Source organism: Tinamus guttatus, unplaced genomic scaffold, assembly GCF_059628265.1.
Source record: "Tinamus guttatus ecotype Peru unplaced genomic scaffold, ASM5962826v1 Tinamus_guttatus_pri_ptg000497l, whole genome shotgun sequence".
NCBI lineage: Eukaryota > Metazoa > Chordata > Aves > Tinamiformes > Tinamidae > Tinamus > Tinamus guttatus.
Window position 1 is genome coordinate 2,907,764 of NW_028289031.1, and position 119,272 is coordinate 3,027,035.

Here is a 119,272-nt window from a genome sequence, read left to right on the forward strand (position 1 = left end):
CAGCAGCAGATTTTCACTTAGGAAGCAAAATTCAAACTAATGAAACTTGAATGTTCAAGATTGCACAAAACCTATTGCAAATCACATACTCACATGTTATAATTTCTTACAGGCCATTAAGAAGGAGAACCGTTCTAAGTTGGGAAATTGATCTTTTAAGCACTATTATCAGGAATGGTGATTTTCCAATCTTCTAGAAGGCCATTACATGAAGAATTCTATACAATAGCATTTTCAAAGCATTGTCCTAAAATATCAAATAAGAGTAGCTTTTTTTTTTTTTTTTTTTTGGTAAACTGAGGCATGCATTAATGTACTTTGCAGGTCCCAGGTAATGTTTTTCTAGGGTGATCCAGTTTAATCTATAGGATGCTGTGACTGAACTGGATTTTTGCCCATACTCACAAAGCAGGGGCATGACCTTGCCTCTAACAGTGATTTCATTTCAGCAGCTTGTAATGGGTTAACACTGTCAAGATAACGTATTAGCAAAACTCAATTCACAGGATTTCCATACATAAACCCACTCATCTTTCACCTAATTTATTTAAGTTCCAATTTTTTTTTCCAATTCCAAACAAAAGCTAAATACAAGTTTTAAACAGGTAAGCACTAGTTTTATCCAAAGGAAGCAGGCTTATACAGTTTTACTCCAGTAAAGTACTCAACCCTTAAGCAAAGCCTTCTTTGTCATCAAAACTATACAGTAGTCTTCCTTTTATCATTGCACAATCTTAAAAGTGTTCTCTCAGAACCAACTTTTGACACTCCAAACACTATTTTACATTGTTTAATAATGTCTATTCCAAAAGAAAAAACCTCAACGGGTTTTTCTTAAGAAATGTTTTAGAAACCAGTATTTCCTGAACAGTTCACCTGCAAGTTCACAAGTCGCAACTCTCAAGAAAAAATAATCCTCTACCAACACAGTTTCTGCAGCTAATATTTTACTTTTATCTTTAGCTGCTTTAGCGACTTCAGACTCCAGGTCTGCCTCACCTGTATAAGTGTATCCGACTCAAAAGAATACTACCATACAGTTATACAGCAACTTGGGGAAAGAGATCCAAAACCAAAAGTGCCAGTAAACTCAAAACATGGCCCAGCAAAATAAAAAAAAAAAAGGCAAAAAATGCCTACACATTAAATGAGATGCTTTCCTTAAAGATTTCTTTCCCACATTTACTTCCTATTTTAATAGCCACTCTTCTGTTCATTAAAATGAATCTGATAGTGCTCTTTGATACAATCATTAACAGCAAAGCTATAAGGCCTTTATACCCGTTACATTCACTTCTCACCCTCCAAATACTGATGGTTAACATTATAGATGTTAGGGCGCATGACCAGCACAAATGGGAACACCACCACAAATGATCACCTTGTGCTTTCCAATACATTTGTTTCAGTGTACAGTCCCTTCATTTCACATTTTAGCAAGACGCTGATGCTGTGCAGAAGTGTGCAGAGCACCCTCTCTTTCACAAGGTCCATGCAGAAAACAAAAAAAAATTTAAAGTTCTGAGACACAAATGATCAAAAAAAGAATCCAGGATGATCAAGTTTCACAATGTATAGTGTTCTGAACATGAGTCCATTTTCTTCTAAACTCTGAAAGAATAAAGTGGTGAGGAAAGTGAAAATTCACTGCTGCATTCTGTGATCTTCCCCATTTTGCTGGCCAGCACCTTACTCTGGCAGGTAAGGACGGAGGTGATCCTCTACGGTACCAACCGTCCAGTGAGTGAGCTGCTCCTGTGGCAGGTACAGGCAGATGCTGCATAACTTGAAGATTGTAGCTTTGTTTTTTGGAGTCTAAAGGGGAAGAAAAAAAAGAAAAAGCTGTTAAACATGAAAATTGACATGAGCCCAAGAGGCAGAGCTGTAGGGCCAGCAGACCATTGCCAGCTTTGCTGCAGTGGGGGTAGCAGAGGGGAGAACACACTTCTGAAAGCCCTTCTTTCAAATGTACAAGTAACCTGAACTCAGGATAAGTCTGCAATATTTAATGACTAAATTCTTTTCTTCTAATCATTTTGCTGTTAATTCTTACCCCTCTGTAAGACTGCAAAAAATAAGCCAAGCTTTGGATTTTTTTTTCCAAAATGCTTAAAACTGTTTTAAAAGATACTTAATTTTTAATACAAAAACATAAACTGATTCTACATGGCAACACATCTGTGGCCCACAGCTGTTCCTTGCATGTTTGAATCCTATTTATAGCATGTTTCCTCTGAAACTACTAAAATGCAAGTATGAATGCTTTATCAATTTTTCTACTTAAATACTTTGCAATAAGTCACCAATGTTCCTAAGAAAGATCATTTTATGATTAAAATACTTGAAAAATAACTTGCACTGAGGGTAATAAGAAAGACAGAGTAAGCTTACCTGCAAGTGCTGTCTGTCAATGAAGAGAAACACTGACTGGTTAGGGTTGTTGACGACAATTCCAGTCTTGTCCTTTCGGCTCAGAACATGCAGAAACTGTTTTTCATAGTCACCATGATGAAATTCAAACTTGGCCTGCATCGAATAGAGGAAGAAAAGCGGGTATATTAGTCTAAGACTCATATGTAACCAATTTTTCTCCTTTTATCTGGAGCTTTACAAGCACTTTTGTTTCTCTTCTCATACCTGACAAACGAACTGGGGATAGCAGTGAAAAACTATGCATTTGCACAAACAACTTACAGGATTCCTCTACAGTGACACTGATCACAGCAATGACACATTAACAAATCGAAGGTGTGACTTTAACGGACTAAACGAAAACAGATTGAGCTTGTCCCAACAGAACATCTTTGCCCAACCATATTTCTTCCAATTAATTACTATTAATGCAGAATCAATGCAGAAAACAATGCATATTATGTTGCTCAAAAATCTGAATGCACACAGATGAAGCTGCTAAAGCATTATGTTTGAAACTTCCCCCCCCCACGCAAAAATTGTAATAAAAAATTCCATCTTTTTCCATTTAATAAAGAAAACAATTTGAGATGTTGGCAGAACCTTTAGGACATTATCATGTTTAGCCAAAGATCTGATTGTACTGAAAACAGCTGTGTAATCAACTTCAATTACTAACATTATAGGTATTTGCACATATGCATATAAAAGGTATATATTACCAAATTAAAATGTCATTTCCAAATGTCACTTTCACTCAATTCAGTTCTGCCATCACTAGTATCAGAGTGCACAGTGATAGGAGCAGAGTTCCTATCTGCCTTATCAATAAAGCCAGTCAGCACACTTTCCAATGGTCACAGAAGTCCTATGCCTCAGCAATCACGAGTTCTTGGTTAAGGAGAGTTCATCCCTTCCCTCCTCCCCAGACACAGATTACTAATTGAAAATGAGGAAAAAAAATACCTGAACAGGCCTAAAGGGTTCATCAGATCCCTTCCACCGAGAAAACAGGAGACAGACTATCTTCTCAATGTCATTACGAGGCCAAAGAATAAAGTCCATCTCCTGGGTACAGCCGATTACATCCTGTAAACAGAGTTAAGTTCTGCACTTAAAGTCCCTCCAGGCACAGATAAGCAAATGATGCATACAGGTATATAATCCAAAAATGGTATTTACTACCGCTTCTGTGTCTATATAATGGTCCATTTTTATTCCTTCTAGCACAGCTGAAGTCTTTCTTGCTTTCTTTTGAATTTTAACAACAGTACTCACCTTTTAGACAGAAGTATCATTCTTTGCAAAGTTCATTTACCTTCTAACAATACAATTTAACAACCCTTGTGTGATATAAGTGTCATAACAGGAATTAACACAGGCATTTTGAGACACACAGACAGCATCATATAATTCCCAAGACATCCTAATGAAATAGATTAGAGGTAAATTAAACCATTTCCAAACAGATACACTACATGATCCTCCCAACTATACCTCAAACACATACTCTCGCATTTCTAATGAAAGAGAGGAACTGAGAAAACAGAAAGTAAGGATTAGCTAAGATTTATAAGAAAAAGCACATGTTTAAAACCAAACCAACGAAAAAAGAATTTAGCAAGCGTCAAGAATAACTTTACCCTGCGCATAGACTGGTAGCGGGGTGCATGAAGCTGTACTACATCCTTCTGCAGAAGTTCTAAGGAACTTTCCAAAGAATAGCTGGAATCTCGCACACCTTTCAGGATATTTTCTTCATAATTATTGGTCATGACTGGTATCACTTCAGACACTTCAAAAAGCGCTGACTTTTTCTTCTAAAGAAAGCAAACAAACAATGGAGTTACATTAGGATTACAATCCTTTCGAGGCAACTGCCTGCAATTTATTCCAGCATTTCTGAATTTCTGTTAGCATCCATGTATAAAGTGTACAGTATTTAAGTTAGGACTTATAACAAAAATATTTATTGATCTAGCTTGGCTGGACTTAGCTCCTGATTTAAGCAAAGAGGCACTGGATAAGATATCCTCACAGTTCACTTAAGATACAAGCCAATTTTGAAGTGTTTAAAATAGATATTGACAATGTATTTCTAAAAAAGCAATCAGAGTGGGAATGCTGCCACTAAAACCATTAAGATGTGGATGCAAACATATTAACATCCACACCAAATAAGAAAGATCTAGCTCTTATCACTGCCTAAACTTTCATGTTTCTTTTAAAGCAGTAGTATTTGTTTTGTTACTCATGAGGTCACTGAGCACAAGACAGGACAAAAGAACTGTGCTATGAAGACAAGTTAATTTAACCCAACACCCTACCACTTTATCAGAGAGTAATTAGAGACTATTATGCCCCACTGGGTCCTGCTCTGTCAGCACTAGAGCCGATTCGACCAAACTAAATTTAAGAACATAAGGAAACTTTTAGTTACATATAAAAAACACTAAAAGAACATATACTCTTCATCATATAACATGTAACAATTACACCCAAAATGCAAAAGCTGCACATTCATGTGGCTTAAACTATTCCAGAGCTCATTTACATGCATTTTGCATACTTCAGTACATATTCTGTTGGCTTTTGTCTTCACTCACTGGCCTGTTCAGCACTTGTTTACATCAACTTTTCATCTCTTCCTGTAGAGAAGAGTGGCTTGGAATTTTAAGCTAGATTCAGGAAAAACAAACAGGCTCCCCACTTTGGCCCAAATACCTAGTGGCCAGTGCTACTTACTTAACACATACAAGTAAATTAAGACTTCCTCTTATCTCCTCCACCCACAAATGGCAGTGGCAGCTTGATATATGCCCACATGCTTGGGCCATTTCAATATGGTGTTTAGTGACTCCTCCCTTCAACTGCCTCCATTTCCCTTCTGCTTTAACCAGATAAACGCAGCAACTTCAGCAATCTCCACAGGCAGTTCTCCTTTCTCAGCTTAACTGTTTCAAAACCCACAATTAGGAAACTGAGGCCCTGATCTGGCTTAGTGAAGTGTAACATTAATTTAAATACTTATTCAACACAGAAGTTAGCAACTAACCTTTTAATTGAGGCATTATGTCCCTCTGTTACAAAGCTACCAATACTCAAAAAAAGGAAAGCCAAAATGACCATGAATATGTAAACTGAGTGAATATTATGGCAGTAAAAGAATGTTAACATTTCAATTAAATCTCCTAAGCACAAATCACAAGCAGTGAGGCAGCAAGACTTTGCACAGCACAATCAACACAACTTGCATTGCCATGGACAAGACAGTGAAAGAGAACCATGAAAAGCAAGTTACCTTGTCCTTGAACACAAAGGCAATGTACATCTTGAATTCAAACTGGTCAGCTAAAGATTCTTTTTTCTTTCTAAGCTGAGCACGAAGTCTGTTCAGAGCTTGTTTCTTCCGGGAGTTGGGGTCCCCCATTTTGTAACAGAGGTGGTACTAAAGCCTTTGGAAACTGTCACTAAACTATGGGCATCTTTTCGTAAGACTCAAGTACAACAGAAACAAGTCATTTTATTCCTGCTAATACGATTGAACAGATAAAACGCGACTGTAACCCAAAAACGCACCTTGGGCAATAATTTAGGAGAACGTCGTATTAGAGGGGTCAAGAAACAAAATAAGCAGCTGACCAACCATGGTTGGACAAGAACAGGTTTTACAATAAACCAAGAAAAAAAAAATCAAGAATTTTGAAGAAAACACATTTGAGTGAACAGTTTAGCTGCAGGAATAAGTGGGAGAGAATGAAAAAAAATATATAACAATTTATGTGAACAATAAAAAGCAACTGGCACAATCCCAATCCATGGGGGGGGGGGTTACTTTTGCTCTGCTTACAAGAAAAAAAAAAAGAGAAAAAAAAAAAGCTGAAATTACAAATTGCCTTTAACCCCAGCCAGATTCATGACTCTACTGATTATTATCCTCAGATTTCCGCTATTGCTATGTTGCCCCTCTTTTTTTCTCTTCAAAATTATTACCCTTGGTGGAGAGCAGAGAAAAGAGTGCAAAGGAGGAGTGCACATCCCAGGAGGTATGAGATTTCTCTGCCAACAACAACAAAATCAACTACAGACAACACAGTGCTGGTTTGCAGGGGAGCAAAGAGGAAGCACAGCGGACTCATTTCTAGCTTCATCCTGCTCATCCCGAGGCGCATCACTGCCCTGAGGCTACGGCTGCCTAAGAGAAGAGGGATCATGATGGCCGGGGTGAGGGGTGGGCAGGGGTTAAAGGGACAGTATTATCCCACCGAGAGCTCAGAACCCGAATCAACGCCTCAAACGCGGCCTCCTGGGCGGCGGGAGGGCCCTACATCCCCCAGCGCGCTCCCGGGGCTGCTGCTCCCGCGGGGATCCTCGTCTCCCCGCTGCTGCCGCGGCGCCGCACAGCGAGCGCGGAGGGCGCCTTAGCCGAGGCCGCGCATGGCCGCCCCCTCTCCTCGCTTCTCCTCGGGCCTCTCTCCGGGCGAGGCGGCAGCGGCGGCACCGGGCGGCCTGTGCCCAAGGCAGCGGGACACCCCCAGCAGCGCGGCGACCCTCTCACTTCATGGTCACGGCTTGGAAAACATGGGGAGTTTCGCTTCCGCTTTTCTTGCGAAACAGCGCCGTGAATTTTTTTTTCGGTGTAAAAAAAATTGCAAACTTTTTTTTTTTTTAAAACTGCAAACCTAAGTTGCAATTTTAAACCTCCAAACACCCTCCCCCCCGAAAGCACATCCCCAATTATCAGGTTATTTTTTTCCGCTCTCCAGACATTTTTCTCCCTCCCACGTTTTGATTAGTCGGGATTTAAAGTTGTTAGCAAATTCGCCAGACCAGATTTAAAAAAGGGAAAAGATACTCCTCCTCTCGCGAGGAAAAAAAAAAAAGGAAAACAAAAACAAACAAAAAAGCAAAACGGAACCCCTCCCAAATTTCCCCCCGACTTAAGCAAGAGGCCGAGAGGCTCAGACAAGAGACCGAGACCGTGGCTCGCTCGCTACCCGCAGCCGGCGGGCGCAGGAGGAGCAGTGGAGGCGGCGGCGCTGCTAGCAGCACGGAGAGGAGCCATGTCAAGATAACGCCACGAAGCCGCGGAGCCCCCCCATCCCTGCTGCAGTGCTCACGGTGACCGGGCCGCCCGCTCTGCCGCTGCTCAGCCCCAGCCTCGTCCCCATAGTCTAGCTCAGCGCCCCGGTGCCGGGGAGCGGGGAAATGGTGGCGGAAAGAGGAAGAGGAGAAGGAGGAAGAGGCGACGGCGGCAGCAGCGGAGGGAGGAGGAGACGGCGGCGGGTCCCTGCGCTACTGGCTCCTACGGAGGGCGGCGGGCATAGAGCTCCCGCGGCGGCGGAGGGCGGGCGGGCGCGGCCGGGAGGCGGCTGGAGAGGCTCTCGCCACCCAGGCGGTGCCGGGGCGTCCTCGCGGGCGACGGCGGGAGCGGGCGGCGGCGCCTCGGTGCGTGGCTGCGTCTCGGCGCGGGGCAGAGGAGCGGGCGCACGAGGGGCGGCGCGGCCGGCAGCGACCACTCAAAATGGCAGCGCCTGAGTCACACAGGCACCGCCCGGCCCGCACTGCGCAGGCGCGCCCGGCCGGCGCGCGCCACGCGCCCCAGCCCGCGGGGGGCAGACGTGTCGTGCTCCGGGCAGAAAGACTCAGAGGTAGCTTCAGTGTTCCCGACCGCTCCTTTCTGGCCGGGGCGGTGAGGCGAGCGCGACTGCGGCAGCGCAGCGGGGCGAGAGCGCGGCACCGATAACCCCGGTCACGCGGCTGGCCCCCCCTCCGCCCCCCCCGCTCCCGGTGTGACGGCCCTCGCGGCCCACGTGAGCCCGAGGGGGCCCCCGCCCCCACGGGAGGGACCCGACGGGAGTTGCCCAACGGGGCGCGCAGAAGGGGGGCAGGGAGCGAAAGCGAAGCGGGAGGAAGAGAGGCACCTCCCGGCCCCCCCGTTCCCGACTTGGTATCGGCCTTTCCCCTCGGCGCTTCCCGCGCGCCAGCTCTGCCCGGAGACAGGGGGCGCGCCCCGCCCCCAACCGCCACAACCGCCCCCCAACCGCCACAACCGCCCCCCAACCGCCACAACCGCTCCCAACCGCCTGCCCCCGCCGGCATCCCCCACCCCCCGCAAGCCTCGGTGAGGCCTGCGGAGCTTTGTGCGTGTTAGCCGCCCAAACCCAAGTTTTCACGGAGGGCAAGGGCATGTGGGGAGTGTGTGGAGCCCTGCTGCCAGAAAACGTGTTCTGTGACACAAGGACTTGAGTTAAAGCGTTATAGATCCCGGCCATCTCTCAGTAGCTAAGCAAGCTTAAGTCTTTCAGGGGCTTCGCTTCAGGGCTTTTTTTTTTTTTCCCTCTGTGTTTCTTCTGAACAATTCAACTTTTTAATCCTGCCGTGCACATTCTCGAGGCTTCTGGGGCTTTTGCCCTTCTTAAGCTAGTCATAGGGCGAGATGGACATACCGTCCTTAGAGCGTAAGATCTTGGCTTTCTGCCTCACAGGGAGCCAAGGCTGTACCTTGACCGTGTTAATTCTGGTGCAGACGTTGCATAGGTGCTATCGAGATGCAGAGGAAAACCATCCTTGCCCTGAAAACTCTAAAAGGACAAAGACAATAGACGTGTGGAAAATACCAGTAATGTCATGTCTCATTTTAGAGCCAGGCACAATAAATTCATTTGTTTCAGTTCTTTTTTTTTTTTTAAGTTTTCTTGCATCAATTACAAATTGCATTTTTTTCCAAAATTCCATGCTTCCTATGGCAGGGTAAGAACCCTGCCATAGAAAAAGGAAAAAATTACCTTGTTTCTTTACAATAACTATATATGCCATAGTGGGATTGGCAAATCTGGATTTTAAGACTTGTAAGGACTCATTTCTAATTTTACTCCCTGGATTTTGTATCAGTCCAGCATTTATATTTGAAGCAAACTATTAAAGATTTAAAAAAACTCCAGGACCCATCTGAAACACTAGTCTTGCTTACAGAAATTGCTACACTCACAGGCCATGCATAAATGTGTTCTTCCATGGTGTTTATATTACTTCCTAAGTAGATTTTTTTTTCTTAATTACAATTAATTGCTGTTCCACATTTACAAATGTAAACCTTGGAGAAAAGAGTGTATTTTCATGTCTGTACTGAAGGGAAAGGTTTATACCTTACACCATATGCCTTCTCTGCAGTAAAAAAGAAGCAAGTTTACTTGGTAGGTGTGTCCTTGAAGCCGGGAGAACCGAGGAGAGCGGGAAGAAGAGTCATTTTTGGTGCAATCTGAGCCCCTCGGACTCCCGAGGCATGCAATGGAAAGCTGCTCCGTGGACGTTTCTGCAGAGCGAAGGTGCTTGCGCAGCGCTGGGACACGGGGTTTGCACGCTGCGGGGTGGCGCTAGGAGGACCGATGACTCACGGTTTTGCAGTTACATATGGCAGCTACAGTGAAAAGTAGGTCGCTGGGGTGAATTCAGCTCTTCCACCTTCCCTCTGTGGCTGCCTGTGACTCACTAGAACAGGAATAGTATTAAAAATAAAATTGCAAGCAGAAGGCAAGTGCCGGCACGCTCACTCCTGTGACTGTGTGTCAGCCTCCCGAGCATGGTGAAGGGCACCCGGTAATAAATTTTGTGAGCTCTGGAAGTCTCTTTTGCTGTCCCTGCTCCTACTTGGCTCTGCTGGCTCCTTGGCAGTCTCCTGTCTCGCGCGTTCACCGCTCTCCTCCAGCTCGTCTTCCCTTTGCACATGCCCCTTGAGCACGCTGCTGCCGGTCCCATTCCTAGGGAGCTGTCGTGTCGCTGTCCCTGTCCCCCAGCTTCGCCGAGCCCTTTGGATGCTCTTTCCTGCCCGTTGCGGGCATTCCTCGGGACACTTGAACCGCAGCGGTGCAAACGTGGAGCTTTTTCACCTGCTCACAGACTTTATAAGGCTGCTTATTTTTCTCCCAATGTCAATGGCTATTGAAAATATCCCTGTATTTGGAGGTAAAAAGCACGCTCTGCAAACAGGGGTGTTATATTAGCTCTAGCCTGTCAGCACTATTTCCACATCACAAACTTTTAGCTACAGTATGAGCCTGACCTTAGCGAGATCTATATTTAGACGCCAGCTTTTTTTCTTTTTTTTTTCTTTCCAGTGAAAGCAGTTTTGTTTGCCGTGCTGCCCTTTGCCAGCTTTTGTGCGCAAAATTCCTCGCTGCGTCCGCAGCTCTTTGAAGCCCCGCGTCAGATCTGTGCCCTGACCCTCTTTGTGCTGGCACGAGCTGCACAGGCCCCTCTCACCAAGCCCAGCAAACGCTCTTCCTTTTCAAACATAGTGGGTTTTTTTTTCTCCTTACATTCAAAATGAGGGCTCTGCATGTTAGCATGTAGCTGGAGTCCTGTAGGATTCCAGGAGTGGAAAGTATGCACATCCCTAGGGACTTCCATCTCTGCAGGAGGGGATGACACTCAGGAAGCAAGGGTGATAACTGAAGCGAAGGTAGGGAAGTGTTTGAGTAATGTGGTTTTGAGAAATACTGCAAGTCTCAGTGCTTCTGTATCTGTTTCTTTTCTGCTCTGAAAATCCTGTGTTTTCTGTTCTCCATTTAATAGTTTTATTACTGTTTTCCGTTCTCCATTTAATAGTTTTCTTACTGTTTTCCAATGAAGTTAGGCACTGTATTTTTTTTCACATTTAAGTTGCATAACTAATTGTGGTTTTGTTTGTAAATTAAAAAGGATTGATAACTTTATATGAAAAAAACTTGAATATTTGTTTCAAAATTAACATGATTTCAGAGCCTAACACCAGTTTTTAGAATTGAGTGTTTACTCTTAAGCATGTGTGCAAGGTTGAAATATTCTGCCTAAGATCTTAATTTCCAACTTCCTAATTTGATTTATTTTTCCAGAAGATTGTAACAAAGTGCTGTTTAAGTTAGAGCAATAATTAGGAATAGTTGAGATGGCGCCTGCTCCCTTCCTGTTGCGCTTCCCATCTATGCTGTATTGCATGTGTGTGTTAGAGCTAGTAGCAGCCCTGAAGCTACTTGCTTCAAAAGCAGAATGATGACTGATTTGGTGCCAAATGTTTATTCATAAGACAAAAATAAATTAGAATCCCTTTCTAAATTCAAACAGGACAAATTAGGTGGCAATTAAAACCCTTTCATATCCTTCAGAATATGTACTATGACTCACTGTTTTCTGCCTTAAGAGCAAACATTAGTTTCCGAGGAATGCTGTTATGAAGGGAAATGGCAGCCTTTCATGTGGAAAACTTACTTACATGGTACTGTCGACAAGTGGACGTCCACTGCTCAGCTATTGCTGCAGCATTAAGCTTTGTCCGTCACTTCCTGATGTCCTGCTCTCTAGCAACAAGGCTGTCACCCTAAAATTCTTGGCCACGTCGGGTATTGATGCTAAACTGGCTGAAGTTCATCCACTATCTTTCTGGGTCTGTTCCAGCTTAATAATTAGTTACATACATATATATAAAATATTAGAATACATTTGATTATGTGTGTTTTCATTTTTCCCTTGGCCAACTTGTGCTTTCCTACTGCTATTTAGGACTGCTAAAGGTACGTGCAGCTATCAGAAATGACTGCTAAATGCACGTGCAGCTAAGATATCAGAAATAACCACAGATTTCCAGCACCTTTGCTGAGAAGATAGCCTCTCGGAACACTGACACTGTCAGCTGCTTCTACATCTGGCGGTGACAATTTCTTAAACAGCTTGGCCACCATGTTCAAAGTTTTGTATAAGAAATGCAAAATGCACCCTAAAACTTTGGGTGCATTTCTAAACTTTGGGTGCATTTCTAAACTACTTTCTAAAACTTCGCGCAGTGCCTCTTTGTCACGGAGTCGCCATCTTCAGCTAGCATCGTGCAAATGCGCTGGTCTTCATTCAGTCAGTCCAATGTGCCCAAACCAGAGGTAGCCGTGTTCCAGTGCATTTTTTTCCCTGTTTTTGCTCAGCAGGTGCTTGTGAGAATAAATATAAAATTGATCGTTTGTTCGTTTGTTTCCTTTCTAATCTCAAAGTGCTACAGATACAGAGAAGGGTTTTTTTCCAACGAAAAAACATAGGACATAACAGTGTTTTAAGGGATATCTTAATGAGAAATGTAATTCTTTACTAAAATAATTCAGAGGGAGAGATTTTTGTTTTGTTTTGCTTTGTTTTGTTTTGTTTGTTTCTGTTCTGGAGCACTAAGGGCCCCTGTACTCACAGGAAAACCTTTTCTTCTAAGTGCACAGAGAAGAATTGCAAACTTTCGGTTGATGGGATAAATAGCAGTGGCCATCGTAGACCTGCTTGCGTTATCAGTTGTGCTTGGATTGTGCTGCATGTGTAATCGTTTCTCTGGGCCATTTTATTAGAACAGTTAGATTCTGGGATGATTTTCCTGGGAAAAAAAATAATAAAAGAGACAAACTATAAGCTTCTCATTCAAAACACATGATACAGCAGGAAAACATTCACAGTACAACAAGTTAATGCCCCAGAAAGAGGATGTGGAGGCAAGGGAAGCGCCGGGCAGAGCAAGGCCACGCTGCCACCTGGTGCAGCCCGCAGGAGTGAGTTTGTTTTTGGAGCTGGTGTCCTGAAGCCCCAAATATGCCACACACCAAGCCAAGTCTGTTAGAAAACAGCTGCTGAGCAAGATGTAAGACAAGCAATTAATTCATTGCAGGCCAGGCTTTCTCAGTTTTCTTTTCATCCCCTAGTAAATGGCCATTTTGTTGGATAGAAGGGCTAAGGAGGGCGAGGAACTGCAGTTCCTGCTTATTGATTTGAAGATCAAAAACCCAGCCTTGGGGCTGTCCTCCCAGGACCTTTTTGCAAGACTTGCACTCAGAGCAGGACTAAGAGAGGAAATTGATATTTCTAAGAGGCACAAGACAGAGCTGAGGCCCCTGAGCCTCTCCACAGTAATTTTCTGTGTCTGAAGCGGTTACAGCAGTTGCCTACATTAAGTACTAATAAATAGGAAAGCATTTAAAATCTTTAGATATGCACAGCAGGTGGAAATAGAAATGAGTCCTTGGGCACCACAGAGCTAGATAAATCACTGGTTGCAGCTCAGGAAGATCCTACACATAGCAATCCATGCAGGACTGGATGCTAGGAGTTACTAGGAACTGCACAGTGCCTTCCCACCTCTTCCCAGGTAGATGAAGTCCTCCGAGAAGCTTTCTCCAGTTGCCACTTGTTATAAAAACTGATACCATTTACTAGTGACAACAGAGGATAAAACCCTCGGAAAGTGCACGTACTCCACTGCCACGAACTACCTGACAAGTTGGCCGAGCTCTGTGGGAAATGTCGGTGTGTTTGCTCAGGCTCACTGGAAATGCAAATAGTCCTAAGTTTTCATGACACAGTTTTATTTTTTTATGAAGGAAGCAAGCTGAAATGCAGCATGTCAAAGTGAATCTGAAAATATGCATTTTTGTGCTAAAATTGATATTGACAGATTTTTGCATGTAAAAGCACCATAACTTCTATTTAAATGTAGCCCTCAACCACCAAAAATGGGATTATGGCAACAATGAAACCTGAAACCTCTCTGTGAGGTTTTTTTTTTTTTTAATATATAATTCTACTGGTTTCCCACAGTTGGGCTCTGAAGGGCTTCTGACAATAATCTCTCGGCCTTCTTTCCGATGTGGTGCAGATGCTTTACAAATCCCTGGAAGTGAAGAAACGGAGCAGAAGAAAAGCTCTGAGCAGTTCATTACAGGACCTGTTCCTGGGCTGGATCAAGTGAAGGAGTGGCACCTTTGAAATACACCTCCGGACTGCATGTGTCACTGGCAAGGAAGGGATTAAAAGGAAAAACAAACACAGCTCTGTCACATCAGACCCATCTCCCATTACCTCAGTCCATTGCAGTTATCGGCCCTTTCAAAAGCAGTTATTCCACTTTCAAGTAGTAAATTCACCTGAAAACTTTGGATGAGTTAAAATTTGAATTTTTGAAAGGTCTTTTGAGTTAGCTTCTCTTGAAAGCAACACATATGGTATCACAGGTATTACAGATATGATATCACTGTCATATGAACTACTCATATTGCTGTGCATGCACCTATTTTATCTAACATATTTTATGCTTTCTATATGTACTACAAAAAGTATGTATATATTACCGCTATAACTGATATAGATAAATTACCCATCCAGGATGTTTCTGATCGGAGATCTAATTGTGCAAAGATTTATGCGTATGCTTAATCAGAGTGTAGCACAACTACTAGTGTTTTGGAATATGGAAACCTAAAACCTCATTCAGCAATCAGTGAGAATTAACTTTTTTAAAAAAAACTTTTTTGTATAATAGAACCATAATATTTGAGATACTTCTGTGCTTATTTTTATTTTCTTGAGAGAGGATCAAGCTAATTGAGGTGACAGTTTGCTGATGAAAGTAAATTATTCAGTGTAGTAGGGAGAAGACATGACTGGGAAGTTTGGAAGAGCATTATGAAATCGACTAACTGGACAATACAACAGTCAGTAAAATTCAATGCAGATAAATGCAAATGGACAAACATGGAAAAAAAATAATTTGACATATCAAATGACAAGTTTGACCATTATTGAGGAGTTAGATCTTGTAGTTAAGACAGCCTGTTCCCCCCAGAAATGTCAGGTCGGTGCTGAGCTGCTGCTAAAAAGGTCGGTCAGAGTGGATGTAGTTTGGAGAATAGCCAAATGATGGAAGTTCCCATGTAAAGAGTGACCTGGTAGCCCTGGAGGAGGTGACTGGAATGGAATATGATAGAAATGGATGAAGCCAAGCAGCCTGGAGAAAGCAGGCAGCAATTGCTTGTTACCCCTGCCTCTATAAGACTGGGGCTATCGTGAGGAGGCAGGTTCAAAAGAATAAGTAAATAAATAAATAGAGGTGTGTTTTACAGACAACAGGTATCTGAGCCCTGCAACTATTTGCCAAAGGATGTTGTGCATAATAAAGCATTTACATGGGTCAACGGCAGACTGAGTACGTTTATACAAGAGAGACCTGCTTTATTTGCTCACTTTCGTTTAAAGATTTCTTAATTCTGTATTTTAAATATTCTGCCTTTATTTCTCTTGTCACATCATGTTGTTCCTCTAAGACATTCCTCTAAGTGCATTTACTTCCAAATGTCAGCGTGACAGAGTGGCACGTTAAATTTAATACTCCTTTTCATAATTATCATGATTTCTAATAGGAACATTGTATTTCCTCGGGGAGGAGGGGGGGAAAGGTTGATGGCCAGCTCTAGGCTAGCACTCTTTCCTGCTGCGAGACTTGACTGCAAGGAGTGCATCCTTAACCCTGCAGAAATTTCCTCAGAAGTCATCAGACAGTATTGCTAGCATAAATAATAAATAAAATGTAGTATTTATGGTATCGTGCTTGTAACGTGGCTTCGGGCAAATTTGACACAGCACAGCTGATACATATTTAGTGGAGCTTTATAACTGGGATCGCACGTGAAATGCTGAGCTCGGGGCGGGTGCCTTTCCCGTGTTCCAGCCCGTATTCCGGCACTGAGGGCGACCGTTAGCGCCGCTCCCCTCGCGGCCCGGCCCGCCCCCCGCCCCGGCCTCCCGCCACGGGCGCGCGGGGCGGGGCGAGGAGGGCGGCGGAGGCCCGCGATTGGCTCGCCGAGCGGGGAGCCCCGCCCCCGCCGCTGCGGCCGGCGGCGCGCGCAGGCGGGCGGGTCACGTGCGGCGGGCGGCGCGGGCGCTTATAGCCGCGCGCCGGAGGACGCCCTGTGCGTGGCGCGCGCGTTCGAATGCGGCGGGGGAGCACGCGGCGGTGAGCGGCCGTTATGGCCGTTGGGCTCCGCGCGGACGGGGGGTGGGCGGGCCGGCCGGTTCTTGGCGAAGGGGTATGGCGACGGCGGCGCCGGCGGCTGCGCGCGCCTGTAGCCGGTGCTGGGGTTTTGGCGGGTTCTAGGCTCGCCTCCCCCTTGGCCGCGCTGGGGAGCGGGAGAGGAGCGCGATTGGGGAGGGACCCGCTCTGCCCGGCCGCTCTGGCTCCCGCGGCTTGGCGGGGAGCCTCGTGCCCGGGGCCTAGCCGTAGGAATGGTGGGATAGGGCGCCAGCCTTTGCGGCCTGGCGTCCTGGTATGTCAGGCAGGGCTGGGTGGCGTGCGGTGGAGCCATGGTGGGGGCAGGGAGCCACTGACGTCTTCTAACATCTGCTTTTTGTCTTGCAGTGATCCTATGAATTCCAAAATGAAAAAGAAACTTCTCGCAGAAAAATCATCAGGATCTCTACAGGTAGAAACTCTAACCTCTTGCAGCTATAACAGGGTGAATAGATTAAAGCTCATAAAATAGGTGAAATACATGAAAAGTCCTTGGAACATAGCCTTTTCTGTTGTGAAGTGTGCACCCTAATCCTTGGGAAGTGGATGTGCTGCTTTATATCCCCTGAAGGCAACACAAAGCACTCAGTTGTACTGTGTTCCCACCTGCCCATGTGCTGTTGGCTTGAGCAATCTTCCAGCATGCAGTATGGCTTGGGAACACTGTCTCTGGCTCTTAGTGTGTATGAGCTTATAGCTATTCTTTTTCTATTGCCTGGCAAGAAGTGTTGTGTGGGGTGTTTTTCTGCCCCCTCCTTCTCCCCCTCCCCCCCCCCCCCCCTTTCTCTCCCCTTCCTTCCTCTCCCTTCAGCTTGAGCCTGAGGTAGCTTACTGCCTTTCTGTGTGATTTGGGTGCTGGCATTCCCTTAGCCTAGTTACTAGACTAAGCCTGGATGTTACTGGGCTTGTCTGGATGCTCAGGGCCTGCAGCGTGGGTACTAGCCAGTCTTTGTTGCTCTGAGCATCCTTTAACTGATGTATTTATGTAGGCAATTTCCTTTCTAAAGCTACCCTCATGCAACTCTGTTGCGCTGAAACTGGTAGAAATGCTTAAGGTAATTTAGTTCAAGGGATGTCTGGATTAGAAGCTATGAAAGTGTATAAATAACTTGTTCTTTCTTAGAAGATGTTTTTATAGCCTTTTGATGCAGGCCCTAATGGGGATGTAAAGAGGCTGATATCTAGTATCTCCACTCTGAAGGATAAAAATGGGATCTATCATAGTCATTAGTATTAATGAAAAATTGTAGATAAGTGTGACTTACATATGTAGTGGTGTTTTTTTTTTTTTTACTCTATTCAGTAATCTCTTAAAGTTTTCAGAAAGGCTTTTTGTACATTAAAATGCTTAAGTGTAAGGGGTTAACTCGAGCATTGGTCAATAATTTCTTGGCAGCATATACTTAACTCTGATCTTCAATAGCTGCAAGCAGTGTCTGACTTTTTTTTTTTTTTTTTTTTTTTTTTTTTTTTTCTCGTTCTCACAGTCACTGGTGTTTGTCCTTTAGTTCAATAGTAGGATAATTGGTGGCAGAGACTTAGACTTTACCGTGGGAAAGGTGAACTTTTGTCCTGCAGAGTATGGTGTGAATCAGTGACTTTCTCACGCTGCTGTGGCATTGTGTTCTGGCAGTTCTTGCTTGGTTGTCTGCCACTGTTTGCTATCCCATGGTGGCAGTATGACTAGTCCAATCAGAGAGCTTTTAATGCAGGAAATAAGTATTTATGCATGACAAGAAAAGTGATAAACATGCTGTTTATACAAAACAATAGTGGGTCTGGATCCAAGCACGGAAGCTTTAAACCCCTTCTGATGGAGAAGTAAAGCGACACATCTAATTACTAATAATCAGAACTTGAAAAGTAGTGTGCATTTCATGAGAACTGGGTACTGCCTAAAGTGATCTGCATGGCTTTACCATGTTTAATTACAATTGAAAGGCTAATGTTGCTTCCTCTGTCTCTAATGCCGTTGTCAAATACGACTTAAAGTTTGTGTGTCCTTGCATTGTAGCTGGCCTTGAAATAATTCTACTGTAAGACCTCTTCAAGCTCCCTTAAGAAGGCTAAAGGTTAAGATGGGTAGGGATTGAGCCTTCATATGAATTAAGATTGGTCTGTGCTACAGATAACCACATTCCTTTTTTCTGTGTGGTCTGGTCAAGCCTTAAAATAGACATTTCATCTTAAAGACAAGCCACATGTTAACATAATGAAAGCATGGCAAGCACCCTAAGTATCAGTCTATGCAGAGAAGGACAACTGTTTAATACTATATTCTTCCTTTCAGAAGTACTTCTCAGATACCATATGCAATACTGCCCCAAGACGGACTCTCAAAATGATTCAGCCTTCAGCTGGGGGCTGCCTGGTTGGCAGACATAATGAGGTATGAAATGGAAGATCACCTCTAAATATATAATGATCTCTACTCATAGCAAACTGCTTTTGAACTTTTCACTGAAAGCCATGTTTGAAATATTATGACTTGTGACATAACTTGAGTATATTACATTTTTATATGATTAATATTAACCAACGCTAACTTCAGTTGCTTCAGAATAATTCAGGGAAGTATTTCAGAACTTTCTGATATTAAATAGATGGGTATCAAGGAGGTTGTCATGAAATAGCATTTCTAATGTGAAGAAATGAGGCTTAATGCAGGTTAACTTAGTTGTAGATTGACACAGTATATTTCCCCAATACACATTTAACTATCTGAAGTGTTGTTCTGAAGTCTAACATGCCTGTATTTTATGCAGGAGAAGTCTTCAATCAAAAGGAAACTCTGGAATAGCAAGCCAACTTCCAAGGTGTGCAAAACTGAGGCTACTATGGACAATGAGCAAGAAAATGAAAATACTGATGATGTCATTCAAGCAGATCTCATGACAAAAAGTATGTGGTGGCTTCTGAAGTATTTTCTTACACTTTAAATGCTATATTTTTGTTGGAAGTATAACTTGAAGCATGTTTGCTTTGTCAGCTTAATAAAGGTTTAGTGTTTTATGTCTTGCCTAGCAAGAATCAACTCTACTATAATAAAAAGTTAACTAGTATTTAGAAATAGTTTTCAACTACTGGCTACCATAAGTGTGACAGTGACTTAATGATGAGACTTGTTCTCAGTAAAGTAGATGCTAAGTCTGACTCTTGCAAATGTGACCTTGCAGTGCATGCTGGCAAGCTTGATCCAACTTTTTGGAGATTCAGTGTGAGGTGTCCTGTAGACTCATGTCTCCAGGTGCTTTCCCAGAGATAGCTGAAAACTCACACTGTACTGAGTGCTTATTCACACAGGGCATGGAACACTTTTACCCAAGCAAAGTATTTTGAATCTGTTAGAATTTTGTCTTAGCATAGTCTCACTGTAGCTTCTCTCTTCAGAAAGTCCTTCATCTCAGTACTGGAAAGAAGTGGCTGAACAAAGAAGGAAGGCTCTGTATGAAGTGCTTCAAGAAAATGAGAAGGTAGCTAGTGAAAGATGTGAATAGTAAAGAAATTTCTATTGGCTTTTTTTTAACCTTTTGTTTTTTGACCTTAGTTGCACAAAGAAATTGAAAAGAAAGATGGTGAAATTGCCTCTCTAAAAGAAGAAAATGAAGAACTACTGTCACTAGCTGAGCATGTGCGTTACATGACCAGCGTGATTGAGGTATTTGAAGGAATTTCAAACTAACATGGTAGAGTGAGTGAGAAGGAAGCTTTTTAATCAAAGCTTCTGTTTTGTTCTGACACAACTCTTTATAGTAAGTTCCTACAGATGTGCTGTTTTCTTGTGGGGTTCCTCTAAGAAGAGTCTTACAGGCTCTTGTAGAGGAGAATGAGTTTCTTCCAGATAAAGTGTCTAGAGCCAAAGGTTAATGGGAAAGACCCCAACTTCTAGGGGTAGACTATTAACTCCTGTGTTCTTAGACATATAGAAAGAAGACTAGTTAGTAACTGGAAAAATCAGAAGGCTTTAATTTTGCAGCATCTAGTTCTTGTGTAGCATATGTGGCAAACAGTTGTTGTAGATGAATTCCTAGTTGTTGTAGATGAATTCCTACTTTAAACAGGGGTTCTTTACATAGTTGTATGTAAACACAAATTACCTCATACTGTCCAGGAGGGTGCATGTTTGCACACCCTAAGCAAAGATATTAAAGATGCTGTCTCCTTAGGTAAAAGCTATGATTGATACCACTAGGGATCCCTTTTAGGAAGTAATACCTGTTTATTTTGCACTTTAAGTTGCAAACTTCAAAATTTAACTTCCTAAATAGCAAGTAACTACACTGCTGCTCAGTAGGGAACAAGTAGCCTTCTCCCTGTTTCTGTGAAAGCAGGAGTAAGTTGTCTGCAGCAGCTACTGAAGGTGTAATGAATGAGTAGTTAGCCCTGGAATCTGCAAATGTTTGCCTTTTTTTTAAAAAATAAATAAATAAATAAAAAATTATGGTGTTTTAAGCTCTCAGGATGAAGCTAGGTTCCTGGGTAGTTATTTTGTTTCCAGCTCCACTGGCTAATTAGAGTCAAAGTGGGGGTATTACCACAAGCAGCATGGTTAAGTAACTAATTTGATCAAGTTAGTTTGATGGAATCGTTTGGCTCAGTCTTGAAAAACTTCACTCATTTACTATACTTGATTTAGTTTCGTTAAGTGTTTAGAGGGCATTGTCAGTTCAGTTAGCAATAAACTTCAAGGCAGAAATTAAATGACTTATGGGCTTAAAGAGCCAGTGTAACTGGAAACTGTTTAGGGGCTACAGGTAGGACAGTTAAGCTCACTTATAAGTGTTATAAGCTGCTCATTTGTGAGGCTTTAGCTCAAGAAGTGAGTGGTGATGGTTCTTAAAGTGAGATAAGCTGCAGACTCCTCCAGTTCTGTCTTTATTCCCCTAGCACTTCAGTTTGATCATCTAGTGCTAGAAATTGCCAGGTCAGTATCCTGGTTTAGCATTTCTTCTTGACTTGGCTTCATTATTGCTGGCTATAATAGTGAACTGGCCTCTTTTTAGAAAGGATTTAGTGCTGTAGCATATAGTAATACCACAAGATTTGGCTTGTGGAACAGTTCTCCATATTTTAGGTTGTCTAAGACATCTGCTTTGCTGAACAACTTCCTAACACTTGAAGACTGGTTAACAAGCCAGTTGCTTTCTCATCTCAGGTTTCCACCTCTAATTTGCAGATTACAAGTGTCTTCAAGACTTACTGTCCTCACATTTTGAAGTCTTTTCCCCCCAGACCTGCCCCCTGAAGTTGACCATCTCCAAATGAAGTTAACTTAATCTTTGCTTAATCTAATATGCAGTACCCTCCCCCCCCTCATTCCCGAAGCTAATAACTACAAAGAATATTAAGTACACATTATCTTCTGTATTTTTCCAGAGGCTAACTGGGCAAGCACCTGACAATCTTGAGGCACTGAAAACTCTGGCTCTAGAGGATTTTGAACAAGAAAATGAAGAACTTAACTTTGGGGATGTTGTAGATGACTCTCCTGAAGAAGGGCCATCACAAGTATAGTGTGATTTGAGGAAGGTTTAACTTCGTTTAAAGCAAAATCTGAAGTAAATGGGTTTGTGCATGTGGCATTTTTTTTTTAATTGCAGGCTTCCTCTTGAAAGAGTCTACTAAAGTTTTTCAGATACAGAAACTCTTGTGGGAGGAGTACAGATGTTTGTTTTAACTGGAATTATGTAGCAGTGGGGGTAACTGGATACTGCCTAGAAAACATTACAGGCTGCACTTAGTTGCTTGTATAAATGCAAATACTGTGTATTTCAAACTGTTGTAAATAGTATCTTGTCAGTTGGTCTGACATGATACGTGAAAACTGATAAATAAATCTTTACCAAAACACTTAGCCTCTTATTTGAATGAGAAACAACTTGGAATGTAAAAATAGTTATCTACTGTATATTGAAGTCATCAACTAACTGGTGAGTGCCTGGGTGCTCTTGACCTCCCAAGATTTCTAGATGTCTGTAGAAACAGCATTGTTGCAGACTATTTTGCTACCCAAGGCTGCACATCAGGTTTTCTTCCTCTTGTCTGTATTCAGCTTGGCTGGGGACATGTTCTGATCTTTTTTCTAAGAGGAGCACTTCAAATGTGCCACTCTACACTGTTCAACAGTGACTTCACTTGGTTTCAGTTTTACTGAAATACTGAACTTTGAACATGTACATATGGAAGACTCCAGCTTGACAAAATGTTGTGCTTAAATTTTAGTGGCAGTTAATAGGCTACATCTCAGTCCTTAGGAATTCCCTGATAGACAAATAGAGCTTCTAAACTGATTGAATCTACTGTATGCATAGTCACTTAAGAGATGCATGGGTTAGAAAACTAAATGCATCAAAAAGTCTGTCTTATCAAGTGTTGGGGAGACTGTGTAGTATTAGGCTGCTTTGACCTTCTCCTTATGTTTAGCTTGGTGCAACAAGATTTTTAGTAGGGGAGGGAGCTTTATCTAAAGTAACCTTACTTGTGAGGGGAAATAAAATACTGCTGTATTTCTTTGGAGGGGAAAAATAGTGTTATCGCACTGCAAATACAACAAAGTTAAGCAGTGAGCAAGTGGTGATGAAAACAGCTCAGCCTTTTTCCTGTGTTTGGCAAGCAATAAGCTAATTTCTTGATGTTCAAGAGTTTTGAAAGGAAGGTTACAGTGAAGTACAGTATTTATTATAAAAGCAGCATGAGGGGAAAAGAAGAAGAGGAGACTGGTAGTGTCTGGAAAACAGCCAACTCTTAGGAACATAAAAGACTATTGTCCTTTCTCTGCTTTTGAGACACAAATTTGTGCTGTTGGTAAGACTTAAGGAAGACTTCAGGATGGCTAATGAAACTCAGGGTGATCTGAGGTTTACTTAGGTTTATGTTCTCTGGTATTTTCAAATAACTACCTCTGTCCCTTTTTGGAGGGTTTTTTTTTTTTTTTTTTTCTCCCCAAGATATATCTCTAAAGGGGAGCTTGCCTAAACAAAAAATGCTAGACCATCCTCTCTAGAGAGATGATTTTTTTTTTTTCTTAACTTACATGGAAGGTGGGTGGTTATTTTTGCCCTTAAAAGCAGCTGCATTGAAAATTAGATGGGAATAAAATGCCATATGCTTGAGAGCTATCCTAAGAGGTAACTCGGTGTTTGTTTTAGAAGTGAAGTGTTGGTATTTACCAAGATGTGAATTAGTTTATGCTTACCAAAATATTACTATTTCCCTGATTCTGAGAAGTGTTTACAGGAATGCAAAGCATTTTTTAACTTTATCTAGTTATTTTAACCTTATTTGGTATTTGTATGGCAAAAAAAAAATCTTCATTTTGCAAGCCCTAAAGTAGTAGAAAGAGTAAATACAGAGGTTTTGGCCTGAAGTTATTTTTCGGCAGTTAGTCTGTAAGTCTTCCCGAGGCAGCTTTAAAAGCAGATGGTGGCCGCTGACTTCCAGGAGACTGAGATAACTGGAAATATTCCGATTTATAAATTAGCAGGGTTTCTGTGAGCTAGATGCAGGTGGTCTTGCCAAAATGGGTACTTAGTGCCCCCATGGGTGTCTGAGGCACTGTGGACCCAGACTGGTCAGGGATTTTGAGGAATGCAGTTCTGAAATTTATTACCTATGTTCACCTGTAAGCAGCTATATTCTGTTTCTACAATTATTTATTATCTTCACTTAAGCTTAAGAGACATGCCGTGTATTTTGTGTAAAATAGATTTTCTCTGTGCATTTCCCAGGTCTTTTGCCCAGAACTTTACTGAAGTGTGTATAAGAAGTTGAGAGTGAGTGACAGCTTTCTTAGTTAACAGATTTCCATGCAAGCTATGGTCTGTGATGCCTAGTTTCTGAGCACCTTTAGATTTTTTTCCTATGTGCATTTTGGGAATTTAATGGATGTTTTAATGCTTCTGGCATTATTCCCATTGAAAGCAGTTAGGGGAAGTGATATTCCCTCTGGCTTCCATTTCATGTTAAATTCTAGTAGCACACAGATGTAGCAAACAAAATTGAGTAATTGCACCTCAGTCTACGTACAGAAAGGCTGGGGAAACATGTTTCCTTTATTTTGCCCTAGTACTTTTTTTTTTTTTTGAAGGAAACTGGGTGCTAGTTTACAATATTCAGATCATAACTATTCTTTTGAGGTGGCTCTCTTAAACATATGAAATACTTTGTAGTCTCTGAAATCCTAGAAGGGAAAAAAGTGCTGCTGCATAGTTATCTGGCCAGCCAAACCAATCCATACGAGACAGGAATTTCAGCTTCTTTTCTAGCTTTTCACCTCCTACTTTGTGAACTGCCATAATACAGGGGATGTTGTTACAACAAAGAACTGTCAGTAGGTAGCAGATCCAGAACTGGACCGTGAGGCCTTCATTTGCTGATGCTGAATCTTGCTCTTCATCCAGGTGGTCAAGAAGACGGGTTATTAGATGTAAATCTTTTGCCTTTCTTTGGTTGCCAGGACTTGTATAACAGATACAGGACAGTCCTTGGAGTACATGGATCCTTACTTTTGTTGAAACTGATTGTGTGCAGAATAGATCATACAAGTCCTGTATGTATTCTGATGCACACAGTGCAGCGTTTGTCCCACCTGTAACAGACAACATTACTGCTATGGACAGAAAGCTGGGGTTAGGAATACAGTAGCTTGCACGGGAGATCTCTAAACCAAGGCTGCTGTGGACCACTTCATTCCTCTGTCATAAAGAATAGTCTGCTATATAAACCCTTGAAAAAATACGTGCAGGATAAGACTAGGTATGAGGACTGAATGATAGTATGGTGTTTGAACCCATATATGCTATTGCACTTTCACATATATTTTGGATCTTGATCAAATATTGTAATCTCCCTGCGCCTCAGTTATTGTCAGAAAAAGATTAGTATATGAAAACAGCTGATATTGTATTAATCACTGTATAGAAATCTTCTAGAAGGATGAAGACTTTGAGGACTTAGTGTGCTCAAAAATCCTTTTTTTTTTTAAATACATGCAGTGTGGTTAGCCTATATAGTAAATACGGCAACTTTGTACGTATGCGTGAAGGACTTGACAGATGTATAGTAATGATATATGAGTACGTTACTCTTACGTACTTCTTCATTATTTCTGTTTAAATATATAGGGAAGCACTAATCCACCACTGACACACAACTGTGTGACTTGGGGCACACACTTGGTTCAAACCGAGATTAGAGAGAACATTCTGGCTAGCGGGATCAGATTATCAGCTCAGGAACATGAACCACAGAATGGGATTTGTCAAGAGTTGTGTTCTTTGTGCTCCAACTTGGCCAACAGGCTGACTCCTTTTCTTTGCACAGGTTACAGCCATGACTTCTTGATTCACAGAAGTATTCAGAGGCTCCCCAGAAGTAGGATCCACCTACCAGGGCCAGGTCCTAGTACTGCCCCCATAAAATGTGCATAACCTAACTGAAGATGGGATTTTCAGGTAAGTCAAACTATAGTATTTCTTCTGTTGGGAGAAAGAGCATTTTCAGGTGCCAGATGTTTCAAAAAGGAACAAAACTTCAAAACCCAACTTTTGTGTGAGGAACAACTTTATAATTGGAAAATAGGTTTTCAAAGAAAAAAAAGTTTTAGTGTAAACACCCGTTGTATTTAAGACAATGTGTGGAGCGTGTGAGTTACCCTATGGTAACTACTTGGCTGGGCAGCTGAAATCCCTTGGTGTTTGGCATTGTACTGCTTATCTGGGAGCCTGCACCCTTGTGTGTTACAGCTTTGTTTTGCAGGCTTTGCACAGATAGTTAAGTTGCTCAGTACCTTCTGCAAGGAAGGGCATTGCATATTCATTTACTTTTATTTGAGGGCCATCCGAGGTTGTTTTCTTTTAAGAATTGGATTGGGAGTTTGGAGCAGAAGTTGAAAACCTACTTGTGCTCTGTTGTTCTTGAAACTGAATTGCACTGCTATCAGCAACAGATATTATGTGGAAAATATTTATTGTTTATTGTTAATTTCCTTTTTTCTTTTCCATTCATCTAATAACACAAAATGGTTCTGCAAGTGATAATGGTGCTGTTTTATGGTGCCCTGTCTGCAGGGAGAAGTTATCAGCTACTTTGAAGGTCGAACCCTTGGGAACGGTATATCTGTAGTACCCTCTGCTGGCACCCAAGGCATTGAAAGAGGGCTGCAGTGCATCTTATTAGACAATCCCACTGCATATCTGCAAGATTTATCCTGCACTAATATGTTTTGCTGGAAAAGTAGTAAGGTAGATTAAGAATCTTGCTCTGGAATCTAATAGTGCTCTCAGCAGTTTACTGTAATCTTAGTAATAACAAGCTGGAGTTTTTATTTTGATGCCTAGAAACTGTGAAAAAGGTATAGATAAAGACCATGGTTTTAAACAGAACTAATAAAGCCTAAAAAGAAAAACACTTGAGGAACTGTGTCAAAGATGAGATTTTCAGCAAAGCTTTAGGATCTGTGCTTCTAAGTGATTTAGTGTTTAAAATCTTATTTACTTGCTTTTTCAAATTGCATTAGCTGTAATACTGAGTATACTTGTGTACACTGGACACTGTTGCTTTGCCATTTCTCAAAGCATTTTAGTATTTGATTACCTTATTCAAGTTCGAATTCTGGAATTCAGGAATATCTTCTTACTGGATTTTTTTTTTAGAGCAAATTCGTTAATGGTTGTGGTGGAAGGCTAAAATGTAAACTTCATGGTTTTTAAACTAAACAAACCCATAAAGAACAACTTTGTTTTAGGGCTAACATCCTATATTTATGGGATTTCTCAATTTCTAGCACATCAAATACATCACATGCAGTATCTTGGGATACTGACTTTTCCTTTAATTTCCATAGACTCTAGACACAAGGTTTGAGACTAAAATATAGAAAATAGGCAGCTGCCTTCCCCTGAACATTTTCTTACGATTTCTTGGAATTACTGAAATGTGTTATGTGGGTAGCAGTGAGAAAGCAGAGGCAGCTGCAGAAGACCTTTTTCTTTAGGGCAGACAACAGCCTCTTGGCAAGCCTAAAGGAGGCGAGGTCCATGTGTCAGACATACTAACAGTCTTATTACTAATTTTGAGCGGTTAAAGTTAGCAATAATGAATATGTAACCCAGACGACAGCTTTAAAGCAGTATTAGATGGTTTTCCTTGGAGTAGATGGAGTGGAGGAAGCCTCTCACTCAAGGCATTTGAACTCTGGGCAGGCCAATTTATCCTACTGCTGTAGTTAGAGTAGTGCAGAGGCAATTTGGGCTTATATCCATCAGGGAGAAACTGCACAGATGACAACAGTATGAAAACCGTGCTAGAAAACTGGGGTTCCTGGGATGGCCTTCATCTTTAAATGGGCAAGATTCGGCTGGCTGCAGCTCTGAGTAAGAGGGTTTGTGATGTGAAACACCTGCTGGGTGTTTCTATGCTAGTTGGTATCTGTTTGGGTGACTTTGTCTCTACATGGTGGTTTTTGTTTTCACTCCCGAGAGAAGAGCTCTTGCATTAATAAAGTAGGAAAAAGCAGCATTGCCAGCCCTGCAGGCATAGGAACATGTTAGTTAGGATACAAATATAATTGTCCGTTTCTTTTTATTTACCTTCTGCTTTTAGAAGCTTTAGGGTTCATTTTCCAAAAGTTTTCCTTGTAACGCCAAAGGCAGAAACTTCTGGGACTTGTGTTTGGTTTTGTTCTTAAATTAAGACCATGTGTTTTCTTGTTTTTGTTATGCTTTTTTTTGCTTTTCGTACATTGTCATGAATCATGTCAGGACATAACTTTCAATTTTGTTTACCCATTTTTAAACAATACTAATGCTTGAACTGGAAATTTAGCCTCTATACCATGTTTGAGCTTGTCAGTCTTGGACACCACAATAGGAACTTACCTGTGGATCTAACTGTTCCAACTGACGTGTCTATGAATTTTTTCAATGACTTCACTAAGAGCGAGATTTGCTCCTACCTGTCGTGTATGAGCTATATAAGCAGCTGTTAACAGTTATAACAAAGTAATAGACTGGCTTCCCTTTAATACACTTCGCAAAGGGTGGATTCAAACTACAAATTAGACAAAAATCGGGTCTATCATCAAACCCACTTGTCATGGTACCTGTATATGCCAGCAGTCCTATGCTCAGTGCAGCTTTGGCTCTTTCCTCTATTGGTAGTTCTGTGTTCCTCAGGTCTACGCCATAATCCTGAATTTTTTTGTGATGAAAAAAACTGTCATCTGTCTCGTCAGGCCCTTTCTTCGCAGAAGGGAAAAGATATTCAATAAAAGTTTGGTAACAGTTTTGCATCCTCTTCAGCATATTTCCTGGTGCTCCTCGTGGAGCTTTTAAAGTGACTTGAGTGATATGGAAGGTTGTTTTAGCTGGGAATATAGGGTCCTTGTGCTTGCTTGAGAGCAACCATCTAATTTGTAACTAAGCAGCAGTTCCGCATGCATTGCGTAGAATTCGGTGACTTCATAGTTGCTAAGTAATGTTCTACACTGTAATACACAAAATACAAACAAGTTTGATAGGTATGTTTTGGATTTCCTGCCTTACCTAAGTAAGAACTCTTAGTAGTTAGGGGAATATAAGAATATTCTGATTTTTCTTAAAAATACACACTTCTTGCTGAGGTTCTAGGATGGGAACAATAGCCACTCACTGGAACAAACAGAGAAGGAGCACTGAAACGTGGCACCCCCCCCCCCATCCCTCCCTTCTAAAATATTATTTTAGTTTAAAACTCATCTTTGTAAAATGTGTCTTGGTTCACTTCATATTACAATATTTTCAGTATGTTTTCATGTTTTCTCCATTTTTCCTTACCTGTCTGTTTCTCATTTTTATTTTAGTTACTAAAATAGTTACCTTTCTGCTGTCAGGGAGGAAAGGTAGGTATTGCCAAACCAGTCCCCTATGAAAATGCAAAGTTGTGCCTATTAAAACACAGGCTAAGACTGCACCATTTCTTCTAGTGCACAAGAAGTTGGAGTTCACTCTCTGCCCTCAAACAGTGCTCTTTACTATGTGTACTGCTCATGTGCTGTAATCTCCATGTTTTGGTAAGGTTTAGAACAGGACTACTTCAATATCTTCATGAGTGGGCCTTCTACAAAGCAGGAATTATGGTTTCCACTCTGTAAGACACTTTGCAGGTGACTTAAGATAACATAGGTAAATTTTCTGAGACTGTGATAAAATGGTGGCTTGATGACCAGACTTGAAAAGACAACTATTGCTCATAAACTTTTTGCTTTAAAATGATTAAACAACAGTTTGCCCCAAAGCCAGTAACAAGTAGGTAGCCCTAACTGAGCTGTCTGGGAGCTGATTTCCACTGTGGTTGGACGTTTTAAGAGCCTCACTTTGGGGAAGCCGCTGATGTAATGAGTGACCGTACATATGGATTGATGTACTTAGTAATTAAAAATAATCTTTATTATAACTTAAATGTGATAGGAAATATGGTGAGTACAAATACCACAAAACTAAGGGCAAAAAAAAAAGCAAAGTCAGTACAAAAGAACACCTGGGAGAATTCAGCTCATGGGATAGATGTGTTATAAAAACACATAAAACACGTGGTTATTTCATCTTCTATAAAAAAAGTCTATGCCCCTCAGTAAACAAGTAACCATTTTGAACTGTACAAAATGTACTTTTTAATTAAAGGAAGAATATATTTTTATAAATATACAGATATGTACACTGTAACATTCACAGTAAAAAAAAAAAAAAAAAAAAAAAAAAAAAAAAAATCCTGTCTGCCAAATGAGTTTGGCGCATAGAGCTTCTTTTTGATGTGAGTTGTTTGCAATCTTTTCTATATAATTATGCAAATCTGGATACTTTAATTGACATCTAAATAGCATTTCATGCATAATGAACACAGTACAGAAACACTCTTCAATTCTATTCGTCTCTGTGAGCTTAAGGCCCACAATCAACATCGTGAGGCACCGTCTTCCATTTTTGCAGCGAGGGGAGAGACGTCCTTCACTTCACACACTGTTTATTACTGCCTCCAAGGTCCTCTTTAGTTTGTTCTAGTCCTTAGTATTGAAATCACTCTAAAGAAGCTACTAGCCCACTAATTGGAGGGTATGAAACCTAATCCTGCTTGCAGTCTACAGAATGGAATGGCTTGGGGACTTGTGCAGTAAGTTGTACTCACTTTTTTTCTCCCTGAAAGGAGCTGGGGTGGAGAGCGCTTTTCCATTTAGTTTTTCTGAACGTACATGATTGATCCCCCGGCAAACCCCAGAATTAATGACGGTTCATTGTTGGAGGGCAAGAGGAAGGAAATAAAAGACCAGCAGAGGTGTTCAGAATAAGTCACTGAAGTGACACCTCCCAGGGTTCGCATCGTGCTGTTTCTGGAGGCAAAACTTGACAAAACTTGTTCTATACCTCAGCATTGAGGCCAAAGTGAGGGAGCCCATGGCGGTGTGCGCCGCTGGAGTGTTGCTGGGCACACTGCAAGGCAGCAGACACATGGCACACCGCTGGAGAGAAGCTTCTTTGTAGCTCTGCTCGCATGGCCTCCTACGTGTCCGTCTCAGATACCGCATCACATACTGCAAGCTTTCACAACAACTTAAAAGAAGCAAATATTATACTCTGGAAAATGTATGAAGAAGCCGGGCTTTAAAAACTCAGAAGTTTGCTGAGGCTGAATAACTGCAAATGCGTTATTTATTACAGAGCAATCAAGGAACTATTGTTCCTCAGCATCCAACTGTTCCGTCATAAGCTGCATAGAGGAGCCAGCAGGAACTCCATAGCTGGATCTTACATTTTACTTTTCCTTAAAAGCTCTTTAAATTGCTACATTTCAGGACATTCTCACAGAATTCTGCTATGCCTTCCTTCTACTTTTCACACTCAGTTACTCTCTGTCTTTTTTTTCTGATTGTTAAATTTAGGCAGGTTCTCTTCCATCTAAAAAGCTGTGGCAGCTTCCATTCCACGTCGACTTCCAACTTTAACAAATTCTCGAGGGAATTTGTCCAGCTGTTCATATGCCAGTCTCCCATCTTCACCTGAACACAAAACAGTCAAGCGTAATAAAACATGTCAGTGCTGTACAAAATTTTAAATCCTGGATTCTCTGCTCTTAGAAAGCACTGATCTGCTGGCAACTTCTTTCCATTCTTAGAACTTCTTATATCATTAGAGGCAACTTCAGAAATTACTTTAAAAAAACAAACTCTGCTCTGAATGTATTATGTTTTTTCCCTTGTTGTAGTTTGTTGCTGGTTTTATTTAGAGCAAAACAGTAGCAGATGTGGTTTGTATGATTATATGAGAATATTTGTTATGCTTGTCTTACTGAATTATCTATGTCTCTCAAGGTCTCAGCTGCAGCTGTAATGTAGTTGAGGCAGAGGATGTTTACAGTCTTCTTGGACAGTATAAAGTTTATCCACTTCTCAGTTCCTGCCTTGGCACTTCTAACAAGTAAATCTAACCGTGTCTCTACTAACATGTCACCAAAAAAAAAAAAAAAAAGGAAATGCTATGTTTGCTGAATTTAACTATTTGTGTCTGTCAAGCCCCCTTGTTTCTCGGGTGCTGACATCTGTATGCACCAAAGTGTAGCTTGTAGCCTAGTGTATGGAATTGATCATTAGGCAATACAATCTCCTGCAGTTTACGAATGTGACCATGGGTTAATTGTGTTATGACCAGATCAATAACATGTCCAGCAGCGGATTGACTTCCTGCTGAATTGCTGAGTGAAAAAAGAGAATGTTTGAAGAACTTGCATGATTAACATCAGAGAGGGACACACCTGTGAGGCAGAAATTCATGCGTAGCCTGCAGTGTCAGGGAGGGCCAGCAAAATACAACTGGTTTTAGTTTAGACTGTAGCTGTGCCCCTGTAATACTGGGGCTGTGCAACTCTGCAGCCTCACACTGAGATGCAGCTGGATGACAGGCAGATGGGCAGGTTAGCTGTTCTGCCAGGTACAAATGAAGGTCTGTATAAGATGTTCAATTTCTGGAAGACTTGCGGATTAGGGTCTGTCCAAATAAGTATATAATGATAACTTAGCACAAATGGAACATGTGGCAGTGAGAGGGCATTTGAGAATAGGTTTTTGTTTGAATAAACTGTTCAGCTGAATAAGGAATGGAGGCTCAATACATGACAGAATATTCTCCCAGAGGAGAATGTTTGATATATGGTGCACTGGTCCTGCCTCCTTAAAGCTCTCAGGTGGAGATTACGCTCCCTTTGACATGCAAGACGCAGTGATTGTTTTTTTAGTTCAGTGCAAGGTCACTGGAGTGATCAGCTTGAATCCCTCATTGAGCACGGACCTAACTAAAATCATCAAATTCTAAATCACAGCAGCTCTCTTTCCTGGTCCAGCTTTTTTTTTTTTTTTTTTTTTTTTTTAAGTATGGCACAGAACATCTGTACCTTTTCAGCTTGATCATAAAATATTTCTGTTTGTCAACTTCTTTCTTTTTTTCTGCCTTTTTTTTTTTTTTTTACTTCCGTCTCCAAACTCACGTAATTTAATTTCTCTTGGTCCAGTTTCATGTTTTTCAAAACTAATGACTTCTAAGAATATATATTTTTAATCTGTTTGAGCCTCTAGGTGAAGTTTTATTTCAGCCTAGCACCTTGCATTTGTATATCTTAGGTGCCTTAATTAGCTACTGTGTTTAAAAACAGAAACATGGGTGTATTGCTATAAAACATGCAACTCACCAAGGGAGAGGAGAGTTTCAGACGCCACTTTTCTGATCTCTTCATTGTCAGACTGGCAGAGCGTGACTAGCATTTTAATACTCTCGGTAGCCTGGAAAGTACAAAACCAGCTGTATTAGCACCACATATTACAACAGGGGTTTTATTTCACAACCTTGTGTGACTGTACTGAGTGGTGTTTGCACTTCCTTTCCGACTGTCTACATATGCACAAATACTTTTGTAAATATAAGTATGCTGTATGCATAAATAAGACTGACTTTGGACTATAGACCATGCAAGGGGCTGTGGGACAAGGCCATACATGTGCCAATGTATGGGTACAGTAGGAAGAGGAAAGGGAGGCGGGTGACAAGGGAGGGAGTTTCATCCCCAGTCAGTAAGTCAGAAAAGGCTGTTGCCCCAGGCCTAACTGTATTTGTATGAGCAGTTTTCTAGTCAGCCAAGTCACTTGAAGTTATTGCTGCAGGCTCCTCACTGATCTCTGTGCTGACCAGTACTTCCACAATTTTCCTTGTGTCTGCTTTTTTGGGAAGAAAATGAGTAAATCTGTTCTGCCGTGCGTCAAAGGCCTGCAGAGATAGCAGCTGTCATAGCATCTAAGTAGGTCATGCAATAACGCAGTAACAGAGCGAGTGAAACGAAGGGCAGATACCTTCCTTGTCCATGACACAAGGAGGAGGTTCTGAGCTAGAGAGTCAGTGTTCGTGTATGTCTTGTTTATGCTGGGAGTCTGGGTGGGTTCTGCTATAGGCTCGTGCTCTGCTAGCATCCTGTTCAAGGGGAAACAGTCTTTCATGTCTAAGTGATACTGGACTAGGTGCTGAAGAGCATTGGTTTTGCATGCAGTTACATTCTAGGGCGGTCTTCTCCAGGGTGCAGTTTTGAGGGAGAAATAATCAGTCTGCAGTGTCTGTTCTACTGAACACATTCTTTTGGCCCAGTGTCTAGTACCAGGCAGGCTTAGACAGCTGCTGCCTCCCATGGCTCTACATGGCCAGCGTTAAGAGCAACTGCTTTTCCTTTTTGTCACAGGTGGAGTGCAGAAATGGCACAGAAGTGAGCTGAAGATGCTGTTTTCAGGTGTACCAGTTATGTACCAGTATAGTTTGTGCTTCTGGCTTACGCTGTCTAGGAAGTAGCACAAAGTGAACTGTGATTTCTTCCTCCCTTGGATTGCAAGCCATATGCATACAGCTAATTTTATTCTGGGAGAGGATATCTTTCCTTTCAGCCAGAACTCAATTTTTTCTCTGTTTTGCCAAAGTGATTCTCTTAAAATCAGTATGATAGGGAGCCAAAGATGAAATGCAAAAGATAAACCTTATCATTTTCATATACCCCTTACTTAAAAGTAAACCTAAGTGCCACAACTGAATTCCTTGCCTCTTACCTTGAGGTATCTTAGAGCTAGGCAAGCTGCTTTCTGCAGCTGGAGGTTGGGCTGGGTAAGTGCTTCACAGTAATAAATCAAGGCCTAAAAACAGATAAAGACGATAAGAACAAGATAAAAAAGAGTGAACAATGAAAATGTCTGCACCTGTGTGGAGCAGAAGGGAGGTGTGCAGAGGTGCTGCTGTCCTCCTGCGTTGGGAGGCAAAGCCCTTCCTTCCTGGGGGCTGTGTGGGCACAAGGGCAGAGAGGAGGCAAGTCCTCAGTGCAGATCCGGCCCAGGCCACTAACTACAGCTCTGCGAAGGTGAGTGGCCTGAGGGTGAATTTGGTGAGTAAACGCTCACGTGAAATTGAGCAGCACAACCTGGCATCCCTGAGATGCCTCTGCATAACCTGCCAGGGAGCGAATAGGCCTTGGAGTCTAAATAACTCCAGCTGCCTCTTGAGCTGGTTGCTCTAATACAGTGCTAGTAACGACCTGGCTGGAACGGGCTTCAGAAGGACTGAGAATTGACTATTGTAAGCTCACCATGAGCTCCTAGACCAGTTTACTGCTCGATTTGAGAAATCAATAACTATTGCTGTGCAAACAAAACCAGCACGAGCTGCAAAGCTTAGTGGCAGGTGGCAGTATAATGAACTCCATAATGCCATAAGACATCTGGTGTTTTTTTTTTTTTTTTTTTTTTCAGGCAGGCAACCAGCTGAGTGTATGTTCCACGAGAAGGTTATATTTTCCCTGCAATGCTGCCTCCATGAAGCTGGAACAGTGAGAGGGTGGTGTGAGATACCAAGAGACTGTATAAAGGGAAAATGAAGTGGGTAGGCAAAGAAAAAGGGGGCTAAGTTGGTAGAGAAGAGCAGGAAAGAATGAGCTCCCTCTATGTCTTCCATTCTGCCACTCTTGTCTCCTTCCAGCCTCCTGTTCTTTCACTCTATCCTGACTGGGAACAAGAAGGATGCGAGAACAAAAGGATTGTAGGGAAGGGTGTGCCGTGAAAGGGGTATAAGTCAATCCATAATTTCTTCCTCTTCTTCTATTTCCTGTGTTTAATCTGGCTCTGCTTATTATCTTCTGCATCAATGATAGATCAATGATAGATCTTGGCTTTTGTGAAGTCAAATAATTCCGGTCTATCAGAGCTGATCCTGGTTCACTCAAGGCAGTTCGTCGCCTTCTAAAATGGTGGAAGAGCCCATAGATATCAGCCTTCTTTGGAATAACATCTCAAATTTATGCCTTTGCACAATGATGATGTTGGGGAATGTTACTTTGAAGCCAAGTCTGAGAGTGCCCATCAGAAATGCTAAAATGTGCAAGACAGCTGGAGGTGATAGGGCTTGCTAGCTATTTGCACAGTTTTGGCTAGTACCTCTTTAGTATAATGGCAGATAGAAACAGTTCTACATATTTACAGAAAAAAAATATGCAGAAAACCTCATAGGATCAGTTTAAATGAAACCTGGAGAAATTATTTTATACCAGTAGGCATTTGAAAGCTACAGGCAGAAATTTATAATGTCATGATTAGGGGATAGGTGAGTTTCTGCCACTTACCTTCTCTCTGAAGAGCCTGTTTTCTGCAGTAGCTGTTAAAAGTGATGCCACAGTCTCACTGACTTCATTTTTATTTTCGGTCAGAAGTAAAGCCAGCGCTCTCAATACTTCTTGTTGTGGTGGAAGGTTATTAGAGTTTATTTTAGCCATGTTCTGCTGCAGTTTCCCATCTTTCACTGACTGCAGCATCTGAACCACAGAGGCTAGAAGTGCAAAAGGCAGAAAGGTCCTTGTTACTTGTTTTATCCTCTCAGTACTTTAGATTGCTCCTGTCCCAATTAGCGATCCTCTTTTTTTTTTCTTATTACTCAGAAAGATCAAAAATCCTCAACTTGGCAATTGGCAGCATTGCAATGTGCCTGCATGGGAGACTCTGTGCTTTTAAGCTGGGCTGGGTTTCTCGAATACCTGTCCTAACGAGGAGGAGATGAGTAGATGAGCTAGATGGAGTGCTAAGGTTCATCCAGAAGGTGTGCTGAGTGCCTGGTCATCAAATCTCCAGTTCTGATGGAAACTGGAAGTTCTCCCCCCTAACAAGTGAAGCCACTGTTCTAGTCAGGGTAGTGACTTCAAGAGCATCTTTGTGACACTTATTTTTCTAAGCAGGTTGCTGTTCCCCACCAAGAGTGAGGGCTTGTGTTTTTCAGAAGTGATTTGAAATGCCTTTTTCCTTCCAGGCTTTTGAGCAAGAGCTCTCCAGTGTGCCTAAATAAAAGTGGAAACTTGGCAAAGTTCCTCAGCCTTTCTCAACTGGAAAAGAATACAAATTTCCTTCCCAGGAATTAAAGTTGAGCATGCTTTGTGGAGGGTCTGCTTCCCTCTTTAGATCTCAGGGCCAGAACCTGCCAAACCCCACGGTGGCTCCTGACATGAGCTCAGCACTTCAGAAGGTCTGTACACAGAGGATGATGAAAGACTGGAACTCCATCAAAGCTGTGGGCACAGAAACCTCCCCAGATCTGGGGCCCAGCCCAGTAGCATCAGCCATTTAATAAAAAGCAACTCTTTCAGCATAGTTATTTCCCATTCTAATACAGAAATAGAAATTACTGAGGATGTGAGTGCATCAGCTCTTTTTCTTTGATATGTACAGGTGGCTAGGTGCAGCCATATTAGCATCCAGGGCAATTGCTTGCCTTCTTTCCTATTTCTCTTAAAAAATCAAGCTGAAGGGCCAAACTGTTTTATTCTGACCTCAGAAAGACTGAGAATATATTTCCCCTTCAGTTTCCAAAAGGTATTTATCCTACCTTCTTTTGCAAGCTGCAGCAAATAGCTTCCAAGGTCATTAACACTGTGGCTGGCAAAATAGTTGTAATACTGAAAGACTGTTACGATTTCTGAGGACATACTGGAGTAGAGGACAGGCTCTGTTCGGTCCAGGATCTGAGACACCAGAATTCTGAAGACTGCAGGCAGCGGACACAAGGACATATTAGAACAAAAGCTGGTGGCTAAATCCCACAGTCCATTTCAAAGTTCAAAAGAAAGAACTATATTTTCCAAGCCAGATACCTCCCAGCATTTCTAATCTCAGCTATGGGCACAGCTACTTTCTCTCTGTCCAGCTCTCATCCCCAGAGGATATCATCATGAGCTAAGGACTGACTTCGGCCAGTTCACAGGCAACAGGAGGCCCCAGTTACGCTGTGCTCCTTCCAGGCTGCACTGAGAAATGAAAGCTGATCTTGCAGCTTCTTCTCCAATACAGTGTCCTCCCTAACCACGTGGTACAGGGAATCCCTAAACACACATCCACATGTACAGCCCAATTGTCTTGCTTAGACACAGAATTTACTTTCCGATTATTTCATAAATGTTAAAAATATATATAATTTTATTTTTTCTGCTGCTGACCTCTCATTCTATTCCAATCTAATTATTTTGGGCCCAAATTGTTTAAAGAACTGTTGGATTTTTCAGGTGAAATTGTGGAGCTGCATCCGAATAGACCTCCATGGGGATTGGAAAAAGCAACCCGAATCAAGGAAAGCCTGGTAGAAAGCAAATATACCAAATTCGTCTCCATTCTGATGATAGGTAGATATATTTTTGCAGCAGTTGGTACCTGTTTCTGCAAGTCCTGGGCATTCTTCATTCACAGTGGTGGCAAAATTGATATCCAGCTGCTTCATCATCTTGTCTGCAGATGTATGATACACTCCTGAAGGACCAGTACATTTTGTCCAGAAAGCCAGTAGTGACAGCTTCTTGTGAAACTCTGGAATTGCTGGAGGAGAGGACAAAATGAATGGTGAAAGAGAGCCATGCTGAAAACATTGTGTTCCTAAAAATCTTGTGTGGAGGGCTGCTGACCTCACTAATGGATGGGTTCGTTTGGTAGTTTGCCCTGTCATTAATTTCACAGTGCACGGTCCCACATTTGTAATGGGTTGCTTCCTTTTGCCACAGTAGGGTGAGAGAAAATTTGTCCCTGATCCAGTTCAGGGTGTTGATGTCTCATTCTTTTAAATGCCATGAAGCATTAAGAGAATGTAGCAAATGGTCTGAACACAGGGCTGGGGCCTGGGAGCTGATCCTTGTCCTAGCACTGTTTGTTTGGGTAGCTCACTCAACTTGGCCTCTCTTTTTTGATTTAAAAAAAAAAAAAAAAAACAAGGTGTGCTTACCTGTCTTGCCAGAGTGCTCACATAGATACATAGATGAGTAACTGAGTATATGTTAACGTCATCCAAGGTATGAAAGTTCATGCAACAAATGCCATACAAACCGTTCTTTATAGAAATGACTGAAAACAGTCTTCTAGGTAAACCACTCAGAGCTGTATTACCATCAGGTGCTGTAAGACAGCTTCCACCAAGAGAGGTGGAGAGAGGATTGGGCTCTTTCGGAGTGGCAGCATCCCCTCCCCTCTGCAGCAGTTTTGTCCATCTGCTGCACATCAAGCAGGACAAGGATGTGGATACTCCTTTCTCTTCTACCTTCTTTATTCCTGGATACCAGTGGTCAGGCTACAGCAAGGCTACTGACCAGCTGATGTATGAATTTCCTGCGGGTGCACCCTGTGCAGCGGCTCCTGAACCCGATACCCGTATCCAGAGCAGCCCATGTTAGAAGGAAAGCCCCTAACTTGTCTCTTACCATCAGTCAGGGAGGTGAGGTTGCCCAAGTTCTCAGTGCTGATCTCCGCAATATTCTCCATCACAAGGATCTCTCTGGATAGCTTATCCAGGAGGTCTCTTGCTACAAATGGTGTTTTACTGGAGAACACAATTTGCTGATGAAAACAAGTGGGAAGAGAGGGGGAAAAAAAAAAAAAAAGGAGTTACTCAACTGGAAAAATTCAAAAATCCTTCCCAAAACCCTGGCACCTGACAAAGTGTAATGGCAAATTCATCACCTGGAAGCTTCTTAACTTCAAACTCTTTTGTCTCTCTATTTTACGGTCCCAGTTTATAAGCATTATTGCTTATATTTTTAGTATCTTCAGCCAGTTGCAGGCAGTTAAGTATCCAAGTGTAGCCATTTGCATAAGTTATTTCTGATTTATGTGCTCAATCTTAAGGCCAGAAAATATTTAGTTTGATTTTTGCATAATAGGCCACGGCATTTCAGAACATTTCTGCCAGCAAGTGGACCATAAATCACTCTTTTTCTGCTCTGTTTCACATCTCATCAACTACCCAGGTGCCTTTATTAATCTGGTGCTTTTCCCATGCTAACATTTCCTCCTGCGGAGACCTGCATTGCTTTCAGATGTCTGCTTTATTCCCATCAAATCAGCTCAGTGGTAGACACAGACTTCCACTCTGTCTCTCCTGATTGTATATTTATTGTTTACTTTTATTTAAGCCAAAGCCCTCTTGTCATACTTGTGATGCAGCAGTGTCTAACTAAGCACTAAGGGTGCAGAATCCAAGATCACTTCGCATTGCTTCAGTGGGGCCTTTGGAAATAAATAGGAATTATATCTAGCACTGGAAAGTCAGACTATAATAAGGAAGTTGCAGTATGCTTTGATTCAGCAGGAAACCCATGATACCCCTGCTGGTTATGGATCTAGAACCACATTTGTTGTGCTTAGGCTCTGAAAAATCATGCTCAAGGGTTGTGCTAGTCAGGTGCTGACTGTGGACAGGCAATTTTGACATCCCAGAGATACTGTCATGCATCCACTGTCTTTATTTACAGACAGTTTGAAGTGGGGATCCTTCTCCTCTTCATACACAGAAATACTTTTTTTTGCTTTTAAATATCACTGTCTTGGGCTCTACTAGCGTAAATAGTGGAGCCACGGGCTCCACTTTAGCTCTGAAGACATGAGTTGACTTAACAGGGTAACTGCTCTCATTGAGTTTCCCCTGGTGAAATCCCTGGCTCATCCATGTGGGAAGTGGGTCTGGCAAGTTGCCTGTCATTCCTACTGTGCAGCATCTCAAAAAAGTCTGGTAGTTTGTATGTCCGCTCTCTTCTGAGGTGGACCAGGAGGACTGAGATGATAGAGGCTTTTCCTTTCCCGTGTTGGGATGAGGGGTGTCACTGGGGCAGCTTTGGGAGCGGTTTTCACAGCGGTTTTCACAGCTGCCTCCCAGGAGCAAGGCTAACGCTGCAGCCAGCTCGCACCCTGTGCCCAAAGGAACGATCAGAAACGCACTCCCAGAAAGAGCTGGGCCGGGTACCTGGATGAGCTGCGTGCAGTACTGCAAGTGCTTAACTATGGTAATGTCGAGGCTGTCGTTGCCCGTGGTCAGTGGAAGAGGACTGCCAGCAACGCTGGTCCCGACGCCCGTGTCTTCGGTGAGGGCTTCACTGAGGTGGCCTCTGGCCTCGGGGTGCTCTGGCCTGTAACTGTTAAGGGAGGGAGGTCAGTGAAGGGCTGAGCGCCTCCTCAGCAGACAGAAACACACGTTCACGCAGAGGGACGAGCAACAAGCACAGGGAGAACTGCTGAAAGCAGCAATCTGCAACCAAACAGCCCTTGGTAAGCCAGAGCCCTTCTAATGAATACATCATATCACAAACTCGCAGTGTGATCCCGAACTCAGTGCAGAACAGGTACCTGCACTGAGAGGACAAATTTCTTCCATGGTGCCCTGATTTGTTTGCGTTGACCAAGGCAGTACTCTCACCAGCAAGTCTTTCCAACCTGCAGTTATTATTGCTTGGTAGTGAAAGTGTTTTCTTCCATTTGTAGATAAATTATTTCCCAAATTGGCCTGGATTAAGCAGCATTACAGTTTGTGCCCTCAAGCATTAAGCTGTTAGGAACAAATCCATTCTCCTGGTGCCAAATTCAATGCACAGTGTAAAAGGAAAGGAAAACCACTGCTGGAGTGAGAGACATGATGTTTTCATATGCTGTTTTAGGCACAATATGAACGGCTTAGTTTGCCAGTAGTTTCTGTAAGAGCGTAAAGCTATTCTCGCTGTGTTTTAAATCATTATTTCCAGCTTTGTCTTGTACAAATGGTCCTCCCTAGGCCAGGGTGCAAAGCCCAGGCCCGCTCCCTGGAAAGCAGGTGTATCCGGCTGCAAGCCGAGGTTCCAGCACTTGCAGCGTTTCACTGAGTCACACACACATCAAAAATTGGAAGCAGGAATCTGTGCTGTCTAGGGATGAACTGTAGGGGAAAAGCCAGCTTAAATTTGTGCCCTTAAACCAATGCAGTTTGAGTTAAAAGTGTCAGCTTAGCAAGCCACATAATTTTCCAAGTTTCTCTTCCCACCAAGTCTTAATCTAGGAAGAGAATATGCAGTGAGATGGTGGAAATCAAATGGTGCTCGCTTGTTGGTACTCGAAATCCTTTCAAGCTGGCCACGATGAGCGGCGAAGGGCAGAGGGCCCTTGCGGGGCGCGCGGGATGCTCTTAGGATCTAATGATTGAAACACAGCCTCTTCCGCCCCCACGACAGTGACAGACACAGCACAAACAAAACAGGTTAGGGGGTGGGGTGGTTATTGTTGTTGTTTTTCTCAGAAAGACCAAAAGTGATGGAAAAAAAAGGGCACGTAACACGCAGGGCCATGAACAGAGTACCAGTCATCACTCTTACATTCCAAAGGAAACCTACACCATGCTGCTTAAATCTGGCCCTGTGTTATTGTTACTGACAAGCTTAATCCACTGCAAAGACTCATTCGGCTAGAGAGAAAAGACAAGGGGAGGGGGGAAAAACCACAGAGGAATTAGTAATTACATCCAAAGCAAGGAAAGCCAGGTCCAAACCTATATCAAGGAAGAGGCTCTGCCAGGACTGGTGTCTGGTTAATTTAATTTACCCTTCTCTTTTCAGGGAGAGATTGTACGCATTTGAACAGGAAAAAAATATCCTGGAAGCTAAAGATTTTGTATGCAGCAGCCACAGGAAACCCCCTAACCTTATAATCTCCTGCAGGATTTAGTTTAGTCTTCCTTGAATAATGTATGCACCAGGGTCCCCTGTTAGTGACAAAGAGCTAGGATATCAGTTTTGCTTAAGCACAGCTGGCAGTTGCTACGAACTTACCTATTCTTCTCAATCTCAGTATCTGAAAATACTGAGTCTGCACCTCCTCCACCATTACAAACCTCCTCACCACCACCATCCTCATCATCAAAGTCAGAGGTGTTCAGGAAATCAAAGCTTTCTAAAGCACTTTCAACTGTTAGACTTAAACTGGAGGACCTGCTTCGGTTTACTGCTGGCTTGCACTGCAAAGGCAGAACGAACCAATGAAAACCCCAAATATTATCTACTACTGAGAGAAAGGAAAAAAAAAGATAAAGCTTAAAACTTTCAAACTCTTCATTTTATTTTCAAAATTTCATTTTATTGAGCGTTTCATTTCAAATCTTCATATTCATAGCATAGACAATCAGTATCTGCAAACTGAAAAACCCTTCCCTTCTTCCTCCCCAACCCCTTCCCTCCCCCCACAAAACCCTCAGAGGTAAAATCCAGTATGTTTTATAGAAAGGAGAAATACACCTTGAATCCAAGCGACACAGTGTTCACCAGCCTCCAGAAGGAGAAGTGGCAATTGAAGGCCCTGGCAGTTGGAAAGGGAAGGCACGTCCCATAGTTGCTACCACAGGTACAGAAGCTTGGGTGCATGTATGCAGTCACACTCTCAGATTTATTCCTGGTGGAACTCCAGTGGAGCTTAGCCAGGATTGCATCGGATCCCGTGTCCACAGGGTAGTGCACGTTACGAGAAAACTTTTGTGGGCTTTGAAGCCACGTGTTACCCGGGATAATTAAGGAAAAGCCAATCATGCATCAGCAGAGAGATTCCTGAGCAAGAAGTGGCAGCAATACGGTAACTTGGGAAGTAGCAGTGCTAGCGAGAGGGATCCCCTCGCACTGCAGTGCAGCGAGAGGGCGCGTGGCTGGGCCTTGCTCTCACTGTGAGGAGTGTCACAGGCCTTGCCCCCACGTGGCCATCCCTCGCCCACAGAGCTGCTCTCGGGGTCCCCTTGCAGGGTCGGATGCCAAATCAGTTCCTCGAGGGATCACCTCCATGGGTTGTGCAAGGACTTGTGCACCTCTGGCGCTGTGTGATCAAAGCAGCCGGGAGCCACAGGTGCAGTTCCAGAGCAAACCTGCGAGTCCTGGGCAAGAGTCAGGACTTTGTCTCGGCTCGTGGAAGGAAACAACTTGGCATCCAAGTTCACACTCAAGGCCAGACGTGAGCTCTTCTAGACCTTGGGGAGGCATGGAGGTTTGTTCCTAATTCATTCGTACATCTGTAATTTCCATATGTTAGCATTTGTGATGTTTTACACCTCAAAATGTCTGTGCAGTCATTAACTGATCCAACACTTCCCAACATCCCTGTGACACTGGTAGGGCTGCCATCCTCCTCTCCTTGCAGTAAGGATAATTTTAGCTACTGTTCCTTTCAGGGCCAGCAGTGCAGCTTCTTTGGGCAAAAGCAACCTGCAGTGCAGGGGCTTCCCATTTTCCCTTCCCACAGTAGTACTAGATCCAGCCTGCCTGAATCAACTTGGGATATAGTGCAAGGAACAGGGACTGTTAAAAAGTATTGAACTTGGGGAAATACCATGCTGCTGCAAACACTGAAGGAAACAAAGGTATTAACCAAGTTAAAGACAAAGGTAATACAGAAGGATAAATGCTTCCTTCTTTCTTTTCAGCTGTGTATTTAAATAGTGAGGCTTAAATGACTAGCAGGCCAACCCGCATATGAATATGAAGCATTTGAAATGAATATTTTCCATTATAATACTCCGCACAGCAATGCATCATGAGATATTGTCAAATATATGTCTGGCAAATATAAGTCGCAGTTGTCAGTAAACATATTAACAACACACATGCAAAACCCTTTTCTCCTTTCTAATTGAAAAACATGCTCTGTCCATCCTGGTGTGATAACAGGATGTCTAACATTTAAAAAATTATGGGGAATCAAGGAAAAAGCTTGGAAAAAGCCAGGTGATGTGGGAATGGCAACTTTCGTTGAGCCTTGGGCTCCTGAATTACTTTGGCTATTTAGAAAATTGAGCTTCTCTGGCTACACAGCCTGCTTCTCAGCTGGTGTAGCCCTGCGCAGCTCAGCGGGGTTCAGTGGTGGCACCCCACGTACACCCACTGAAGATGTGGTCACAGGCTTTAAAGGCAGAGGGTTGGCTGTAGTCTGATCTCCTGCTTGGCACAAGCAATGGATTCACAATGATTCTGGATAGAATTTGATTACTCTCTTTTTCTCTACTTTCTGCTTTTCTGTGCTTTCTTTTTCTGTTTCTCCCGGGTGCCAAGTAGTTTGATAGATCCATTGCTTCAGGTGTAAGGTTGTGGTAAGCATATTGCAGACAAAAATGGAAAAAGCAACACTGGGAAAAGATGCTCTGGGCAGGAACAAATCTGTTGCTACTGAGGCATTTTACTGGTTTCTCAAATCTCTGCTTTGATGTTTGCGATGAAAGGGAAGAGATTCTATCCCCTCAGATTTTCTTTAGGGTAGTATTTTCTGAAAACATACTCACTTTTAGGATGTCATCCAGATGCATCACTTCTTGGTCCAGCTCCTGAAACTCTTTATACTGCTCTTTATGCGGCTCAAGAGCCAAGAGCAGCCCTTGAAAGGCTTCTTCTATACTTCCATCGAGATAAGACTTATACCCTTCCGACTCTCCGCTTATCGATCCCTCGCACAGCAACCTCTCCGGGGTCATGGGGGCCTCTGCCGACGTGAGCCTTTTCACCAGCTGCTTCGTGATGTTGCCCTCGTAGGTATCCAGCTCCACCGGCTTCAGCTCGGAGCCCTCATCCGTGTCCTGCAGCAGGGACACCGGGACGCTTGTCTCTATGAAGACACGGTCGCTCCCAGCGGCAGAGGGTTTTTGGCAATCAGAAGCTGCCCGTGGAGCTGCCTTGTTCTCGATCACTGCTCCCTCTCCCTGGGACTTGGGGTCCTGGGGTTCAGAGACTGAGTCTCTGCAGGAGGAGTCAGTGCTGCTACAGTCCAGGCTGGAGCTTTTGGAGGACTTGAGAGCTGGGTGCTGCGCGGGGGTAATGGTGATATCAGGGCTGGAGCTGACCTGAGCAGAAGGGGACTCTGCTGAGTTGGCGGGGGACGAGCGGCCTTCGTAAGGCAGGTCGCCAAAAGTGAAGGAAAGAGGCCGCTTCTCAGTGGTTGCTGTTCCATTTTCAAAGACATCATCTGGCAAATTCGTCTGAAAAAATAGCAGAAACTTGTTAAAATAGAAAACATGTTTTCCGTGTAACACTAGAAAGAGAAGAAGGTAAGTTTGTGGCTGGGAAGGAAAAATACAAAGAAAGAAATTAAACCCTCAGGACTTGAGAAATGGGAAATGTATCTCAAATCCAACTTTTGCTTTCAGTTGGCACAACTCCTGATTCCAGTGGAAGTTTTTGCCTGCTCCGGAAGGATGGGAAATCTTGTTCTCATCATCTCTTTGGGGGCAGGGTAGGCTAGGGAGCTCTAGGAAGTGTATCCCCAAAACAAAGATCCCAGAACTGCATGTCTTAACAGATTGACTCAGCCAACAATTCCACTCCGCTGTTTCGTTCCCTGATGGATGTATCCTTTTAAAGGGGTTGTGTTTAAGCTACCTTGTATGCATTTTTGTACCCATTATAAATTTCCATGGTATTATTTTCTAACTTCTAAAGTAGCAATCCCTAAAATGTAAAACAGGTTCCTCCATTAGTTTCTTTATAATTATAGCATTTTAGTGATTAGATCACCATGCTGTTTCTTTTCTGTTGCAAGTTTTTCCTACATATGGCATAACTCTAATAATTGTAGAACATGAGTTACACAGAGCTCATGAGTTTCCTTCTGAAATAAAACAGAAGAATATGTGGGGTTGTGTGTTACCAGGACACTGATCATCCAGAAAATAGAGAGAGTTTACAGAGACCCAAACTGATCAAACTTATCTTTTATATATGTTCATATCCCTGAACAGTGTATGCGGAAAACTCACTGCAGGAGTCGCAACCTACCGTGATGATCAGCCCAATGGATTTTGCTTTAATAGACTATTTTGTATAATTTCTGACTACACACTGGACTGTATGAGAATCTGCCTGATGACTTCTTCCCTGTTACCAAGTTTGAACAACCCCAGAGTTGTAGTACAAGTATTATTTTAGGCAATTTTTAAAATTGAGAAAAAGCAATAAGGATGGGAAATATCGGACTCTCTCTGGAGCCAGAATGTGATACATCAAAGCCTGCAATTTCACACAGCTGGGTTCTGAAGTAACTTTTAGCCTTTGCTATGTGGCACACTCATGCAAACATACAGCCCAGATGAAAGGCAACTACTATTTTGCTGACAATTTGCTGGAAGCAACTGGAGGCATTCATACCTTGGCAAGGTTCATAAGGTTCAAGTGTCCAAAACGTGCATCCTTTTTTTTTCCCAGCACTATTAGCAGCTTTTTTTCCCTAACCATAAGCGTGTTCAAAGATTCATTCTTTTTTCCCCCCCCAAATGAGTCTGCTTTTTGCTTTCTTTTACCATTCAATGTCTTATTACTGGGCAAATGTAGAACATCTATCAGCGTAGCAGGCCATTTTTTAGCAATTTGGCTTGTATTCCTGTCCTGCTCTTCACCCACAGATACTTGGCTTCTGATCAAAACCCCCATAGAAAGGAGGAGGAACCTTGCTTTAATGTAGGCAGTATGTACCTACACTCATCCTCTTTTCTTTAATCCATCAGCAAAATCACCAAGTTGCAACAGACAGCACCACAGGCAGCATGCATGGTAAAGCACATGCATGGGGATCAACAAACACCTTCACCAAACGAAGACCAGGACTCACATAAAGCTCTAGGCCTGCCTTGGGCCTTAGCCTGAGCGATGGCAGGTCACTGAAAGAGCGACTGCGCCGAAGCTTGTCAAAGAAAGTGTCTTGCAGAGCATCTAAGATTGACAGCTTTGGCCTCTCTTGCAGAGGATGCAGCCATTTCTTCCATGATTACAGCAAAAACGGTGTGAGAAAGGGCAAGTTAATTGCTTTGCACTAAATACTTAAATGACATGCTTGAGATGTAGCACCTGTAGGTAAAATTCATTATCTGTGCAGACGATCCATTCAGCTCACACCATAGCCCTGATTAAGCCTTCAGAATCTGATTCATGCAAAATGCACGAGTACCTTGGGCACATCTTCACAGTAAGGGCAAATGTTATCATGGGATAAATTAAAAATAATGCTGCTGTAATGGTTGCTTAACTGCTGTTACAATGTGAACATGTATTTTATAAAGATTATGCAAGTATTACAGCAGTGAAGTGAGAACTTTAAGTATGAAGTAATTGGCAATATAACATTTTAAAGAGTACAGGATCCTTGTCACCTTCTTTCAGGATTAACAGCTGGCAATGCACTTATTTTATAAGTATTTGTTAAGCGTATCCTGCTGAGAGAAAAGCTTATACGTGTAAAGCAGTGAAGTGTTTGCTGTGTTTGAACGGTGCTAGGGTTTCCCATTACAAAAACACAGAGCCGAAGAGAGCTTACAAAGAACGAGTGCTCCTTGAAGGTGGGCGTCTCTGGAGTGCCTTGGCTGTACATGGACATTCTTCTTTGGAGAGCAGAGGCCTTGCTCACATTTCCTGCGGAGGGGGTCAAGTCTTCAACATCAAATGGGCTGCAGACACAAGCAGGAAGAAAAGACGTTGTTAGGCTGAATCGAAAGGAATTCCAGGTCCATGGAAGAGATTTTTGAAAAGGCACTTTATTAGCACATCAAAAACAAGAGGTAATGGTTCTTTTCCTGAAGTGTTTTAAAGAAAAGGTTGTTGATTAGACAACATGCTCAGAGGTGTGTTTTCATTTCTGATAAAAGTGTGCTACTCTAAGAAATCATTTATGTATCATAGTCTGATGCAACTCTTATCACATGAAGAATATTCTTGGATTTGAGTTGACAACTGTCATGTATAATAATGAGAAAAGTGCTCTGCCATTATTAGTGTTGTCACATTATAAAGGAAGTTAGTAGCTGTTAGTGCTAGATCTACATTTATTGCATTATACAAAATAACATAAACAACTGTAAAACTTATAAGGTTCAATGCTTCTTTAAGGAATGACAGTTACTTGATTAAATAGCTATGGGTATTGGGTATGAATCATCACACTTATCAGCCTGTGCTTATTGCTGCAAACAGGCAGCACTAAGAGATTTTCCTTCCTCCTGAAGCCCTGTATCAAGTCTATAGAAGCTGGCTTTTAAATCCAGGACAAATTTTGATGTTAGCTATTTGAACATAAATCCAGAGTGTCTCCACTGGATTCTACCCCAACATTAAACACTTTAATAAATATATGAGGGCTCAATCTTATTCCTCTATTGAGTTTGCAGAGAAAGTATGTATATTAGGCAATTATATAACCTCTCAACACCATCTACTTCATATGCCTTCTAATGCTCACTATCCCTATTATAGCAGCTAAAGAAACCAGGTGCAAACGAATCTGCCACAGATAACACAGGGAGCTTGGGGCAGAGCATAAACTATTCTTAGTCCCCCAAACTGAGGCCACCATTCCTGCCTCATCTGCCTCATCAAGAAACAAAAAAGTAGAGGCCACATGGACTTTTTCTGTTAGTTAAAAGATAGATAGATAGATAGATAGATAGATAGATAGATAGATAGATAGATAGATAGATAGATAGATAGATAGATAGATAAGCAAGCACCCAAGCAGCCAGTTTTACTTACTACCAGGTGATTTCAAGGTTCAGCTTTATTGTGCCGAGGTCGTTAATGTCTACTGCAACCACCTGGGGTCGAGCTGCAAACAGGTCCTTAGTTTCACAAGTAACACTTCCTACAAGGATGTGAGTAGCAAGTCCTTTAACTTCTGTGACCTGTAAGAGAAAAAGGGATTATTTACAGCACTATGCAAGGTACTGCAATTCTTAATTACAGATCAATGGTTTTGATTTGTTTTCCTGCTAAAAGATTACAAAATACAATTGTGCCTACTGCATCTCAGTATTTTTTTAAGTGAATGCATAGTGTCATAAACTTGCTTATAAAATGAAGGGATAATTTCTATGTTTTTTTGGTGGTCTTATATATGTCAGAAGAAAACAACTATACTGGCTTAGACTAAGGCTCTATCTAGCCTTGAACTTGATTTTTTGCAGGGACTTAAAGTAGACTCCAAAGGAAGAGTAAGAATGGGGGGAGATATTTGACTTTCAGCCACTGATTATTTTCATGTTGGGGTGTTTCCTGATGTAGTTTGTCTGCTTAGTAACTCCTGAGAGAGCTCTCTTCCATGTGCTTGTCCCATGTAACTCTGTACCTGTTTAACTGTTCGCATTTGTAATGGCCCTTGAGGATCTCCACAGACCCACTAATGCAAAACCACCTGCATATGTGTTATTATAGAAACAGCAAAATATGTGACTGTCAAAACTGTCCTTTTGAGATTTTGGATGAATTTATGTGTAAGTTACGTATGTAACTCCCATACACAAACACACCTTTGGCTATTTGCTTGAAAGTCAGTTCTTGGATCTTTCAGTGCAAGCGTTTGCAGAGAGGCCACAGAAGGGGAGAACATATGTCATAACCTTAATGTGTTTGTAACCCTTTCTAAAAGAAAGGGCTCTTTCCTGACTCCCACTTAATCAACCATCTCATTAGATTCAGGAGAGCAGCTCGCTGCATGTCACAACTTGACTTCTGATAAAAGTTTACTGTCTTGTATGTTCACAGGGTTATTTTGTTGGCAGTTTCGATGTCCCTCCCTCTTGTGTTTGTGGGTATGAAAGAATTGCAGTATTTAATCAGGATGCCCCTCTTGAGGCTCCTAAGATGCTCTCTTGTTTAAACTGCCTAAACAGGGATGCTTGGCCTATAATCAGTGGCAATTTCCAGAGGGGGGTCAGGGAACAGGCATATTCGGACTGGAAGTACATTAGTAGGAAAGCATGTGCCTCTCGGCTGGGAGAGAGCTGTGTGGAGAGGCCCGAGGAAACGGAGCGGCGGTGGGGAGCAGGGCCTGCTTCTGACTGCCCAGAGCTGCTGCTGCTGTTCCCTACATTTGGGACAGGGCAGAAGAGGCATTAAGAAGTTTTGGGAAATGCTGTGCTATAGCAAGCTGCAAGAGTCGCAGTGGCTCTCTGTAAGGCTCCCATCTCACAAGCAGAAACTTAGCGGCGCAGCCCGGTGGAGGATGCTCTGCTGCATCCCTGCGCTCTTCCAGCTTATGCCCAGCTGCCTCATACGTGCATTTAAACAAAAGGCCTCTGTGGTTCTCCAGCTTAATAGATACTGCTCTCTCATCTAAGTAGTGACACCAGACTCATTAGGAACGAGTATTTTGTCTGGGGTTAGTTTTCACTTTTGCCTTTGCAAGCAGGTTTCCAGGGCTGTCACACTTGGCTGCAGAACAACTTGGTAGCTGAGGAGCGGCGTTGCTGGCCAAGGCCGCGACGCCCTCGGAGGGGAGACAGGCCCGGCCTCCTGTGGGGGTCCCACAGGGTCCCAGCCCCACAGCACGGGCGATGTGGCGGTGCTGGCCCCAGCACGTGTGTTGGAAATGAGCTGTGGCTCGCACAGTGTGCCCAAAGGCAACATCCCAACTCCCGCCCTGCCTCACCTTGATGGAGATCAGCCCAACGATGAGCGGGAGGAAAACCATCTCCTCTCCGTCCCAGCTCTGCTTGCCGTTCACCTCTATTTTGCCTTTCAGTTTCCATCGCTGGCGACCGTAACGCATGAAAATCTGAGAAAGAAAAGTCCGTTTATGTTCTTGCCAAACCTGCTTTCTCAATACATGGATGCTGGAAAGGGTCAAAAATGAGTCGCAGGAACGCAGTGGTGCTGCCCTCCTGCTTCCCCATGAGCCAGAACACATGTTCTTTATTTTAGTCCCTCTCTAATCAATCTGTTCTTGCTGTTTCCCACTGTGGCAGGGCAGTCACCTTAGGCAGTGGCACAACTGCACGGTGTGCGACATCTGCATCTCCAGAAGTGGTTATTTCGTGTCCTTCTGCTATTCCCCTTGAGGATGAAGCAAAGCCTGGGTGTCCAGAAATTTGTTCCATCCCTAGAGGCAGGAGATGCATTTCCTCAGCGGAAGTGGAAATGCCTGACAAGAATAGGACAGAAGCATGCCCTCCTAGAACACAGCTAAATATACATAATATATATTTAAAAGCTTGTAATTCTCTGAATAACTGCCATCTGTAATTTTAGTGTCTTGAAACATATGTCCTAATACAGGCAGATATACAGAGAAGAGCAGGTTCTTCACAGAACATACAGGGGAAACAATATCTATTTCCTGGAGTGTTGATGCTAATGAGCTTTAACCATAGCTATTAGCAAAATGGAGAACTTTATTTATTTATTTATTTATTTTCTTTGCCTGTTAAATCCAACTGAAAGCCGACCCCAGACCTACCTCGTATTGATCTCCTGGACACAGGCGAGCGAAGCCGGCCAGACCTGAGGAGGAAGGACACGGGGAGATGCTGAGAAGGGCCCTGGCTGGCGGCAGAGGGCAGCAGTGCCCTGCCACAGGACGCCCCACAGCCTCAGAGTGGTATCTTTCCCTTAACCCCACCTTGCCATTCTACCCTTGTTTTTTCTTGCAAAAAACACGGATATAGTCATCCTCAGGCCTTCAGAAACCAAGACTGTTTCCCTCCCACCACCCACAGATCATAACTGGTCTAAAAACATCTTCTGTCTGCAAGTTCATTGCCTCCTGGTTTCCCGAATCTCAAAAATTTACTTTTTTCCAGCCATTCCCTAGTGGCTCAAGAGCTATATATAAGTCTCTATAAAATGATTTAAAAAAAAAAAGACTTGTGGTTCTTTCAATAGCATCGTCTGCCTCTGGAGACTGCGCTCGCTGCCGTGAGAGGTAGGGCTGTTGGTGGTTAATGCTTAACACTGAGTTAACACTAACTGCGTGGAGCTGCAAAGTGCAACACGGGGCTGCTTGGCAGAGACCGGGCAAGCGAGGAGCCTCCTCCTGCCTGGTGCCTCCACATCGTGCTCCTTCCCACGGTACTGGAGTGCCTTTCAACAGAAAGCGCTTTAGGAAACGTGGCTGATATGGGGAGTAGTAAATACCAGTTTGGGTGTGTCTTTGCTCGAATTTTTTTTGTTGTTGTTTGTTTGTAAGGGGTGACGTGGTGATGCTGTTTCCCTCTCAATAGCATGTATGTGAAGTGGGGAGCTGCAGGAGGCTGGGACTGAGCGGAGCCCTCGGAGACGTCGCCATCCCTGTCCCTGCCAGGCCCCGTCACATCCGGTAGGTGGCTTTTCAGTAACCCTGTCCTCGTTCTCCACAGCGCTTGAAAATTCACTGTGTTCTTTCTGGGGGTATTACTGTTTTCATCATGAAATGCCTTGGCCAAGCACATAGGTGGGTTAAAATCTGCACAGGTTGGCTTTACTTATCGAACTAAATCAGCCCCACTACGAGGGCTGTTGGATCACCCGGATTCCTCATGCAGCCACGGCCTGTCGCTGTGATCTGCTGATCTCTTTCTTTGATCCAAACCAGTGTTTTCTTTGGTCCTCTTGCAGCTTTGCAGAACAAAGAGGTCCTTGCTCAAAGCTCGTATTACCAATTCCTCTCTAATTTATTTACTGTTTATAAATAATTTAAACTTACTAGCACTCCACTGCTGCTTCTCCCTCCCTAGGCATCCTTTTATTAGGGAATTTGATCTCCCCTGGGACACCTCACTGAGAGTATCTGAGGAAAATAAAAGGCCCTTTCTCTGCCCGGTGGATGGGGGGGTTGAAAACAAGGTTCAGAAACACGTGCACGCTGCCCTGGATCAAGATCAGTGAGAAGCCTCTGGTCTGAGTACACAGAGGTTGGGCAAGGGGATGCGAGGAAGCGGTGGGGGCTGTAAATCTGGGAACAATGCTCAGCTCTGCCTTGAGCTCTTTAGCCCCATGATGAGGGTTTCTGCAGAAAACAGCTCTTGGATAACTGCATGGCTCTTCAGCTGGGCTGAACGTACAGCACGAGCGTCCTGTATACAGCTAACGTCAGGCTCTACCTGCTTGAAAGAGCTTGGCGCCTTCCCGTGCTCTGTTCCTGCACTTCAGATACGCACGGGCTGTTCCTCTGTGCGCCACAACAGGAAATGCAGGTCCCATACAGGGGCTTCCAAAATTAGGGTGCTCTTTTTTTAACAATATCAATCATAAAAACACAGCGTGGGCCCTTTACTTCCTGACAGCACTGTGTAGGCTGGCTTGCTTTTAGTGAAAATGACAGGATATAAAATATAAAATAACTAGTGCTGGAATGACTAGGAGCAGATCAGTGCTGGGAGAGGAGAACGTGGGTTGCACCAGCAGGTCCTAGGGTTAGCTGGGTTTGCTGCAGGTAACGTAGGAGAGCAGCTTGGTGCCCGCTTAACGCTGGGAACGCTTGGAGCTGCTCTGTGAGCGTTAGCCATGTTGGCAGCGGGGTCAAAGATTCATGAGAAAAAATATCTAGATGACAATCTCAAATGACTTAATTAAAGAATGCCCAGTGATAAGGCCTTTCTCTTTGGCTGTTGCTTTCTGGGGTTCCTGTGTGTTACGACAACGGTATTTCGAAGCAGGTGTCTGCCTGTTCCCTGCTCTTGCACGTGGCAGGCAGTGTGTGGCTTCTCGAGGGCCCCCGAGCCCTGCAGGAGGATTTTGACCCACCACAGAGCGGGGACGACATGTTTTATCCTTGCTGTGGGTACGATACTGTGGTGTCTGCTGCAACCTGTGCTGTCGCAAGCTGAACACGTGCCCCTCGCTTACAAGAAGCAAGGACCCGCTCCTAGGACGCGGCCTGCCGCAATTTCCTTCCCGCGCCGAGGGGCCTCGTGTCGGCCTTGGTGCGCCCACGCGGCAGCTTCGTTGTAAGTCACTGTGTAGAAGCGGGTGGCCCTTTCTCTGTGCGGTGACTTTGACTTACACCTATGCATCCTTGACTGCCCTTGCAGCAGCGATGAGCTCTGAAGCCCGAGGGACGGAGCTGTGGTTGGGCTTGGGAGAGCGGGCTGCGCTCCGTCCCTCTGCAGCGGGGTGAGGAAGGAGCTACCGGAGATTGATCCAAGCAGATCTCGTCCCGCCTCCTGCCGCCCTTGCGCACAAGGCAGCCGCACTGCTGGCGGCAAAGACGGAAGCGAGACCCTGTATGAGGGTCGTGAGCTCACACAGTCCAGGATTAGAGTTTTTTGGTTTTCATTTGCCTTAGTGGGTTCTTTGCAAGATTTCAAGTGAAGAATTATGAATATAGAGTATATGTATGTTTAGATCATGATGACTGTGGGATCTTTTTCTGTTCCCTTACCCTCTTCAGTCTTTTCTTTGAAATATTTAGTCCTAAAGGGTTAAAAACTTTCACAATACCTAAGGATTCACTAAACTTGCCTTAAAGTATATCTACATCATTAAAGTAGGCTTCAGGTAAAACTGTTTCGATGATAGTCAACCACCCCCAATCCTCTGTTATAAACTCAAGGAATAAAACTGGAAGATGAATTCCACCCCTGAGCTATATAGGTGTTTAAATGGTAAACTACTCCGAGTTCATTGCTTTTTTCACATTTGCTCAGAAGTGATAATAGTCAGAGTCAGCAAAAGCAAAGGACTTAGAAACAGCTGGTGTCAAATTAAGGAAGGATTTGGAACTTCAGCTTCACAGGCATTGACTTAATTTGCTAGTTATCTTAAAGGGTTATGGAAATAGAGGCAAAAGGTACAGCTGCCTTTGAAACCAAATTGCTTAGGCTAAAGGGAGGAGTGATAGAGGGAGCCTAATTAGCCCCTCTCCCTTCAAAATGAGAAGAATCATCTCAGAAAATCTCCCTGTGCAACCTCAATGTTCCTAGCTACGTGATCTTTTCCACTGAGTATAGGTGTAAGTGGGGGGGAAAGCCCAATCCTATCCTAAGTATACCTAAAATTATGGTGCAATGCTCTCGGTAATGTGCACAGAGAGGTTTCTCACTCACGCAGGAGGAAGGGAGAGGTGAAAAGCAGTTACCTTTCATCTTGATGCAAAACTCCCCCAGTAGGTTTTCGAGCTCTGCTTCTATGGTACACATGTTCTGAGTTGGAGGAGAAAAAAAAAAAAACAAAAAACAAGTCAGATAAAGCTTTTGCTTTCTGTTTTTTAAGGTCTACTTAGAAAGAAAATAGTCTATTATGCAGATGAAAGATATTTTGGGTTGAAATCAAAATGCCGGAGCCATCCTTGCTGTTTAGCTAGGTCTGGCCCTGAAGAGCGCAGCTAAGCTGTGCCCGCTCCCACCGTGCTGAACGTCGCCCCGTGGCCCCTGCTGCTCCCCGAGACTCCTGCTCCTCTGCCCTCTCCGGCTGGGGCAGGTGCCAGGGGGAGCTCCTGGCCGGAGCGCCGCTCAGTGGGCATTCTGTCCGGCAGGAAACGCCGACTGCATTAAGAAAAATTCTATAGGAGATGGGTACTGGGGTGACTGCAGCTCCTCCCTCAGGTCGAGGCAGGTTGCCACAGCTCGTGTGCTGCATAGGTCCATGCAGTGGTGCTAGGTCCTTCCCAATCGACCTCCTAAGCGTTTAGGAGGTCGGACACTGATCGGGATGAGCAGAGCTGGCTACGATATAGGATATAGTTAGGATATAGGATTTAGCAGATGTCTTCGTGTACGTGGCCCCCAGGCAGCCTGCCCTTCCAAAATCTGCGCGGTGGGGAGGACTTGGTGGAGGAAACGTGGGTTTGGTGCACAGCTAAACTACTGTTCTTGAGCAGGAGTCCCCAGGATAACCCTGGCCTTGCAGAGCGTAAACACTTTCATTTCAGGGAACTCCCTGGGCCCGCACCACCCACTTTTGTGAATGGTTAAGTATTTGTCTGAGAGGAAAAATAAATAGCAGTGGTTCTTCACTGACTTTTGTTCTTAATTCTCCTATCTGGATGGGATCAGTGGCCAAGTTTCTATGGCCTTCAATGAGGAAAAGAGCAAAGGGTGGGGGACGTACCTCTGTGTACTCCTTGTAACTCCTATTGATCTCTGTTAAACTCTCCCGAGCTGCTTTGCTGGCAGGAGACATGGCAAAAGCTTGCTTCATTTTGCTGGCACCGTCACAGAGGCGTCTTTGGATGCAGTAGGCTTCATAAAGCTCATCCACCTGGTGGGAACAATGAGGGCATTTGGAAAAACTTCAAAAAAAAAAGGCAAAATAAAACCCAACCAGCAAATAATTAAATCATTTGCATTATATGAAAACCAAGCCAAAGAACTGGTAAACTGTTAGGCCCATCAGAGGGGTGAGCAAATGAATCTGTGATATTGCTGCAGTCTGTGAAACAGAAACGCAGCATAAGAATTACTTCTACTGTAAAACCTTTACTACAGCAGCAAGAGAGGCTGTCTGCAATTCCCCTGCTTTTCCTCCACACCTTTAACCACTCTCCTCCGTGACCATTTAACGCAGATGTGCAATATGTAGAATGGTAACAGTGTGGGGGAATGCAGCAAGCTTCTAAAATGCCCTGGGGTGACGGCAACGTCCACGCTGCCAGCTGGGACCATGGCTGGCTTAACGTGAGTGCCAGCAGCATCTTCTGTATCCCTGACTGCAAGCATGGGGTGGAGACCGTGCACTATCTGAGGAGGAGGTGATGCTGGGAGCAAGTTTGTCTTCTCTCTGCCCATCCTCTAGAAACTGGGAGTCCCTCAGCATGACTGAGGCACACAAATTTAGTAAGTGCTCTTTAGTAAGAGCTAATCACGTGCAGGTTAAACGTTCACCGAGGTCTAGCTTCAGTGTGCAGTGGATTTAAAATTATCTCATGTTTTGATTGCCTTTTTCCTTCCAAGCCCTGCACTGAATGTATATATTTACTCCAGCTGAGTTGTTTGGTGGGGCTCCACAGTCATATAGCTCCATGTGTATAAACATACCTGCTGCGTGCAGGAGACAGAGGAAAGGAACAGAAGCTGTCTTCTTATTTCTGCTTTTATTGTCTCAGCTGCTAAGGCAGGACAAGGCTTAGTCGAGCTGGTCTCAGCAACTGCTCCTGCTCTCACTGCGTGCCGGTGCCTCTCTGCTCGCGAGGGCACCGCGCTTCCCGAAGGCTTCCTGCTGCCTGTTCAACAAGACTAACCTGGATGCCTAGCGGTTGGAGCCACTGATTCGAGGGCTCTTCAACCAAAGCAGGAACTGCCTTGTAAGTGAAACAGCTCTCCAAAAAGTCTACACTACACTACACTTTATCTTAGCCAAAAGGCTGAGAAGCGATATCATGAAGCCATGAAAGGACAGGTAGCATTTTGCCATTTCAGTTACAAAATGAGCTTCTCGGAGCCATACCCACCACTGTGGGCTCTTACAGTGTCTCTTCGGAGCCGCCACCATCCCTCACACTAAAGCCGACTGCTGCGGTTTCCTCTCGGCGTTGGCTGCGGCGCTCGGGGTGGCGCAGCCACCTGCCCTGCGCCAGCCGCCGCTGCACTCGCGGCGCGTCCTCTCCTCCCCGCTGCGGCACCACAACAGGTAGGCAGCAGGAGGCGTCGCCGCGGCTCCCCTTCGGCACCGGCTTGTGCTTTTTTTCGGTGCCGAACGCGTCATTTGAAACAAAAAATGCTTCCTGGCTTGTCCAAGCCCGCGGGGCGTTAGTGCAGCACAGCTCCATTCTCTTTGTATCTGTTGCTGTGGGTTACCGAAAAATGAGCTAACGTACTCGGGAAGCTTGAGTAATACTGACCAGCATTACCTCTTGCGTTCGGTGCTTTTCATTCCTATTATAAACACCGAAATCATGAGCTCTGAGCAGGCTGGAGTGGGAAGGACTTGAATAGGAATGTTCTTTAAGCAATAATTTTGCCATTCAGACTGCCAGCAAGGAAGAAAGCGGCTTGGGGGAGAAAATTTCAACCTTTTGCTTGATGAGTTTTTTCAGCTCCACGAGTAAGAGAACGCTGAAATTAAAGGGTTTGGATGGGTTGTCATAATTGGAGCACCGCGCGCTGCATGAGCACTTTTCAAATGGCTCTCGGGAGACATTTCATCCATCAGAAATAATTCATTCTTTTGTCAGGCTCACAAAGGTAACTAATCTCTAGGAGATATGTTTATAACTCAGAGAATACACGCCACGGGTTCAGTCCAACGCTAAAATGTATTAGTGCAAGTCGCAAGTACCTCTGCCGAATCGTGCGGACTGATTCTAACCAACGGGATCAAGTGGATGTGGACCCCAAATCACACTGCAAAACTGCTAGCAGTGAAATCCAGGAGTGCTTCCAATATAACTATGATATATTCTGAAGATACTTGTGGAATTAATTATTTTTAGCTATAACTCTCTATGTACCTACAGCTTAAAAGCCAGCATGCTGTGAAATATTTTTTTTTCCAAGCAAGTGGCTGACCCTATGATTTCTGGGTATCTAAAGGCACATGGGAGAGTCTCAGGGCATGGAGAACTAAATGCTGGACCTCAGAGAGTGCAGCCTGTTCTACAAGCCTGTCTCAGTCTCTGCCCACCAGGCCATTGCCATAAAAACACAGAGTGTAGGAGAGACTTAGCTGGTGCGCAGGGACAGCTGAGGGTTTCCTTTCCAAAGAGCATAAGAGCAGGTGCAGAAGAAAGACGACAGGGCTGTTGCTCACCTTGCTGATGTGGAACTCCAGCCGCCTCATGTATCTCTCGACCGCTTTGATTTGCTGGGGGAAACAAAGAGGTGGAGGGTGAGGTTGGAATAAACCAGAACGACATCCCGCGGGAGCCGCTTTCCCGTCTTTGGGTCCCCCTGAGTCTGGATGCACTGTCCGTGAATCCGGAGTCAGGTGTTTCATCTTGCTACAATTAATCTGCTGGTGAAAATGGAGCTCACCGATGTCTATACCCAGTATGTTTTTAAACAAAACACTTGCTTTTTAATAGCTTCCTTTCATAGAAATTCCATGTTCTTTTTCAACTCTGGAAAAAAAAATGGAATCTTAGCATTTTTAGGTCAAAACACAGTATTTTCAGTAATATGAAAACCTGTATTAAAATTCATCAGGTTTTGTGTTTCAACATCCATTTTTTTTCCTTAGTAAGCTGTTTCTGAATACAAAAACAAGTTTGGCATGTTGATGAGGAAAGCCAGACTTGTTAAGAAAATGTTTTTTTGAAAGCTTTTCTTTTGTTTTACCCAGGATTTCCAGCAGGGAGGACATATTTTCAAATTTTCAGCTAGTTCTTCCCCAGACTGGCAGGGCCAGGGCTGAGCGAGGATGGCCTAGACTAGAGCTACCCCAAGCCTGCCTCTAGCTGGATTCACTCCGTTACTGAATTTGTCCCTCTCCCCTCCGTGAATGCCTAGGTTATAAAGCACTGAGCAGCCCAGAAGCAGAGAGAGGCCAATTCTCCCTGAACCCCTCTGCAAACCTGCCTGGGGTCCAGTTTGGATGTGTGCAACCCACCAGGAAAAGCGGCTTTTGCGAGCAGCTGGCAAGACAGGAGGTCTCTGCCTCCCCTGCTGCACTGGCATGGATCTGCTTCCTGCTTTGTGCCCTTGATGGTGCCAGTTTAACCTGGTAAACCCTGAGGAAAATACTATCTAGTCATCAGGGCAACTTCTCCCTCAATGCTGTTAGTGTGGTTAATAGACCAGGTTGAGAGAGGTTTTCTACACCAACTAGATGCACTCTGCAGATATGAACATTTCCTTGCAAAAACAGTGCCAAAGAGAGTAACGTACCTTATCCAAATCATACAGGACTCCCTGCAACAGAGAACAGATGAAACTGTGATTAACTTTCCAACATAGCATCATTAGAGAACTGTGAGAAAGTAATTTCTAAGTGAATGGAAATCTAAAGCAGCCTCGTGGCTGCAGAGCAGGCAGCTAAGAGGAAAGAGCTGCATCTGTGCAAACTCCCTCCAGCCTCTCCCACCCATGGCTGCTCCAGTACCCATGGAAAGTTACTGTATAATTAAGAGCATAACACGTACCAGGCGTGAGTTTCTTTTCATGTCTTTTAGCTGAGCAGTCAACTTATCCAGCTCCGTCTGGTGAACGTCCAGATACTCGCTGTAAACACAAACCAGAGAGGGACTTGGGCACTTTGGGGCACCGAACCGAGCTGCTTGCTCACCATGGGGAAAGAAAATCTGGGCAACAAGTGGCTAGATGTGCTTTCCAACAAAAAGTGATTTATGCTCATCTGTCCCTAAAACAGCTCCTTGCTGCCTTTTGGGCAATAAATAGGAGCTGCTTCTTTAGCTGGGTGTAACAGCTCGGTGTTTTCCTTATGCTAAACAACCAGTTTCGAGTAAGCTAATCCACTCCCTAGTTTATGGGCTGATGCCTTCTAATTGCTGTTCTTGTATTATTAGCTAGTAAAAGCCCCGATAACTTCTGGGACGTTATATCTCATGTGTGGTATGTATGAGCCTCTCAAATGACTAAAGAAAATTCAGGGAAAAAAAAAAAAAAAACAAAAAAAACCTCTAATGCTGAAATCCCAGCTATTAGGAGCTTTGCCGCTTTGCTATCAATTTGAGCAGAGTCAGAATCAACCCCCCAGATATATCTGTTTCTTGAACAAATATTTCAAATGGTGAATTTTACAATCCAGGTTCCTCTCCTGTGATTAGAAATCCCTACTCTTGCTTTAGGCTCTAAAACGTCAAAGAAAGCTTGAATCATGCAGCGTGCCAAAGGCTCTTACTCCAGGCCGTTCTTTAAGGCTCTGTAGACTTCCTCCATCCTCTTAGGCTGGGGCTCTTTAGGTGTGGTGCTGTTCTTATGGCCCAAATTATGCATTTTCTTCACCTTTGCTTGGGGCTTCTTGAGTGCAGAGGAATTTTCAATAAAAGAGTTGCACCTGCAAAATGAACATTAAAGAGGAGAAAACCCCTATAAATCAGAACAATTTCAAAGGAGCACAGCTTCAGGAAATCTTCCTGATGTTATCCTTGCTAGCAGAAAAGGATCTGCGTATGTGCCTGCCTACTGGAGGCCTGTATTTGTTTACAGGCCGAGAGGTCTGAGCAGTCTGGGAGGCAACGATATCAGCTTTTGATGTGCCAGTCGCCTCCACAAGGTGCGAGTGCTGGTCTGGAAGCGCTGCCTGAAGTCTGAGACTCATCAGACACCTCTGTGATACCGGGTCTGTCCTGCCCCGCGCTGCTCGGCCACAGCAGTGGAAGGGCTGAGCTACAGCCGGGCGCTAAAAGCAAAGGGATCCCTCCTAATCCAGCGTATAAAGGTGGGGGATGTCTCTAAGGAAGACGGTGGCTTGGCTGCGTGTCTGGCTGGAGAGCAGCACTGTGCTGGTCTAGGGCACCTGGGTAGCTCCGTATGGTGAGCACGGGTAGTCCTGCTGGATTTAGGGGACTCTCTGGTTGCTCTCCTGTGAGCCCGTCAACTCAACAGCTGTCCTTGACTTCACTCAAAGCCCCCCTTCCTGCCCAGCCAAAGGAAGGGGTGACCAAGGGCTCCTCCGCCAAGTTCTGCTCCGCTGCCGGCTGGGCCGTCAGGCAGCCCCGCTCCTGAAGGGGGGTGGCTTTGGATTCACAGCAGGGTGGCAGCGAGCACGCTGTCTTTTGGGTAGCATTGGCCATAAACTGGGATAGTGGGAAGCGTGTGGTGCTCCTGCAGGGTTTGCAGGTTGGGAAGGTTTCAGAGATAACTCTGAGATTTTGTGACAAGTTCGCGGAACAGGAAAGAGCCCTGCACTAAGGAGTGGGGGGAGAAGACAAGTAGGCTTTTAGTAGCAAGGATACAGAATCACAGCTTGCTTATACAAACAACAGAGAGATTTTTAGCCTACAGCATTGTTTTTCTGCAAGTCAGAAAGAAGATGCTCCTCTCTTCCCTCTTTTCCACCCCCACCCTCTAAAGACCAGGGCTCCTTTAACGCCTGGCCAGAAACTCCCCTTTAAAGGGCAGAGTACTTGCCTGGAGCGCCTTTCCTGAAGACCGCTGAAGCCAGCAAAGGATTGGCTCCTAATAATCCCATTAGGACCTCCTGGGGAGAATGAATGTGATCCTATTGACATGATTTCCGGCAGCCTGGAAGATATTCCTGGAAAACAAAAGGAAGGAGGTCAGTGGCGATGGTGAGCAGGAGACAAGCTGTAAGGCAGGGCCTGCCCACTATTCATCAGAGGTGCTGCAGGGAGCTGCCTCCCACCAGGTGCGGGGAGCCCACAGACCTTCATGAATAGGACTCTCCATGTAGCTTAGTTTACTTAGCTGGGTTGCTCCAGCTTTCTGAACAAAGAGCAAGAGCATCTGCAAAGGGGTTTCCTTTTCATGGAAACAAAAAGCAGAGATGGCTGGAGCTTTGTCAGACAATTTGTTCGTATTATCAGGTTGTCCTGCTTCAAAGATAAAATGGTTCCATTTTCACTTCTTAGTCCCAGAGTCTTTTTGGTCCAACAGCTCAGATTGCTGGAGACATGAGACTAAACCAGATGCTTTGGTGTGCAAACCCCAGCACTGTCCCTGGGGCCTTGTGCCTTGCCTGGCACACATCTCCCCCAGGCTGGTTGCCCCGTTTGCTATGTCAGTGGCCAGGGTGTGCTGGAGATGACTGCAAAGCTAGGAGAGAGCAGCCCTGAAGGGAAATTTATCATCACTTTGAGGTGTTACTATACAAAAATTGTAATGAGGGTTTGCTTGGCGTGAATGAAGGCCTACATCTCCCCGTGATCCTTCCTTGCGCTCCTGGCAGCCTTGCTGCAGAGGGAAGGCGGTGTGGACGTGCGTGCTGCGACACCCCAGTGATGCTCTCCCCGATGGCAAGAGGCGGGTAAACAAGTCCCAGGCGCCACATCTCTGTCTTCCAAGCACCCAGCGGGGCCCCCAGCAGCCCTGCGAGGAAGCACGTGGTGCACCCAGGCTTTCTCCATGCCCAGCTCCGTGTTTGTGGGACAACCCTGCTGCGCACTGAGTGGAGCAGCCACCCAAGCAGAGGTCTCTGCTGCATCGGATCCGTGCTGCCCCGAGAGCTTGCTGCAAGGAGAGGAGCAGCTGGGCCCGGAGTTGCCTGCAGGCTGTTGAGCTGGTGCTTGTGAAACCACAGCCTAAGAACTGTGCTGCGGAGAGCGAGCTTAAGCCGTCTTCTCATCCCTGCAGAAAGGGATGACTACAGGTGCCCTAAAAAGAGCAATATGCAGGTGTCTTCACAAGCCTTCACAACCCAGTGTGTCTACTAAGAATAAGCACTGGAGCTACATGGTGCCTCCACTGCAGGCACTCGCTGGAGAAAGCAAACACATAGGGAAAGGCCATGCACAGCCTGGTTATGCTTGATTTGTAAAACTTGGCTGGGCATATATGCTTGGAGGTGGCATTAGGCATGAGGGCAAGTTACTACTCCTCTTCAAAGCGGATTCTGTTGCTCAAGACGAGATGCTTTGTCAGAAATATATATATATCTTTTTAATAAGAGCTCTGCCAACACTATTTCTTCTAGTCCCCAGATTGTCAATGCTATTAGCTATGTGAAGTTTTCCCTATTACACAATCGAGAGCAGTGATCTTCATGTTACAAAGTGACAACAGAGTAGGTCCCGACGCGGCTAGACAGCCCACACGGATACGATCTCGGCGTTGTGACATCTGGCTTTCTAATTGCTCCCAATTTTCTTCTCTGCTGAAACTACTGCATAGCTTTTATCTATTCAGGCAGTCTTGCAAAGCTCTGCTTGTGTGAACCTCGTGCCCCTTTTATCTGAAGGTTGGGAGCCACCTACCTTTCTCTGAAAATAGACTAAGCTACTTCTTGCAGTGCTTAATGAGTCCCATGAGCGCCCAGGATAGCGCAGCACTTCACTGAGCTCATTACAGCCCATTAATCAGGTGTTAGCTGGGTGCCAGGCCTACATGTGAGCGTTGAGGATGCTGTAGCGCTTACACTCGCAGTGCTCCACGCCAGGTCCTTCAGGCTTCCCTTGGGCTCCAAGGGCTGTGTTTGTACCAGCAAAATAAACGTTACCAGGGAACATTCCCGGGCACTGGAACTCGACTGTAAAGCTGTGAACACGCTCTCTGTCATTGCACAGCCTGTGCCAACTAAAACTTTCTCGAATAATTCCCAGGCGTGTTTGGGGGATTAGCGTGGGCCAAAGGCTATTCCAATAAGCGCTTGGATGTGGCCAGGCCCTCTTCAGAGCGTGAGGGAGTTGCACAGTTGAAGGCCCTTCCAGTCTGGCTGGCCCCAGGCCAGGAAACAGACTCAGGCACCGCTGATTTACTGGTACAGGAGCAGCCCCAGGGCGCAGCTCCATGGCTCCATCCTACGAATACGAAACCAGCCGCCTCGGTCCTGCTCTTGTCCTGCTCCTGGCCGGCGCCTTCTGCCTCCTCCTCTGCTGGCACCGGTGCTGTCACCTGCTGAGCTATCGCAAGAAGCTCATCCGCAGGAGCTGTAAACAGACCCGGGATAAACTTTGCAGCCGGAGGGACTCCCTTAGCTGGCTCCCTGCCGGAGCTGGCCCAAGCACAGGCTGGAACTCACGGCAGGGAGAGGAGGACAGGGAGAGGACGCCGGAGCGGACGAGCAGTACCCAAGAGGACCGGAGATCTCCACGTCGAGGCGCTTAGGTTGATTTACCCTGGGATAAACACACTCCAGGCGCAGCTGGACGTCCTTGAGCCTTGTGTCCGCGAACGCCCAGCCGTGGCCTCACGTTCACCTCAGGCTGCCCCCGCTGCCCCCTCAGCAGGGGGAGCTGCTCGGCCTGGCTCGCAGCGTGCGGGCCGAGCTCGCCGCTCCGCGCTCCGCACAACGCCCGCGCTCCGACGGCTCAAACCCAGCGGGAGACTGCGCCCCAGAGACCACGTGGAAGCTGCCTGATCCCCGTCCCCGTGGGGTTTGCACACCCTCTTCTCTCTAGTTTTATGAGCAACTTTAAAACAGTAACATTGCGTGCTGCATGCTCCAATGTGCATACAAAGGTCTGCATTAAAAGTAGAGTCTAGAAATCAGAAAATGCTTTGTGAGTGTTGAGCATTGGCCTCTGGTGACAGGACGATCAGCACACCCCAGAGAGCAGCCGGTGACGTGCGAAGGTAGAAGCTACAACAGCCCTGCCAGTCACAGAGGTCTCACTGCACGAGTATCAGCCGTGTCTCAGAAAATAAGTGGAATAACAACAAATCATAGAATCATAGAATCATAGAATGCTTAGGGTTGGAAGGGACCTCTAGAGATCATCTAGTCCAACCCCCCTGCATACGCAGGGACACCTAAAGCACGTGGCACAGGACTGCATCCAAGCGGGTTTTGAAGATCTCCAGAGAAGGAGACTCCACAACCTCTCTGGGCAGCCTGTTCCAGTGCTCTGTCACCCTCACTGTTAAGAAATTTTTCCTTAAGTTCCTATGGAATTTTTGATGTTTCAGTTTCCGGCCATTTCCTCTAGTCCTATCAGTGGCCACCACTGAAAAGAGACCATCCCCGTCCTCTGCACTCCCTCCCTTGAGGTATTTATATACACTGATTAGATCCCCTCTCAGCCTTCTCTTCTCCAGGCTGAACAGGCCCAGCTCCCTCAGCCTCTCCTCATAGGGCAGATGTTCCAGGCCCCTGATCATCCTTGTGGCCCTGCGCTGGACTCTCTCCAGCAGCTCCACATCCCTCTTGTACTGTGGAGCCCAGAACTGGACACAGTACTCCAGATGCGGCCTCACCAGGGCTGAGTAGAGGGGCAGGATCACCTCCCTCGACCTGCTGGAGACGCTCTTCTTAATGCAGCCCAGGATTCCATTGGCCTTCTTGGCCACGAGGGCACACTGCTGCCTCATGGTCAACTTGTCGTCCACCATGACACCCAGGTCTTTCTCCGCAGAGCTGCTCTCCACAAGCTCAGTCCCCAGCCTGTACTGGTGTCTGGGGTTATTCCTCCCCAGGTGCAGGACCTTGCACTTGGCCTTGTTGAACTGCATGAGGTTTTTCACCGCCCAGTTGTCCAGTCTGTCCAGGTCCCTCTGGATGGCAGCACAGCCCTCTGGGGTATCGGCTACTCCTCCCAGTTTGGTATCATCAGCAAACTTGCTGAGGGAGCACTCTGTGCCTTCATCCAGGTCATTGATGAATAAATTGAACAGGACTGGACCAAGGACTGACCCCTGGGGGACCCCACTAGCCACAGGCCTCCAACTAGACTCTGCACCGCTGATCACCACTCTCTGGGCCCTGCCATCCAGCCAGTTCCTAATCCATCTCACTGTCCACTCATCTATCCCACACTTCCGGAGCTTGCCCAGGAGGATGTTGTGAGGGACGGTGTCAAAAGCCTTGGTGAAGTCGAGATAGACGACATCCACCGCTCTCCCCTCGTCCATCCAGCCGGTCATTTCATCATAGAAGGCTATCAGGTTAGTCAGGCAAGATTTTCCCTTGTTGAATCCATGCTGACTACTCTTGAGCACCTTCTTGTCCTCCATGTGCCTGGAGACAACGGCCAGTATGAGCCGTTCCATCACTTTTCCGGGGACGGAGGTGAGGCTGACTGGCCTGTAGTTGCCTGGGTCCTCCTTCTTGCCTTTTTTGAAGACTGGCGTGACATTGGCCTTCTTCCAGTCTTCCGGCACCTCCCCCGTTCTCCAGGATCTTTCAAAGATGATGGAGAGCGGCTTAGCTATGGCATCTGCCAGCTCCCGCAGCACTCTGGGGTGCATCCCATCAGGGCCCATGGATTTGTGGGTATCGAGGTTCCTTAGGTGCTCTCTGACCCAATCTTCCTCTACCCAGGGCAAGTCTTCCTCTCCACCCGCTTCTTCTCTTGCCTCTAGGGCCTGGGGCTCTAAAGGGCTGCCCTTGGTAAACACCGAAGCAAAGAAGGCATTGAGCAACTCTGCTTTTTCTGTGTTATTTGTAACCAAGGTGCCCATCCCGTCCTCCAGCGGACCCACGTTCTCCCTGATCTTCCTTTTGCTGTTAATGTATTTGAAGAATTTTTTTTTGTTATTTTTAACGTCCCTTGCCAGCTTGCCTTCCAGACGTGCCTTAGCTTTCCTTGTCACATCTCTGCACTCCCTGACTATGTTCCTGTATTTCTCCCAAGGGGCCTGTCCTTTTTTCCACATTCTGTATACCGCTGAAGCCGGCTGCTAGTCATGATGACTCTGCCTATAGTAACACAGTTACTTCAGATTCAAAACGCTTGTTGAAATGCTAACATCATCCACGAGATGAATATCTTCTGTATTGAAGTGAATGAAATGTGAGAATGTCAATCTGAACGGCATCTTCGTGACTGCTTTTGAGTGTCTGCATACACTCTGGAAGGGCTTTTTTTTTTTTTTCCTTTGGAGAAACTTAAAAATTTAATAATTCTGAAAAAGGTATCTATTGGTTTAAATTTGTTTGTTTGCTCTCAAGTGCTTAGGTGGTTTTATATTGCTTTAGCAGCTAACACTTTCCTCACAACACGAAAAGGAAGTGTGGAAGGAGCACAGCTGAAATACAGACTGAAGATCTGCCTAGAGCTACTTTGGCTTTGCATTTCTATAAAATGGTCAGCACTCCGAGTCAAGATAGGCTCAAGCTTTATATAGTTTTTCTGATTAATATATGTGTTCGATTTCTGTCCTGGAGAGAGCGGTGACAGAAGGAACAGCTGGGTGTCAGGAATGACAAGAGCACACAGCTCTCCTCGATTGCTTTTCAGTTGCCCACGTTAGAGCTTGACCCCATTGCCTGAACGCAGTCTATACTGAAGACTCAAGCTTGTATTGTTGCTGTCTAAGATAGTTCCAAGAGGCCCTCACGAAACTGCCCTGAATGTTTCCAGCAGCAGCCATGTAGCCGAGGCTCCTGCAAGCTCCGTGTCCCCAGATTATTTATGGCTCCTCCATCTAGTGAGTACGCCTTGGGTGATGGGCGTTCGTCACATGGTTGTAAAATACTCTGCAAAGGGGGGGCATATCTTCCATGCCTATTAAATCATTCATAGGCCTCTGTGCTTTTGGCTATTTGACTAAATAAATCTATCTCTAAGTTCAGTTGTATGCTAATTTTAGGCATACCACATCGATAGTAACTAGTATAATTTCTGTAGACTCAGCCCACAAGCATTTACACAGATCTCTTATTTGTTTGACTGCTATCCCTACAGATAAACACTGGTTGGAAGATGATACTAAGGGGACTTCGGCGGCACTCTGATGTGGTGACCAGGTTTCAACATTTGCATTTAGTAATTACATGAAATAATGGCACTGTCTTCTAGCAATGATATGCATTTTGCTATCAGCATGCAGCACGTTGTGCCACGCTAAAATGGTATTAAATGCTTTGGATATTCCAGAGTTCCACCTCAGCAGCGCATCCAGCTAATACGCTTACATTTTTAAACCTGCATAGCTGAGGCACCCCAATACTTGGTTAAGAAACCCACCGGTCTGCTAACTGCTGTTGTAAATATGCACAGTGTATGAGCATAATTAATATAATTAGCATTGCTTATGCTAATTGCATAGCAGCTGAACAGATTAGCCTATCAGCACAGCCTAGGGATAAGGTGAAAGGGTATCAGTGCTCCTCCTCTGCCCCTTCACTGGCAGCTTGGAGTAGGGAATGGCAGATAAATGACAGTGCCTCGGGCCCTGGGGAAATAAAAGGCCCATCTCTTCCCATCTCCTCTTTCATTATGGAAACTGAGCAGAACAGCTGAGTCCCAGCTAATTAGAGGGGAAGGGATTCAAGAATATATCACTTCCACGGTGCTGCTCTCTTTTAATCACCCTTGGAATGGACTTCCATCTCTCACAATGTCATAATATTTGATAAACAGCACAGAATTCAATCCAAGTGAACAGAAGGGAAATACAGTCAGAAACAGGTTTGCTAAATCCAGCCTGATTTTTTTTTGGTCCCTTTTGGTCCCTTTGTTGTTTGCTTTCTGCATGTGAGCAAAGAAGACCCTGTAAGCTCTCCGTTTACGTCAGGGAGCTGCGTGCCACTGAGGGTGCTCGGAGGAAAGGCTTCAGGGCCCTTTCAGTGCAGTGTCTAATACTTGGATAAAAGGAAATGTAGGGAAAGGGCTTGGTGACTAAAGCAATTCTGCATAATCCTGTGTTCCTGTCCTTGTTTCAGGCATGACATGGCCCCTTGTAGTCTTTTTAGCAAGATGTTGCCAGTGCCGACCTGTGGTCTGCGTGCTGTCCACCAAGACCTCGTGATAACTGTTTGGCTTATGATAAGATAAACTGCTACCTACAGAAGTCAGCTGGTTCTGTTTTGCATACGAGAGGCTTTTCTTAACTAAAAGCCTGACAAGAGGAGGGGTCTAACAGGTTAATTGAGACCTTACTGAATAATGAAGACGAGAACGTGCTCATCTCATTTATACCAAGGTATCATGTTCTGCCTATTGGACAAGCTGGGCTTTTTTACTACATTAGAAACTTTCTGTTGCGATAAAATCCTGCATAGGAGTGTGCATCTCCAAAAGAATATATGGGATAAGGGAAAAAACAGATTATTTTCTGGAAATCATACCTACCTCGCAGGTAGCTGGTTACTGTTATTTCTAAATTGCACTAATGTATCCAAAGACCACAATTCAGTTCTAAGATTATTCAGCATGCATCCAGCTGAGTATTTACTGCATTTGTCATCTAAACTCTAGTAATTTTTAATACTAATTTTCCAACTTCTTCCTTCTGGCTTAATTGAATCACATGGGCAATATGAGGCCAGTAGCCCAAGCAATCACCTGGGATTTCTGGTTTCCACATTCACTAAATTCCTAGGAGGTATAGATGTAAGTATCTTGGATGATAATCTAGAGATTATTGCAGATTTTTTTTAACATTAATTTAACAATAATAAATAGGTAAGAGTAGCCAGAAGCATTATAAATCTTTTTTCAGAAATTTTAACATTTTAGGACAAAATCTGTTATGCATTAGTGCATAGGCCTGTAATTCCTGGGTCTGGCAGGAAGATTTTGCAGGATAGGCTCTCCTGGAAGTGTCTTCTTCTGATCATTGGATTACACAAATTACAACTTTCTTGGCACATTTTAGGCGCCTAATGATTGGGTTGCTACTTCTTTGTGCAGGTTAGCATCTTCTAGAGCTATACAGGCATGTGAGCTCCATCTGAAGAACTATTCTTGGTTGCCAGAACAAAATCATTTGCATTTGTTCCACCAAAGTCCACGGCTACGAGATATTCCTAAATAGCAGCATATGGCTATACTGACAAGCACGCTTCCCAAGCCTATAGCATCCAGTGAAAGGCCAGCAGAGCTGTGAGCTTCAAATGTTAATTATAGCGTGCAAAAAAGCAGCTACGTGAGCTTACCAGCAGTACTGCATGGAGGAGGCCCCACAGCTGAGAGGGCTCCTTCCCCTTCCAATGGGAGACGTGGGGAGCAGCTGGGTCGCGGCTGCGTGGACACCAAAGCAGCTAATGGCCGCCTATTCCTGCCCAGGACAAGGAGGGAAACTTCTCTGCCATGCCATGCACCAGCGGGAAGCTTCGTTTGAACCACCGCAACTCACGCTGTCCTTGCTGGCAGCCTGAACCTCTGCAGGGATGGATGGACAGACGGACAGAAGGATGGATGGACGGAAGGATGGATGGATGGATGGATGGATGGATAGACGGACAGACAGAAGGATGGATGACTGCTTTCCCTGGAGAACTCTGAAGCCTCACTTATACTTTCCATTTGGGTGGATTCCATTTTTCTCAATACACATAAAAAAAACCCCCATGTGTAGCTCACATTGCACCTCCTAGCTCTGCTCAGATCCTTAGCTGACAGTTTCACTTTGTTGTGCTGAAAACCCTGAGAGTGATCGCAAGGCACCATGACGTATTTCTAACAAATGAGAATGTTAAGTTTTGGGTATTTCAGAACCAAACTTTAGCTTTTGTTTCAAAGACTTGAAACTAATTGAATGACTTGTACTTTGTGCGTTTCCACAAGCACGTTTTTACAGTTGTGTGTAAGGCCGTTTCAGCCCAAATGCTGCAGCATTGGCTAGCTCATCACCAGATACTCTGAGTAGAAACACAAGTTGTCTGCCATCTGGAAGAGCTTGTGCTGTTTGTTCTGCTCCTCCTACCCACACTGGATGAAGTACATAAACCGAAAAGCACTAATAGTAATAAGAAGGCGGATAACAATCCAGGGCAATAGCAAAATGCTAAATGACTCTATGAATGTAAATGCATAGGACCTGATACGTGCTCCCACAGCACTATAATGTCCTAGCTCCAGGAAGCATCAGGATCTTCTTCTACATCAGCACAGGTGCCAAATTCAATGCTGGGACTTAATAGTTTTCTCTTTCACTGTAAAACATGTGGCTGGTTCCAGCCCCCATTGCCTCGCTGAGACACGCGTGTGACTCCTCTTTAGCAGGGGGCTCCATACACACCCGCACAAACTGCCCTTCCCTTCCCTGCCCTTCCTGCCCTTCCCTTCCCTCCTCCTGGGGGAAATACCTACAGCGGCGCTGCTAGTTTTAGCTGCACGCATAAGGCGAGAAAAATGCAAATGAGTTGTTTTGCTGTAGCAAACCCAAGGAAAACAAATGTGAGGCTAAACGGCTCCCACACATGACAGATGGGTTCATCGTAGCTGACCTCATTTTGAAGTTTCAGCACTGGTTTCACAGGGGCAACTGGAGCGGTTGCGAGCATGAAACACCCGGTGTTGCTAACACCCTCCTCCGGCAGCACCATGACTGTAGTCACCTGCACCAGCACTACTTGGTCTGTGGCAGTCGGCACAGCAGTAACTGAGAGGGCAGGATCTGGCCACCTAATTAGGTGTGATGGCCACTCACTCACAACAAGCCTGGTATGCAGAATTATCTTTGATTAGAGATCAACTGCAGATCTGTGCAGCACTGATTATTCTTTATGTCAATTAAAGAATTAATTGCAAACAAAATCACCCGCCATTCAAGTGCCAGCAACTAATACAAAGCAAGGGCATGTCTGAAAATCAGGTGAAAACAATGGTCTTACGCCTTAAATCCTCCTTTCTTTGGATCTGTGACAGTGGTTCAGCCCCTGTGGCCTGTGCATGTAATGAATCATGCTGTCATTTCAGCAGGGTTGTGCTGCACTGAACGTAGATTTTGTGCTAATGTGCCATCTATCCCTGTATTAGGAGATAAACTAAAAGGAGCTGTCTTGCATGAAATTATAAAACTAGCAGGATGCAAAGTGGACCATGGGAGTTAGTAGCAGATAAACACTCTCCAGATGCCCAAATAGGCCAGATGGGATTTCAGAAAGTCCTGTGTTCCTCAAAATATTCCTGCTCTGCACTTGTGCAAGCACTGAGAGCAGCGGGGGACGAGTGGTTCTGCTGCGGCCCGTGGTGGTCGCAGCCGGGCTCGGGCAGCCCCCACGTGCCCGACGCCACGTGCCCGCTACGTGCAAAGCCCGGCGACGCTGGGCAGGCCTTGAGCCGGGCGGCAACGCGGCGGTGGCGTAGCCCGGCCATCTCGGGCCCTGCGCGATCCCTGAACGTGGGACCTGCCCTCTGGCAGGAGAGAAGAGCAGGGTACCGTGATTAACATGAGGTCCTCCTCAAAGAGAGCTGCTTTCCCTTACGACTCTGCACCAGGATCTGTTTCTAAGCCTCGATTAAGGCGGATGGCAGCAGCCCTGGCAAGGAGAGCAACTTGGGCTGCCTCTTTGCATGTGCAAGAAAGTCAGCACGTCCAAGCACGCGGGGCCACCGAGGTACCGTGCTCTGCAGATTGCGCTTTGCTGAGCCAAGGCAAAAAGCCTGGAGCTCTACTTGGTGTCCACCCCAGGTATGCCTTAATGTAAGCACGGGTGGGATAAATTAAACAAGTGAAACGGGCTTTTCGTCCCTGCAAGGCACATAAAACATCACTGTTGTCAAGAACGTTCAGTCGCTCATGAGATGCAAACGCTTTGCTGCTCCTCTTCACGAATGGGGGATTAGAGTGACTTAAAATGCCTTGGATGTTTACACGATAATTCTGTTTCATGAGGTGTCTCAATAGGGCATTATTTGTTAATGTGTTGTTGAAGATACTTTGACACATGTTTCAGGACAGACCATTGCGCTTAAAGCTGCATGTTCTTGTCCCAGATATGGGTATGTATTTATTTAGTTTAATCTTTTCAACACTTCACAAGCGTGTCCATTTCAAGAGCACTGCCATAAAAGTCCTGTGTTACTTCATTTATATTTGGCTATAGAATATGCCTGAAGCTTTCTCTCTTGTACATCACCAAGTAGTTGAACACTGTCCATGCACAGCTGAGAGTGGCTGTGTGCTGACACAACTGATTCATTCCTTGGCTTTAATTCATTTAAATTGAGAACTTGAATCATATGTTAGGGAAGATCCTGCATATGTAACTTTAAAAGCTTTTATTTAAAATGTTGTCGGGGGTTATTGTTCTTGTGACCAAAATCTTTTCAGCTTTGAAAAGTCTCAAAGGTGTAGGAGGCAACAGTGTTTATCTAACAGCACCCGGTAGCCTCAGCATCTCCCAGCCACCACCGCCTGCTCCCGCCAGTCCTGACCGGCCGGTATCTCTAAAGGAGCTGTGCAAAACAGCTGAAAGGAAGGTGAAAAAAGCTCCAAAACTTCACATAGGATAAAGGGTTGAGGGGAGTCTACTTGAGATAAAGAGTTCATGCTGGAACCGCTTGTGTCAAAGATGCTGGTACTTGAGAGCTGACAACAGACAAGTCAATTCACCCGTAGCTGCAGTTATTGCTCTTTGTAGCCTGAAGGGAGACAGAGGTGGCCGCGGTCTCTATTCCCACAGAGCTGTTTTACACTTAGCAATTGCAGCCTAGCAGCCCCAAAAGCAGCACAGTGTTTTAGCCATGCAAGCACTTACAGAAGCTCCTTCGGGATAACAAACAAACAAACAAAAACCTAGAATTTCATGCAGAACTGATGCCCTTGCTGCAAGTTTCTGAAATTACCTTTAATTTCGGTAACTATCAAGTTACCCAGAAGAGTCCACAGAAAATGTGCATAAAAAAAGCCGTTTTCTGTCAGATTTGCAAGGGCTTTTTGCTGCTCAGGGCAGAGGAGGCCGCACTGCTCCAGCAACCCCTGGCACAGTTTGGGCCTGGCTCAATTAGCAGCTTCCCAAAGGACAAGTGGGCATGACCTGGGAAACAGCAGGGGCTGAGGCGCGTTCCCAAAGCCCAGTCTTCATGTGCTACCCTCTTTGGGAGGACAAGCGCGTTTGGTAGCGCTGTGGTGCAGGCGGCGCCGTGCCCGCTGCCTTAGTGCCGGGAACAGTCCTGAACGCGCTGAGGTTGCTCGTCTGGACGCCGATGAGCAAACCTGATCATATCCTTAAGCATATTTTAAGTAGGTCTAGTTGGTTTAATCCTTAGTGAACATTAAAAAAAAAAAAAAAAAAAAAAACAATGAAATCTTGAGTTTAAAAAGTCATACACTCCATCCACGCTATAAGACTAGTTACCATTCAAGTCTTTTAGATAGAGAGACATTAAGGATAAACCAAGTATGGATTAACCAGATCTGACAGCACTTATTATTGCTGAACTCCAAGGCATTTATCTTGCATAACTTTTCAATGCATAAATAAAGGCTGCATGCATCTCTGGGCAGCTCTCCTTTCTCTCACTCTGCTATTCAAGCAGGAATCCGCTAGGGCCATCGCAGGCTGCTGCGGATGCACAGGGGTGACGCTGTGGCTTGTCCTCCGCTGCCCTCCCACCAGCTCCTCCTTTCCTTCTTCCCTGTGGTTCCTGCATCTTCCCCTTCGCGCAGCAGTCAGGGACTGCTGCTCCAGCTTCGGGAAATGGGGGTATAATGGTGTGCTGCCCTGCCCCGTTTTCCCTAAGGGAAAACTATCTTGACCTTCTGCCAACAGGAGCAATGGTGTCTTTCTTACCTGGTGGCAGCGTGACGTGCGCATAGGGCACCCACTGACCACTGGCTGTACTTGGGGGAAGCCAGGCCTTTAATCCCAATGGCTTTTGTGTTTGCAGAGGTGACGGAGCAGCCTCTTGGTGGGCAGCCTTGGCCAGAGCTCCTGCCCAGCCGGCAGCACCGAGGCCCTCAAGGCCCCTCTCCTTCTCCACTGGCAGAAGTGATGGGGGAAAGCGCACATGAGACATGATGGGGGAAAGCACACGTGAGAAGTGGTGGGGGAAAGCACACGTGAGGACATTCAAAGCCAGGAGCCCTGCGGATGCTCTAATTTCCTGCCTCCCAAACAAAAATACAGTGCCTTGAGTAAGCACACATATAGTTCACGTATCCGTAAACTTCTGTGCTTTTGTAGAAACTGTTACGCTGGATTCAGCGGTGCCTTTGTGTACTGGGAGGAAGAATTATTTTCTTTTAATAGAGAAAGTCAGGAAAGAATTGGTCAAAAGACAACCCTTGTTGGTCACAGCAGAGGAAAGGCTGTCCAACCTTCTGCTTGCAGCGTGCAGCACGGGGGTCAGCTGCATGGAGAAGGTTTCCAGCCCAGCCCCTGCGTGTGGGGGAACACAGCCCTGTCTGCAGGGAAGGCTTTGGGGCCCGCAGACACCTGGCGAGATGAGGGCACATCCTGCCCATGGTTTCCCCAGAAAGCACAACACTGGGATATGGGAGCAGAGCTTTAAGCTGATTATCACCAGCCTCAGCTGAAGTTTGAGCGTGTTTAATATGGCCCCTGTTTGGTTTTGTGCAGCACAGATGACTTGGCAGCTCTCAGTTTTAATAATCTGAACAACTAATAACCTAAACAAATTGATCTCTGTTTACTTTAGCTGGTGTCTGTTCTCGTTAATAAGAGCTTGTGCATATCTAAATGGATGTGGTCCGCACGCACTAACCTGGGCTTCGGGAAATGTTTCGTGGTACAAAGAGCACTTCTCAGCCAGTTGCTCCCTATGCCACGATCAGTTTCTGTGCAGACGCCCAAGTCTTTCTGTGAACTAACAAAATGGCATTTTGTGGCTGCAGGAAGATGAGGAAAGGTCATTCCCTCGCTCTTTCATGCAGGACTTGCCCACATCACACACTTAACTGAGCAGTGGCTTTTGTTTAGCAGCATCAACATTTGACAGGCGTGCCCGCATGCTTGGGAAAGCGCACGGGGAGAGTCCTTGCTGCCGTAACTGAGTCCTGCTCGCAGCGATGAGCCTGGAGAAAAAGCCGTCCCCGTGCCCAGGCAAGTTCCCTGGGCAAAGACTTGGATGTTACTGCGCAGAGGTGTGACGGGTGGCCCTACTTCTGTACCACCATCAAGCATTTTTCACCTTATCACAAACTGAAGATGTCAAGTTACTTAATTATGGGAAAAAGTCTTCCCTCCTGTCCTACAGCTACGGAACGCCCATCAGACATTGAATGCAGAGCCTCATCTACCTTATAGCTGTTGACTTGAGAAACTATCGAGGGCCAGTACGACCGTTTCAGCCCCAGGTTTAAGCCTCTCCCCAAAAGCTCTGAGGCGTCTTCATGGGATGTGTCCACTATAACCCATGTTCTTCCTCTGTTGTGCTTCAGTCTTCTAGCAGATGTAAAAGAAACTCAATGATGTGGAAAGATACCTCATTCAGAGACAAATTAAGCTGTTTTGGCTGCTCAGACAGGGAAGTGGTATTTCAGGGAAAGAGGGAGGAAAAGGCAGCCCATCTGCTGAAATACAAGCTCCTGCGGCTATTTGCAGGTGCTTATTTGCCTATTTGTCTCCAGCAGATTTCACTGTAAGCGACTTCCTCCCTTTGGCCAGCCTGTGAATAGGCAGGTTTAAACAGTAACAAATAGGGTCAGTCTCGCCTGGTCATTTCTAGGTTAAGGCACAGGCTGAAACCACCAGCCATGACTGGGTTTTCTTCGCTCTCCGCTGAGGTAGCAGAGGGATCGCTTGAAGATGACGGCTTGAAACCGTCAAGTGACAGTTTTAGGGCAAAACTGCCTGGCTGATCTGCTGCAGCAAAGTGGTCTTTTGAATAACAGTAATAATAATAATAACAATAATGGCACTAATAGCAGCCCGGCAGATCGGGTGTCCCTGGAGGGCCGCCAGGAGGCTGCAGCGGCGGGAGCAGCAGCGCAGCGGCCGGCTCGCCCGGGCGGCCGAGGGCAGCTCGCTGTGGGCAGCAGGGGCTGCCGCCTTCCGGAGCGCTGCAAGGGTGGAACGCATCGCTGCGGCTCCCGCGCGGCTCGCCCCGCTTCCAGGGAGCTGTCAGGTTCGATTTGTTCCTCACGTTGAAAAGAAGAAAGATGCTCGCATACTTTTGTGCTAATCTGTCATCTCTTTTGTGTTGGCTGGGGGGGAGGCAGAATTAGAGGATACCTTTGCAACAGAAAAACACGACAGGAAAAAGGCAACTTTTCCAAAGACACTTAGGTCTTGCTTCACGTTCCAAAGGCTCCCTTCTCAAGGAGCTTGGGGGTGCTGAGCTCAGGTCAGGAGGAGCTGAGCACGGAGGCGACCCACATCCCCCTGTGCGGCACCCGGGCGCCACGTCCGCCCTCCCTCCGCTCGCTGCAGGACACGGGTGGCTCCTGGGGGCCTCGTGGCCCCTTCCAAGGTGCACCAGCGCTGGAGACGAGGGCGGCCTCCCCCTCGTCCCCATGAGCTCCCAGTCGAGTGACGAGACGCTTAAAAGCTGCGGAGCCGAACACCGGGGAGGAGAGGATGAAACTGCTGCCCAGCTCGGATAAGAGCTGGAAGAGCTGGCCGTGCGGCACAGCTCGGCCATCCCGTGCACAGCGTCCTGTGCACGATGCCACGTGCTGCCAGTTCCTCCCCCCTCTTCAAACAGAGAAGCTCCCCTTGGGGTCAGTGACGCAGCGCGTGCGGGGGGCTGGCTGGGAAGGGGGCACATCCCCTCCTGTTCCCTAATATATCCAAAATCCTTCACAGAGAAAAAAATGAACAGCAGCCCTGCACCAGCCCCAGTTCCAGCAGTGAGGACCAGAGGCTGAGCAAGCAGAGCTGCATCTTCGGAGCTCCTGCTGAGTAGGAAAATAACCAATTTTCCTAGCATTTTCTTAACGGAGCCACCTGTGCAGCTTGTAAGCGCCAGGAGAGCAATGTGGTGTGGGATATGAGCGCCGGCCCTCGCGTCCTGCCTGATGCTCCCTGCAGCTCCGGGCAGGAGCCCCAGCGAACGGGTCGCGCGGGAGCAGCCTGCAGCACGAGGGCAGAGCCAGGCCGGCCGGGCCTTTTTTGGGCAAAGCAAATGCTGCCTTTGCCTTTAACCCCCCTCCCTCCCGGCTCCCTGGCAAGCGAGCTGGCCCTGCTCTGCATCCGAAGCTCTCTTGGCAGCGGGATTTTCCCAAACGTTACCTGCTCCACAGTGACAGGTAACAGGGAGCTTTTGTGAGCCCTTGCCCTGAGCGGTTGCTCTGCTGGATACACTGGGATAAACCAGTCGCGTGCCCTGAGACCCCCCTCTTTGGCTAGGGTGCCGGCATCCCTCCTTTCAGTACCCACAGGCCTCTCCCCTTACACGACCCCAAATGCTTACAAAATACTAACTCGGCTTCTGAAAATCTCTAAGCTGTCACTACGGTCATGCCTGCGGGGAGCAGAGAGACACGGAAAAGTTAACTGCTCTGTTCCCTTGGAGGAACCTGGGAATAAATTCTTCCTGGCACTTCCAAAAACCAAACAAACGGACAAAAGAAAATGCAAAATCCAGACAAGAAAGTGCTACTTTTAAATATAAAACAAACAAACAAACAAAAAACAAAAAAGAAAGAAATCAAACCCTCATCAAGTAATGGTTGCTGGGATTTTAAGGCTCCACACAGCACCGACCTAAGTACCTATCGGCACTAACAAGCTGTGCAGACACTGTCTTAACTGTCTTAAGAGACTCTGTTACTAGCTGAGAAAATGCTGAATTTATGGATGAAAATGATACATTTGCTGCCTTTAGACTCCAATTCTCCAACACACAACACTCCACACATGCTGAGACCAACCAGCCTGAGCAACCCTTCGCGTTTGCTGCCGTTATAACCGAGGGCTTCTCACTGCTCCGAACCAGACAGCGTAAACCAGGCCGCGTTACCCCCCTTCCCACGGCGCAAGGAGCGACGCAGGGAAGAGCTCAGCCAGGGCTGGGCTGCAAGTGCCCCGGGAAAGGCGCCTTCCTCCGGGCCCTTCTTTGTGTCGCTGCCCTGTCTGCACAGAGCAGATGGAGGGTGATGCCTGCGAGGCCATCGGGGAACAGGGAAGATAAATCTCTTGCTCGGGGCTCCAGCTGCGTGACAGCAGCTGAAACGCAGCGGTGAAGAGCAGCATGGCCAGAGCGATGTGTGTAGGAGCGGCGCTGGAAGCGCGCAGACGTACCCAGCTTTGCGAGGACGCGGACGGATGGGCAGACGGAGGGATGAAAGGGTGCGGAGGCTGAGCGGCCTCACGCTCACGGAGTTTCCAGAGAGCCCGTTACAACTTCAGCTCAAGGGCCGGGTTGGCGGCGGCGCAGGGAGCTGGGCCGCGGGATCGGGGTGCCCTGTGGCAACGGGGTGCTGGGAGGCAGCGCGAGCGCCTCCGTTCTTGGGCACGATCTGGCAGCTAAAGGGAGAGGAGCTTAGGAAAACCTAATCTTTGCTCAAAGCCGTAATGCCACGCCAGCTTACTGCAAATAGAAGGGGCAAACCTGAGGAAAGGCTGAGGTGTCGCTGGGGGCGGCGGCGCTGGGCGCAGGGCACCGCCGCGCACCAGGAGCGAGCGGCAGAGCCGCTCGCCCACGCGCTCCCCCCGACCCCTGCAGACCTCCGGCAAGGGCAAGGGGCGGATTTAGCGCCGGCCGCGGCCCGCGCTCCGCGCGAGCAGCTCCCCCGAGCGCGGGTCCCGCGGCCCCGCCGCCCCCCGCGCCGCCCGCCGGTACCTGTCGCCTCGCCGGGGCTCAGAGCCCGTCGCGGGTCGCCGCTCGCCCGCCGTGGCCTCCGCGGCGGCCCATGGCCGGCCGCAGCGCGCGCGGGGCGGCGGCGGCGCCTGAGGGCGAAGCGAGAGCGGCGCCAGCAGAGCCCGCGGGAGCAGCCGCGCTCCGGCCGCCGCTCGCGTCTCCCTGCGCCCCACAGCAGCGGCAGCAGCGGCAGCAGGAGCAGGAGGCGGCGCTGCGAGGCCCGGCCCTGCCCCCGGCCCTGCCCCTGTCCCTGCCCCTGTCCCTGCCCCTGTCCCTGCCCTCGTCCCTGTCCCCATCCCAGTCCCGGCCCCGGCGCTGCCCTTGGGCTCGCAGCGCGTTTCTGGCGCGGGCGGGGGGCACAGCGAGCGTTCGCTTGCTGCTTTTATTTGCGCGGTTATTTGTTGCTATTTATTTATTTTTATCGGCATTCTGGATGTGTCAGCCGGTAGCAGAGCTTGTTGGACCAAAAGAGAAGCTGTTCCTTCCTCCCAGGACAGGGGCAGGGAAGGGGCACCTCTCCATCCTGTTAAATGGAATATATCTATTCTATACAATGTATCCATCTATCTAGCCTATAGAATATATAGAATATACTGAATGCTCTGTCCTATGTATCCTATAGATTATATGGGATACACTGAAGGCTAAAAACAGCTGTTTAAAGTGAGTAGGAATGAAAGAACATCGCTACGAATGATCTTTACATTTCTTTTCCTTGATCCCTCTTGCCAGTATTACCCTGATAAATTAAAATAAATAGACAAGAGGACGGTATTTTTTTCCTAGCGATGCAGGCTATTCGAGTTCAATTTCAGCCTTCCTTTTAAAATACACAGACCTAGTAATTACAACAATAACATCTCTCTGTAAATGTTAAAACTCAGCATATATTGGGCCTATTGTGGCCCTAGGACTTTTCCATTTCTCTGCCCTGGCTTCCTTTTGTACCCATTTTCACTTCAGGCGTCACCCAACAGAAGCACAAAACCCCCATGTGGCGCTTCCTGCCTGATGCGCTGTCCCCTTTCCAGGGTTTGTAGCTGCTCCTTGAGGCTCCCCCAAGGGACTCTCCTTTCTACTACTTTCTACTGAGTATTTTCAGAGAGAGCTGCCCATAGCCCTGTGGGTTTGGTGAAGAGACACAATCTGAAGGTGCCTTCAGGAGGCAGTAGTGACACTCTCCCTTAAACTGCGGCGTCTTTCCCCATTTTGCTCAGTGCGGACAGACCTACCCCTTCAAATGCAGCTGGTTTTTGCAGAGCCCACAGGCTCATCACGCGCAGGATACTGTACGGGGACCTTTGCGAAGCGGCAACCGAGAATAAGATTTAGGGCTTCACTGAGCGCTGAATAAAAGAGCCCAAGTTGCCAATTCTGATTAACTTGTAATCTTAAGTCACTCTCAACAGTATTCATGAACATGTGTTATTTATGTTGCATGCTGAAAATAAGCAGCACCCTCTAGCCTCAAGAAGCAGCAGAAACGAGCGGAAGCAATTCCATATTCGCTAAGAGCATCAGCGGATGCTTCCCGCACTGGCCTGCTGACCCTAGGGGCCTCTCCCCAGGGTGACAAAGTTGAGACACGTCTACAGCAGCTGCACAGGCGACGCTCCCGAAGGCCCCCCGGGTCTGCTCCTTGGGGAAACCGCGGAGATCACGGTCCAAGGCGGAAGAGCTGCTCTCTGGAGAAAGCAGCTGGGAGCTTTCGGCCATGGAATGTCAGGGAGAGGACAGGGAATATCTGTGGCGATGCTGTGGCTATAAATGCCTCACCCTGCATGCTCAATAGGCTTTTGAGGCCATTTCAGCCTTGTAGGGGGTAGAGGCTCTCCGTGCAGAAGCCTCGTTCACTTGTTTAACATTTGCAGGGCTAAATACTAATTGTGGCATCTTACTTCAGCCTTGAGTCTCCTACAGTAGCTCTTGGCAATTACTTCGTGTGCCCCCACGTTGCAAATTTTCATCTGTCTCTTTTGGTCTTATCATCCGGAAGACTTTTTGAGCTTAAGCTTGCAGACGCAAATGCCTCGTGTTTGCAACCTCCTCTCCCAAGGAAATATTCTCTCTCCTTTGCAGATGCATCTGCCGGGGGGTATGTGAGCTGTTTCTCTAGGTTTCTCAGTATGATTCTGCAGCAGCAAATGCAGAAATCCAGTTTCTTCCTCTCTGTCTCCCCCCACAGCCTCCCACTTCCCAGCTCCCAGTGCTGCAGCTTGCCGAAACTGCGAGGAGACTGAGCAGGCTTAAGGATGCTCTAGATAAAATCTTTGCCCCATTTAGTCCTTCTGAATGTGCAGACGGACGTGCAAGCTTTTGAAAGGACAGTCGGCTGCTGCACGTGCTGGATCTTATTTTGCTAGTTCAGTAGAAAATGCCAGAGCTCGCTGCCTGCCTCCACAGCCAGGCCGGAGCCGAGGCTGCTGCTGTGTTGTAGCTGCGATCGTGCCACTACTGCTATGAATTATTCACTGTGTCGCAGTGTAATCTGCTGGTGTGCTAGAAATAGGTTACCGTGAATGTCCTGAGTGAAATTTCACAGGGACAATAGCAAAACCAATTCTCGTTTAATCTCCAGAAAACGGAGTGCCCTCTCTAAACGTATGTTATGCTCACATTTCCCTGTGAGCCTCAGATCACTGCCAACCTTAATCCTCGGCCCAATGGTATTCGCAGATTACATTGGAGGGGACTAAGCCAGAGCTCTTCAGTTACCTGCTGGGCTTTACAGGAGCACTTTGCTCTCTGCTGCCCTTTGCTCTGAGGCCAAAGAGTAAATGGGGGTTTTTGGAGACTGCAGTTTGGGAATGCCGAGTTGCTCTGCTCCTCCCAGAAACCCGGAGGGCTTCTCACAAGGCCTGAGCGGGGTTGCTGCCTGCTAGGCATCAGCTGCCAGCCCAGGTGGCGAATGTAAGGAAAAGTATTTTAGTTTTCCCCTAACCCCCTGGCTGCAGCCCACCCAATCCCCAAACCAACAGAGCAGCAGGACGCCGGGCCTTCAGGTCCATTGCGCTGTGTCCTCCAGAAGAACCTGGAGAGGGGAAATGGGACACTGCTTGTGGACAGAGGCCTTAGGGGGAGCCTGCTTGCCTTGTAAGATCTTCTGGAGGAAAGTTCTGAAAGCCTGTGAAAACACGGGCTGTCTTTGCAATTTCCCTTGTTTAGTGCAGGATCTTCGGTCTGCTTTACGAGTATAAGGGCTCAACACGGTCCTGGAAGATTTCAGCCACCCGTAAGCACCTGTGTTAGTGGTGGTAGACGGCTCAGCCGCAGTGCTTAGCAGACCGTACAGGCGACGATGCCTGTGCTGGGTTCTCTTTAGCACTTTCTGATCAGCAAGAGATTGGAGGAAGGGGGGATGGGTACGCAGATGATGTCTTAGAGCTTCAGCTGTCTCAGGTAAATTAGGCCTGCCTTAGCCTCCGGGGAAGATGATTTGAATGTTGGCTTTTGTTTCCATCGCTCCTCTTTGTTATATTTCTATGGGCGTCTCAGGCCCCCTTTGTTTTGAAGAGGATGTCTGAAAGCACACAGCGGTTTGGTTTCTTAGTCCCTGGGGACCCCTCCAGCAAGTGTCTTAGCCTCCTGTAGGAGCACAGATAGGAATCCTGAGTGCTCTCACCTCAGGACCTGAGTCCAAAGGAGAGATGAACAAACAGCTTTGGGATTGGGGACCACAGCTGGTGCCAGAGCCATCACTGGGGAAGGCTTTGACCGGAGACTGTAAAAAACATGACCCCTGTAATGATCAGTTTGGGCAAGGCCTGGCTCTTTAACTGGAAGCTTTGCTTAGTCATAGGCACATTTGCTATTATTCTTTCTAGCTAAACCTACTACACCATTGCCACAAGTCTCCAACTCTGTTGATCTTTCCCTGCCCGTGCTGCTTTTCAGTTTGCCTTCATTCCCATATTTATGCCTTCTCTCTGAGGTGTACCTGCCCAGCTCATCCGGCTTGCATTCATCACCATCCTGTAACACTTCTTGCTGTTCTCCTAAAAGCTTTTCATACCCACTTGTTTTTCACTGCTTACATCCTCTCACCACTGTGCAACCATTTCCCCCCTTTACTTCCCAGCACTGTATTGCTGCTCCACCCTCAAGTTCCTCATTTTACTTTCTTCATGCTGCTTTTGCAAATCTTTCCACCTGTAGATCTTGGAGAAGCAGATGAGCAGCGAGCTGAGAAAAAGCAACCTTCTGTAGTGACCCAGGATTAAACCTGGTGTGCAGGGACTTGTAGCCAGAGGCTCAGCAATGGGAATGGCTTAAGTATAATCCAGCGGCTATGCCCTGTGGTAGGGCAGTCAGGATGTGCTCAATACACCGGGAAAAAGCTGGCTGCAGGTGTGGAGGGGAAGAGACAGACGGGGGAGCCTCCTTTAGCTCCTAGTGCCCAGCAAGGGATGACCGTTCCCGTGGGTTACCCTTCCTTTCCCTTCCCTCGTTACACGGTCCTGCATTAGCGGCAGTGCGAGATCCTGCTCTCAGAGAGGGAGCTCTGCCGCGGGCACATGCCCGGAGTGTCGGCGGCAGCGAGGCGGCCTCAGCGGGCACGAGCACTCGTGTGCGCTCTGCCTGCCCCCCTGGGCAGCACCCCGGGAGCAGGGGCACTTCACACCACGTTTTCCCCACCCAGCTGAGGCGGCATTCCCCAGGCTCAGACTGTCTAGCACCAGGGCCGTCTGCGCTGCCCTTGAGCCCACGCCGAGTGTGTGGATGGCGCGTTTATTACTGCAGCGCTCACCCTAATATCCCCCTGTTGTTTTTGAAAAGCGATCCCTGTTTTCTAATTAAGGTGCATGTGGAACTGCTGGTGTCTTGTTTTACTTTCCTGGACAGCTGGAAGTCAGCTCTGCAAGGAGATGATCAAAGCTACCGTAGTGATCAGAGACCTCAAGCGCCAGGTATGGTGCTGTGAAGGGGTTTTGAGTGAGAGCGGCTCTCAGAGAGCCTCTCAGTGCTCTTAGAGACGAGCTGGTCTCAGCTGCTGCCGGACAGCCTGGAAACCCTCTCCTCAAGCCACCGAAGGGGTTGCTGCGGTGAGTGGGACTCAGCCCTCATCTGCAGGTGCTGAGTTACCTGCCCAGGGCCTCTGCACAGGCGGAGAGCACTGCCCCACACAGCCCATGTGCGTATGAGAACAAGAGGCTGTTGGGCTTCCTCCGGGAAAGTGCTCGGCTTTGCAGGCAAATGGGCGGTCTGACGCCAGCCCGCACAGTGGTGGTTGTGCTGAACCTTCAGATATTCTCTTGGCTGCTTCCAAGTCCTTGCCTTGCAGGCGCCCAGAGCCAGCTCCCTCCGCCAAGGCCCCCGTTCCCCATCCATCCCAGGAGCTGCCCTCGCTCTCACTCACGTGTCTCTCGGAGGGCAGCGCCATCTCCCCGGTGCTGCCAGGTGGCAGCAGCCGCTACCCACACTGCTGGCTCCCCCAGGCTGCGCTTGGAGCCTGGAGCAAGACCCATGTCCATCCCCACCGCGCTCGAGCGGCCAACCTGGGGCAAGCTCCAAAGCATGGAGCAGGAGAGAGCCTGCGCTCTCCATTTGCAGCGCGAACTGCAGGCGCGGACATGGCTCAGCCAGCTCCCTCCTTGTCCAACCTTTCTTATGACACCAAAAAATGGGCCTCGAAGGACCCAGAATCAAGAAGAATAGATGCTATATGGAGTGAGACAGTGCGGTGTGTGGGCAACCACTGAAAGTATCTTAGGTCCATCAGCGTGGACTTAAAGAGTAGGTCAGAGAGCACCAGTCTCTTTAGCATCCCATAATCTGCACTCCTCTGTGGTGTGGAGACAGCCTCTGTGCTCCTTCTGCTCAGAGGGTCCCACCAGTCACCACAAGAAGGGGAGGAAACTGCAGGGATGGAGGGCATGTTTTGGGAAAAATGATGGCCAGGTAGAAGAAGGATGCCAAGCTTGGTATGGAGGAGAAGGAGCCAGTAATGCCACGCAAGTTTCAAACTCAAGCATCATTCATGAACACTGCAGTGCTGGACTCCTGGATTCTTGCATGTTCCTGAAGTGATGATTTCATAACAGAAACCTAGGAATACTCATTGGGGCAAATGTGCCAAGCAATTTCTGCCCTCAGTTTTGCTAGAATAATACCTGAGGTGCTCTGAAATCACTCCCAGAGAGACCTCAGTATTAGTTGGACCCAAGCTCGGGGGTGTCCCCAAGGTTGACGGACATCTGGCCTGAGAGCACCCCTTCTTCCCTGGGTTGGCCTACAATTCTGCACAGAGGATCACAACCCGGAGAAATTATTTTAATTACCTTCTTGCCTCTAAGACACCACTAGAGCCCTCTTTTCTACATCAGCACATATTTCTGGGGCTTAAATATAGCAAATACGAAGCAAGTGCAGCGCAGATGAAATGCCATTTGGGGGAGCGCGACAAGAAGCCTGCCCATGTAATGTAATGATCCCCAAGGGCATGTGCCACGTGTTTGCAGTGAGATTCCCGAGCAGGGGGGGGTCCCCAGCACCGGGACGCTTGCGACCAAACCCCAGTGCAAACACAGCTGCACACCTCGGGGGAGAAGGTGTAGGTTGCTGGTGGATCCAGCCAGCCCTCCAGGGGCTGCTTCACCACTGCTAACAGTGGTTTCCTCTAGGAGCGGTGGAGGGCTGCCCTTCGTGCTGCATTGCTGGGGCTCTGAGAGGACTAAAAATCACAAAGGTTGTCCAGCGTAAAGCAAGAAATCCTGTTCACTGTTTCTTTAGCGTAAAGCAAGAAGTCGCGTTGATCGGGGGCATGGGGCGGCACTGCGCCTGAGTTACATGACACCGGTGAAGTGAGGGCAGTGTTTGCACATCTGACCCTGGGTGCTATTTTCAGCGCAGTGATTAATCCCAGCAGCCCAGCATGAGGCAGTGGCTGATGTTGCTGATCAAGCTAACCCTTCCTTGGCTCACAACAGGCATGGGGAATAGAAAGGGCAGGGAGTGACACAGAGAGCTACAGGAGGCAGAGCGGTTCGGGACCTCCCGTCCTGCCTCCCTTTCCCGAGGAAAATGCTACAGCCCCACGACCCACACCTAAATGCAGCAGCACGAGAGGGCTCCACTTCCCCTGCAGCTTCATGCAACCCCAAGGACATCTTATACAGACCCTACTCAACACTTCCCTCTTTTCATTAGTAAGAAAGAGCCTTAGCTGTTGAACACGAAGTACTATTGCTAGTGTGGCATTTCTTGCATAAGTTTTTAGCGGGATCGAAGAGAAGCTGTATAGCTTCAAATCTATCTTCATTTCAAATCTCTTCTCACTGCAAGATGCTCGTGAGAGAGAAAACTGATAGCCCAGTGTGAATGCTGCACACTACGACCTGATCCTTCAATCTGGACGTCACCACAGCTCCCAAACTCAACCACTTTATAACTAGGACAGGTTCTGCACATGTTGCAACAGAGATCAGGGACCAGCTCAAGGAAGCAGGCTGTGCTTTCCCTGCTCTTTCCATCGTCACCATCCCCGGCTGCAGTGAACTCTTGAGGTCAGCTGGTGATGTGTGAGACAGAACAACATCTCATTTGCTTGGCACTACCTCTCAGCTCCATGACATCAACTGAGTAACTGAGTCCTTCCCTATCCTGCTTTCTTTTTTTTTTTTTTTCTTCTGAAGCAAGAGAATTAGGAAGCTGGGAAGACTGTGTTTCCACACCGTCACAACAACAGTGCTAAGACAAATGCAATGCAGGCTAGGTCATGTCCATGTTTGCAGTGAACTGAACTGTCACACACTGAACTGTCGCGAAGCAAGAGAGATGAGAATAAAACTGCTCTTATTCCATGGAATCTGTATGTCAAATGACCTCATCAGCCATCACATGCTTTTCATTCACAAACTTTGAATAGCCTTAGGGGAACAACATACATTTCTATAAGACTTATCTAACAGGCTTCTGTAGGAGTCCTCTAAAAATCTAGTGAATGTGGCAACTGTAATGTTTTCACAGGCTTTTTTAGCCATCCTATCTCATTTCTTTGGGAGAGGAGGCTCTGGCAGGTCCCCTCAGGGGAGCTCCTGGATTTTACCTCAGGTCTGGAACTGCAGGAGCTCTCCTTGACACAGAGGTGGGACTTTTCATGGCCGCACTGCGCAGCATGGGGAAAGGAATGTGGGAAGTTTCAGGAAGGGAGACCCCCTTTCACAGGCAGCTGGTAGAATCGGGGGCACCGTGGCAATGCTTGTACCAAGGCCCACGATAGCTCCCAGCTACTTCCCCTTCGCTGTGGTCACATGGGAGGCAGGAAGACGGGGCTCGCCAGATGAGGAGCCTCCCATGACGAAACGGGACATGTTGCAAGCGCTTGTTTGCCGTGTTTCAGGCCCCTCAGCAGCTGAGGGGTTCGCTGTGCGGGGCGGTCGTTTTTGTGGGTGGTAGAAGCCTAGTTTGGGTGGTTCCTGCAGTGCTGGCCTCGCGTGGCTCTGCTCAGTGAGGCTGTGGGAACCACTCGGGTGCTGAACTGTCCCTGCTGAGCAGCAGGGCAAAACCCACCATTTCCCCAGCAGAACCAAACGACAGCATTGTCATGGACAGCACCGACTTTGTGTACTTGGTACTTCTGCTGCTAAGTCCTGTTCAGAGCCAAAGCAGGTGAGGCCAAGTAGAGCATCACTGTGACAGGAAACGGTGGCTGCAGGGCACACGCTGCTGACTCCATGGGGAACCTAAGGAAACCAGCTTGAGGGTGTAGGAAACTTCTCATAACTAATAAAGTTGGAACGTGCCATTTGGACTGCCCAAACTGGGATGTATTCTGGATGGGTTTATTCCTCTGCCAGCTCTTCAGGCAGGGGTTAGTTCATCGTGAGACTTCTTCAAAAATCCCTCTTCCTATTCTGCTCTGTCTCTTGTGGTAGCTTTCTTTCTCCCTTGCCTTTTGTCTTTTCAAGGATTTTTTTTTTTTAATGGGTGTTTAAACTGTAGGCCTCACATCCTAAGCTCTGGGGCACTCAACCTTTCCAATCTCCAGGCCACCTGCAATTAAACCAGGCTGTGCAGCTCTCAGCCCCCTTTCAAACTTGTAAGTTATGCAACTTAAACCTGTTGTGCTCAGGGTTTCTGTAGTGGTTTTGTTTCACCTATTGCCAAAGGCAGAGGAATATCAGTGGCTCCTCAAAGAGTAAATGCTTTGGTGCCGCCTGCCCACTTGGCCTCCTCAGGGTGCACAGACCTGCACCTGTGCAGTCCTTGGGCAGAAGGCCTATATTTATATAAACTCTGAATTTTGTCAGCAGGAAAAGGGTTATTTGGAAAATAGCCCTTGTTCTGATCATCTGATTCTGAATGCCAGATCAAGGCTCAGGAGCTTGGGAAATATTGCTTAAAACTCTTTGGAGCCTGAACAACCTCACCCACCCCCAAATGCAAGATGAGACAGGGGAAATCCTACTATAAGGAAATCATCCTATTATCAATTTTTAGTGCCCCTGGACACTGTGAAGTGTTTGATTCCTCTGCCCTGTCTCTTTAATTTATTTTCTTGCGCTGTTTTCACCGGTAGTGCTTAACTCTGCACTTCCTGACCCTGTTGTTCTGTGACTGTCACACCCTTGATACATCAACCACAAAACCTTTGTTTTTAGCATATATGCAGGGGGAAACTTATTTCACAGGCTGTGGACTGCGCTTGAGTTGTTAAAGGAGTGAAGTTGCTTGTGCCATCAACCTGTTCTAACCCAGCTGCATTTATTTCGATACTTTACTAGGGGCACTGGACAGCAAAGAACTTGCATTTCACTGAACTTTTTTACAGAGGTGCCCAGAAACATTAAAAAAGCCCTGGGAAAGAATAGCAATTTTTTGTCTCAAACTTTGAGCAGACATTGTTTTGAAAGCCTAACAAGTTGTCTGAGCCCTCCTAGTACGTGGTTTCTCCCTGGCTTCTAAGTACCTTCCTCTTTTCTCTGAGGGCTGGTTAAATGACACTTTTTTGACGTTTTTTTTCCACTGCAGTTATTATTAGTGATCTAGAAATGTTGTCAACAAATATGAACCAAATAAGTTGCCTTCAAGACAGAGAGAAAGAAAAAAGAAAAAAAGAAAAGAAAGATGAAAGACCTTTAATTAAAAAATAGGCAGGCAGCAAAGCAGCAAGTGTCTCTGATTTGGCTTATTTTTAAATCCCAGGCATCTCGGAATCCATCACTTCTGCAGCGAAAGCGGGGCCTCACGCCCTGTTAAAAATAGCCCTCCAGCTGCCTCAGCGGGGGAGCCGCGGCCTGCGCGGCCTCGCGGGGGCTCCCGCCGTCCCGCATAGCTCCGTGTGTGCCGTGGGGCAGGCGCCCAGGGAAGCAGCTGTAAGAAGCAGGTGAGCGAAGCACCGAGCGTGAGCAGGAAAGACCAAGTGGGCTCCGTATGTCAGCACCACCCTTGTGCTGCAGGCTGAGGAGGTCTGTCCGTGTTGCTGCAGAAATAGGCTGTACACCTGAGCTCAGGGGCTAAACATCTCCCATTAGGCTCTATCTATCTAGTTCAAGGAAACAGTGTTGCCTTGGTGATGAGGTGTGGGGATTTTCCTCTCCTCACACTGCAGCCAGTCTGCCGCGCACGTTCCCTTTCCTTGGGGGCACGCGGTGAGCTGAGAGGACAGGTAGGGCTTGTGGGGAGCTGCCAACACTTCCAGAACATTCATCCATCATCTCAGAGAGCAGGATCACCCCTGCTTAATACACACGTGGATGTTGGTCATTCATTACTTCAGAGATACTTGGCACTCAGTATTTTAGCAAACGGAGACATGTAAAACACCATGTGGGTGAAAATATAGGAGGGAGGATGTCTCTGTATTTCTTTGAGAAACGCAGAGACATCAGCACATCCCCTGGAATACAGTGCTGATACGTACATAGACATAGTTTGCTTGAGAATACATCGGTTTGATAGACTGAGCAGAGTGGATAAGCATTAGTCATCCTCAGCAAAGCATGGCTGGCTGTAGGGGGTGAAGGAGTGGTTGGTTGTGGCATGGAAAGAAGCCTGATCTGATGGTTCATGGGCAAGCTGTGACACTGACCCTCCCATGTGACTTCGGACAAGTCCCTGAGCTGTATTTCCAAGGAAAGCAGAGCATTTTGACGTGTTTTGGGTAACGAAAAGATTGATTGGCCTGCACTGCTCCTGTGTGAAGAGCATGTCTCATCTTTCAGACTTTTCCCTCATTTCTCTCTCAGATGAGCAGGTATGTTCTGATACAACAGGCTGGGCATGTAACCATGAAGAGTAGCTACATTTCATTTCATTTAAATGTCAAAGCTGATCCCCAGCCTCAGAGCTAAGATTCTTTTCTTTTTCAAAAGGACAGTTCACAAGGATATTAAGCCATCTTGCACATTTTTTTAAACATACCTTAAAAGTTTGATGTAATTCCAGTTCTGCTGGGAGCCTTGATGGGTAGCAATGCTGGGGAGCCCTAGCAGCACTTGGGGCCTGGGCAAGGAGAGGACTCCTGGGGCTCTTGACACCTCACTGTGTACTAAGACAAGGCTCTTGTGTGCTGAACTGGAGCACACACTTACTCTACATTATGCAAAAGACGGCTTTGCTTTTTCTCCCCCTAATTTGGAAACATGGACTGGATTTTGTGCTGGCTTTATAGGAATAACTGAAAAGTAGGTCAGGTACCATAGGTATAGCCAGAAGGTAGAGACAGGAGGTGGGAAATGCAGGTGCGAGGAGAGGTCAGTGCGGAGCAGCTGTTTGAAAGGGTCTGTAATCGCTGTAATAACTCACAGTCTAATTTCTAGATGCATCACTCGGTGCTAGCTGGGCCCGTGCGCCTGCAGTGCAGAGCTGAGAGCCTGCATCCTACGCACGCAGATGCGTGTGAGCTGATCTCTAAGGACCCGCCATGCCAAAGCCCTGCGCTGGGCTATGCTGGAGCCATGGTGTGAGGCCTCCTCGCCTGTGTGAGTGCTCAGGTCTCTTATCTGTGAACACCAGAGTCTGCCGAGGGAGATGACTGAGGCCCCAAACTTCCCAGCAAGCCGTCAGCCCATGGCCAGGGATTGCACCTGGGCCCCGGAGCCACAGAAGTGTTCCCAAGACCCGCAGTTTATACAGGCTTTAGGAAAAAGACGTGTCTGTTTGGTTACAAGCAGCTTTCTGCTGCTGGAAGTTACTTGCTTTTAATGAAATACCATGTCAAAATCTCAAGCATTTACAGTCACTAAAAATTAAAAAGCATTTTTTTGCCAAAATAGGTATGCTGTCTGTGTGTAAAACTCAAGTCACTCTTCAATTAGTATAGTCATTAAGGCCATGAAAGAAATGAAACCTGTCACCAGCTGTACTTTCAAGAGGTTCCTTCTCTAAACTTCTGCACAATACAGCTGTGCTCTATTAAACAATGACCTTGTTTCGGAGAAGTAGATGTGCTTCGCTGAACCCAGGCGTAGTCATTTGCAAAGTCTCCTCAAGCCTTTCGAAGCAGATAGCAGAATGTGAGGGCAAGGCTGTTGTTAGAAAACAAGCAAATCAACTAAGAGACCTTCTTCCAGGAAGAACACCTTCGAGCCTTAAATAGCTACGGCAAGAGTCAGCCTGAGTTTATGTGAAGATATTATTTTCTGAATATACTCTATCATCCTGCTACGTGGCCTGGAATTTCAATGGACAGCCAGAAAAATCAATGTTTTGGACTATTGGTAGATGAAAATAGTAGAATTATCAATAATGCTGCAGAGAACACAGAAGTATTTTGCAAATGTTTTTGTTTGCATGTGGTAAAATGTCAGAGCTTTATTATAGTCTGTATCAGTGGGAAAATATTTTCCCTTTATCTTTCTTAAAGAAGGATTTTACGCTGCAGCTTAAAAATAGTCAAGGAGCTCTGTTGATTTTCAAAAAACTTACAACATCATGGGATTTCTAGAGAAGTATGAGTTAATATTCTGTCACTAACAGTGTGACAGCCGACAGTGATATGGCTTAGTAATGGCATAGCTGATGTAGAAGTCATCTAATCAAAACTGAGGGACATGGGATATAATCAAGACACTTCCATAGAAAGGTTCACAGAAAATAATTGTGTTGATGCTAGGCTCGGACTTATGCGAGAAATGAAGCATGGCGCTGCGTGAGGTCTTGTCTAAGAAATTTGAGTGAGAGGAGATCAATCTGGGATTTGCAGAGAGATGCAAAGCAAGTCGCATAGACCTAATCAAGCTGAGGAACCAGCAGGGGTGACAGTTATTAGGGCGAACCTGTGCAGATTGGGTCTGCCCCCATGGGATTTAACACTTCTTTTTGAATGACTTTAACCAACACTTAAAATTGTCACTGACAGATTTTACAGATGGCACAATATTGGAGGAAGTGATAAATAACAGAGGGAAGAGACAACAGGGAGTGAGCTGAGCTGATTCATCTGGTTTTAGTATGGGCATATCTGTGAGCAAAGATACTGGCCATAATTAGAGGACAGTGTTTGCCTTGAGATTTTTGGCACCAAAAGGCTTGATGAGTACAGAGGAGAACCTCGTGAAGAAGAGAATCTTGCATGGTGCTGGGACTCCAAAGGGCTCAGTCAGTCCTTGTATTTATTAAGTGATCCTTGTATATGTATATTAAGTATGAGTGAAGAGGTTGTGTTAGCTCTGGGCGACTTCTTGGGGTAAAAGTTTTGGAGCAATATGTGCTCCATGCTGCTGTCCACATCTCCAAGGATATGGTCTCAAGCAGAGCCATGAAAATGCTTAAAAGATTAAAGAACATTCCTCTGCAGAAAGAGCCAGTGACACCAGTCTGTTTGCCAAAGGCTAACACTGGTCCGAATGCATGAGAAATATCTAGATAGTAGTAGTGAATTCCCTGCTCTCCTGCACAAGAGAATAGCAAATTCAAAAAAATGGACAAATACTACTTTAGAAGCAAGACACAGCTATTTTTCACTGTGATAGTGGCCAGACACTGAAACAACTTAGAAAGGGTCATGGCAGATTTACCATTACTGCTTTCCAAATCAAGACTGGATGCTAAAAAAAAAAAAAAAAAAAGCCTCCACCCTAGGACCTGTGTGAAACTGAAAGTCAGAGCTCAGCCAATGATAAGGGGCTGCATCTGGGCTGCAAATCCATGGCTTAGTTTTAGCTGGTCTGCCCGTTTCTTCCCACCTGAGTGGAGTGTCCCATGACCTTCTTCCTTCCCGTGTGGATCCCACCCAGCCTGGGGAAGTGACCTGGGACTCCCTGGGTCAACAGAGCTGCAGAAGTAACAGGCAAAAATTTAAAGTTTTCCGGCTAACTCATTGATGAGAAAGGAGAGGAGGCTGAAGGCAGGGAGCCTGTTTATGTGGGCCTTTTACCCAGCAAGCCTGCAGACCAGGCTCTTGGGCTGAGCTAGGGTAAATTTGGTCTCTCTTACACACAGATGAACTTGAGAGGCCATCAACAGCCTCACAGGATCATAGGATGATGCAGGTTGGAAGAGACCTCTGGAGGCCGTCTAGTCCAAACTCCAGCTCCAGGCAGGGTCACAGAAAGGTATTCATTTTCTTCCCTGCCTTTGAGAGGCCATCTGACTATAACTATTGCTAGATTGGCCCTGCCAGAAACAACTTATCTGGAAGGTGGAAAAGATTGCAGAAGAGCTGTATCTTTGCCTTTAGACAATGTGATATAAATGACAAATAACCCGAACACATTTCTCTCCTTCTCCCCCCTGTATCAATATATATTGGGGGTTGGACTAGATGATCTCTAGAGGTCCCTTCCAACCCTAAGCATTCTATGATTCTATGATTCTATGATTTCTAGTTGAGAACATAGGCTACAGAGCAATGAAGCCTAAATTGCACCAGCTCTTCAAAGCACTTGAAAATGTCTATATTGAATTGGAGCATGGCTTTGGCTGGCTGTGGGAAGCAGTCTCCACCTGTGAGGGCTAATTGTAAGGAAGACAGCAGGGTGTTTTTAATATGAGTTCATTTGCCCAGTGGCATCAGATCTTCCCTTGACTATTACGATCCCTTTCTGAGTGAAAATATTTTCACCTCTGTTTTCTTCAAATCTGTTGCCCTTCTGAGCTAGGACTACATCATAGAGTACAGATATTCATGTGAGAAATGTATCTGAATACAGGCAGTACATCACTGCTTTCTTTTCTGTGCTGATGTCTTCACTGAGGCTCAGATAACTTGCTTTGGCACTATTCACTGCTAAGTTTTCCATACCAACCACAGCTAAGCTTTGTTTAAAGGAGGTTTGCTGAAGCTGTGCTGAAAGTGAGTTTAAAGGTTCACAGTCTTTGGAGCTGATCCAGGCAGCTCTTTGTGCTTTCAACTCCCTTGGAAACTGTTAAGGGCTGGGAGAAGATTTGCATGAACAGGTTCTCCCCCCGGCCTCCACTCTCACACAAAAGGGAGCAGGGAGCAAGGGCAGGGAATGAGCCGCTGCGGCAAGATCCACCGCCCTCCTCCAGGCGCTCTTATCTGTGCCTCTTCCATTTCGCTTTAGCAGCACTCCGTTCGCGCGAAAACGGTGGCACAGGATGCAAGACAGTAAAGAATCAGGTTCAGGCTGAAGCCGTTTTAGGGGTAAGTAGCTACAGCACAGACTCTGTGCCCCTGGGCTGTGGCAGTCAGAAAGGAGGAGGGTAATTTTGCTCATAAAAATGAGGCAGCAAGTCACCCTTACCCCCACGCGTAGCCCCAACTGCTTCAGCAACAGCCGCACCTGCAGTGCTGAATGCCAAACACACTATGTTGCAAAGTGCACTCGCTGTAGAAAATATACTTGGTGTGCCCTCAACTTTCTTCTGCAGCAAGCTCTTTGCTGAGGAGGCAAGCAGCCAGACTCATGTGGAAGTTATTTTATAGTATCTGGTACAATTTGGCTCTCTGTTCTCTCGGGCAGAAGAGAAAGTGTCCTTTCCCTGGTCGCCCTCTGACCTTGGAGCCCATGGAGAACTTGGCGTTTACCCGAGAAATAACACCGAAGTTAGAAACCTGCCCCTGGTCTGAGCAGGAGAGGGATTAGTTTAATAAAAGATCACTTTACCTTCCTCGAAGGCATCATCTTCTTCGCCGGGTGCAGCCAGATCCTCTTGGGCGTGCTGCATGGTGGCTAGGACGCAGCTCGAGGGGGCAGCCTGAGCGCCGAGTGCTTGAGCTGGTTCCTACGCTACAGAACGACTGTTTCCTTTCACCAGTTTCCTAAACATTTTGGTGGTAACAACTTCCGCATCTGCACTTACGAAAATAGACTCATTCATATGAATGACTTTTCTCGCTCTGGCTGACAGCCGATGGGTTTTGAGGTGGGATGTTCCTAACGCTGAGAGAGGAGTTAGTTTTCAGAGGAGGTGCGGGCAGGACGGGCTCCAAAAGCGCACTGCCCTCACTGCCTTCTTGCAGCCAACACTGCTGTGCAGCAGCAGTGCCAGCCCCGAGCATGGGGGCTTTGCATATGAATGTGAATCCTTTCTGCTGCTGGGGAATAACTCACTGGGCAGAGCAGCCCAGTTTCACTGCAGGGACCATCTGACCATGTCACGCGTTCACGGGATTTTATTTTTTATGTATCAGGGCAACAGTGGGAGCACTTTTGCTCCTGTATGTGACAACTTGGACAAGTTGAAAAGCTATAGGCAATGCTAGTTGTCTCATGGACAGAATTGCTAGCAGGGACGTGAGCTCCCCCAAGTCACCATTTTTGGCACACTACCAAAGTTGAGGACCCTCCCCCTGATCAGGTGATAATACAAAAATATCTGAAGTAAAACTTGCTTGCTGTCAATAGTAGGCATATTATTTGAGTATTTCTGTCAGTGCTAGGTCTGCATTACTTTGGTCCTCTCAGTGGCTGTGTTTTCTGATTTTTATAAAGTAAGTGGACTCTCTTCTGCCAGGTCTCAATTTCTATGAGGACCATGTTCGCAAATCAGCTTCCCTCTAGACCTGCACAAAATGCTTGAGCCTTGAGCAGTCCTGCTGGCTTCACTGGGGCCACTCGCACGTGTGCATGTGTGTGCATGCACAGGCCTGGGGCCAAGACTGGTCATCTCTCAGGTCCCTGCTATCGAAGGTAGTCTGTAATGGCAATGAACCCGTACTGAGCTTTGATTTCTTGGTCTAGGCATTGCATGTGTCACCATGCCTTTGGAAGAGAGACTCTCAGCTCAGCAGAGGTGCTCACTGTGGCTTCCAATGGGTGAGTCATGAGCAGCTATAATGAGCTTGTCTTTAATTATTAGGCTTTTTTAAAAGGAGAACTCCAACAGTAGGTTTCTCCAAGGCTGCAAATGGAGACAGCCAGTCTCCTAGGCAGTTCAAGGCTTAAACAAATACAGATGGAGAAGACAAGAGAGAATATGAGGCCACTTAGACTATCTAACCCAGCACCAGCACTGGCCTTAGGTCCTTGCTCACTAATTCCTGCAGCAAAAGGAAGCACCCAGGGAAGTAGTGGAGTCACCATTCCTGGCAGTGCTCAAGAAATGTGTAGATGAGGCACTTAGGTAAATGGTTTACCTAACCAGGATGGTGATGGGTTTATGGTTGGACTCAATGATCTTGGAGAAATGACTTTCTAAATGTCTCCACCCTTTTTCTGATCTCCTTTATTTGAAGTGATTTTTTTTCAAGCGAGGACCCTTTCTGATTAGGTGTTAGCTGCACTCTACTGCACTCAACAGGCACGTACCTCTGCCTTGGGAAAGGTCTCCTGCAGCTTAAGTGATAGCAAGCAAAAGAAGAAAGTGGTGCAAAGAGAGAGGCACCATTACAGGAGGATAAGGAGATGTGGAGTGGAAGGTGAGAGCAGTAAAAAAAAAAACAAAAATAAAGAGATGTCAGAACAGAAACAATAAAAGAGTGAAGGGCCAGATGCAGTGAAAAACATTGGTGTGGGGGGAGGGCAGCCCACTGCAAGGGGAAGGGGCCCCTCCAAGTGCTACCTGCCCGAGGGCGGGCAGGGCCAGGGTGCCCCACAGCTGCGAACTGCGGAGGTGGCTGGGGCGGAGAGGTCAGAACATGAGGAGGCTGCTGAGGGGAAAGGCAGGGGAGAGGCGCCGAGGGTCAGCAAGTCACGCGCGCGCCTCGCGCTGAGGCACCTCCCACCCGCACTGCTCCGGCAAGGCCGGGCCTTGCCACAGCCTTGCCTCGAAATGGCGGGAGGCTGCGCGGGAGCAGCGTCCAACCCCTGCCGAGCCGGAGGCGACCTGCCGCGGGCGCTGCCGAGCGTGTTCCAGCCTGTGACACCAGAGCAGGCTGCCATGTTCCTGCAGAGGCCCTGGGGGAAATCCGGAAAAAATGCCCTATAAAGGAAATGTGTGCTGCCCTGCAGCTGTAGCTCATTTATAAATTGAGCATGGGAAGTTTTAGCCATTTACCATATCCTTCAGAAGCCTGAAGGAGCAAGCAACGCTGTCCTGGTTATTGTGCCATTTCCCTTTTGTGCTACATTTCCTGAGGACTTAAAGTTACTTCCTTGCACACTGTTTTCAGTCAGCCCATCCGGAAGCGTGTTACCTTGACAGCCCTTTTTTCTTTTATTTGCGGGCATTAAAAGGCATCAAAAGCTGTTCGCTCTCCCGAAAACAACTGTCACCAGAACGAACCCCCCAGCCGGGCTGGTGATGAATGGCAATGACGCAGCCTCCGCTGCGAGGGCACAAAGAGGAGTCGCTTTGATTCGTTCCCGCTTGCCGCTTCGGCCCGATGGCACCCTCAGCATGCCAAGCGCCTCGCGGAAACCCGCCCCCGAGGGCAGCGCGAGGCTCCTCCTTGCCGGGGGAACAACTTCACGTGTGCAAAATGGCCCGCGTTACCCAGCCGCCTGGGCCGTGAATTTTTGCTGTCAGGATGCACGCTGGTGTCTTCGCTATTTACCCCCTCAGCTGTCTGATCTAACTGATTTATTTGGTTAGATCCTGGGTTATTTTGAAGCACCTCAGCTTCTGTTTTGCCCTCCAGAATTACTTCTATCTCGTTCTTGCAGAGCTGTTGCAAAACACTCTTTGCCCGTTGACTGATGAACTCTCCTCCCCGCAACTCCGAATCAATCCTGCAGTCACTGCAAAGCTGCCGTGCTTGTCGTGTAACCACATCTGATGTTGCTGTCAGAAAAGGCCACCACCCATCCTCCGAGAAGCAGTCAACACCGCGAGGGGAGGCAAGGGAAGTGTCGAAAACAAGGGTGGATCGCGCAAGAGGCGACGGCTTTTAAAGCGGCTCATTTTAGCTCACCTTGACCCTGCTCTCCCTCCCCTGAAACCTAGGGAAAAGGATGCCAGTCTCGCTGATGTCTGCAAGCTGTGATGCCTCAGCAGCTACAGGTTAGCTGAGGCAGTGCGTTATGTGGACCTCCTCATCTCTGCTATTTTGAGAGTCAGATCTTCTCCACAGGGCAATTGTATGGGTGTGAGTAAGTCCTCAGGCAAATAGACCAGACCCAAGCTGGACACCCTCATTGTCTTCAACACGTGATGAAAATAACAACTTAGCTCTCAGAGAGCACAGCAGCTGCATCGCGATAGACCTGCAGCCCAACAGGTTAGCAGTATCTTTAGTATCATGGCTTCTCATAGTGCAGCCAGGGAAGTTGCCTTCGATGGTGAAGGGCTAGCTTCTTGCACGGCATTTTGGTCTCCCCAAGAAAGGTGTCTGCTGTACCAAGGAAGGACAATATTTTATCTTTGTGGCATTTGTTCATTCGCTTGTTTGTGTCTTCTGTGGCAAATCCAAGATGTAATATCAACAAGCCCTATCAGGCAGTAAAGATGAGTGAAAATAAGGATTTCTGAACCAGACCTTTTATTTTCAGATCCAGATCAGGGACTAAGAGCTAAGAGAACCTTAATGAAAAAAAGTGTTAAAAAGTGTGACTTTTGGCAATGCCTGATGGGGTTGTTTTAGTTCATCCCTACACTGAATGACCACCATCTCCACAAGCAGCAGCAGAGACACGAGCCAACCCTTTTCTGCCGTGTTACGCTAGTGCAGAAGGAAGGTGGGTTACACAGTGTCTGCGCTATCCTCATCCCTCCTGTTCCCTAGCAGGGGTGATTTTCCACCGAGGGCAGCTGTGAATGCTGGAAAGCAAAGCTTGATTTCAACACCCATTGGGCAGTTGCTGTGTCTCCGGGAAAGCCTGTGGCACGGGGCATCCACGGTGCCGTGCTGGGGCACTGGTGGGGACTATGGTGTGCCTGCTCCTAGCACTATGCCCATCGGCAGCAATGGGTCCGAGCTCAGATTAGGTGCTGGAGAGCAATGACCGTTGATTTTTCTTCTGATGCTTTTCCTTGGATATGTGTGAAGTGGGTGAATGCAGCCCCCAAACCCATAGGCCTCCTGTTGTGCTGCCTGCCCAGGTGGTCTGAGTAAGGGCAGGCAAACATGGAGGACCAGAAGAAATCCCTCAAAAGTGAGGGGGAAAAGGGTACACTGGGTTCTCCCATGGGCACTTACAAGTATGGGCAAGCTTGGGCGCTGGACTAAGCCATCCAGTAGCGATAATGTCATGTCTCTCTGGCATTTATTCCTCCTTGCCCAAGAGTCACAAGTTCACATGGGGCTTTCTGCCTGTTACATTAGTGCCAAGGCCCGTTACTCAGCAGGAGAAAAAAAGAAAACAAGAAGATGAAGGTGAGGGAAAGGTAGCAAATAAAGGGCAAGTGAGTCTAAGGTGGATAAAGTATGAAAGAGGGCACAGGGAAAGGTGATCAGAGCCAAGCACTGCACAGCACAGAAAAGCTCCAGTACAGGTCCCTTGGACTGGGAGAACCTGTAAAATTTTTCCTGCAATTTCTCTTCTTCTTATAAGTATCCTTCTCTAAAAGCTCAAGGATTGAGCCATAATGTCTTGTCTAGTCTATCAAGTCTGTTTTGACTCATTTGAAAGTTACAGGGACTCCAGAGACTCAAGATTATATTTAGACACTTTGGATCAATGACTGACTGAGTGACTCTTGAAACATTTTGCACTTTTTTCCTCCAATGAAGCTCCACAGAAACCTCTACTCTCTCCCTATTCCTGTATAAGAGAACTGGCAGCAGACCAGGCTCGTGGAGAACATGACTAATTCCACACAACTTTGCAGACATTATGAGCCCTGTTCACAAATCCTCATGGAGCTACAAAATATATACCACATATTTTGGAGCACTGGAAAAAGGAACAAGCTGAACAAGCCCGAGCGTCCTCTCTCCCAGAGAAGAGGATGGGGTTTTCTGAGGACTCGTTTATTGCATTAGATGGTAGAGACGAGCTCAATGCACGAGCCAGTGTCTGGAAAAACGGAATTCTTGTGCCAGAAGGGCACAAGGCAGTTATGGTACCAGGCTAAGATATGGCTTAACATGGAAGCCATACCTGAACTATGCAAAAGCCATGTGGCTTGAGAGCCACAAGTTGGCCCTCCTATGCAACCAGTGCCCATGCTCATCCCAGGCCCCTCCGTTCAGAGTCTGTGCGTGGCCTTTCAGTCCATGCCCTGCAGAAATGCATAGCACAGTGCTTCACAGAAAACTGTACTCGGAGAAGCTTTCTCAGTGGCTCACCATCCAAGTAGAAGGACACTATCAGCTATGATTTTGCAAGGTTCTGCCTTAGCTCTGATAATAATTAATATATTCTTTAATGCTCTAGGTGATAGAATAGATTTGATTACACTTACTACATTTGCAGATACCACGTTGCTCTATAGTGTGCATTCACTAGAACTAGAACAGAATTAAATTTCAAACTAATCTTGACAAACAGAAGAAGTGGTCTGGAAAAAATAGATGCAATTCAACAAAGATAGCTGTGAAGTACGATGCTCTAGCAAGAACAATCAGTCTCATACATGCCGGACAAGGAATGACTGCTTAAGTAGCAGATTTTTAGAAAAGAGGTTTGAGGCAGCCAGTTGCAAGCTAAATGCAAGTCAGCGATAACACCTGGAAACAGCAGATGTCGTGCCGTCAGGGATGATCAAATGTGGAGATGTGAGGTACTAGTGTCACTGCGCTCGGGCTGGCAAGGCCTCTGCTCAGGTGTGACGTCCAGTTTCAGGCATAGGATGGAGAGGGCTTGGTGATAGTCCTAAGGGGAGCAACGGAACTGTTCAGAGAGCCAGAAAACAGAAAAATAAACAAAAGATGGGTGAAACTGGAACCATCTTGTTTGAGGGAAGGAGGAGTGAAAGAGGACATAGCAGCAATCTTCAGACCTCTGTGGTGCACAAGACAAGGAACGATGGACATCAGGGTGGAAGAAGCAGAAACTGCGAAGAAGTAAGCTAAGAGAAAACTTTCTAAAAGTGAAGAAAATGAAGCAGCAAAAGTGATGGCTGGGATAAGTCACTGCGTCACTGCTGCGTGAATCAGACTACTGCTTTGAACTTGTAAAGCACTCATAGGGCTTTTGAAGAACAGACTAGACAAGTGTCTATTTGGAAAGATGTAAAAACATTGATTTTTCTTTAGGGAAGGGCACTGAGAGTAGATGATATCTTCAGTCGTTCTCAATCCTGTTTTGCTAGAGCAGATGCTGAGTAACACTGGATTTCTCGTTGTTGGGCTTCCCAGTGATACTTAGCTGAGAACCAATAGCCTCTCTGTTTGAAGGCCACACTACAGTCCAGGGGCTTTTGATTCAGATGGGAAAATATTTGTTGTTTTGATCAATTTAAGTATCCCCAGCACCTTTGTCCTCTGTAAGAAATATTCACATTTAGCTGCTTTTGCCTTTACTCTTTTTTCCTAATTATTTTCACAGCTATTCTTCTGTGATCCAATGAGGTCATTTTCATCAGCAAGGACTATCAGCAGGGAATCATCTTTTGATGATTAATTTCCAAGGGTTTCTCTCAGCACCACTTAAGAGTTATTCTGTAACTTGTTAAAGAGAACAAGTTTGCCCACAAAAATATCATGATATCTGATGTATCCCCAGTAAAAACAATAAGTTTGCTCAATCCCTAAAAGCATCAAAAACCTTGCATCTCAATAAGGATTACATATGAGTTGTATAATCTTTTTACCAGCTTGAATAAATTCTAAAATTGACCAAAGAAGTCCGTGCCATATTCTAATGATTTTGTCAGATTCACTGGGGGTACTCAGACCTTCTCCAATTTCTCCACCATAGCATGTTTATCTCAAACATTTTTTTTTTCCTGTACTACTTTTTCTTGGGGATAGGGGTGAAACATAGGGGTGAAACTCATCTTATTGTTCAGGTATGTGTCTTCCACCTTAGACAGAGCATGCTACAAGCTGTTTCACCACAGTGTTTGCTAATATTTCCATAAAGAGTTCATTTTTTTCCTTTTCTCTCTTCCTCCAAATGAACTATTAGACATTGAGAGGAAGCTCTGGGCATTTAATGTAGACTCTCGAGTCGCACTGATAAACAAATGGTGTCCGTAGATGAATGCTTCTCTGTCACATTAAATTAATTCAGCTTGTAGACTGTTCAGTTTGGGGCCTTTATTTTCCTTTGTTGTCCACATCGTGCTTCCGTTGGCCGGGGTTCAGGAGTCAGCGCTCTCGCATCGGCTGCTCTGCCTCTTCCCGCTCCAGCATGGCCCTCGCTCAACTCCTGGGATATAGGCCCTGGCGGTCCTGACCCCAGGCTTGCTGCGAGATAAGATTTTTGTTTCTGCCAGGGGAATATTTAGAGAGATTCTCTTGTATTCCCACCAACTGTGGGAAAGGTGGGTGACTCCGACGCCGCCTGAGGAGCTACAAAAGGAGAGTGAACATGTTGCTCGGAGACAGCCTGACTTGGCCTTTCGGAGCATCAGGACTGTCAAGTCCCAGTATTTCCTCTATTTCCTCCTAGCCTGCAATGCATCCCTTTCATTGGCCTTTTAAAATGCTGTAAATTGCTGTCGAACAAGATCCCGCCGCTCTCTCGCAGAGCGCCACTTGGCAGGGCCTGGCACACAGAAGGAATTGCTGCTGTAAATAATGTTGCAGGCAGAACTAGGAAATTCAGGGAAAGCCTTTGCCTTGCAAACCTTGTGGCAGAGCGGGTCCGAGCGCTACAGCTCCTCTCTAGCTAGGAGGTCTGTGAAACATCATCTGCTTCACAGGCAGGCAGCACTTTATGCGGCTTGCAGAGGTGACCGCGTGCCAAGGCTGCTTCACTGCATGGGGACAATAATTCAGCTGCTGTTTTTTGGCCCAGCCCGGTTTCTACTTTGCCGGTCCTGGACCTGGCTTAAGGGCATTTTCCCAGGCTACTGTATGCTTGCTCCTGACACCAAGATCCCAGGGAAGGGGTCTGAGCGTGTAATTCCTGCCCTCGTTGCTCATTCCCATCCTTGCTTTGCACGTGACAGTACTTTCAACTGTGCTGGCATAGTTTGTTGTGGAGTTGCATGAAAACCAGCGTAAGGAGCTTATCTAAGGCTTTAAAAAATAAATACTTGTCTATAAAGCAGGAAAAAACCATTCCTATGGTGGCTGTTTATGATCTGATAGCAGAAGGGATTTTTTGCAGAGTTATGGTGCGGATGTTCTAGCCTGACTTCCAGGCGACCTTGCGAGAATTCTTTCAGAAAAAGGTCCCTGCTTTGTATTTGCAACCTCTTGGTACATCAGTGCCAGCCTGGGAACGAGTTCTCTGAATAGTTGCAACAGCAGGATTTACTTCTCTTTTTCATTTTCTGAAACACTACAATAAGGGCATAGCTGAGAACGGAAGCTGCGGCAAAGGAAACCTCACCGCAAGGGATCCCCGCCCTGCCTGCCTTCTTGAGCAAGGGGCCTGGAGCTTGCGCCCGCGTGGGGCGCGCGCGGCGCTCCTGAGAGCCCTCCTGCAGGGACCGCTTCATTCTTACTCCTACGAAGGAGGGCAGGCAAATGGATTTAAAAAATATATATATTTAGCACATTTTCATTTTCACATTTGATGAAAAGATTGGGAGCTCAGAAACAGCGTAATGATCACAGCAGACTAATTGGGCATTTGTGCTTTATGTTTTGAACTGAGCAACACTTCTCCCTGCCCCGCAGAGCACACAGGAGTCAGAGGAGAGGACCCGGAGGCCAGCGAAAGCCAGTGGTGAAGAGCCACGTACGCCTCTTCCCAGAGGATGTCCTGGCCACTGGGTGGACGAGCGTCGGGAACAGCCTTCGGGCGCCCTAGAGTGGGGCATCGCTAAGGATTTTGCACACTTTAGTTGTTAACCCAACTCAGAGCAGTTTTGCTGTACGCTGAAAACACTTACATGCATGTGCAGTTCCACACCAGCAAACAGGGCAGACCTTTAAGGCAGAGAGTAAAGAACACCTTTCTCACCAGGAAGTGACACATCTGCGTGTGCTTAAACTGGCTGCTGCTGACCACGTACCCTGACCAAATTTTGCTTGTAAAATGTACCTAGAGCTTTCCACTCACCATACATGGCTAAGATTTCAGTCCCTTGTTATGACACTGCTGCACTAATACTAGGCTGATTCAGAGGAAAATCACCACCTGCTGCATCACTGTTTCTTCCACAGCCTTGATTTTCTTAACAGGCCTGTCCTTCATCCTGGCCTTGTTCACTGGGAGCTACTTGGGAGAACAACACAGAAAAATAAAAACGGCGACAAGAGTTTCACCAAACTATGGCATTATAGGCTGCTGCTATCTTTCTTCCTTTTTGCATCTCCTTAATTTTCCATTTCTAACTAGTTTAGCTCTTGTGTAGAGATCCCCTTCCGCAATGTATTTAGGCCACTGAGAACAGCAGTAGAACTGGGAGGTAACTTATCAATGTACATAAAAAATAGCTCTGTTTGAAATAAATTCAGTATTTTACACAACAGGCAGTTCAAAATAATGTTCATGATAAAAAATCACATAAACTGGCTGAAAAGAAAGTCAGAAACTCCCTAGCTTTTTTGCCCAGGGGCAGAATTTCTGTTCTCGCACAGAAACCCGCTGTGGCTGATTTAACAGCCTCGGCAGAGCCTTCGGCATTGCGGGGCAAGGCAGGATGCAACTTCACCGTTCTCTGCAAAATAAATTTCCCGAGGGCACCTGAGCAGTGTGACACATGGAGAAGGGAGGCTGCCTCGATGGTGAGCGCCTCATTTGGAAGGAATGAAAGAGGCTGCAGTCGCACGGGTTGTCAGGGGGTTCCTCCTCCTCCTTACAGCCCTTGAAGGGAGCTGCGAAGCTGAGTTCCAAACTGCAGGTTGGTGAAACTGGGTTTCTCAAAAACATCTGAGAAATGTAGAAAATGAGGGCTGCCTGTTTGAAGTACTCCGCCTTTTAGAGCAGAGAAGAAAGGCAGCTCATGACATATTCAGTGCAGTGCTTAATGGGCCAAATTTTACAATTAATCTCAGCTGAGTCCCTAAATCTTGCCTGCAAGTCTCCTGGTAAATGTAAGACCTGCAGGAGACTAAGGAGAGACACTTGTTAGACCAGCTCACGCTGCAGTTTCCAGGTGTGACTAATGGCGTCTGGGAAACTGTGTCCACAAAAGCAGCAGCTGCTGTTCCCTGCTTGGCCCTGGGTGCCCAGAGACCCCCTCCAGCTCCACGTGTTTCCTGGGTGCAGTTCCCTGGTGCCATGGACAGCCAAGCCAATGCAGTAACCCAATCGGCATAACCAACTCTGCTTACGGTCATGAACGGGTACTCATGTCGGACATCCTGAATGAAGGAAGAAATCAATCTGAGCCCTCAGCTCTCGATTTATTTTTTCTTCCCCAAAGCAAATAGCAGTTGCTTTCTTAGCAACCAAGCAATGTTATTTCTGCCTTCAAAGTTTGCTTTTCCAACTCGCAGCTGATAAACTGAGCAGACAACGCAAAGCGCAGCAGCATGAGGAGACTGAAAGCTCAAGGTGGGAAGGAAACATCTGAGAGTTTCCTCAAACAAGAGTTTAGGAAACAGAGATCTCCAAGGAGCTTTTCTCTTCATTTCTTCATCTTTATCTAGATTTGGGCTCTGTCTGGCTTATCTGACTGATAGTCTGACTCCTTTTTGTCTTTTCCTGTTCCATGAGATTGGGATGCTGCATAATGGAAATCTATCAAAACACCTTTTCCAGTTGCCCACTAACCCCTGTACTCACCCCTGTACTGAGTCTAGCAACTTGAGACTGACTCGAGCCAGACAAATGGTCTCATCGTAAAGATCGACATGAACCCCCTGAGAAGCCCCATTTCCCATGGCAGTTCGGCCTGCCGTCCATCCCCACCGGGCTCGCAGGTTACAGCATGTCTGAGTTAGGCTGTTGCCATTTTTAAGGCCCAAACTCAACTTTGGAAGCAGCCAGCAAGCCAGCAATTAAGCTGCTTAGAAGCAGATCTGTATTTTAGAAGTAGAATGAATCACGAAAGCTGATGTTGTCAGATATCCTTTTTTCTTGGTGGTCAAGGTTCTTTATAAGAAGAAGGCAGCTCAGTGTAGGAACATCCCAAACTGTATTAAGAGCATAATAGCAACTGAAGGAACAAGCCAGCACTATCAGTTTGCAGATTTGACTTTCTTAATCGCTGCTCTCTCTCCAGAGGGCCTCTAGAGTAGCAACATACTGAGTTTTAGCCCTTGCTCTCCTGTTCTTAATTTCATCCCCAGCTAAAGCCAAGCAACGGGACCTCCTTTCCTCTGTCATTTGCCTACGGAAAGTCCTACGCCGTCCGTGGAGAGCGCTCTCTCCTGCGCTGCTTGGGGAAAGGCACCGTGAAGCAGAGCTGGGCTCTTCTCTTGCCTGAGCTGTGTTTAAGATGCTGTGCTCTAAAAGGGAGGGCTTCCCAAGGGTACATAAATATATTATAGAGCAGCAGAATGCTCAATAATTAATTTTCAGGAAGGAGAAGATTTTATTTCAACCAGAACAACACAAAAAGCCCCTTGGATTCTCACAGCCGGTGAGCGAAAGCCAAGGCAATTCAGTCTGAGCGCTGTAGAACCAAACCTCAACAGTCATGTTCTGGGCCCTGCACAGTGACATCCTTTGCCCACCTGGAGACAAATACAATTTTCAGTGTTATTTCTCAGTAACAGACAGATCGATTTTGTCAAGCAGCTGATCCTTTCTTATTTTACAATTAGAAATGTTCTTAAAACATGTCAGAATTACACCAGCTCTGAGAATCACGAGACTCTTCTCCATCAGCAGTAAACTAGTTCACTTGGGGTGTCCCTTTCTTCCCATATGCAGTCAACTGGCAGTTGGGAAATTGTGTGTTTTTACTGCATTGTTGCTACTTCACACATATTGTGAATAACTACATATTAGCTTTAATGAGTTAATGAAATACAAATAGGATCTCCTGATGGGCCCTTCTGGGGACAAATCAATCTTCTTTTCCTGGACATTTTGCATGGAAGGAAGAGAAGAGGCAGTTATGTGCCTATCAGGAAGATTCCTACGTCGTGTAGCTAGTTCAAGAGAAGAAACAGGAAAAGAGGAGGGATTTCCTAATGGCATGCGAAACCTTCATAAGCAAGGAACCTGCTACAAAGCTAATTACTACAGTACTTCCCTGCATGCAAGGATATGTATATAGGATTCTGACTGAATGACCTGTAAGGCACCTATGCTAAATATAGGTGATTATTTACCTATGACACACTACACTAAATTTTACTCTTCTTTCGTTGTCTTTGATGGTGTCATGTATCAATCAGAATGAGGGTATCATGTGCCTAAGTCATATGGGCATAATTATGGGTAAGTGAGGATATTAATTTTAAATTGATGCTCGAAGTGCCAGCCGACAAACAATGCCACTAATGTAGTACATCAGCCTCGTTCTCTGTTGTTACTGGCCCTTACAATACTTGCACGGCATTACTTGGCATGTCCTTCCTAACCAGCTTCACCAAGCAAGTATTTGAGGGTGAGATAGGGCAAGGCCCAGCCACACGGAGCCACTGAAGAGCTAACGTGCCAGAAGGGCAAAAGAAAACTGCCACTGCTGCGTAGGCCCCAGGGCACAAGATAATAAGGAAAACAAAATCCGGGCATGCTGACTTCTGGCCTAACCGTTAAGTTGAATCCAGGAAGATTTCAAGTGATGTTGGCTTTTCCTTACCGGTTTATCCAGAGGATGGGGAAATCAGAGACCAGGAGGTCTCATTTAGTGAGACTGCTGCAATTAAAACGCAGAAATAAGAGCTTAATTTCTGTGTGTTTGGCAGGCAGTGGTGGTACTACTGCCCTGCAATAGGGACTGAGAGGGCTCGGGGAAGAGGGCCAACTCGTACTCGGCTTCCAGTGAATCCATGGGCAGCTCCAGGAACGCAGCAGCCCCCGAATCCTCTCACAGCCCCGTGGGCTCTTCCCGCCCATGTTCCTGCTGCATGTAGCAATGTGTTAGAATAACCTTTTTATTATCATTATTTTTCACATTCCTGATAGCCTAGTGATGGTGGGAAGAAAAACTCTATTTCATGTAAGTGTTCTGTGAGTTTTTATAGCAGCTATTTTAGAACTCATTTTGGTTAGTTTCCTCAGATTTCCCTAATCTGAAATGCTATGCGTTCCTATAACGAAGATGCTACTCACAGCTTGGAGGCATTTTTCATACATTATTTATTCATTTATTCTTTGTGATGACTGTGGGAGGTGTTATGAATCTATGATAGGAGACCTGGAGGTAGACTTGTTTGCTTTTAGTGCTGATTTCTTTGGTGTGATTAAAAAGAAACTCTCTGCTTGCATAGGCAATAAAGTTACTGAATTTCTCTTATCACCTAGATGGTGAAAAACTTGATTTTTTTAATTTCCCCCATCAAGAAAGCAATGACTGCCAGCCCAAGCATACAGCGTGATTTATCCAGAAGACACAAAGTTACTAGACTAGAGCTGTTCTCATCACTTGCAAACGAAGCTCCAGGAAGTATGCGTTTAGAGGACAAAACCAGACATTTAGGAGATTAAATTTGCATGGAGTATAAAGTCAAAAATTTAATCTGAGTCTTACCTCAAAGTCCTGGATCTGGTATAATATCTAGTATCTACACCCCAAATCCCCAAAAAATGTTAGGAAATGCCCTCACTCAGAGTTTTATTTTTGGCTGTGGCAGAAGTACAGACTGCAAATGAACAGATGAGCTAGCTGCAGGGTTAATGCAGATTTAAAAGGGAATAAATGAAGACACATCTTCTTGGACTCTTTATAGCCCTACGATTTCAACTTTCCCCTAGCACAAAACCACAAACCAAATGGTACCAAAACCAAGCCAGACCAAAGAGAACAACCACAGAACCCAACAACCTGAGCGTGCTGATGGCACTAAGGAAAGCCCAGGGGAACAGGTCCCATAACGTAGCCGTCACCCTCCCCGGGCCAAAATGCTCTCCCTGAGCCAAGGGCTTAACAGCAGCTATTTTTGTCTAGCACTTTCCTCTCCTTAGCTTGCATGAATTCACTTCTGGCCCTGCTCATAATGTTCCCTTTAACAAATTGTTGCATTGTGTTTCTTAAGTTTTTTCTTGTGCAACTATTGAGTATCTAGTGCTGATAGAAAGGACAGGTACAGGATGTTCCAGAGTTAAAACCTCCTTTATTCAGCAGCCCGCAGGAGGTTAGGGAGCCTGCAAGCTGCGTGTCCCATGCTGCAAGATAAAAACTGCCTTTAGAGGCCTCTTACTTTAAAAATCAATGCTGGCAGGTGGAGGGAGGCCTCTCCTGTGCTCCCATGTAGCTATCAGGCACACAGAATAAAATGGAAAATCAAATAAATGCTCAAAAACCTATTAATTGCTTTGCTTTGCTTTCCAGAAAGGATGCTAGAGCAGCCACCACTAGTCATACAAACAGATGGGCCTCCTTTACACGGCTGTCAGCATTTTGTACTTGAGCTATTGAGCTAACCTACGGGGTGTTTCTGAGGAAGAGGAGGGTGTGAAGGCTTTAACCACCACCCTGCTCCCTGCTCTTAGCTTTCGCCCATGCCCTCATGCTGGCTCGGTGCAGAAAGCGACAGGCAAACAAATCCGTGAGGAAATTCCCCAGCAAGGTCCAGCCATCATCAAGCAGCTTCTCGTGACAGCCAAGGCAGCGCTGGAGAGCGTCGTGGCCCACGGCTGGCCAGGCAGCTGAGTGCTGGCCATGGCCTGGGGACTGTGCAGGGCTCAGCAGCGACGGCTCCTGAGCTTTGAGAAAGGTTTTTGGAGCAAATTGTGGAGATCTGCAGCGTCATCTATCAGAATGTCCTCAACCACTGTGTGCCGAACAGGCTTGTGGCTGACAACAGGCTGAAGGTCAATGGAGAAATAGCTTTCACCACCATGTTCACAGGCACAAATAGTTGGGATATGTGTGTTTTTGGTCATGCCCAAATGAGGCCGTTTGCAAGAACAGCCTGCCAGTGGACCATATATTAGTTGTCGGTCCCTATTAGACAGAGGCTGTTGTCTAAAATGTTTTTTCAGGGGCGTACCTTGCTGCCCATCTGACCATACCCTTGTTCTCAGTAATGCAACTAGAAACCAAATGGAAACAAAGTAGCACTACAAAGATATAAAACTTCCCCAAGAGTTTCAACACAAAGTGGGGTTGCTCCTCATCACTGATGTACCAAATGGAAGAGAAAGGGTGTAAGTGCTGTCTCGGGTAACTTCATTTAAACCGGACCACCATTCTCAAAAATGGAAGTTGAAACACAAGGTAAATCATAGAATCCCAGAATGCTTGAGGTTGGAAGGGACCTCTAGAGATCATCTAGTCCAACCCCCCTGCACACGCAGGGTCACCTACAGCATGGGGCACACGACTGCATCCAAGCGGGTTTGGAAGATCTCCAGAGAAGGAGACTCCACAACCTCTCTGGGCAGCCTGTTCCAGTGCTCTGTCACCCTCACTGTTAAGAAATTTTTCCTTAAGTTCATGTGGAACTTTTGGTGCTTCAGTTACTGGCCGTTTCCTCTAGTTCTGTCAGTGGCCACCAGTGAAAAGAAGCCAGCACTCCCTCCCTTGAGATACTTATATACACTGATCAGATCCCCTCTCAGCCTTCTCTTCTACAAATCAGAAGACCGAATTCCAGACAGTCAGTGAGTCATGTGTGATGAAGACAATTTCAAATATGGAGAATTCTGTTTCATCAGAAGTTACTGCAAATCTGTAGGAATTGTATTAGAATTCTGAAAAGGATCTAGATCTTGAAACACACGGTATTGATTCAGATGCTTTTTTAATAGCTGAGTTCATTATGCTTCCGAGAGCAAGATGACAGTCACTTGCACTTAAACAACTCCATTACCTTTGACGGTACTCGTAATGTGCACTACTCCAAGTAAGACAACATCCAGATCCAAAATGTTTATTCCAAAACTTTTGGCAATTTTTGTTAGGCCTTGAACAAAATGAAGTGGAGAGTATGACCCGAAGCTCTCAAGTCTCTCCTGCACAAGACACAGAAAATACTGCTCTTCAGAAAGATTTCCTAGAGGCATATGCCCTTACCTGAGACACTGCTTGGGAATCAGCCCTATTTAAAGCAATGAAGATTGAAGCTCTGTGAGAAATAAATATTTATTGCTATAGCTTTATAAGCACATCTTTGCTGGTACCAATTCCCTCCCCTGCTATTCAACTAATGGGAATTTGCTTATTGACTTCAGCGGCAGGAAGCTGGTTCCACAGGCGGTTTTCTATTACTATGAATGAACAAACACCCTACAACAAGAAAGACCCCCAAAATACCCACAGTGGGCACACACAGCTGTATATCTTTTTGGTATACAGTTAATGGTGACGAAGCTATTAAAGTGCTGACGCCGATGGCTCTGCAGACATGCGGGTAAGGGCTGCATCCCGGCAGGGCGAAATTGCGGAAATTGTCCTACATCAGTGCTCCCTGCTTAGTGAAACACCTGTCCAGGCTGGCTACATGATCACCTAATCTATTACGGTCTGGAAGCTTTGCTTTTAGGAAGAAACTTTATCGAGAGGTGAGGGCGTTGCAGAGCTACGCAGAGGCCCGGGGTGCCCCAGATAGGTGGTGGGTGCAGCCGAGCTGATTCTTTGCCTAAAGAGAGGGAATAAGAGCAAAGGAACAAGGAGAGAAGGAAATTGGAGAAGCTGTCAAGCCGTGACAGCTAAATGTGAAACCCCTTACTGGATTGAGACCAGTTGTCTGGGTAGAAGATGTGAGAGGTGAGATGCTAAAATACCAAAGTAAAGTTAAGCTAATCTGAAGTTTAAAATCTTTTTTTTTTGATGGAAAAGACACCCATAAAATTTCCTTATAGGATGTTTTGTGTCTCTGAAAACTCTCTCCGTGAAGTTATTGAACTTCTGGCAGAGGCAAAAATCATTTGTCCTGCCGCATGGCAAGGTCCCTCTCCACAGATGCTGCCTTAGTCATTCCCACCGCCCTCTGGAGACCCGAGTGTTCCCAGGAGGCCTGTTCTCCCCCGTCCTTATCTCCACGCATAGAAAAGGGTGCCTAAACTCTCCCCCAGGCCAGGCCTGCTGCTCTTTAAGGCCGAGTGTCAATGTAATGTTTACTGAAAAGCAAATATGTTTAATTCACATTCACTTTAAAACGTATGTAACATATGTCTTGATTAGAGATTTTATTTTTCTTTCACTTTTCATGATCAAGATATTTAGGATCCCTTTAATCCTAATAATTTCAAGCTTTTCCCCAAAATTATTTTTTTTTGTAGTAAACAATAATGACATAAAAACAAGGGCTATTTCAGGAGCAAAACGGCACCTCAGGATGCATTAGGGTTTTGAGCACCACGTGCCCTGTGTGAAGCGCAATGCACGCTGCGGTTCCTCGGCCTCAGCACTGCAGAGCAGCCGGAGCTGGGATCAGCGCCGTTGCGCGCCGCTGCCGCGGGGCCTGGCCAGTGCCAAGGGCTCCAGCCCCACTCCAACCCTGCAGCTGGAGCGGACAACGGAGCCGCACCTGGCCCTGGCTGCTGCTGCCGGGAGCAGGTTTCAACTGCAGCTGCAGCCACAGCCGCAGCCTCGCCTGGGGCTCTGGTTCCACTCTGCCTTTCGCTGGCCCTGGCCCTTGGTGTCATGTTGTCCCTTGGGTGTCACTGGGAATCAGGCTGCCTGGAAGCGAGGTGCAGAAAGGCTGCTCCTGCGGGAAGCCTCGGCAGGAGAGACTGCTCTGCACGGGGCAGCAAGGGGCAGAGCTCGGGCGACTTGTGGCAACAAATGACCAGGGTGATGCAGCTAATACATGTCATGCATTACCTGCTGTCACCTACTGCTGGTAACCCTTACGAGCAAAGGACATCTTTTTGCATAAGTAAAGGGTTATTGAAAACAGTACTTGAGAAAAGAAAAGCCAGGCAGACTCATAGCTAAGTCAGATCAAACAGGGGAAGGCTCAATGCCCAACTGCAAGTGCTAGAGCACCGTGATCAGCAGTGCACACGGATGATGCTGTGTTGTACTGCTTTAATTAATTGCTGCTTAGAATTGTCTCGCTGAGAAAACAGAGAAAAGCCATCAAATAGCACTGAGTTGTTTATTTGCATGAGTGTCGCAGCAGGAGACCTGTTTTGTGCAAGGCTTGAAATCGCAGCAGGGATAGGATGGTAACAAGGGAGCGCTCACCCAAGATTGCAGAGAACGGTCCAGCAACCCCTAGCAGAGGAAAAGTACTCTTGGGTAAATGTTGTGCAGGAATCCTTAGGGTCATAGGGAGGTTTTGATAGGAATAGAGCCTTTCAGTGTCTTACCAAACCAGCGGCTGAAGTAAAATGTTTGCCAAAACTTTTAGAAAGCCATTCCTAGATATTAGCCACAAGGGGTAGGACCTGGTAGGACTGTTTGGATGTTTCTGCTTCTGCTTGCTTCATGCGAGTGAGGTGACCAGGTTTTGGGGCGATGATCAGTTTTCCTCGCTACATTTTGGTATGGGGAAGTTGAGGAGGTCCTACAGTACATGAGCTTTTTTTTTTTTTTTTTTTCTTTAGCTTTTCTGTCAGTATTTGTTTGTGTTTTGGAAATTTCTAAAAAGCAAAACTAAAAGGTAAGGTTAGTATCAAGCATACTGGTTTTTAAAGCTACCACAGGCTGTGAAAATAAATCACCAAGTGTGAGAGGGAATGCAGCAGTCCAAATGAATCCGTAGGGTTTTACTGCCTGGATCTCACCAGGATGAGTATGACTCCAATGCCATGCAATGCACTGGGCTGCTTCAGGAATGTTAGTCTGTGCGAGCCCGTAAAGCCAAGAAAGAGGTCAGGAAAGGCAGTTCAGAAAATAAGTTTTCTAAAAGTATATAAAAAAAAATCATCAAATACAAAATCATCTAAAAGTTAGTTAAAAAAAAAAGCGTTTTCCCTTTTTCCTGCTGGGAGAGAATGGCGGCAGAGCAGGGTTTTGGGCGTTACGTGCCATTCTCGGGGCCAGCCCTGCCCTGGGCGCGAGGGCAGGGGCCCTGCGGCTCTTCCCCAGCTGCTGCCAGCCTTCCCGAGCCGCGGAGGAAACGAGGGAGCCGGATCCAGCAGCACAGTCGGCGACTGACGCAAACGCTTCCGCGGGGGATGCTGAGCCCTCCGACGCCCTTGCTGTGCATGTGAGGCATTCCAGCAATGGCTGAAAAGCAGCTGCCGGAGGAATTTCCTTGGGCATGTCCTACGTCTGCAGTAAACTTTTAGGAATCAGGAAGGGACATTTATTACTTAAGTGCGGTACCGTGTCATCTAGGGGCACTAGTTGCAACTTGTAACTTTGCCCTTTTGATACCCATGTCAGCGTGACTCTATTGGCAGAAGTCTGGGGCTTTTAGACTAGAAAATGTTTTAGACTAGAAAAAGATTTGTGCACTGAGTTAAATGAAACTAGAGGGTTATCTACCTGAATAACATGTGGTCTGTTAAAGTTAGGCAAGAGGCAACCCAACAGTTGAAGCTAGGGCTGGAAAGTCCTTCATGAAAGGAGAGACTGGTACAGCCCAGGTAAGGCTTTTGCTCCATCTCATCGGCCACGGGGCTCCAGGACCCAGGGTCACCAAGCCCAAGGGTTCACCTTGTTGGGTACCTCTGTTCAAGGCCAGATCTTCAAAAAAATGCAGCTCTTCCTGAAATGGCAAAATAGCCAGATTTTTGGGGAGAGAAGGGGAGGAAGGACCCAGATGGGAGTTGTTGAGCAGTTAAATGTTTAGACTTTGTAAAAAGGGGGACTACAGTGATTTCTGACTTTGCCTCCCTGATTATTTCACTGCCACCCTTTTTTTTCTTTATTAGAGCCCTATAACTCTTTTTAATTTCACTGCTAAAAGGATATAGGTGTTGGCACTGACTCTTCTATTTTCAAACACTACCGTCATGTTTCCTGTAAGGAGAGTGATAATTGTCTGCAACTTCTGACTGTGATAAAGTGTGTTAACGATGTAATCGTCTTTATACATCCTAGTGATGTAAGATGCATTAAGGAAAAATGATAGAGATAAGATCAGAATAACTTGGCAGCAGAATATTTCAAAACTTGGCAGAGAATTCCCTTAGGATGTTTACATGGAAAGGAGCGTGATCCCCAAATGCTACAGTTTGTTTCTAAAACTATAGCAGCAACGTGCAATAGTCCCATAACATTTCGAGTTGTAAGGAAGCAAATAACATACACAAGATGCTGTTGCTGTAGCACACCCCTTGGCAACACCTTCCTTAAGAGACAGAGAGAGAGAGAAAGGAGAGAAAGAGGAAAAAAAAAAAAAGGAAATATTCGAATTGCTTTAAGAAATGTAGGGGCAGAATTCAGTGCTCAGAAAAGGCATTTGTAAGCACTGCTTCTTTTACTTTTCCTCCTTCAATTCATCAACCTGTGTTTGCAGAAACTTGGTTGTATCCAGGCAGAACAACATGGGTTTTTTTTAGATCTTCTGAGTCAATAATAATTTCTTTGGGCTCTGACAAGTCTTTCAGATTTTTCTCCCTAGTTTTATATAAATCTTCTACTTTATGCTTCCCTTGTGATAAATCAGCACACACCTTTCACAGCACCTAGATTCTCAGACAGTGACATGCCTCTCAAGTTATAAGAACACAACGTGTTTTTTAATGTTCCACTTCTTAAAGTTTTGAGGTTCAGACGCTTTGAGGTTTAAAGATACAACAGCAGCAGGAACTGTTCTTGCTTTGTGGGCTAGGTTGTTTTTAAAACCAGGTTGCTGCCTGCTAAGTAGCACTATCGGTTCCTCTCATGGGTGCCCACCACATCACATAATATGGAGAAGTGTCCCAAAGGCTGTTTCTCTGCAGAAGGAGGGTGGTATATTAGTCTTTTTAGCACTTTGTGTATTTGAGATGTGCTTTCATCCTGAAAAGACTTTATTGTTGCATGTCATGAGTGGCTCAAAGTCTCTAAAATGAAGGTAGGCCTACAAAGTATTTCTAAAGACTAGACTGGGAATGAAAATTCCTAACTCTAGGAATATTTAAGAAACATAAACTTGACGGAAATTGATTTTATTGTATATAATAACTCTCACATCCTATCACAACTAATTCCTTAATTTGACAATTGCATCTCTTGTTGCTTGTGTTACAGGGGCTAGTGGCTTCATCACCTTTATTTTATCTAGCGTTCTCCCCTATTCCACATTCACAAGCTACCCTCTTATTTCATGATATCTAAATGATTAGCACTGCTAAGATAAATGCAGAACAGTTGTTCTTAAGGCATGCTTAACCCTGAGCATGCTTAACTCAGTCTGCTGCTTCCAACCTGAAAAAGGGGCTTCTGTGTCCCAAAGTATGTCTTTTTATGCCCAGTTATATTGACTGTTTGTTAGTTCCTCTCATTCATGTCAGAAGTTTTTGTTGGACTGGACAGTTTTATTGAGAAAACCAATGAGTGTATATGCATGCAATAAAGACGGCCTATGGTCTATGAGGGCTCTTATTTCAGCTAGAACAACTATCTTGTAAGAAGAGAACAGACTTGGGAAGAAGATGCTGTCAGGCAGAAGTGGGTTATATTCCTGACCCCTTCGTTACACCATCTGTATAACAGTACATATCGACCAAGTTAGTCCTTTGAGTCTGGTGTGTTCTTTGCATTTTCCTCACTTTGGGCCTCCCACAGACTCCAGTAACTTAATGTGCCTTCATAGCTTTTCCGCCTTAAGTGTTCCTCTTGCTAAATGTTAAATGTCTGCAGCTAGCACATAAAACCACTTGTATATAAAAGGCATTCCAGCAGGATGACTTCCAATCCAAAGCAGAATTTTTGCTCTTATTCCACCTGTTCTCTTGACACCTTAAAATAACTTTTAGTAGTGACTAATCTACTTTTTATTGGTCACTGGAAAATACAGTTTACCACTTATACTGTTTTTGTATTATCCTTCACAAAGAGAGCAGCACCAAAGTTAGTTTATAGCCATGACTCCCTCGTGACCGTTGTTACAATAATAACAAAGGTGCAGAGGGATTACAGGGAAAGACCAGTATTTTTCAGAATCTTAAGAGCTATTACAAACATCATTTTGGCGATATCAAAAAAGACAGTGAGTAGATATCTGGGTGGCAATCACAAAGCTCTCAAAGGGTTGTGAAACTAGAGCTTCACCTACTATCCCTTGTGTGGATCTTGGCTGTCTATCCCTTGGCTGTCTATAATGGGCAGATTTAACAGAAAAGCAAGAAGGAAAAATAGCTTGTGTCTAGGGCATAGCTTTGATAGGCCTTGGCCGCCTATAGGAACTGCCCTGGCGCAGCTGCTCTGCTGGGTGTGCTCGTGGTTCTCCTCACACACGCGCCCGCGTGCCGGCGGGCATGGAGCAAAGCAGCTGTGGCGCTTCGCTGGTCCCAGTTTACAACTGCCAGCGACCACGGCCTCATCTAAACCCTCCCGCAGGCCAGGCTTTAATTACCAACATGTTCAAAATGCTGCCAGTGCCAGTAGCCCTAGGTGCCTGACAGACGATGCCTGGTGGCACCGGCAGCCGGGTTTGTAGAGAAACGTATCTGTATGTTAATGAATGTCACCGATGCTTGGTCATGCAAGGTAGAAAATTAATTTCTGTCAACATCTCTATTGACAACATCTCTGAATATTTAACAAAGGAAAAACAGCGGTGAGACAGGAGGAAAAAAAAAAGATGGGTAAAGGAGGTGCTTAGAGCATTCAAAGCTTGCATAAAACTGCGGTGGTTAATTAGTGTGAAATCAGGAACACAGAAGGGAGTGAAAACAAAG

The 119,272-nt window shown here is 46.0% G+C and overlaps 4 protein-coding genes across 4 annotated transcripts; 1 reads left to right on the forward strand and 3 right to left on the reverse strand.

The window, feature by feature from the left end:
- Window positions 1–527: 527 nt before the first annotated feature.
- On the reverse strand, window positions 528–6,730 carry CUNH6orf62 (chromosome unknown C6orf62 homolog). The gene is made up of 5 exons (XM_010216533.2): window positions 5,714–6,730; window positions 4,056–4,232; window positions 3,379–3,501; window positions 2,392–2,526; window positions 528–1,815 (listed from the first exon to the last, which is right to left on the reverse strand). Exons 1-5 carry the CDS (start codon window positions 5,840–5,842, stop codon window positions 1,690–1,692), a joined length of 690 nt encoding a protein of 229 aa, XP_010214835.1. The 5' UTR covers window positions 5,843–6,730; the 3' UTR covers window positions 528–1,689.
- A 9,447-nt stretch (window positions 6,731–16,177) lies between these two features.
- Window positions 16,178–21,787, forward strand: GMNN (geminin DNA replication inhibitor). Its single transcript, XM_088533363.1, is given in 7 exon segments — window positions 16,178–16,198; window positions 16,601–16,664; window positions 18,543–18,641; window positions 19,018–19,153; window positions 19,643–19,725; window positions 19,800–19,910; window positions 21,629–21,787. Coding segments are annotated over 6 exon segments (645 nt in total). The 5' UTR covers window positions 16,178–16,198; window positions 16,601–16,607.
- A 2,593-nt stretch (window positions 21,788–24,380) lies between these two features.
- ARMH2 (armadillo like helical domain containing 2) lies at window positions 24,381–28,625 on the reverse strand. The gene is made up of 2 exons (XM_010216539.2): window positions 28,353–28,625; window positions 24,381–24,839 (listed from the first exon to the last, which is right to left on the reverse strand). The coding sequence occupies exons 1-2, from the start codon at window positions 28,552–28,554 to the stop codon at window positions 24,397–24,399; spliced, it is 645 nt and encodes a 214-aa protein (XP_010214841.1). The 5' UTR covers window positions 28,555–28,625; the 3' UTR covers window positions 24,381–24,396.
- Window positions 28,626–29,654: 1,029 nt separating this feature from the next.
- RIPOR2 (RHO family interacting cell polarization regulator 2) lies at window positions 29,655–96,351 on the reverse strand. Its single transcript, XM_088533420.1, has 23 exons — window positions 96,209–96,351; window positions 62,278–62,404; window positions 61,046–61,201; window positions 60,327–60,405; window positions 60,073–60,096; window positions 58,997–59,050; window positions 56,360–56,509; window positions 55,389–55,452; window positions 51,792–51,835; window positions 50,985–51,110; window positions 49,091–49,239; window positions 47,883–48,012; window positions 47,181–47,327; window positions 44,866–45,555; window positions 42,383–42,567; window positions 40,555–40,723; window positions 39,017–39,152; window positions 37,983–38,144; window positions 37,165–37,323; window positions 35,915–36,117; window positions 34,356–34,439; window positions 32,963–33,053; window positions 29,655–31,280 (listed from the first exon to the last, which is right to left on the reverse strand). The coding sequence occupies exons 1-23, from the start codon at window positions 96,267–96,269 to the stop codon at window positions 31,180–31,182; spliced, it is 3,291 nt and encodes a 1,096-aa protein (XP_088389546.1). The 5' UTR covers window positions 96,270–96,351; the 3' UTR covers window positions 29,655–31,179.
- Between the last annotated feature and the right edge of the window lie 22,921 nt (window positions 96,352–119,272).

Excerpts from the sequence above, each read along its gene's own strand:
- ARMH2 (XM_010216539.2), bottom strand. The coding sequence starts at position 28,554 with ATGCTGAAGAGGATGCAAAACTGTTACCAAACTTTTATTGAATATCTT. Across the intron at positions 24,840-28,352 it reads AGGACTGCTGGCATATACAG|GTGGGACAAACGCTGCACTG; the intron begins GTACCATGACAA and ends TGTCTGTTACAG.
- RIPOR2 (XM_088533420.1), bottom strand. The coding sequence starts at position 96,269 with ATGCAGCACGCCCAAGAGGATCTGGCTGCACCCGGCGAAGAAGATGAT. Across the intron at positions 48,013-49,090 it reads AACCTTGAAATCACCTGGTA|CCCATTTGATGTTGAAGACT; the intron begins GTAAGTAAAACT and ends TTGTGTCTGCAG. Across the intron at positions 37,324-37,982 it reads CCCAGGACTTGCAGAAACAG|TCTTCAGAATTCTGGTGTCT; the intron begins GTACCAACTGCT and ends CGCTGCCTGCAG.
- CUNH6orf62 (XM_010216533.2), bottom strand. The coding sequence starts at position 5,842 with ATGGGGGACCCCAACTCCCGGAAGAAACAAGCTCTGAACAGACTTCGT. Across the intron at positions 4,233-5,713 it reads CCTTTGTGTTCAAGGACAAG|AAGAAAAAGTCAGCGCTTTT; the intron begins GTAACTTGCTTT and ends TGCTTTCTTTAG. Across the intron at positions 3,502-4,055 it reads GCTACCAGTCTATGCGCAGG|GATGTAATCGGCTGTACCCA; the intron begins GTAAAGTTATTC and ends CTCTGTTTACAG.